Raw genomic sequence first — 144179 nt, forward strand, 5'->3', positions numbered from 1 at the left:
TACACTTATCAGTCCTAAAAGAGTTATTTGATCCACCAAAAATACTTGGGAGGCGCTGCAAATGTCCTTTTAAACCTGGGTTTGGTAATCTTACTCAGAGACATGTTCCTCTGGGTGAAGTGGTTCATCGTCCTGATAGTAGACTATACATTCTGTAATCATGAACAATAAGAAATATAGTTAGACCCCTCAGTTTACTGTAAATCTGTAAAAACTCTGAACAATCCAAACATTTGGACTGAAATGGAGTTGTTCATTTCTCATATTTCGTAAGCTTCTTTTCCCGGCTCCCCTCCTCCCCCTCCCTCAACTTAATTACTTTTAATTACTTTATTCTTTATTTCAGACCCAGAAGGATCCATATCACAAAAAAACAAAAGAAAAATTTTTTTTAAAACCTGTCCATAACTATTTAAGTTATCTTGAACACAAACAGATAAACGCCGGTAAAAACATAACCGTCTTGGTGGAGGGAAGAAAAAAGCCTTGGATCACACCAAGGAGCAAAACCAGAGGGGGAGGAGCCAAGACAGGGCGCCACGTTCACATCCTGCTAGCTCCCCAACATTACCTGCTCCAGCTTTAATGAGCACATCTCCCACTAATCAGCCTGGAATGAAAGGGATGCGGACATGTTTACACTTCCAAATCCGAGAGACAGACCGAATCACCAAATCTGTTGCAACTTTATCAGCTAATGATCTAAACGCTGTTCTAGTTAGACACAGAAAACTCCAGGTTCAGGTGCAGGATCGTCCTCTAGACTCGGTACAGCTGAGTTTCAGTTGGGAGGAGCCACTATCTTCCAGACTGAGTTTTGTGTTCATGGTGTTCATATTAAAATGAATTAGACCTGCATCAGGAATTACTGACGTAGAAGAAAAGACAACAAAGAAGAAAATCTCTGTCATGTGTTGGTTAATGCAGGGCTTCTGTTTCTACCACATGACAGTAAAACACAGAGCTGCATCACATCCAGCGTCGTTGGCCTACCCTACCCTGCTTTAAACAACTTTCAGAGTCTTTAGTGTTGTCAGACACTCGTGTTGTTTAACATGTGATATGATCAGTAGTTGTAGTGGACTCTGAACTACAAGTCCTGCTGCGTCTCGGGGTCACACAGTACCAAACTTTATCAGCAACATTACGAAGCAGCTCCAGGTCTGACGCAGAGAAACGTTTGTCTCATTCACGTCACACTGAGATACAAGAGGCTCCAGTCAGTGCAGACGATCTGGTCGTTAGAAGAAGAGCCGTTTCTCACTCGACTCTGTGGTCTAACAGATGTTTTACTCTTATTGTTTCCAGAATCTGGAGCTGGTGAAGGTTGATGACATGTCAGATATCATCATCAGACAAGGCCAATGAGGAGAAAAGCAACGGATTTTTATTTCCTTCCTTTTCTACGTTTTTCCTGTTTATATTCAGCCTTCCTCTTCTAAACTTTCCTGTTTAGTCTTTATGTTTCTTCTCTTTTGTAGTGTAAATGTCAGACCACGTCAACACCATGAAATCTGCTTTTAATCTTTCTGTAACAGCATGTTTGGATTTTTACTCTCAACCTTTCAGTGTGATTAAACTGTTCCACCATCGCACAAAAATTAAGCGTATATTTCAAAAGAAATAAAGTTATTTTTTTTCATAAATGTGGAGCAGAAGTTAATATTTTTCCCACATGAATAATGGATCCATGAATGTATGAAAGTATTTTCAGCACATTTGTGGAAAAACGTGTCATTTAACAGCTCTGATTGCTTTTGCAGCTCCAGAGCAGAGTGCAGCAGCTGCTGGGCAGGACAGCAGGCCGTGCACGGTGTTTGTTTCATCTCCACCTTCCTGGATAGACTGGAAACCGGTTTCTGCTGGGCCGAGGCTGCTGACGGGGTGGGACATGGTGTGACATCACTTTGACAAAAAGCTACAGAACAAGAAGGAGTTGAGCGAGCAGAGAAAGGTGTTAAAGTCATACAGTCTGAGGAAGCTTAGTTTATTTATATTGAATCAAGCAGAAAATCATGTTTTTGTTTTATTCCACATGTCTATCAGTTTCACCTGGAAGTATTTTATCTGCAACATGACCTCGAGCCACTGTTGGCTCAAGGAAAGGGCTGATAATGCAACAATGAACCTGAGCAGTGACTTGCAAAAAAACTTGTACATAAGGAAGTTTCTGTGTAAAATAGCCGCTGTAAAGACTGAAGCAAACGTCCATTTCTGACGCATTTTAACATCTGTGTTGCTTTAAAGTAGACGTGTTCATCTGATCCTCATTAAACACTACTAACTACGTTTTATATTCTTTATAATGTGGCTATAATCTCAGTGGCGGAGTGTATGCTGGTTTCAACTGTACTAGTGATCACTGTGTTTGATTGTCTGGTTTTCCTCACCGACCTTTGAGCTTTATAAACATTGAAAGTGACACAGCACACACATCAGCTTTTACTTCAACCAGGAAAATTACTAAACACTATAGGTTTGTATGATTACTCAGCGAGTACACTGAAAATCAGCGTGTGATGGGAGTGTCTTTACAATGATGTAGAACAGAGATACACTCGACGCAAGGGGATGAAAGGTGTGTGCAGGTTATTGAAGCGACACATCTTCAGTGATGACTTAGCGAAACTCAGAATCATTATTTAAAGACAGAGCAAAAGGTAAAGCCCGGATTAGCATGGCTTTTAATATAATACCCTGATTTACCCCTCCCAGCTACAGTCCAATTCTAACAAATACTATGTGTAAAGTGATCATTGTCTGGTAAACACATGTAAATGCAGCGTCATGTACTTTGTCATAATGCAGTATTCATAGAGTATCATCTTGCAAGATGCTTTTGTTGATCATAATAGTTTCAAGTGATGAATATTAACATTTTATAGACAGGATATAAATTTATACAGGATACTTATATACTACTGCTCAAAAGTTTTATATTGGTATATACATATATGTAAATATAGATATATGGTTATACACAAATATATGTATGTATATATGATATACATATACACATGTATATATGTATACATATATATATATACACACGCACATCTCTATATATATAGATATATATATACGCACACATATATCTATATACACAAACATTTTTTTTTTTTTTTTTTTTTAAACACACACACACTGTGGGCCCCTTAACCAGCACAGAAATATTAGTAAAACACAGGAACTAATTTCCCAACTAGGCTATCCAATAAATGCAGAGAGAATAAAGTTATATTTAAACCACAGACTAGATTAAAAAAGTCTGAAGTGTTGCTGTGGACGTCTCTGCGCATGCGCAGTGGTGTATTTGACGCTCAGCGAAGGAATTCATTAAGAAGAAGAAAAAAACCAGGAAGTTAAACCGAGGAGGAAACGTAGCAGCTTCGCAGCAAACTTCTAAGTTTTAAAACAGTTTTTAAGGTTTTAGATAGTAGCTTAAACTACAAGTAAAGTTGATTCACCTGAGAGTGACCAGAAGTTATTTCCAACAAGATGGAAACTGATCCGGTAGGTGATGATGATGATGGCTGAAGCTTGTATTGTTGATTTGTCTTCCTGAAAGCCATTGCTGAGAGCCTGACATGCGACAGGTGTATTTACAGAGAAAATAGGTTTAATGTTAAGTTAGAGAAAATGTTCCTGGTCTATAAAAAGTAACATATTTCAGCGCATTAACTTTACATGGTTTAGAAAGTTCCTGAGTAGCCTAACAAACAAAATGGCCTAATTACAGTAAATGCCTGAAAAATAAGACAAAAAAGTTTGTCACGTGGCTTTTTTCTTTGCTACACAGACGCTAAAGAACTAACTTCATATAAAGGCTTTAAGTTCTTTGTTAAAAGTCAGTTTTTAAAACCTAAAATGCTTGTTTTTAACATTTTTAAACCGTGTTATATCAGAGGCTTTATTTAGCATCTGTAGCCCACCTCCTTTATAACTCTCATTTCCCACCTGTACAGGTGGGTCTAATAGAAAGGTGACATAGTATGCGTCATGACGTGTTTGAGTACAGGTGGAGCTCCCAGGTATTTAAGTATTTATATTTCTTTAGCCCACTCATGTTGCTCTTAGCATGTTTAAAACAACATGAGTCAGAATGAAGATGTTAAAAACAGGTGAATTATGTTTAAATGAAGGTTTTTTCCTTCTTTTTCAGAGACTTGCACGTATTTTCTTCAGTAAATGATCAGTTTATGTTTTTTCTTAACTGCTCAGTCTACCAGAAATTAAGTTTAAGAAGGATTTTTATGTATTTATTTTTATCCCTACTTGTTGGGTTACATGGGATCGATTGTATTTTCTGGACTCTTTGACACTTAACAGTAAGAAACTATTGAATATCTGGAAAATGTTGCTTTTTTTCTGCTGAACTACATGAAACCAATCCAAGAAAACTTGAATCATGAAGTGGTTTTTAACTTTTTTCCCTGTTTAGTTTTTTGTTTTTTTTTCTGAATGAAGATGTTAAAAATAGGTAAATAATGTTTAAATGAAGGCCTTTTTTCCTTCTTTTTCAGAGACTTGTACATATTTTCTTTAGTAATAGATTTCACTGTCCAGTAAATGATCAGGCTATGTTTTTTCTTATCTCCTCAGTCAACTAAAAACCAAGTTTAAGAAGCAGTTTTATGCATTTATTTTCATCCCTACTTGCTGGATTACATGGGATCGATTGTATTTTCTGAACTCTTTTGGACATTAGGAAAACTTTGACCTGTGAAACTATTGAATATCTGGTGGTTTTTGTTGTTGTTTCCTGGAAAATGTTGCTTTTTTTTTTCTTCTGAACTACATGAAACCAATCCAGGAAACTTAAATCATGAATTGGTTCTTAACTTTTTTTTCTCTTTTTTTAAATTTATTTTTTCATTGTTTTATTTGTCATAACACTTCTGAAAGCCACGGCGTGCTGCGCTAATCCTGTCACACACGCTGGAATATCAGAGAAGTTTGACATTTGAATAGATAACACGCAGGAGGTTTGGATTTCATGTGGTTAACCTGCATAAATGAAATCAGCCATATTGCATTTGAAGCAGCAAACGTCATCACTGGAAAGATTAAATGATGTTTTTAACTATATTAAAATGTCCTCTAGTGTTCTCGGTCTCTACCAGCTAGATATTTACAGGGCTTCCCGTCTGTCAGGCAAGTTTTCCCTTTTAGCTGGAGGTCATTCTTTATGCACTGTATGAATAAGATACTTGCTGCAGTCGTTGTGTGTGGCTTTCATGTAATGACACATTTCTCTGCGTATACTTGATAGCTGTTGGCCTTTATGTTACTGAACCATGGTACAATGAGATGAGGAACGTGTAAGTTGAGATATAATCGTGTTGGATGCATGATGATGGGGAGGCGAACAGGAAACAGAGTCCATTAAATTCTCCGGGAAAGAACAGACAATGCTGCAAACATATTTAGTGTTTAGAAGAGGTAAGAAGGGAAAGCAGCAGGAAAGGACATGAGTTGCAGCTAAACCAGCCTGGTTTCCAGGAGACAGCGTTGTTTCCAGGCTGTTGCAGGCTCGTGGGACGTCGCTGTATGCACACTCACGCTGCACGGAGCGCACGGCGTTCTGGATAAACAAAACAATAAGCATGTGACCAAAGCATCAGTTCACTGTCAGACGTGGAAGAAGCCGATAAAAGTTCTGATGTTCGAGCCAACGACGCTGGATGTGATGCAGCTCTGTGTTTTACTGTCATGTGGTAGAAACAGAAGCCCTGCATTAACCAACACATGACAGAGATTTTCTTCTTTGTTGTCTTTTCTTCTACGTCAGTAATTCCTGATGCAGGTCTAATTCATTTTAATATTGCACCATGAACACAAACTCAGTCTGGAAGAAAGTGGCTCCTCCCAACTGAAACTCAGCTGTACCGAGTCTAGAGGACGATCCTGCACCTGAACCTGGAGTTTTCTGTGTCTAACTAGAACAGCGTTTAGATCATTAGCTGATAAAGTTGCAACAGATTTGGTGATTCGGTCTGTCTTTCGGATTTGGAAGTGTAAACATGTCCGCATCCCTTTCATTCCAGGCTGATTAGTGGGAGGAGATGTGCTCATTAAAGCTGGGGTAGGTAATAAAGGTGGGAAAATTTAATCGAAATATCGACTATCTGGATTTGTTGCTCCACAATTTTAAATTCTGTTGTTTGATTCAAAAATCGTTTGGGTTTTTTTTCAAAGAAATGAAAATAATACATTATAAAATTTTGTCATTTTTATCGTTTTTATTGATTTTTTTATTTTTATTTTTTTACTTCTTACTTATTGGCTTCTTGGGCATTACAGCCACAGAATGATGGTCTGCTTACTGTGTTGTTTTTCTTATTATTGAAATCAAGAAAAAAGACGAGCAAAAAATGTTTTGTTCATTTTATTTTTTATTAGTCTACAAAAATCAGCAATATCGAAGAATCGTGAGAATCACAATTTAAATCGTATCAGCACCCAAATATTTGGAATCGAATCGGGAAGAAAGCATATCGTAACAGCCCTAGTAGGTAATGTTGGGGAGATAGCTAGATGTGAAAGTGGCGCTCTGTCTTGGCTCCTCCCCCTGTCTTGGCTCCTCCCCCTCTGGTTCTGCACCTTGCGTGATCCGAAGCTTTTTTATTCGCAGCTTTTTTCCACCAACAATTTTCTCTTTCTCGGCTGTTTAGCAGGAGGAGGCAAATAAACCGAGCCGGGTCGGGAAATCCTTCTTGCATTTTCTCAGCCATGTTTGCCTTCCGAGTTTCTTCTTCACTACTTTGTATTTTCATCCTAACATGCTGTTTATATGCAGGGTGTGGCTGTCAGGTATGCGCTGCTGGAGGGGGAGGAGGGGAGCCGGGAGAAGAAGCTTAAGAACTATAAGAAATGAACAACTTCAGTTCGGCCCGAACGTTTGGATTGGTCAGAGTTTTTACAGATTTACAGTAAACTGAGGGGTCTAACTATATTTTTTATTGTTCATGATTACAAAATGTATAAACTACTATCAGGACGAGGAACCACTTCACCCAGAGTAAAATGTCTCTGAGAAACATTACCTTCTATAGCTTTAAGTCAGGATGAAACCAGCTAACATGGATATCATATTACCTTTATTACCAGTGTCTTACATCTTGCATAGAAGCGTTTCTCTGCTCTCCTGTAACTTCATCAATTTGACCCAAATACCACATTTTGAAAGGTTTTTTTTTTTTCTTTGCTTTGAACATGGAGCCCTTAGTCAGATCAGAGGAATGCAACAACTTTACTTAGACTGGAATATTACCAGTAAACGATTTCCAGCTTAGTTTTAGATGTTTTTCAGTGTTTTTAATCTTATAAGATTGTATGTTATATAATGTTAGTGTTGTTTCAGTAGAGCTGCTTATGAGAAATTTCCACCCATCGCTTCATTAGCTCCTTTAGCAGAAGTCTGGGAAACATCCGATCATCAAGTTCAAAACCAAGCAGGAAGACAAACAAGGCGGAGAAAATAATGAAATAATGATGTAATTATACCCTCATGACAATCCTGAATATTTATCTATAGAGCAGTTTGATTATTAAACATGTGTTCATCTCTATATTTCTACCTGTGTACCACTTTTGCATTAGCACAATAAACCTGCTCATATGACATGTGGCATTCAGCTCTTCAGGGCATTTGGAGCCTCACATCGACGCTCTTGTGGTTGGGATCTTACAGATCTTGTAAGAATTAAGTTTCCATGTAATTTAACTTATTTCAAACTGCAAACCACAGACTAAAGTGTCTGCAACAACCTTTCTCGTACTGGGATTTTATTTTTACTCTAGGTGTGATTGACATAACACTGCATGTCATTGATCAGTGCTATTCAATTCAATTCAATTCAACTTTATATAGCGTCAAATCACGGCAATGCCATCTCAAGACGCTTTACAGACAGGGGAAAAAAAACTTCATGAAAGCCAATTCATAACAGCCTATTTAAGGAAACCAACAGTTTGGGTTGGAGGCTCCATTAATCTTACCGTATTTACGTTTAGCCTTAGTCAGCAGTTTCAAATACGTGAAATTAGCTTCAACTGGGGCTTTTTCTGGCTGTGAAATGACCAATGACTCCCTGTCAGATTGGTTTCAGAATAAACGTCATGTAAGATATCTAAAGCTTCAGAAGGTTGATGTTGCTGTAAATGTAAAGCAGCTTATTCCTGGAACTTTACACACGGTCCTGTTTTTGGCTTTAATGTCTGTAGAATGAAGATCATCTAGCATCGCGCAGCTACGCTACATGCTAATAAAAACCTGCAACATGAAATGCATTTGAGCTAACTCAGATTTCTTTGGCTGTTCCTCCAGGAGCTCGGAGGAATAGCAGAAGAGCCGGAGCCCAGGAGCAAGGTGGACGATTTGAAGGCTCAGGTAGATGGAGTGAAACACATCATGACTGAGAATGTGGACCGGATCATTGCTCGCGGAGAGAGGCTGGATGACCTCATGGGAAAGTCCGAGGATCTGCAAGCAGGGGTCAGTGCAAACTTTCAGTGTTTGTGTAGAAGTGGGTTCGTTCTGTAGACGGTGTTCCGTGTTTGTGATTGATTAGTTTAGCTTGAGAGAGTTTTTGTCTGAACCAGTACAAGAAGTCAGTACAGTCTGGTGTCGGGACATGGGAGGACATAAACGAGATGTGGCCTTTGTCTTCCTGTAGACTAAACTTTTAATTGAACGTTTTTATGAAGGCGTTCTTCCATCTTCCGCTTGTTAAGAGAATGAGCTCATTAGCCCAGCAGCTTGATGGCCGGAGCTTGCATTGCACAAACTTCATTAAACAAGCTCACTTCAGTGTGGCACACTTCTTACAGCTGGGCGACATGTCCTGAAAATAAAATCAGTTTCATTCCCAGCAGACTTTGTGCTACATGTTACTTTTATCCTGATAAAATGACTGGAGGGTGGACAAATCTCCCATTCTAGGGGAATAATGAGTAAACCTGACAAAGTTTCCATCTGGGCTTAAAGTTTAGAACCTAATATAAGTCTAGACAATTTTTTTTTTAACTATTTTATTTAATTCTTTTATTTTATTTTTTATTTTTTAAAAATAAAAAATATTTTTTTGTTATTTTTTATTTCTTATTTTATTTGATCAATACATGCTTTTTTCAAAGCCAGACTGCTATTATAATGTTATTTTTCTAAGATGTTTCATATTCCAAGCAGCTGATTTTCCTTTTTAAGAAAAATCTACCTGTTTAAAATTCACACATCTCAGCAGTTTCAAACTCACTGGAAAACAATAAGCGCTTCCTCTCTGAAAGGAAATATATTTTTAATGTTGCTTTTAAAAACAGAATTAATGCAGGTTTGATGTGATTTCTAAACTGATCATCCCTAATTATGTAAATCTCAATAGGTTCAGTCTTGACTTTCTATGAGTCGCCCTGCAGCATGTCTACAAAGCTCTGAGGGTTGATGGGGGGTGTTGTGGGGTAAAGCACCACCCTTGTAAGTTGGGTACTTTACCATCCTGGTCCATCACATAGATTAATGAGAGAATATGGACTTTTGTTTACTTTCTGTCATGTGGTTTCTGTGGTAAGTAAATAAAAGGAGGGAAAAGCCCGAACAGTCCAGATGGAGCTGCAGCAGGAAGCTGAAGAGAAAATTGATTAAAAGTCATCAAACTCATTTAAACTAATTAAGATTTATTGATAAGTTTGGAGCCTCCAAGCAGCAAAGCAGTTGTGATTAAAGTAAAACTTTTATTTATTCATTCATTCATTCCCTACTGTAATACATTGGGACTTCCTGTCAGGATTAATCAGCTGTTTAGTCCACGACCTACTCAAGTATGATTCCACACAGCACGACCCTTCCCCTCCAGGCACTGTCCCACATGGTTCTTCATTCCTACGAATCATATGTTTGATCAGGGTTTATTGATACTACTGATTCTGCCACAATATGACTGACTTGATTCAGGATCCAGATATCACTATGAGAGCATTTCAAATAACACATTTACCTCCATTCATATTTTTAAAAAAAAAACACTTTCCAGTTTGTAGACATTAAAGGTTATTACTCTTATTTAGAGTCTAAAACTTTTTTTTATTTGCAAACAAGTCATAATAATGAAAGCAGAACATTCTGACTGGATCTTAGTTACACGTCACATAGTAGGAAAACACACAGTTGTTCGTACTACGTAAGGGCACCTTAACGGGACTTTGGCTTGATATTATTATTATTATTATTATTATTATTATTATACAATGCTGCATAATTAGTCAGCTTTATACATTTTCAATGAAGAAAAATATGTAATTTTTTATTTCAGACCAACATATGTAAAATAAAACTTGCAGTTTACCAGCAGCGCCTGAGTTGTCCTCACGTCTTCATCTTCATGTCCTCGCTCAGGCTCAGCATTTCAAGCAGACGTCTCAGAAAGTGGCCCGTTCCTACTGGTGGAAGAATGTCAAGCTGATTGTGGTGATCGTGGTGATCGTCCTCGTCATCGTCCTCATCATCGTCCTGCTGGCCACCGGAGTTATTCCTGTCAGTTCGTCCGTGGGGCCCATAGTTGGTCCCACGTCCAAGCCGTAAACAGAGGCACACGCACCATGTACAGAAAGACACAGTGAAATAAACAATCACACCCCTGTTGCACATTATAAACTAATATATAGACTGTAGCAAAGAACTGTTTGGTGAAATATTTAATAGTCTTTTTTCTGGTTCCTTTTGCTTTGGTTTCAGCCACTTTAATGACACACAAAGCCCTTTGAATCAGTTCCAGCACAGCCATTCTGAAATTGGGGATCATTTTAACAAAATCCTGACTTCATAGTATTTTTTTTTTTTTCATCCTGACAAATGGGGAGTTAGATGAAGATTGTGGAAATAATCTGTTACTTTACGTTACAAAAGCCTGCTTGTAAAGCTTAAACTACTAGAAATGAATTGACTTGTTTTAGGAAAGGCCAAACCTTTGTTGTTTTTGTTTCTTCCATTAAAAGTGCCTTTAGTTTCTTCACATTTGGGTTGTTTAGAATAAAAGTGGAAGTGAATGCGTGTACGTGGCTCTGCTTTAGGGCTGAAGCTGGTGTGTGTGTGTGTGTGCACAACCATCTGTTACAGCAGGTCAGTTGCGTGTGTTTGGAGTCCGACTCTCAGCAATGAGTCGGATTAATGAAACCAGATGTGTTCAGATGTTTAGAGAAGAAAATGAGCGGAGGATGAGATCCTCTATTTAGTGATGTGGCTCTTCTTTCTTTCTTTCAAACACGCCTCTCTGGCGCTTCATGTAGTGAACATGCCACAGGCGTCAAGCTGTTAACACACTTCTGCTGTAGAGAGTAAGGGACTTCCATCCTACCATCCGGAGGACATCATTAACATTTGAGCTGCTGTTACGTTACTCTGCTAGCTTCAGAGAGTTCACAATGCTTCCTGTATATAGTGAGCGTTGGCTTCAGCCATTAACAAGTCTGAGTAAAAGTGTTCTTTAGAAGAAATTAGCTTCATGATTTATAGTATTCTCATACATCTCAATCAGTTCATGTTATTTCTTTATAAATAATCAGAAAATGGTACACTTCATTTTATTGTCTAATGGTTAAAAAAAGAAACCGTTTCCTGTCTTTATTTATTATTTTTATTTGCTTCTGGGTATCAGTAGTCTGACACCTGTTATCCTGTTGCATGTGATCCTGGTTGGTATGCTGTGTGGTGTGTAAGAACACAATCAGATTAGAGTTTATACAGGCTGCAGTGGTTCTGTCGGGTTTGTTCCAGGAACACTTTCTCCACTCTTGTCAATTTACCATCTCCCAGACCACCAGGATGCTGTACCACCACTGTATGATGCAGATGTTTCATGTGCAGAATTTGTCAACGGCTTTATGGGATTTAATGGTTTTAATGTTCTGGTGAATGAAATAAATAGTATTTACATCAGCTGGGTTGTTTGTCCTCATTGGTTTCACAGGTTTCTTAAGTTGGAGATCAAATGTAGTGTTGTTGATTTTATTCAGATTTTTGTTAACACAAATAAATAAAATGTGCTCTGATGCAGTCAAAGATCTCCCCCATCCCACCTCAGCCCCCAAGTTTTCAATAAAGATCTGAGCTTTGTACTCATCAATAGCTACAGTCTGAACTTTGTCTAGCAGTCAAAATGAAACAAAATGTCTTAAAAACATTTGAAGTGGTTTAAAGGTAAAACGAGCAACAACAAAAGTTGTATAAAGTATTCAGAACAAATAATGCACTATATCATATTGTTCTTTTATTGTTTAGAGACAACTGAAATTGCAGAGACTGCAACACACAACAGTGGGAGGATGTCACAGGGTGGTTTGAGTTTTTCTTTTGTTGTTTTTATTGAGCATGTTTATTTATTTGACTGTTTCTATGCAATTGCATGTTTGGTTTTATCCCTATTTTTATTCATGATTGTTTGACCCTGCCTCCCAGTGTTGTGATTGATCGCAGGTGTGTTGACGTTGAGAGAAGGTTCAGAAACCCAGTGACTGTTGAGCGGCTCGTAGATTGACGTGTGGCGTAATGGAGTGACACAATCCAGGAATAGCTAGTTCTGACAACGCCACCCAAGGGAATTTCACTCCTGGGAAACTCCTAATCTGGTATCCACTGATTTGGCTCACAGGTTAGTTACACACATTGGCATAGACTGTTCAAGTTTAAACACGATTTTTATTTAACACAAAACTAAATCAGGTATATTAAAATAAACATTTGAGCTAAACCAGCTCAAATGTCAGGAAAGAGGCATGGCCGCAGCAACATCTAAACGAAAACGGGAAAACTCACAAACTAAACCACCAGTGCACTGCACACCAACAAAACACTTGAAGAAAACCTCCACCAGGGGAGGGGATGCTGCTTCAGGCCGACCGTACCTGCACAAGAAAATAAAGACTTAAAACCTACACAACAATCTAAACAAATGCAAAAAGTAGAAAAGGTGTAAGTAACATGACTAAAAAACTATTGAACTTTAAAATATTTAAAAAATTCATATAAAATACCACTAGATGAAAATAGAGAAAATAAAGGCAGTGCAACATGTGGCAGGACTAGCTTCACCATTAGGCAGTGTTTTGAGGTGTGTAGGTCAGATGACTAGATGACATAATTTTTGTTCTTCGTTTTCAGGGAGGAAGAGTTATGAATGACTAAACCAATCACACAGACTAGCGAGAGACAGGCTTATAGATCTACATATTATGTCTATGTTCAGGCTAAAGTTAACGCAGCTAAGGGCTAACAACACCAGTGTAGCATATCTAACCTTAGCTGAGCTGCTGGGCGATGCAGGTGCATGTGTACGTACGTTTTCAATTGTAAAAGCAGCATCACTGGGGTTTTAGGAGTGGGTTTACTCAATGCTGACTGAAAAAGAAGTGGCTATACTCCGTATACCTGCCTATACCCTGGACAACACCACTGGGCTAGAGATATTGTGATCTACGGGGAACATGTAGTTAACCGACTGAAATAACAAGCCTTTTTGATCATGAGGAGAACTATAAAGACTTCGTTGGGTTTGATTAAACTTTTCCAACAGAAAAATTCTGGTCCTGAAATGGTATAGCTATGTCTCCAGATCTGAAGCCAATGGAAAGTCTTTGGAGGGAGCTAGAACTCTGTGTTACCCGGGTATCTGTTCTGCCCATTTGTTATGGTGTGATTATGTTCTATGCAAATTGCCAGTAAAATGTCATCTTGTCACCCAAAGACAGGCTTTATTGAAAATGAAGCTACAGAAATGCATTGAAAAAATAGCTCACTTAAATAGTCTAAATTTTGTGGTTTTCCAACAAGTCATTAGTTTTAACAACCGATTTCTGAATTTAACAAATGGCACAAATGTTTTCTGCAGTTAAATAAAAGCTTTGTGCATCTAAAAATGTATTTTGACCTGTAAACAGCATAATATTTGTTTTCTTACCATGGCAGAATGAGGTCATTTGTGCCAAGGGTCAAGTAGTGCCATCAGTTTTAGAATACCAAGAAGTTGGTCATTTGACCAAATAGTTTTGTTTGTTTGTTTTTTCCTTCCCATGCCAGGTTCAGCATTGCCATATCAGGACTGATGATTACAATAAAAATAATAATATTCAGAATATCAAGGGCAGCCATATATATGACATCTCTCCCTTGGTAGAGCAAATATATCTGACTAAATATTGCCCATTCTGTATGTTATGATGCTGGACAGGACAGGGTTAAAAAAAAAAAAAGCACTAGAAAGATGTTCCATGCATGAGAAACCAGAACTTGTTGTTAATCTATAACTAAAAACGACGATTTAAAAGATGCTTTATTTTAAACCAACATAAAATAAATAAATAAATAAACTGATCAATAAAGGACAATGGACAGTCAGTTACAACCAGACAGTCATGATCTGGTGTTTTGCTAAAATTTCAAAATGTCATTCAAATGAATAAACATGAGCCGGAACGTAGATTAACATTTACCATCTTTAAAATGTTAATGTGAAGCATCATCTACTTATTTATTTACAAGTTTATATCTTCCGAGCAGTATTGCTACGATCTGAGTAGTTTTGCATAAAAAGCTCAAATTAGAGCTCCCACTGCAGCATCTTGTTTTTTTTGTTTTTTTTTTCAACTTACTTTATGTTTCTGACAAATTTATATCTTAAATGCTCCTAAAAAAAACCTCCTGTGCAATACAGCGGTTTTATGCTCCTGCAATTCACAGACTTACCACAAGATGGCAGCGGAGCGTCGGACCTGAGACTAGAGGGGTCAGAGGGGATTCCCAGACACTTTAGTTTCTAGTCTGTTTGTTCACATTAATGCAGCTACAATCATGCAACACAAAAAAAGGAAAACCTACATCTTCTGTGGTGTTTTAATCAGTATCATCATTTAACTGAGAGGAAACTCTGATGTTAAACTTTATTGCAGAAGTGGTGCATAGTACAGAGGAATGCAGAAAGACAGGGAAAAGGTGGGTATTCTGCAAATCAGAGGCAGCTGGTGAGGCTGGCCGCCAGAATGCAACCGTTTCCTCATGAACTTATATGGCACAAAAATGTTAAATCACACATCTGGTCTTTCATCTCTTTGCTCCAATACTTTATAAGTAATACAGAAATTGAGAAAGGCAAGAGATGGAACTTCTCATAAATCTGTACCTTTAATGGTTTTAATCTTTGAGAGCTTGGAGGAGACTTACAATGCAAACAGCACAAAAGCCAGAAAATCCAAGAGTCAAGGTAACCAGAGCAGATTGGGACATGCATCCCTGTCCTGTTGGTTGAACCACACTGAAGCTCTGCATTGTGCTGCTCCATCCAATTGGTTGATGAGATTTATAAGGATTTCAGAGCATGACAAAAGGCCCAATGAGGACAACGACCTATGAGTTGAACACAAAGCCCATTTGTTGTTGATGGGAAATCAGCACAGTCAGACTGTGGCAGTCATGCGGATGTGAGTCTAAACAAGTATTAGGCAGCAGTGTGAAGGGAGTGTTGTCAGCATGCTGAATACAATCTTTGTATTAGAGCAGTTTTTCCCAGAAGAAGCCTTTTGTGGGTCTGGTCTGTGTCCCCGGTTTTACTGATCTAACAGAGCCTTGTAGAGCAGTTCTGATTCATTCTGATGATGAGGCCATAAGATGCTTGGGAAGTACAATCACTCTTCATTATCTGGCCTACGTTGCTATACTAGGTTGGACCCCTTTTGTCTTCAGAACTGCCTCCATTTTTGTTGTAACTGATTTGACAAAGCGTTGGAAACATTCCTCTGAGATTTTGCTTCATATTGACATGAAGCATCACACAGTTGCTGCAAATCATTGTGAGAATAGCCCGTCCCACCTCATCCCAAAGCTGCTCTGTTAGACTGAGATCTGATGACTGTGGAGGCCGTTGGAGGACATGAAGTCATCGCCATGTTGAAGATGATGTGAGGGATCCATTAGAAGATGCTACGCTGTGCTCATAAGGGGATGGACACGGTCAGTAGCAATACTCAGGTAGGCTGTGGTGGTTAAACCATGTCATGTTGGTACTAAAGACCCCAAAGTGGGCCAAGAAAATCTACAGTTGCCTCTCTCTCCTCTCCAAATAGTCTGCACATTGTCCTCTGACATCAACAAAGTATTTTCATCCAGTCACCTGCTGCTTGCTAGATAGTTTCATTTTTTCAGATCATTTCCTGTAAACTTGTCACTTCTGAAATACTCTGACCAACAACCATGTCACGTTCAAAGCCACTTAGACCCCCTTTCTTCTTCATCCAGAAAGTCGTCTTCAAGGAAAAGACATTCTTTAAAGAAAGTCATGTTCACAGTTAGAACAGAGGAGACGTAGTGTGTGAGAGGTATAGAAGAAGCCATCTATGTGAAAAGATGATGTCTGAGTCAGTAGAAGGGCTCGTTTCCAGGCTTCTTCAGAGCTGAATGACATGCAGATGAAGCAATCCAGCCATTTGATTCAGGTGTGTTGGAGAAGAGATGCATCTAATCTTAAGGTTGCAGTGGAGTAGATGTGGACCGGATTCAGGTATGCCTGATCCACATCTACACATTACATACTTGATACCAAATGTTAAACAGTAAATAATATTGCCGTAGTGAGAACAGAACCAGGGATGATCAGGTTAACCTGCTTCTAGAAGTGTGTGTATGTGTCCGTGGGTGTGTGTGCTGAGACAATGGCGTGTGTGTGTGTGTGAGAGTGTTGATGCGTGGACAAGGGGGGGCTTTGACATGTACCTGGGTGGGGGCGTCCTCTGTGAGTGAGGGGGCGGTGGACTATTGGTCTGGGATTCCCCTTCTGCCGCCCCTCCTCTTCTCTGTCCTCATGCCCCCCTTTTGCATGTGGTGAGTTGGTCCCCGGTGATGACTCTCTGGTTAGAGTCGCCGAAGGCTCTGGTTGCGGGGATGGCTGTCCCCGGCTTGTCCTGGTCCTTGGGAGGCCCTGGGAGTGGGGGGCATGCCTAGTGCCGCGGACGGCTCACCTTCTGGAGGAAAGCTCACTTTCCTCCAGACTTAAATCCCTCGACCCCTCTTCCTCCCCGCTCCCCATCACACACAGGTAGGGTGTTGGGAGGTGTGCACGTGGCGCTGGGTGGTGAGAAAGGCCATCAAGGTGGTCTTGATCGCTCCACCCAGCCTCGGCTCACCTCCCAGTTTTAATTACACGTAGACATCAAAACACTGACAACTCACAAGATTAGCATGGGGGGGGGGGGGCATGCAGTGTATGGTGGGTGGGGCTGCTTAGGTGGTCCCTCTCCCAACACTGCGTGGCTACTCCCCTTAGTTTTAATTGCAACTAATACACACTTCACAATCATTCATAAGCGGGGGTGGGAGGGAGGGGCAATAGGGTTTTCTCATGCCCCTATTTCCGGGGCTTTGCTGGGGGGAGGGTTCAGGCGGAGGAAGAGTGCCATCCATTAGACCTAAGTCTTGGTTGGGGCCTGGAGGGTGGCGCTGGCCCTGGGAGGTGCTGAGTCAGCTGCATCTGTGGGGTGGTGGGGGGGACGCTGGGAGTGGTAGGTGGTAGTTGTGAGGGCCCTGATCGGGGCCATCCTGTCCTCTACCCCCCCTGGGGCATCTCACATGGGACATGATGGAGGGGCGAGGCCAAGTGGCAACCTCCGGTGGTTAAAAATGAATCCCATGCATAAAACTGCAGTTCCCCCTTCATCCACTAGAGGCTGCAAAACAGAGCAAATCTCCATAGACTCCCATGTTAAAAAGACCAACTTTTTGGTCTTTTTGTGAGAGGGCGGGGGGGATCAGGGTTGGGGATGTAGGTGGGTAGGGGGTGATGGAATGGGGATGTGTACGGATTGGTAGGTGTGTGTGTATGGAGGGGTGTGTTGGTGGGTGGGTTGTGTAAGTGAGGGTGGAGTTTGGAGGGGGTTTGTGGGTGGCGGCGGGAGGGGTGAGTGCGTGATGGGGCATGTGTGTGGATTGGGGAGGAGTATGTGGATGGGGGTTGGGAGGGAGTGTGTGCGTGTATATGTGTGTGGTTGTCATGTGTCTTGAGTGCAGCTGGTGCACTGGGATGGGGCCTGGCTGCCGCCAGATGGCAGTCTGGGGTTCCTGGCCCTGCGTCAGTGTGGGTTGTGCCCTCTGCCTGTGGGGGTGGGGGGGCTACTTTCGGGCTCTTGGGGCCTGTGCTCTGTCTGCCCAGGGCAGCCGGTACTCATCGGGGGTCGGCTCTTGCCGGCCTGGGCCTGCTGGGGCCTGTTCCCCCTGACTGTGTGGGTCTCTGGCTGGGGGCCTCCTTCACCACCTCCTGGATGGATGCATGGCAGGCTCCGGAGTGGGGTGGTTGGGCTCTGCTCTTGGGGATGACTGCCGGTTGCCAAGGTCTCTGGGTTCTCGTCTTGTCTATGGGTGGGGTCACATTGCCATGATCCCTCTTGTCTGAACACGCTCCACTCTGTATGTTCAGCATGTGTCACAGTCACTAAGACATCCAGCAAGTTTATTCATTAGCAGCAGGTAGCTCTCTTTCTGTCTTTCTGATCTAACAGCTAAGTTCTGGTGCGCCGGACAGTCAATGGTTTTGTTCTCCGCAGGACCATGAATCTTGAGATGGCCTGTGTGAGTGTATGTGTGTGTGTGTGTGTGTGTGTGTGTGTGTGTGTATGTACATACATATGTATGTAGGGGGGTATGTATGTGGATATACGTGTATGCATTTATCTCTTTGTGGTGGAATTATGCGTATAGTGTAGTTTTAATATGTTACTCATTTATTAAGTTATATTAAGATATATATTCTGCATAGTTAGAGTAGTTCAGTAAGCTTGCTTTAGTAGATTCATGCATAAAACTAAGTGTTCTGCTCAAGGCCTGTTTCAGCTTTGACTGTTGTTATCTCCAAGCTAGCAGTTGTTTTGACTAGTGCTGCCTGCAAGGGTTGTTTGTGTATGCTTAAAGAACACTGTAGCACTCTGAGCAGGGGCAGAGCTCTCGAGACCTCTCGCCCGCAATATCTGTACATGCCTAATAAATTGAACAGAAAACAGTTGATTTATAGATTTATTTCTCATCGGATAAATTCCACGACAATTTGGTGTCAGAAGTGGGATCCCATGTGATTCTGCCGGGACCGGACTGAGGGGCAGGCTGCCGGAATCCAAACAGATTCATCTTCAAACCTCGAATAGGCCTTAAGAGTGACGAGGGCCACAGTCACCGGTTTCGGTCGATCACGAAGGGATCTCAACCCACGTGTGGATTTATCTGGTGAGAAGTATATTTTTCCAAATTATAATTTGATTGAAAGTCGTTTTTGATATAATATTATAGACTGAGTAATTCTTAATACTAATCGAACTGAAACAGTTTTGTTTATAAAATTGTCGACTGTTTTCATAATAATGGTGGTTGTGCTCCTTTTCCCCAGGACTGACTTTGACAATAAATAAAAATAAAGCAAAATTAAAACAAAAACAGAGATATAGACTCTACGAGATCAGGTTCCAAAATGAAGCCCTGTGAGTAGTACTACGAGATCAGGTTCCAAAAACGAAGCCCTGTGAGTACGAGATTAGGTTACTAAACGAAGCCCTGTGAGTAGAAATACGAGATCAGGTTCCAAAAAGAAGCCCTGTGAGTAGAAATACGAGATCAGGTTCCAAAACGAAGCCCTGTGAGTACGAGATCAGGTTACTAAACGAAGCCCTGTGAGTAGAAATACGAGATCAGGTTCCAAAAAGAAGCCCTGTGAGTAGTACTACGAGATCAGGTTCCAAAAAGAAGCCCTGTGAGTAGTACTACGAGATCAGGTTCCAAAACGAAGCCCTGTGAGTGCGAGACCAGGTTACTAAACGAAGCCCTGTGAGTAGAAATACGAGATCAGGTTCCAAAAAGAAGCCCTGTGAGTAGAACTACGAGATCAGGTTCCAAAACGAAGCCCTGTGAGTAGAAATACGAGATCAGGTTCCAAAAAGAAGCCCTGTGAGTAGAAATACGAGATCAGGTTCCAAAACAAAGCCCTGTGAGTGCGAGACCAGGTTACTAAACGAAGCCCTGTGAGTAGAAATACGAGATCAGGTTCCAAAAAGAAGCCCTGTGAGTAGAAATACGAGATCAGGTTCCAAAACGAAGCCCTGTGAGTACGAGATCAGGTTACTAAACGAAGCCCTGTGAGTAGACTTTTAGGACTGACATAACAGAAATATAAGACCAGGTGACGATGGGGACTATAGGGGGAAAGGAGGAGCAACCTAAACCAAATTTTATGAAGGTGTTTTTAAAGCAGCAATATGTAAGTAAACTATTTAACGTTCTGCTGTGAAGAATGTGGGTTTCCAGAAGGAAGCTTTATGAGCATGTATCAGGTGAAAAAGTTGGAACAGAAAAAAAAAAAAAAAAAAAACAGAAAAAGCAAAAATACATTAAAGTGTGGGCTGGTTCACTCTCCATAAGAGGAATTAAAAATAGAGGTCTGACCTGCTATTCTCTGGAGAGTTGTGTGGAAATATTGTAGGAGATTTTTGTTGTTTTTGGTGACTCTTTTCATGGGTGGATTAAAACTGTGATTGGCTGGCTTGGTTGACATCACAGGGCCATAGCGGCCATTCACACAGAAATCAGTGTGTGTGTAAGTTTGCTCATATGGTGGCAAGTCCCGTGAAGGATCTGCAAATAGTAAAGAACAAGAATATATATATATATATATATATATATATATATATATATATATATATATATATATATATATATATTAAAGATTGAAAATCAGATCACAGGCATTTCTCCAAAAGATGACAGTAAAGCCTGGTTCAGGCAGACTCTGTTAGATGTGACAGAACGTGCCTGGATGGACCAGGAAAGAAAAGAGAGAATATTATCTTCCCTTAACAGTTTAGTGAAGAGGAGGTTAGAGATTAAATGACAGACAAATATGTATTATTGCAAAGTTTAGCAAATTGTAAGAACTTCAGAAAGAACTGTTAGATGTAGAAGATGAGTTCAGAGCACATCTAACATGTTTACATGTATTTTACAAACAACTGAGTGAGGAAGGCAGAGCAAAGGAATGGAAAACATGAGAGAGGGGAGTGAGGAAGAAGAGTGTGTTCATTCAAGGCCTTATGCTCACTGAAGGGGATGATGTCATAGCATTTTTAGTTGTAACAACACATTGGATGAAGTAAAGAATAAACCGAAAGATGAGGGACGTGATGTGTGGCGTTGGGAGCTGATTCTGTTGGGTTGGTGTGCATTGCGTGGACTGGATGGGCTTGGGCTTCTGTTTAATCCCTTTCAGACATTAAATGGTAACTTTTGTTTCTTTAAGATTACAGTTATTTTTATGTTTATTATGACTAAATAAACTGACGTTGACTGAAAATAAACGGAGAACGACTTTGGGCTGTGCTTGTTAAATACCCAGCTGAGAGAGATCTCAAGCTTTAAAACAGGAACGACACACCAACATCATCTTCATGTGTTAAAGCTGCGTTATCTTCTTGGCGAGGTCATGTTCAGCTTTCCCAGGGAAACACTGACTTATGGATCCACTGCCACTATAGTCTCACACAGATACAGTTATGATCCAAAGTCCAGGATTTTCACAGCACAGAACATGGTCCACATGATATGTTTAACAGTATTCAACAGAAGAACATTATAATTATGAGACTATAATCACATGACTAAATGATTCAGATGCAGCCTCAGAAGCTCGTCTGCTGCACGGTGTCGACCACGGCAGCTCACCGCCCCTTTAACCCTTGTCAGCATGCACCATGGTCTCCACAGGGACCCCAACATGTTAACATGCCCGAGGGGGATTCAGGGGGTGGACTGGGGAAGGGAAAGTTTTGGTCTGGACCACTGCAGAGTTCTGGGTGTCACACATGCTGTCGGTCAGGACACTGGAGCAGAAACGGTCCCTACAACATGCTGAAACACTCCACCTCCCTCCTGTGTCAGCTCTGAGTCCTGGAGCAGGACCTGATATGCAGATGTGACTGCAGGGACCCGGCCGCTGCTGATGGGGCCCGGGGATCCCAGAACCAGAGGGTCTGGCAGAGCCCTGCTGGTTGTGACTGTGAACAATGTGGATATGGATTTTGTGGGGAACATGTGGGCTTGGTTTTCACCTTAGACCTCTGGAGGTGATGGGTCCTCCTTGTCCTCAGACTGACTGTGGGATTTTCTGGAAGTAAGAGACTAATGGATGTGGCCGGCAGGCAGCACAAGTCCCACCCCGACTACAGAGTCAGATGATGTTTTCTGGAATAAGCTGCACCCTGATTCTGTCAGAAAGACTGTTGTGTTCACTCAGTTCTCTGTGGAAAACCTGGATCTGCTTCCTTGAACCTTTGGCCCCTCCCTGATCCTTTACATGTCAGTCTTTATTAATTACACATATGAACCTGATTTATCAACCAGGAAGCTTTAATAGACATGTGTTGGGCACTTCCTGGCATAAATTTCTGCTTGTATGCTGATTGGTGGGCAGGGTGTGGTGACTGTAGTGGATCTGATTCCTGAGCAGACCGAGTGGTCCGAGCTGAATGATTATACACACCTCCATATATTCCTGGCATTGTATCCGCATGACCAGGCCACACAATTAGGCCAGAGATCAAACATTTTCATTATTTCTGCTTAGCTTCATACTACACTTTGAACATGCATACAAAGTTCTGCAGTCCTGCAGACTTTTGCAACTGAACAAGGTCCCAGTATTTTCTCTGCTCTGCTGCTGTGAAGCAAAACATCAGTTCTTACAGACAAAACAACTTCTGGCACGCTCTACATCTCTAGCTGTGCCTTATCACAAAACATTTATCTTCAGTGTCTCTGCCTGGTGCATGACAAAACATGCACCAGGCAGGCTGTTACGGTGGCAAACCTGTTTAAAGACAGCACACAGATGATTGCTGAGTATTCCCGGCTCGTGTACATTTCTAAATTTTCAGCCCAGACAACATAAGGCTGCATTAACTGTATGACAATAAATAAGGTGGTAATTTCCTGGCTTCGGTGTACGCCACTCAGGTGCAATATGACCATTCATTCATTTTCCGAACCGCTTATTCCAATTCAGGGTCGCGGGGAAGCTGGAGCCTATCCCAGCCGGCTTTGGGCGACAGGCAGGGTACACCCTGGACAGCTCGCCAGTCCATTGCAGGGCCACACACAGAGAGACGAACAACCACACTCACACTCACTCCTAGGGACAATTTAGAGTGACCAATTAACCTATCATGCATGTCTTTGGATGGTGGGAGGAAGCTGGAGTACCCGGAGAGAACCCACGCATACACGGGGAGAACATGCAAACTCCACACAGAAAGGCCACTGACCAAACCAGCCAAGGATTGAACCAGCAACCTTCTTGCTGTGAGGCCACAGTGCTAACCACTGCGCCACCGTGCAGCCCCACAATATGACCAATTGAAGAAAAATATTAGGAAAGGTTGGAATCCTCCATGTTTTTATTTGCTGACAGCCCGGTGTGTTAGTCCTGATCTGACTAAGTTAGTCCTATTAATTTCACATCAAGTGCTTTTATTTGACGAAGGGAAGCAACTCTTGTGAAGGCTGCCAGTAGACAGCCCGTTCTCTGGCTCAACATGCTCAACAAACAAATATTTGTACCCTGTAGGTCTTCAAAATACCATAAACGTGAGGCCGATCATCTGGGATGATATTGGTCTTTCCAAGGTTAAGCTAGTTATGCTAGACCGTTAGCCTTGGCCTTTTCTGATACACACATTTGTGTTAAGTCCAGTGGAGAAGTGTGTGTAACAGTGAAAAAAAAAAAAACGTTCTCAAGAAGGAGGTGTTGCTGTGTGTGTGGGTGAGTGTGTGCACGTGCACGTGTGTGTGTGTGTGTGTGTGTGAGTCTTGTTGTAGTGGATGAAATCATCTTTAACATCAGTGTTGGATGTTTTATTCCCGATTTGACTGTCAATCGACACACAGTCCTACATCCAGCCTCTCTACTCCCCGCTCCTGCCGATGACACGCACCATGACTGTGTGGCTGGACTGGCCATCCTCTGCACCCCCAGACCTGACCTCTCTGACCGACCTCGAGTTGACCCTGACTTGATGGCTCCGCTCTCAGAACCCAGACCCAGGTGTGGGTTTTGGAGCACTGTGGAAACACCGTGGTTTCCTGACATCTGCTGGTGACCCAGTTCGTCACCGTCGCCTTATTGACTCCCTTCTTTCTGCCATTTTGCTCCCCTGACAGGTTGCTGTATGCACATGTGCACTAACTCTTCTGACCCTGTCTCTACAGGTGACTCTCCTGCAGATGAAGGCTGCGTCTCTGACCCACCCTCCTTTTACAGCCTCTCACTTCCTCTTTTCTCTCACGGCCCACAGATGGAGAGATTTCCTCCTTGGTCTCTCTCAGGCCTTTTCAGGCCTCTTGGACCAAAGCACTTCCTCTCGTGCTGTTGTCCATGCGCATGCGTAAAAGGGGAGGACCAAATTGGTCCCCCCGTAAATTCTTTTTGCAGGTCCACCCGAATGGGCATGGGCCCCTCCGAGGCTCCCCCTCCTGGCACGACCCTGTGTGATAGTAATGTTTTAACATACTGTGCTGATCTCATGTGAACCTTTTCAGGCATTTGCTCTCAGGTTGCTGCAGACCTTCCTGAACCTGCGTCTAAGCAGCTCCGTTTACTTCAGCCTGGAGACTTTGTACTGATGAGAAGCTTCAAACGGAGGTTCCTGCACTGACCGTGGCTCTCCGGCTTGCTGCTGATCCTGATGCAGCAGAATAATGCACCACCCGACAGAGGGCAGAATAATCCCTGTGGTAGCGTGGGTAGTGAGACAGTCTACTCTCACACCTGAAGACCAGCCACCGTTCTCAAGCAATCTCAGTGTGGAGTGAAATTAGCGTCCACCTGCAACAGTAGCGTGCCAAGCTCCAACGCAAGCTCAGCCCACACGGCATCATAGAGAGAGATCGACCCTGGCATCCATTTAGGGTTCATGTCTGATCATTAAAGAGCTCAATGTGTTGTTTGGTTATTTTAGCTATCATCATTGTGTTTCCTATTGTCTTCTTTAATCAATCTGCTTCACCCCCTGTTAACCGCTCTGCCACTCACTACAGTTCCTTCTTTGCCCTGCGGTCGCTGAGTGCCCAGAAGGGTTCTGAGGGCAACCTCCGGCGGTTAAAAGTGAAGCCTATGCTGAAGTGCATTCAGCTGCAGTTGCCCCTTCATCCGCTAGGGGCTGGCTCCAAAACAGAGCAAATCCCCATAGACTCCCATGTCCCATGTTCCCATGCGGGTCCTTTTTATTGACAGGTACCAATCTCTGGCTTCAAGGACGAAGGACATAGAACAACCACGGTTTTTAGCCGGTGATCAATGTGACTTAGCTTTAGCCCGCTTACCTCCGTTAGCTGGGTAGCTCCCGTTATCTCGGGGTTAGCTCGGTTAGCTTTTAGCTACAGAAACCTCAGAGTTCACTCGATGTCCATCATCCGCCGTGATGCTCACAGCCCCCCTCTCAGCTCCACCTCTTTGTCCATATTTGTGTTTTCCGGGCGAGACGACGCGCATGACGCTACCAACATGGCGACGGTAGGAACCGCCCACCGAGCTTCAATTCGGCTTTTCAGGAACCTATGGGTGACGTCACGGAGACCCCGTCCATCTCTTTATACAGTCTGTGGTTCTAACAGGTAGACGCGCCGTCATGTATTTCCCTGCTAGCACTCTGAGGAGCCCCTGTGCGTTCTACTCTGTCATTATGATACATGCGCCATGTGTGTGCTCTGGTTCTTTGGATGGCATGGTGATCGGTGGACCAGTTACCAGTGGTGTTTTTCTGATTCCACTTCTGCGTCTACTTGGGGGACTGTTTTTTCCTAAACTGGAACTGACTGGTCTCCTTCCTCCTACGTGGATAATAAGAATTCTCGCAGGTGGTCTTGTGTGTTGAAATTAGACCTGACTAAGGCTACTTTGGTGTTCACGTTTAACACTACCTCTGAACCCCTTTTGTCACATCCTCCTCCTAGTCGATATCGGGGTGGTACTTTTAGTAACTCCTGTTGTCATGTGAGGTTATTTGTGTATGTTCCGGGCCCTCGCCGGGACCCGTTAGAAGATTTTCTCTTTGCAGTGATGTTGCATCGTCGCCTCGTAGCTTGGCTGAGTCCTATGCTGATTTCCCTGTTGTAGGTCTTTTCCCGGGTCCCACGTCTGAACTTGAGAAGTAAGTGGATGATTGCTTTGAGATGATGACTGGCATGTCTGCTCAGAGTAATAATTGGATATTGCTGGCTGAGAAGGTAGACGCGTTTGTTGGAGTTGCCTGTGTGGTCTGCCTGGGGCCCAGACCTGTGCTGCATGTAGTTACCCCTCCACCTGAGTTTGACTCCACCTGTATGATTGTTTACTCTCTTCTGAAAACCCTATCCCTTTCAGATATGTATTTCCTTGGATGTTCCTTTCCTTCTTACCCGCACACAGTCCCCTCCTCTCTGGTTCAGGTGTGACGACGTGAGATTTTACTTGCTTCATGAGCTCCTCTCCGGGTTCTGGTTTTGTTGGGGTTTTGGTCCGTGCTTGGTGTGACAGTGTTTATGCTGTTAATTTTCTGTGGCCTGCGCCGGCCTTTGGTGGTGGTACGGTGGTCTGGTTCTTAGGGGGGTGCTGCCATCAAAAGTGGGCTGGTATATATGCCCCTGTCACCCTTCTCTTGCCTACAGTTGTCTTCCTGGGTTTCCCATCTGCCCCCTTATCCGGTCACTCGGTCCAGGCACTCTGTTCATCCTGACGACTCAGCTGCTTCTGCCTACGTCAACGCTATTGGGGTTCCATTGCAGTACTTGCTGCCCTTTTTGTTCTGTGTTTGCTGTGTCGTCCCGTGTATCAGAGCCTTGTTGGTTGGGCTGATTGACTCTGCCTTAGGATGTCGCATTCCTCGGCTTGTTTATTACTCTCCCTGCTTCGGATCTCCCTCACTTTGATCCTTTTTCCTTCTTTTTTGATAGTGATGGCTTTTCTGATTCTGACTCTGACACATGAGTGTTTTTCCTTTCAGGATGATTTTCTTCAACCCTGCCAGGAGTGACCATTCTGATGTTTTAGTTTCCTGCATCTCTTTGGGTAGTTAGTGTTATTTTATGGGTTTGTTTTGTTGCTTTGTTATGTTCATGAATTGTGTTTCTTTTGTGTTGATCCTGAAAGGATCAAAAGGGGGGAATGTGGTGGAATTATGCGTATAGTGTAGTTTTAATATGTTACTCATTTATTAAGTTATATTAAGATATATATTCTGCATAGTTAGAGTAGTTCAGTAAGCTTGCTTTAGTAGATTCATGCATAAAACTAAGTGTTCTGCTCAAGGCCTGTTTCAGCTTTGACTGTTGTTATCTCCAAGCTAGCAGTTGTTTTGACTAGTGCTGCCTGCAAGGGTTGTTTGTGTATGCTTAAAGAACACTGTAGCACTCTGAGCAGGGGCAGAGCTCTCGAGACCTCTCGCCCGCAATATCTGTACATGCCCAATAAATTGAACAGAAAACAGTTGATTTATAGATGTATTTCTCATCGGATAAATTCCACGACACTCTTTCTCTTGTTTTCGCTGTTTTCTGTTCTCTTTCTGTCTCTCTTCTGTCCTCTTCAGTCAGGTCCAGCAGCATAAACTCTGTAATATGAACAATTATCCAAAGCAAATAGAAAAATGAAATATGAATTTAGAGATACAAGGGAATCATTATATCGATAAAAGTTCCCCTTGGCAAAATAAATTTGCTCAGCAGAACACAGCATCCAGAACATCAGTCTGCTTGCTTTAAAAAAAAAAAAAAAAAAAAAAAAAAAAAAGGAATATTAAAAGTTAAATTTACTGAATTTATTTAATTATTGAATTGATGAGGAATAATTTTTATTGTCAATATTAATATGAATATTACTCTTTTCTTCCTTAGTATGTATATGTATGTATAAGTGTGTGTATCTACATAGGTATGTACATATATTTTTTCTTTTTTCATCTTCTTTCATACGTTTCATACATTTTTTTTTTAAACTAATAAAACTAAGGATTTGTTTTGAACATCTTGGTAAAATAATTATTTCTAAAGTATTTTACATTGTTGAATTGAATGCTGTGTTGTTTAAGAAATTTCTGAGGTGCTTAGACATCTGATGATACATCACCGTGCCAACAGGAAAGTTGCTTGCATGTGGAAGCAGCTGGTTGAGCTTCCAAAAGCATAAAAAGAGCCTGGAATAAAACTTTAAGTCCAGAAGAGTCTTGGAGGAGATGCCTATGGTGGAAAGTTGGAGCAAAATGGAGAGGAATGAGGAGAAACTTAAACTATTTGTTCATCATGGGAATAAACTGAGATCACTGGCAGTAAAAGATTGTTGACAAGGAGAGAATAAGAAGAATGAAGAGGCAGCTGCGGATGTGCACGGACATGAACATCCACCTTTCACATCTCACTTTAGACACAACAAAGCAATGTTTCAGTATCTTATCTTCTTCTTATGTCGCTCTACTGGTATGGCTCTTTTTAAAAAGAGCTTTATCTCATGTATGTCTGATGAGTCTCCTGATGATCGACATGCTCTTGTTCATTCTCAGGCTTGAACCCATTAGGATGCACCTCCTCTTAAATCGTTAGACCCACAACAAATCATTTCTGCTCCGTTTTGTTTGTAGAGCGTCCCCGCATTCCCCCCTGAACTCATCTGGATTTAGAGTCCTATCCCAGGCATTACGTGAGCTTTTCAGCTGCTCCCACAACTTTCCTGTAAACATGCTTACTTATTATAATAAACGTGCGGGGCATTTTCATTTCAGACGCTTGCATCATACATGACACGGAGCTGCTGAGCTGATGATGAGGATGATGATGAATAAGCAGCTCTGAAATCTATTTACACAGTCATCAACATTGAGCATTCAGTGGAAAAGTTGTGTTTAAACTATTGAAACCGTGGCCATTTTCCAGGGATGCGTTCATCTTTGTGAAACAAGAATTTAGACACGAGAAGGCAGTGTGTAGTTTTTATGTGGAGCAGAAGAAAAGCTGCAGCTTTTCTGGTTGTCTCCCTATAAAAAGCGCCCACTCTGCCTTTATGGTAAAGATAAAACTCACTCCCAAATTATTTACAGATACATTATATATTATTTACTTAGAAATGACACTAATATTCAATTTTAGCTGTTGGTTTACTTCCAACTTTATAATCCTCCTTAAATATTCAGGAATATAATAGTTGACATGGTGGTTAGCACTGTTTGATCCTCAGCCGGGGTGGGGTTTAGACAGTTTCTGTGTGGGGGTTGTGGTCGCCAAAGACATTCATGTTAGGTTGATTAGTTACTCTAAGTTGCCCATAGGAGTGAGTGGTTGTTTGTCTCTGTGTGGCCCTGCGATGGACTGGCGAGCTGTCCAGGGTGTACCCCGCCTGTCGCCCAAAGGCTGCTGGGATAGGCTCCAGCTTCCCTGCGAACCTTCATCGTGTTAAGGGGTTAGGATCATAACTTGTAAATGCTGCTGATGTGGCTCCATGTGTCCTGATGCTCCTGTCGGCTCCTTCCAGACTTCAGCGACAGGAGAGGATTTGGAGCATCGCTGCACCTCTGCCATCATACTGTTGTCTGCTGAGCAAGTTCACCAGTGTTCCCAGCTTTTCCTGTATGTGACGTCATCAGCTCAGATGCTGCCAAGCTGCAACACCCAGATGTGTTAAAAGGAATTGAACCACACCTCTCTTTCTGCTGCACTTTGTCAACAGATTTTTACCTTTCTCTTTTTTATTGATTTGTTTTTATTATATGTACTTCACCTATAGAAATTTCTTGTGGGGATTAACAAAGAATGCTGAATTTCAGGTTAACTGAATGGTGCATGTGGCTCTGAAGTGTCCCGGTTTCTAAAGCTCTACTTCTTACATGACACACTTTCTTTTCTCACATCTGAACTAGAAATTGTCACATGTGACAGAAAATACAGGCAGCTGTGGGTCCAGGCTGCAGTATTTTCATTCTGTGTCGTTTGGATGAGATGTAGTTGATTTTCAGATTTACTTTGCTTCCCATGATTATTAAACACAAGACAGATTAAATTTTTTTTCAAGCTGTTTCAAACAGTAAGTCACTGATGTGTCTAAACAAGGCCTTGACAGCAGAAGAACTGGTTTTCAGTCTTAACTCTTAATCAAGCTTAGCTGCTGAAAGCAAACAGATAAATGAACATGCCATCGCTGCAGGGAAAACCCAGGACGCGCAACAGCTGCTGCTGCTTCCTCTAAATCATCTTTCCCCAAAACTCCTCAAACCTTCTGTTTACTTTCATTTCCATCCTGCCACTCATCTTTTTCTCACAGTTTTCGCTCTTCGTTGTCACAGGGTTTAAATAGTTATAGCCTTTATCCTTTAATTGCAGACAGAAATATCCATCCAGCTTATTTACATGTCATTACAGTGTGACTTGATGTTTTCGTTGAGTCAACAAAGTGAAGCTCGGGGAATTTTTGTCGCTTTGAAAAATTCCCAGGAGAAAAGAAAGTTGTTCTGTTGATGCTTTAGGAGGAAATGCAGAAATGTGTAATTCACCGTTCTTATTTTCAAACTTTGGGAACCTTTTCAAGCTTTTGAGCCAACAGTTGCCCACATCCCCTTTTTGTCCACTATGAAGCAGTGTGGCACATAAAGGTTTTCAACACTGGAAGAACTGAAACTGGAATTTTAATTGCCCAGGAGTGACGCAACTCAGATACAATCGAGTAGTTTTGTCTGCTTCTTATCGAAAGCATTACTCAAACAATCACATGTACACACACACACATACAAAAAAGCATTCATCATTAAAACCCATCATAGTTCAGAAAAACGTAACCATGTGAGCAATGTTTGTCACAGCGTAGACTTGCAATACCGTATGTACAGCTATGTCTCATCTATGTCCTGGAACAGACTTCACTGCAGGACAACAGCACCATTGTTTCCTTCTCTCAGAAAGAAAAGTTACCCTGCAACTACAACTTCAAAATTCATACGATCGCGTTCCACTGCAGGATGCATGAAGGTAAAGAGCAGCAAGGTCAACACAGACTCGTTGGTGGTCCCACTGGGGATATTATATGAATATTTCACATATTTCTCAAAGGGTGGACTAGCAGTCACCTTTTAACAACTTTGAATGTCCCAGAAGTAGGCAACACCCTTAAGTGACCAAAGAGCACATTATGCTCTGCAGTGAGTCTGTAAAGGACCTTTTATGACATATTGATCGAAAAGTGAGACATTGCTAGATTTTGGCTTTTCTGCATATCATATTGTACATCTCCTGTGCAGAGTTTACCAGCTGCATGAAGGAGATAAAGCAATGACTGGAAGGAGCACTGTTGCATTCAGCTGCTCCGGGTGACTCTAGTTTCAACTCAGGGGAAAACAGAAGCTTTACAGAGAGACAGAGTTTAGATCACATCATACAATAATAAACTACAGATGTTCATACATGAAATAACAGAGAGTTAAGGTCATATTGTCACATGTAAGGTTATTCTCATTTTATCAATAAATCAGCATGTAAACCAACTGCATATATATATATATATATATATATATATATATATATATATATATATATATATATATATATATATATATATATATATATATATATGTGTGTGTGTGTGTGTGTGTGTGTGTGTGTATTCATAGATAGATAGATAGATAGATCGTTTTCATTGCTTTTGAAGTGACACTATTTGTTACATCTATGTTAAGTATTAATCTTTCTGCCTCATGTGGAACCTACATCTAAATCTTAGTGTTTTATAATAATAATAATAATAATAATAATAATAACAACAACAACAACAACAACAACAACAATAATAATAATAATAATAATAATAATAATAATATCTTTTAAATTTTATTATTATTATTTCTACTTTTAAACCTTTACATTTGTTGCAAATATCAAAGTTTTTTCAGTTGGATTATAATCTAGTGTTCATCAAACCTAAATTTATTCAGAAAATAACATGTGAGGATGGTTGCTTTGTGCTTATACCAAACATTTCATTTTATTTTTATGTAATTAAGGAACTACTACAGAAGCAGTAACTTATGTTAAAATCTCTGTTTTGTTTTAGTAAAGCTGACATGCTGCTGCATTTCATGTTGTGCGTAATTTTCACGTTGCGACTAAAATCCCAGCATGGATTCGCTTTTAAAGTCACAAAAGAGTCGGATTTGCCAGTTTCTGCAGCTCTTAGTCCACACAGGGACTAAACCAAGAGCGTTTTGCTCACGTGACCATTTTCCGTACATGCCAACGTTTTCCGGGAAGACCATGAACGCCTCATAGCGCGATAGTTGACCCGCAGTTGTAAAAGAGCCGCAAACTGCGAGAAGCGAAAGTGACTTGAGGACAAAGTATCTCTGGGGAAAAAAACCGACCGAAGAGCAAGAAACTGCGGGGCGTTGCTGAGTTTATTACGTGACTCACGCGCGTTTTTCTGCCGCAGGACGCTTCGTCTCCTGTTGCTGTAAAGTTGCCTTCAGTCGACCTTTAAATGCAGGAGTGACAGCTGAGGACGCAAACAGCGAGCAGACACACACACACACACACACACAGAGAGAGAGACATGGTAAGTCAATACCCTGAAATACTTTGCTACATGTAGATAAAACTAAAATAAGACAGAGAGGTGTGTGGAAAGTTTGTAGAAGTGTTTACCTGCAGATGAGGAAATGTAGCTGCTGTCAACTCTACGTGTTTCCACACACACTCAGCCAGTGTGAGACAGAAGAAGTCCTATTTTATTCAAGCTAAAGTGAATTTAATTATTGATAATATAACTTGTTTGATTTGAAACATACGTGTGAGTGAGGAGTAGATGGGAAGTGATTACAAAAATGCTGTCTTTTCTTTTCCTCACTAAACATACTGTAACTACTGTGTATCAACACCCATATGCTTTAAACTGTGGCTTTTTATTTCATTTTTATTTCATAAAAGCACAGCTATTATGGTTTTAGACTGATGTGAGTTAAACAATCAACTTGGAATTAAATGGGATTGGATTATTGTAAACCGCTTGAGATGCCTGTCATTGATGGCGCCATAGAAATAAAGCAGACTGAACAGATGAATATTTAGGCTGTAACGTGGGTGTTGAGTGTGTGGCGATAAACAGGTACATGAGGGAGGGAATGAGGGAGGTAAGGAAGGAAGCGAGAAGGGAGGCTGGAATGGGCAGCAGTTCCTGTGTAAAACAGCACCGCTTGAATTTTAAACGCTGACTATTGTTTGGTTACTTTTTGACATGGCCAGACTGAGACAAGCTGGCTCGCAGGGCGTTTAGAAATCCCTTCTCACCAGCAGACACATCCACAACAAGCCAGCTGAGGAGCTGTCAGACGATTGGACGGTTATGAGGAGCCACAGTGATCTGAAAGGAGATGCTGAGCACTGGAAATGTTTTGTTCGCTTGGTTTCCTGTTCCTGTCACCTTCTGAGGTGCTGGTTTCCTCCCCGCAGCGCAGAGAGAGGGGTGGGGGGGGGGCGAATGTGAAGGAGAAAGCTGTCAGCATACAAATGATCCTGAGGTCAAACTGCTGCGGAAACTTCCTGCTGCAGTGTTCTTGTGTTCTTGTTTTGCTCGATTACTGCGCTGCTTGATCCATTCTTCATCACCTGGGAAGACCTGTCCTGCTTCATTTTATTCATTTCATAACTCAGAGCTGGTTTCTTTCCCAGTGTGGTTTCATTTCTGTTGTGGGAAGTTCCTCATACGTGATGAATGTTTTAGAAATACACCTTTAAGTTTGAAACAATCATTGTGTTATCCTGCTTGAAGTGAAGGTCACCGCAAGACCATGTTGCTGTGTTTATACACCAACAGCCGGATCTACGTCTAGCATATTTTGACCCATTTAGAGCTGAACTGTCCTAAAAAATCTCAACCTTCTTCCTTTTATAGTTTGATAAGAAAGTAAACATGACAGGAAGCAGAAATGTTCTTTGCTAAACCTCAAGCGCCAAAGAGAGCATACACCCAGTTCTCATCGGGACACACCGTTTCCTGTTAACCTACTGATGATCTGAAGCTCAGTGGTGCGCCATAACAGCTCCACATCTTCACACTTGGATTAAATAACAAACTTAATTGTTTGTTGTTGTTTTTTTTTTTTAAAAGAATTTCCCTCCTTTATGAAGAACTTCTTGATAAAAGTAATGTTAAATCGAAGTCCGAAGTGACTTGTGACATCTGTATGAAGCGTAAAGAGGAATATTAGAGATGTGATAAAATGACAAATAAAAGGTCAATCTGAGACTTAACATCCAGCATGGGTTGTCTCATGTTATCTTACGTTTTGAAGCAAAGCGTCACATGGAAAGGTTTTGTTGCAGGCTAGCAGTGATGTGTAATATCCTCTGTTTACCCCACAACAAAACAAGGTTAGCATGTCTTATCAGCTCTCTCCGACTGTTTTCATGTCAAAGTTCAAGCTGTGTGCATGTGTCAATTCATGGAAATTCTTCTCAAAATGACAAAAACAAAAGAAACCTAACAACCAAGCCTCTTTCTGACACCGTGTTTGTGCTGATTGGTTGAAGGAGAACGGGAAGAGCCGCCTGGAGCAGGTGCAGGACGAGGTGGAGGAGGTGAAGGTCATCATGCTGGACAACCTGAACAAATCTGATGAGAGAACGGGCAAACTGAGTGAACTGGACGACCGGGCTGATGAGCTGCTGCAAAGGGTAAGCTAACAATCTGACAAGATGTCCAAGTGGAAGACGTCGTCGCCACTCCACTGGAGTTTGACCGAATTTGTTTGTGAAGCGGTCTGAAAGGTGTGTGTTGCCGGGGCAAATGGTTCATTTGGGTTAAAGAATAGCAAGGTGTCATATTGATGTCTATAAATACTCATTAGGCGGAGCTGGAGAGGAAAACAAATGTACAATTTACGTCCTGATTGTGTTTTATGGTGCTATATTTGGAAAGGTATTTCCTATTGTTTCCTAAGATGAATGAAGCGAGCTGGTCTCTCTGGGTACGAGAGAGTAAGTCCAGGACATGCCACGAGGCCAATGTCCGTCCGGGGGTCGACAAGCAGGTCACCTCTTTCCCACATTGCCCCGCTGGTTACAGGACACTGTCAGATTTAGTTCCCAGAGAGCGAAAACAGCATGGAGTTTAAGCTTCAATACTTGGATCCAGTTTCAGAAGAAGACACAAACTGGGAGAGCAGATCTCCAGCTGAGTGTCAACTCTCCTTCAGAATAAGACTTCAGACACCGGATGCTAATATTTATTAAATCTTAAATAATCTGTCCGAGCACTTTGGTGAAGCTGGGCTTGGTGTTGTCACTGGAAGTGTTTGGAAAACACTGATAAGATCAGATCAGCAGAGTTTCTGTGTAGATCGAACTTTTAGCAAAGCTTTTCATGGGAAAAGCTGAAACAGTTGGACCTCCCGGGTCATGAAATACTCTCCTGTTCTCGTATAACTGCAGCTAGAAATAATACAAATCTCACTGCTTATACCAGTGGTTCCCAAACTGGGGGGGCCCAGAGTAATCACGGGGGGGGGGGGGCGGCAAGGCAAAATAAAACTTGGGAGTTTTTACACCGGATAAATTCGTAACAATATGATTGTAAATGATGATAAATCAACAAAAGAGACTTCAGGTAATAAAAAAAAAAGCAAACTATGATGGAACATATCTGTCCCAGCTTGACCAGTAATAATAATCACCAATGGTGGGTAATAATGAGACCATAGTCTTTTGCATGGACCAAAATATTATCATTGAATATCATGAAGTACGAAGCCAAACAAGTTACAACACCACTTGTGGACTTTTCATCCTGAGCACAAAGAAAAACCTGCAGGTTACTTAAGAAATCAAGTATCCAACTATCATATATAACAAAGTTGTTTTACTAAAGCAGCATAGAAAACTCCCCTCTTCTAAAGTAGTAGTAGTGTTTGACACTAAAGCAGAAGAATGGACAATAATACTGACACGGCTTTAAATATAGTAACTTACAATAAAGCCACTAAAAGTAAAGACACATTTCTTAGTATGTTTCTTTGGTTTATGTGACGGGGGGGGGGGGGGGGGGGGGGGGGGGGGGGGCTCGACATTATCGTCGTCGATGACTAGGGGGCCCTGCAGAAAAAGTTTGGAAACCACTGGCTTATACACACCTGCAGCTTGTTCATTTACTTTCCACGGCTACTTTCTTCTCCTCGGGGTCTGGAGCCTGGGAGAGGTGAACAATAACCAGTAGCACTCAGAGAGCGCACTGCCGAGCCTCAGGCTCACTCACCTGAGGAGAAGCCCAAAAGGGCCGGCAGCCCACGCCGATACAAGCCCCGCCCACCATCTTATGTATACTTCAAGCTCATATCACTGTTTCCATCTTATTTAGAATAACTGACCCTGGAAACAAAACTTAGATTGGAATATGAAGCATATTGCGACAACATTTTGTGGCTCGGCAGCAGTCTGGGTTAGTTAGTAACTTTAACATCTACCATCATGTCACCTTGTATTGTTTGGTTGCTTTTGCCAGTGATTCTGGGGAATATCTGTTGAGATAAAAGCTGCAAACCTCTATGGAAATATTAAAGAATCCAAAAACAATTCCTGGATCCACGGTCGGCTCGCGCAGGCCAGGATGGGGGGGGGGGGGGGGTTGGATCTGTTGGTTCTCCTTAACTGTTTATTATGATCTGACCCCAACCGATGCATCTGTAAAGTGCTCTGAGATGAGACCAAATCCAGGCGCTGATCCGGATCCATTATTCCATTTCTGAAAATTGATGAAAATCCGTCCATAACTTTCTGCATGATGTTGCTGACAGACAGAAAGCAACGCAGCAGAAAACAGAACTTCCTTTCTTCATCTCAACTGGGAAATTCTCGTCTGCATTTGATCCATCCTGTTTGACTGGAAGAGCGGCTGGCGGTGAAGGGCCGAGCTCCAGGAGAGTCTTTTCACATTGTTTACAGTTAAATCTATAATAATATGAGCTGCTACCAATAAGCAGTAATTAGATGTTATAGACATATATAAATGAAGACAAAAAGATGTGAGAATATAAGAGAACAAAGACGTTTAAAAGAATGTGTGTTCCCAACCTCTGCTGGTCAAGTTGGAGTAGTTTAGTTTTCACCTTCTCTTTCACTACCTGTATATGCACTAGTACACTCCCCCATGTTTCAGATTACATAAGCAGCCATGCATCAACCCCCATACATATAGATTCATCTTGCAGCAGCTTCACCCCCCCTGCAGATGGCGTGCTACCACCTGCCGCCGTCCACGTTGCTAACAGGAAGGCTAAGACGCCAGCTCCTTTTTGGGAGTTACCTTTGCTGAATGTCCTGACACAGCCACACTTCCCAGTCCTCCCTGTGTTGTTGTGCTTTCCATGTTGGCAGCGTCCTTGTTTGGTTTAGTTTTCCAACAGCTGCAGGTAGATGTTCAGAAAGGAAATCTCAGATAGATCATGTCTGTGACACCTGCTGGCATCGCCGACCAGGAGGCCAGGACGCTGATTTTAAACAAGTTAAGGATTTATGTTTGGCTAATAATAGGCACAAGTTATGTAAATGTCCGTGTTTTAGCTGTGTTTATTCCCAGAGGACCTCTATGAGGGCCGAAGTGCAGCGTGATGGCTGCTGTCCTTGTTTTCTCCCTGTGATGTGAGTGTGTTTGCCTCTTGAATATAAATCTCCATCATTAGCCTGTTTCTTCTCGCTGACTGCAGCTCAGCTGTGTACACAGAGCAGCAGAGCCGTGTGGGAACATTGTGTCTTACTTGTTGACCTCCTCAAGTGGCCATGAAATCTTTCAGTAAACCAAAGCAGGAAAACAGCTGAGAAGCATGATCCTGGTGAAGATCCTCCTCACATGAAACTGATTTACCATGCTGTGGACGGGCATTTTAATTCATGTGTGGGAAGTTTCTTCTGCACTGGACATGTTTTCTTTCTTTGTTTTCCCAGTGTTGCCTCTGGATTTCTGTGTCAGCCTGACATTTCATAAGTGATGGTAAAACTGAATGAGTGTGTGTTTCTCCTCAGAGTAAAGCCTTTGAAAAGACCGCCAACACGCTGAAGCAGAAGAAACGAGGGGATAACAAGAAGATGAAAGTGGTGTTTATCGGCATTGGAGTGGTGGCAGGACTCGTCATCCTGGGACTTATAATCTTTGCCATCGCTGGATAACACGAACATGGTTGCTTTGTTTGTCCTGGATAAAGCTCCAGGAAAGAGGAGCTGTAACTGTTGGACTCCTGCATCTTTTCTGAGCTGCTTAGTTGGTTATTTTTCTGTTTTTACATATTTATGGGAGTCATTCCAACTATTCACTAGTTTGAGTCTTAGGTTGATGATGGTACCACTGATTGATCGGCTGCTTCCTCTCCTTTTTTTTCCTCTGTAAAGACCTCTGCAAAGCCAGCCTTGAAGACACAGCAGCTCGACTGAAAGCCTTAAAAGCAAACGGACATCCAGAGAAATTCCTCTCTGATGAAACCCATTATGATTTGTTAAAGTACTGATGCACTCTGGTACCGCCCAGCCCTTAAAGCAAGGCCATGAATTACAAATATTTTGCGGCAAACATCACTGCGCTCCTCCTGTTGCTGAATATATTTCAGCGATGATTCAGTGGATGACAGAAGAAAAAACAGAACAAATACATAGTCTTTTAAATTTGTTCAAGCTTCAGAAAGCTTCAAAAACATACACCCCCCCAGAAAGGAAAGTTTGTGATATAAAATGTCATCTGTAAAAAAAGAAAAAATGGCTGCATAATAAAATGTTTCATTTCTATTTTGAGTGACTTATTTAACATTACATGTTAAGATTAACACATATATATATATATATATATATATATATATATATATATATATATATATATATATATATATATATATATATATATATGTGTATATATATATATATATATATATATATATATATATATATATATATATATATCGATGTTGTTTGTGTTTAAAGTCTTGAAATGTGCAATTGGTTTACATGCTGATTTATTGATGAGGCGAGCATCTAAACTGCTTATAAATATGATGTTATCTGAAGCCATAAGTGACGAAGAACGACTAAAGAGAAGTTAAATGCTGTAAATTGGAAATGAAAGGTTTAATCTGGGGTTTCGACATGGAGTTATTCCCCTTTTAATGCAGCTGTTTTTAAGGAAAAATGCCTGAATAAACAGTGACCCCTGGCGGCCAATGTTTGTACTTCAAATGCATAACAGATGCTTATAGCAGGAGGCAAAATGTCTCATGCCAAGTTGGGTCTTCTATATAGGATCATTTCTTACCTATCAATGTAAGAAAAATACTCACCATTTACTACAGTTAGAGGTGTAAATATCTGCTGTCAAAAACCATGACCATAATGATCTTTTTACAACATATAAACCACTAAAACATAATAAATTGAGCATGCAAACATGCATATTTTTGTTCATGGACATTTAACAAAGAGGAAGAAGAAGACAACACTGAGTCACACAGATTTCAGAGCCCTTGTGCTGCTTTGTGCTCTTGTTTAGAGTCGCCGTGCTTCAGAGACGGTCAACAGAGATGTGCAGATTTAGTTTGTTTACACAGCTGACATCATGTTCTCTGTGGGGACATTCTTTGTTTATGTACTTAGAAATTGTCTTCATTATCTTGCTGTGATTCAACAAAACAGAATGTCATTTTCTTGACTTATGTCGCTGAGATGTCCTCAACTACAAGCAAGTAAAATGCAAAAAAACTTCTAGGGTATTACTCTGCATTCACTTTTTTGACTGACATTTAGATACGGCTGTTTTTTGTTTTGTTTTTTAGATTTCTGATGCTATAATATCCTGTGGAACTTGCAGTTTATTATATACGGTGTTCTGTTTGTGACAGCTCAAAAGGCAGTGGTGCTGCCTTCACTTATTGTCATCACACAGTACTGCTCTTATATTCCAAGTGTTCATCTTTGGTTTGTGTAGAGTTCCTTGACAACAGCTTTCAGTAGAATAAAGAAGAAATATTGTAGTTAACACTGTCTGGTTTAAGTTACAGCCTCTGCCAAGGTCTGGCTCTTGTATTGGGAGGCGTTGGTTAATGTCTGTCTGTCTGTCAGCTACATAACTCAAAAAGTTAAGGACGTATTTAGCTTAAAAAAAAAAAAATTCAAGAAATCTCAGAAATGGAAAAGGAAACAGGCAAATAGATTAGGACGTGATCTGGATCAGCGTCTGGATCTGGGAATTATTTTAAAAGATGGGGCGATATGAATAATTCTGTATTAAAGCTTTTAACTCACAATTAATGTCTGCTATCATTGGCAAATAAATAAATAAATAATAAAGGATATAATGGCCTGGTAGAGGTCTGATACATATTGCTTAATCAAATCTAAAGTTTTGCTTGCCTTTAAAAAATAAAATAAAAAATAAAGAATAAGAGCAAAGTTGAGATTATGCTGTCGATGCGGATAATATAAAAAACTTTTAACAGACTGTCTGGTTTGATCATTGATTTTTTTTTTTTAAATTATATTTAATAATTAATACAGACACAATTGTCCATATCTATATAAAAGGAACGTCATCATCAAACATAGATACACAGGTAACACAGAAATTAGTCCATGTGACTGTAAAAACAGCTTCTCCATCCAATGTTTCCTCAGATCAGAGGTATGGCAACAACAGCTCAGCTGAGGGTCTATTAAAGCCTGTATGATGGAGTTTTCTGACTCCTCCAGCCACCGTATAAGTTTAAACATTAAATGTCTTTTCAGTGCTTCACAAGTTGGAATGTGGTTCTCTACAAGCAACTGCCTGCCACTGTGCCACCTGGGTACCCACATCACCAGCCTAAATGTGTCATTATAAGCCACAGTCTATGAATACTGCATCGCCTGTAGTGGCGGTGTACAAAGGGGGCCAAAAGGCTCTAAACAGGACACTTTCACATTGCAGGAGCACTTGCTAAACTTCAGCAGCAGCACATTTGCCAGCACACACAGTTTACTACTGTATGTGCTTCATATTGTCTCTGTCATCACACCAGTCCTCAGTAACGAAATGGCCGAGATATTTAACCTCATTGCAGCATTTGAGAGGTTTATCACACCAATAAAAGTTGGGGGATGTCACATTCTTATCTTCTTTGCTTCTTACAGTCATCCTATTACTCTTTGCAGGATTATACATTACATTATGATTGATCCCAAAGTCTGAACAAAGTTTTAACAATTGTTGCATCCCTGCACTGTATGGGCTGATTATCACCAAATGGTCTGCATACATGAGATGATTCACACGACACAACCTGTTTTATATCTGTTTAATTGTGAGGATAACTCATCGATGTAAACATGAAATAAAACTGGAAATAAAATTCCTCCTTGTCTAACACCACTGCTAACATGTAAAGGCTCAGAGCCTTGTCCCACTTTACAAGCATAACTTGATTTGCATACCAAAATACTATAATGCCAACCAGATACTTTGGTACACCTCTGGTGATTAATTTAATAAATAGCTTATAATGATTTACTCTATCAAATTGCCTTTGTTGCATCAATAAAGCACAGAAAAACTGAAGAATTAACTATTTAATTAGGCACAAGATTTATTAACTCATATTTGACATTTTTACTGAAACATATCAAATTTTCTTATAAATTATATGCTTCCAAATATTTGTAATTTTCCTGTTGTATATACAACCCCTAGCATCAGTTAAATGTTTCCATTATGTCTCATAATGCTGTTTGTTATTTGTTATACCACTGAAATCACAAGAATCATGATTTGTTACTATATATATGTATGTATATATATATACATACATATATATATATATATATATATATATATATATATATATATATATATATATATATATATATATATATATATATATATATATATATATTCTCTCTCTATATATAAAATTTTCTCTCCTCAAAAATAATGATATTTTTGTGATTTAAAAAAAATACACATTAAATGGAGGTAACTTTAAATTATGTTGAAAATATTGATGAACTTGAAGCACAGAAAAACTGAAGAATTCAAACTGAGATATTTTCCAACTTTAATTAGGTACTTGATTTATTAACGTATATTTGACATTTTTAGTGAAAAATACTAAATTTTCTTTTCTCGACAATAATGTTATCCATTTGATTAAAAAAAAAAAACACATTAAATGGATGCAAAATTTAAATTATGTTGAAAATAATGATGAACACTATGGCAAGCCAATTTCATTTTGTGAAAAGGTTAATGGACTTGTTTGTTTCCACATCAATTATTGTCATGGGTCCCGAAGAAAATATCTCAAAACACTCTAAGAAAAGAGGTGTGATTCAGAACGATTTAATATCATATTTTATCGAGTGTGAATTAGTTATTTACTTTGTATTCTTTATATGTACATATGTATTGTCACAACAAAATATAAATAAATAAATAAATTTAAAAAAACTATGGTAAGCCGTTAACAGCGAACGGCTAACCCCACTAACGGCTCGCGTCAGGTTAGAACATGGTGACGTTAGCGCGTACACGTACGTGAACAGGATTACGTAGCTGTTTTGACCCGGAAGTGACATCCCCAAGTCCTTCCTGCAACAAGACAGGCAACATGGCAGCAGACACGCAGGTTTGTGTGAATACTCGACTAGACGCTTACCGCTTTGAGAACGATTTCTGAATTACACGGATACCAAATTTGAAGCATCTGGAATGCCGCTTTTGTAAACTTGTTGGTGGGATTTTGCCATCTGTGGAGAAACTGTGGCAGAATTAGCCGCGGCTAACTAGCAGGATGTTAGCGCAGAGCTACGTCGCCTCAGCAGAGAGACTTTCTGATGCTGAACCGACAAGCTGATGCTGACCAGGGTACTGGACACACCACAGGACTGTATAACCCGTTTGGTGTCTTATTAACTAGCTTGTTGGGCTTTTTACACCCTGTTGGTGTCATATTTCCAAGGTTGTGCAGCCAAACATGTTATGTGATGAGTTGGAAAAGTCTCAGCTGTCTGAGCCATAAGTGGTTTGAAACAAGAAAGACACAGATCATTCATCAGATTGGTAGTATTTCCTGTGTAAACTTAATGTGTCCCCCACGTTTCACTCCCCATTTACCTTTAAAAGTAGGTTTTCAGATGAATGGATCCATTGGAAGGATATGAAATGAAAAATACTTTATTCATCCCCGAAGGGAAATTCAGTATGTAGTAGATGAATAACAAGTGAAGGTCTTGTTCCGGAGGCTGATGGCTGCTGGCAGGAATGATCTTCTGTATCTTTCAGTCTTGCATCAGACCTGAAGAAGCCTCTCACTGAAGGACACAGCTAACAGGAAATCTGTTCTAACATCTCCTGTCTTAATGAAAGTAGTATAATCAGGTGTTGTCACTGAAGATGAAGCAACATCTTGGCTGATGTGGAGATCCTCTACCCAAAACTCATCTTTGTCCACAATAAACAGCCAAATAAATGGATGCAAAATGTCATCCATCCATCCATCCATCTTCTGCCGCTTATCCGGGGTCGGGTCGCGGGGGCAGCAGCCTAAGCAGGGAAGCCCAGACTTCCCTCTCCCCAGCCACACTTGCCAAATCTGCGGGGGGGATCCCGAGGCGTTCCCAGGCCAGCCGAGAGATGTAATCCCTCCAGCGTGTCCTGGGTCTTCTCCGGGGTCTCCTCCCAGAGGGACGTGCCTGGAACACCTCACCAGGGAGGCGTCCAGGAGGCATCCTGACCAGATGCCCGAGCCACCTCAACTGGTTCCTCTCGATGCGAAGGAGCAGCGGCTCTACTCTGAGCCCCTCCCGGATGACCGAGCTCCTCACCCTATCTCTAAGGGTGAGCCCGGCCATCCTGCGGAGGAAACTCATTTCAGCCGCCTGTATACGAGATCTCGTTCTTTCGGTCACGACCCACAGCTCATGACCATAGGTGAGGGTAGGAACGTAGATCGACTGGTAAATCGAGAGCTTCACCTTCTGGCTCAGCTCCTTCTTCACCACGACAGACCGGCGCAGAGTCCGCATTACTGCAGATGCCGCACCGATCTGTCTGTCGATCTCCGCTCCATCCTTCCCTCACTTGTGAACAAGACCCCGAGATATTTAAACTCCTCCACTTGAGGCAGGACCTCACTCCCGACCCGGAGAGGGCAATCCACCCTATTCCGGCTGAGGACCATGGTCTCAGGTTTTGAGGTGCTGATTCTCATCCCAGCCGCTTCACACTCGGCCGCGAATCGCTCAAGCGAGAGCTGGAGATCACGACCAGATGAAGCCAACAGGACCACGTGATCTGCAAAAAGCAGGGACCCAATCCTGAGGCCACCAAGTCGGATCCCCTCAACACCTCGGCTGCGCCTAGAAATTCTGTCCATATAAGTTATGAACAGAATCGGTGATAAAGGGCAGCCTTGGCGGAGTCCAACCCTCACCGGAAACGGATCCGACTTACTACCGGCAATGCGGACCAAGCTCTGACACCTGTCGTACAGGGACCGGACAGCTCGTACAAGGGGGTCCGGTACCCCATACTCCCGGAGTACCCCCCACAGGAGCCCCCTGGGGACACGGTCGAATGCCTTCTCCAGGTCCACAAAGCACATCTAGACTGGTTGGGCAAACTCCCCTGCCCCCCCCAGGACCCCCGAGAGGGTATAGAGCTGGTCCACTGTTCCGCGACCAGGACGAAAACCACACTGCTCCTCCTCAATCCGGGATTCGACTATCCGGCGGACCCTCCTCTCCAGGACCCCTGAATAGACCTTACCAGGGAGGCTGAGGAGTGTGATTCCCCTGTAATTGGAACACACCCTTTTTAAGAAGGTCCCCCTTCTTAAAAAGGGGGACCACCACCCCAGTCTGCCAATCCAGCGGTACTGCCCCCGATGTCCACGCGATGCTGCAGAGGCGTGTCAGCCAGGACAGCCCCACAGCATCCAGAGCCTTAAGGAACTCCGGGCGGATCTCATCCACCCCCGGGGCCTTGCCGCCAAGGAGCTTTTTGACCACCTCAGCGACTTCAGCCCCAGAGATAGGAGAGTCCATCCCTGAGTCCACCAGCTCTGCTCCCTCATCGGAAGACGTGTTGGTAGGATTGAGGAGGTCTTCGAAGTATTCCCTCCACCGACCCACAACGTCCCGAGTTGAGGTCAGCAGCTCCCCACCTCCACTGTACACAGTATTGATGGAGCACTGCTTCCCCCTCCTGAGCCGCCGGATGGTGGACCAGAATCTCCTCGAAGCCGTCCGGAAGTCTTTCTCCATGGCCTCGCCGAACTCCTCCCATGCCCGAGTTTTTGCCTCGGCAACAGCCAAAGCCGCATGCCGCTTAGCCCGCCGGTACCCATCAGCTGCCTCCAGAGTCCCACAGGCCAAGAAGGCTCGATAGGACTCCTTCTTAAGCTTGACGGCATCCCTCACTGCTGGTGTCCACCAACGAGTCCTGGGATTACCGCCACGACAGGCACCAACGACCTTGCAGCCACAGCTCCGGCTGGCCGCCTCAGCAATAGAGGCACGGAACACAGCCCATTCGGACGCAATGTCCCCCGCCTCACCCGGGACATGTTTGAAGCTCTGCTGAAGGTGGGAGTTGAAGCTCGCTCTGACAGGGGACCCAGCCAGACGTTCCCAGCAGACCCTCACAACACGTTTGGGCCTGCCAGATCTGACTGGCTTCCTCCCCCACCATCTGAGCCAACTCACCACCAGGTGGTGATCAGTTGACAGCTCCGCCCCCCTCTTCACCCGAGTGTCCAAGGCATGTGGCCGCAGGTCCGACGATACGACTACAAAGTCGATCATTGAACTGCGGCCCAGGGAATCCTGATGCCAGGTGTACATATGGACACTCTTATGCTGGAACATGGTGTTCGTTATAGACAATCCATGACGAGCACAGAAGTCCAACAACAAAACACCATTTGGGTTCAGAGGGGGGGGACCATGCCTCCCAATCACTCCCCTCCAGGTCTCACTGTCATTGCCCACGTGAGCATTGAAGTCCCCCAGCAGAACAATGGAGTCCCCAGAAGGAGCACCCTCCAGCACTCCCTCCAAGGACTCCAGAAAGGGTGGGTACTCTGAACTGCTGTTCGGTGCATAAGCACAGACAACAGTCAGGACCCGTCCCCCCACCCGGAGGCGGAGGGAAACTACCCTTTCATCCACCGGGGTAAACCCCAACGTGCAGGCACCAAGCTGGGGGCTGATGAGAATGCCCACACCTGCTCGGCGCCTCTCACCATGAGCAACTCCAGAGTGGAAGAAGGTCCAGCCCCTCTCGAAGGTACTGGTTCCAGAGCCCAAGCCATGCGTCGAGGTGAGTCCAACTATATCTAGTCGGAACCGCTCAACCTCGCGCACAAGCTCAGGCTCCTTCCCCACCAGAGAGGTGACGTTCCACGTCCCTAGAGCCAGCTTCTGCAGCCGGGGATCGGACCGCCAGGGTCCCCGCCCCTTGCTGCCGCCCAGCTCACATTGCACCCGACCCCTACGGCTCCTCCCGCAGATGGTGAGCCCACGGGAGGTGCAAAATGTCATAATAAAGGAAAATCTGACACCTTTTTACACAATGACAGACACTCATAGTTCCACAGCTTCAGCTTATGAATGAAATAAAAAATACTTTATTAATCCCCAAAGGGAAATTCAGTATTGTAGTATATAATTATTAATTTGAGGAGGTCTTGTTCCGGAGGCTGCTGGCTGCTGGCAGGAATGATCTTCTGTATCTTTCAGTCTTGCATCAGACCTGAAGAAGCCTCTCACTGAACACACTTTGTTGTTTCATCACTGTGTTGTGGAGAGGGTGTGAAGAATCCTCCATCATCTTCATCAGCTTGTGCAGCTTTCTTCCGGCTCCAGAGTTACTCCAAGCACAGAAGCAGCTTTCTGGATCAGTTTGTTGATTCTCTTCAAGTCTCTGGTTCTGATGCTACTACCCCAGCAGATGCTGCAAAGCTGACTGCACTCTCCACAACAGACTTATAGAAGATATGCAACATCTTGGTGCAGACGTTAAACCATCTCAGCTTCCTTAAGAAGTACAGTCTGCTCTGACCTTTCATGTAGATGTAGTCAGTGTTGCATTGCCAGTCCAGTTTGTTGTCCAGGTGAACACCAAGGTATAATATATCTAGCAAACACTTGCATAGTTATATACAGTTGTGCTCATATATATTTATCCCCTTTCATTAAAGAAAAGGCTGAATTTACAACAGTCACTCAAATAACTGGAGACTTAAAAAAGGAACAAGAACTAAAAACTTGCAAAGATATAATTTACTAATATAAGACACTTTTTCATATTTGATTGAGCTGAAGAAAGAAAAAACAAACAAATGTCTCCTGGACAAATTAGACCACTTTTCTGTTGAACAGTGGGACAAAATACCTGTCAACAGGTGCAGAAGTCTGACTGAGAGGAACAGAAAACACCTGACTGGAGCGGAAACATTAAAGGATTGTTCAACTAAATATTAGTTTGAGTTTTGTAATATGTAAGAAATTATCTTATTTGTTTGCTTTTAAAAAAAAAATATTTCTATTGAACCAGAAACAGAAAATAATGTAATGATTTTCATAAAATTTTTATTTATTTATTATTACTTTAGTCAGTTTTAGCTTATTTTACAGGCAGCTGTTTTTTTTCTTCTTTAATGAAAGGGTATGAATAAATATGAGCACAACTATATATATAAATAAATATATATAGCTAAAATTCAGTTGCAAGGTTTGTTTGACATTGACCAACTTGAAAGACAATATTCCTTATGAATATATTTATTTTCCAACAAAGCTTGCACCTAAATATTTTCTCGGTTCTGTTTTAAGGATATTTTCTAAGCTCCTTTGTTTTGTTTTCTGTAAAGATGATCCCACACTGCTTCCATAATGTTATGGTCTGCTGCCATTGATGTGATTTTCAGTCCAGTTTTATTGAAGCTTCAGGGGAAAGAAGATCTAAAGGTCCAGATACATCTCTCAGGTTTCTGTCAGGTCTTTGATGAACCTTGTTTTAAATCTTCACTTTCTATCGTCAACTTGTCCAGTTTCCTCAGATCGTAAGGACACGCCGCGCACCGAGCCAACAAATGCTACCAAGCTCTTGTTGGTGAACAGAAACTATTTCACGCCTGTCAGACTTGATCATTTTTTTAAGTTTAACAAAAAAAAAGTAGAAACAAGGGATGTATCTTCGCGACAGATGGCTAATGATCACAAAGATGCCCATAGATCTGATTTCCTGTTGTTTCTTTGCAGAGTGGTTACACTACCAGCCAAAAGTCTGGATGCACTTTCCCATTGGATTTAATTGAAAAGTGTGTCCAAACTTTTGACTGGTAGTTAGTGAGTAAATAAGGACATTTCTTTCACATAAAATGTCCCAGTCTTAAGACTGAAATTGAGCTGTTGTCCAAAAAACTTTGATGAAAATTGTTTAAAAAAAAACCTGCAAAACATTTGCTCAAGACCACAGTATGTCTGGTTGCGTAGCAAGTTATAAACATGTGAAGGGTGTTTTAGGATCTGTACATGGTGCTGCATAACAGCCCCAAACCTTGCTAAATAAACGCGGTCAGAATGGCGGCGTTTGGTGCATGTTGGCTAAAACTAGTCCCCTGTCCGACTCCGCAGGTTTCAGACACGCTGAAGAAATTTGCTGTAAAGGTGACAACAGCCAGCCTTAAAGAACGCAAGGAGATATTTGGAGAGTTGAAACAGTGCCTGAAGAGTAAAGGTGAGGGTTTTTATTCTTTCCTCAGTGTGATAAACAGCTTTGAAATGTTCTTTGACCAGTGATGGTTTCTCCCCCGATGCGTGGCTGTAGAGTTACCAGAACCGGCTGTGAAAGGGCTATGCAAGCTGTTCTGCCTGACTCCTCACAGATACCGGTGGGTTCTCGCCGTCACTTCTAAACCAGAATCCAATGAAAAGAAATTTCCTTTTAAGCTGTTGCTGTTTGGTTTGTATCTTGTGTTTTTACATTAATGTATCATCTCTTTTCAGAGATGCTGCATCACGCAGAGAGCTGCTCTCCGTCATCGGCCAGCTGGCTGAGAGTCAGCCAGACGTCCTGGTAACCAGCCTCCTCCACGCCCTTATGAACAGTGGAGTCATCAGTAAAACTGGCGAGCCCAGGTACTCCTGAACTTCATGCTGCCGTGACTCACAGAGTCAGTTAGGCCAGAAAAGATAAGTGATGTAAAGCTGCTGGTGTGCGAGTGCTATGGAGAGAAATTTGTGTCTTTATTATCCAATCAAAAAAGTTAGATTTGAAAACAAAAATGATTTTTGAGAGCAAAAAACTACAACCATTGTGCATAAAAATAAGTCCTCTTCTCTTTCCAGTTAAAAACATTTGGTTACAAGTTATAAAGTTTTGTTTGCAAATCAGTCCTCTTTGCGTGCAAATTCTAAAGTTTTGGTTGCGAATTTAACTGCATTTGATGGGCGGGGCTTTTGCCGGCGCCAGCTGCGCCTTCTGCGTTCCACCCATTTCTCTCTTGCTGTCCTGCTTGCAGGTAAAGTTGATGGCCTGTTGGCAGGGACGGTCTTTGCTATGGGCAATGTGGGTGATCGCCCAGGGCGCCACCTTTTTGAGGGGCGCACAAGCGTCCTAAAAAAAACTTTAGAATTTGCACGCAAAGAGGACTGATTCAAATCTAACTTTTTTGATTGGATAATAAAGACACAAATTTCTCTCCATAGAGTGCAGCAGCGGAGCCAGCAGTTTCGACTGACTTCTACTGTTCTCATGTTGTTTTCAGTAAAAGCACAGGCTCTGCCGCCTTTATCGGCTTGTCTTGGACCTGCCTGTTAGTCGCCAGAGTGTTTTCTGCCCCAGAGAAAAGATCAGGACCCACCTGGAAGAAAATGGTCTGAGTATTTTTTCATTCATTTTAAACTCAGATAGCAGATTTAGAAGTCTAAAGTCATTGTTCGATAATAGAGAAGCTTTTCATTTTTCTGAGTTCAAACGAGGCAGGTGGATTTGTCTCGAAGCTGGTTGTAACTCTCCGTTCGCTGCCCGCTTTCCAGGTGGAGGTTCAGAGTCTTCTCGTGGCTGAGGTGGTGGGCGGAGCCAAGACCAAGGCCACAAAATCAAGCCTGAAAAATCTCAGTCACCTCTGGGAGGAGGTAAGTATGGAAGACAGCAGCAGTATGCATCAGAGGCTGAGACCCGTCCATGAGGCTGGGTTTACCTCATGGACAGGTGATTGCTGAGCTGGTCATTTTTTACCACCAAAAGTCGTGTTTTTTAGCACATTTTCCTTTTGTTCACATCCACATAAAACAAGGCAGTTAAATATTTCCTTGTGGTCGGTCGTGGCGTGGTTTCCCTGAGTACTCAAAGTTCTGCAGCATGTACCGTAACCTCTACGAACTCATTCAGTTTTATTAACAGTGTAGTCCAGTAAAGGGTCTCGGGGAGCTGGAGTCTATCCCAGCAATCCCTCCACCAACTCCTGCTCCTACAACACGACTCTTCGTCGTCTCCAAACTGTTTTATGCTCCATAACTTTCAGCCTTGTTAGTTGGTTGTTTCAGCAGGTTGGGGGGGGGGCATCAGCCCCATGCAGCAGTTCCTGAAAGAGAGCTACTATCCAAGCGAAACTGATCTCGTATTCATATCACGTTGAGAGCCTCTGTTTGAGACGTTCCAGCTGGTTAAACGTGTTTCTGTCAGCTGTGCTCAGCCTTGCTGAAAACTGGTGTCTGGGGTGCAAATTGTGCCAATTTCAGCTGTTTTCTGTTGACTTGTTGGTGTTTTCTTTCGGTTTTAGTTTGGTGATATTTCAGAAAAAGTGGGTTGTGTTGCGTTCCTACGCTGCCAGTGGGATGGATGGATGCTTTGTCAGGCAAACAGATCACATTTTCACAGCTTTTCTTTTCACTTTCATTTTTTACATAATTTCTGGGGGAAAGAAGAATATTTAGATCTTAAATAGTATAATTCTCCTTAGCTAAATGAAGATGACGTGGTGTTACAGAACTGGTCTGTAGGTGTTTATCAGCTGGTGGCGAAGTCTGCATTTTATTGCTAGCAACCTATGAACACATAACGCTGGATATGTCTGATGTTTGCTTTGTCTCCAACAGAAGCCCGGGCTGGTCGGCGAGTACATCAGCACTCTGCTGACTCTGGACCAGAGCCCCACAATCCTGGCCATGCTGGGGGTGTGTTTAGACTTCTGCACTGCTCACAAGGACAAAGCCACGATAGAAAAGCATAAGGTGAGTGTTTTAATTCTTTATTTTACAACCTGTTTTAATGGACTCATAATAAAGATAAAGGCTGAAATTCAGCATCATCTGACCAGGTTTGTAGCAGTATGTGAAAATGTAAATGAGCGCAACAGAAGTAAACATATTTAAATGACAGCTAAAGCACAATAAATATGTACTTTCTTTTTTTTTTTTTTATTCCTTTTTTTAATCTGCATTTTCTTAGAAGTTATCATCGTGCATTAAAAATAACTGATGCTTTAATTTGTAAACAGACAAGAAGTTGGAAAGAACCTGAAAATCAGACCTAGAGCGCGTTCACATCGGTCCGTTTGCTGAGAAAGTCCGGTTCCTTTGGGGTGTGAATGCATCAAATGAATCCTGGTTCAGACCAAAGAAACGGACTCGGTTGGTGACTAGTAGACCAAATACAGGAAGCGGACTACAAAATAAAAGTCACTTCCTGCATTTGGTGTAGCATTGCATTGTGGGTAAATCCATAGCGATGGCGTTAAGGGTCCTCGGCCTTGTCTGGTGTTCATACTGCGTCCATTGTTGCAGAGTATTTCTGCAGGATACTTGCATAAGACACAATAAAAACCCAAAACAGCCATAGTTTCATTTCCATGTTTAACTCACAACAGAGTTTTTATCTTCACGCCGTTCTTGTCGTCTCTTTTGCTAAATACGAGTGCAGCGCCACCTTCAATGGGAATTTTTATATTATTTTATTAGGTTTTGCTCGTTTGACCAAATGCAATCTCGGTCCACATAGATACACCCCTCTACAACTGAGCCGAGTCCCCAGTTGGACCGGGTCTAGCGGACTATCCTGATGTGAATGCAGCCCTAGTCCAGTTCTGTGCATCACCAGAACAAAACTTTGCTGTTTTTCAGAGCGCCCTGCTGGACCTTTACATAAAATCAGTCCTCATGAGCAAAGCCAAACCACAGCAGCACATCCTGGACAGAAGCAGCTCGTTGTTGCGTCATGTGACCCACTCGGAGTTTAAGGACCTGCTGCTGCCCGCTCTGCAGAAGACGATGCTCCGCAGTCCAGAGAACGCCATGCAAAGTCAGGCTCTGTTACTGTCAGATGAACATGAGGGATCTAAGCTGGTGTGCGCTGGACTCAGATCCTGTTTCATGTCTTCACAGCCATCTCCTGCCTGCTGTCGGCCGTGACACTGGATCTCAGTCAGTACGCCATGGACATTGGAAAGGCCATAGCAAGTACGGCTGGAGCCGATGCCGTCGCCTCAGTTTGTGCCGTCCAACATGCACGTTTGGACGTTTGATCATTGCTCTGCTTGTGTTTCAGGTCAGCTGAAAGCTAACAATGCTCAGCTGATGGAGGAAGCCGTCCAGGCCATGCAGAACCTGGCCCAGCAGTGCAGCGACCCCAGCGCTGTGCAGGACATTGTCACTCACCTCTTCAAGATCCTTGGAGGTAACTATTCTCCCGTCTCTGTGTGATCCGTTTTGTTTGGCTTTGCTGATCTGAAGCGTCGTTTTTCTGCTTGCAGGTTCTGAAGGAAAACTCACGGTTGTTGCCCAAAAAATGAGCGTGTTGTCAGGTGAGAGGCGGACGATCATGCTTACTTACACGGCGGTGAAATCCCGAACCCTAACCCCGAGGATTTATGGACTTTTCTCTCCGAAGGGATCGCCAGCTGCAGCCACCACGCCGTGTCTGGAAGCTCCAGCCAGACTCTGAGCTGTGAAGTTACCGTGATGTTTGTCCCGTATTTGCAGCAGGAAGGTATCCCTGCTCTGGCTTCTCCTCTTCTGTCTCCTGCCTGGATGTCTGGAAGCCAGAAACCTCATCTCTATTGTTTTGTTTCTTGCAGTTCATGAGGGCACCCTGGTGCACGCTGTGTCTGTGCTGTCCCAGTGGAGCGGTCGCCTCACAGTGGAGGTTCCCACCGCTCTGCTGGACTGGTTGAAGAAGGCTTTCACTCTGAAGACCTCCACCTCTCTGGTCCGACACGCCTACCTGCAGGCCATGCTGGGCGCTTTCAAAGGTAAGTCCCTCAGAGGGAACGGCTCTTTCAGACATGTGCAGTAGATCTCTCATCAGAGCTTTTCTTCCTGCTTCTGCTCAGGTGACACTCTGGCCCAAGCCTCAGACCTCATACCCCTCCTCCTCCAAACGGTCGAGAAAGCTGCAGCGCAAAACTCCCAGCATGCTCTGCTGGCGGAGGGCGTGGCGGCTTCTGTTCTTTTGAGTCGTCTGTCCCTTCTGGAGACACAGACCGGTGAGGCGTCTGATCCAGCCGTCCAAGACCAAGAAGACAAGAAGGGTTTATTTATCGTGTGTTCAACCGTTTGTGTCTGCAGAGGCTAAATTCACCAGCTTCTGGAACCTGATCTTGGATGAGAAGAAGCTGCTTTTCACAGCAGAGAAGTTCCTCTCGCAGGGCAGCGAAGAGAGTAAGAGCGTTGTACATGTGCGGTGTTTGAGGGGGAGGACATGTGCCTGAGATTGGGGATGATGGTTTGTTTCTGCCGTGCCGTTTCCAGCTCTGCTCACGGTGCTGCTGCTGTGTGAAAGGCTGTTTTTGGACCACGCCCACAGACTGAACAGCAGCAAATCACAGTGAGTCTGAATTCATGTCTGTCAAAGCTGTCTGAAAAACAACGTTTAGTTAGGCTTAAAGAGAAACGTTGCATGAAATGACAAGATCAGTTGTTTGGTTTAGATTTTAAATGATTAAAATCTAATGACTCCATCATAACCCAGGACTGGGACCGCTCCGTCACACCAGTCCTGAACGCCACTGGTTCATTATACAAAGTATTACACACAGTTAAACCCGTCGTCTGACGCTGCAGCCCCGCATCACTGATGAAGGGACAAAATATGTGTTGATGAAGAGCTCTGCTGGTTTCTGACATGTAACACACACACACACACACAGTCTTAAACAGATTCCAGTTTACAAGGAGACTGATTTCGTTTATTTATGTAATGAAGAATTTATTAATTATTATTTATTATTTTTTCAATTTGAATTAAAAAAAAGGTTATTGTAATTATTATTCCAGCGCAGCATCAGTTTTTATGTGGGAGAAGTTACAATTTAATTTAATTTAATTTTGTTTTATTTTATTTTATTTTATTATTTATTTATTATTTTATTTAAATTTTTTTTTTGGTTGGTTTTTTTCTTTTTTTTTCTTTTTTTTTTTTTTTAGTGGTGATAAATCAATGAATTCAAACTTTTGTCTATCCCTGAGGAAATAGTCTTTTTTTAAAAAAAATACAAAAATAAATATTATTAATAAAAATAATTAACTAAAAGAAAAGGCATTATTTCAGGCTCGTAACGTTCCTGGGAGCTGCTTCATGAATCTCCTAGAAGGTGAAATTCTCCATTTTCCTGTCTGGCTCATTTTTCTGCCTCCGTTTCTGCTCGGTAGGATGTATCACTACGCCGTCGTCGCTGTTCTGCTGTCTCGAAGCTGGCGTGTGAGGAAGCGGGCACAGCAGACCGTGAAGAAGCTGCTCTCCTCTCTGGGCGGATCCAGTCTGGCCCACGGCCTTCTGGGAGAACTCAGAGTGGTCATCAACAAACATAAAGTACAGCGCCTCGTAGCTCACCATGTTTGGCACATATCAAGCCACTGTTGTTGTTGTTTGTTTTACACTAAACAAAGAGTCTGTCTGCTGTCAAACCTTCAGGTTTTGCCGCAGGAGGTCCTGGTGTCGGAGTCAGGAGAGCTGACTGAGCTCGGTCGCAGCTACGTCCCGCCTTGCGTGCTGCTGGACGCGCTGTGTGCTGTGTGTTCATCGGCCAGCCAGTGGGGCGACCCTGTAGAGGCAGAGAACCTGGCCATGGAAATCCTCATCGTCACTCATCACCCATCCATCGGTACGAGAACACCCCCCCCCCCCCCCAGCTTTTAGCTGACTGGAATACTGTTGGGTTTACTGGGATCTGAATGTTTTCAGTGAAAGCTCGCAGCGGGTTGTGGCCCGTTCTGCTGGCGTCCATGAAGATGAAAGCAGAAGACTTCATCGAAAAGAATCTTGACGCCGTCCTGCCACATCTGCTGGAGGTCAACGTTGACAGCCAGGTAGGACGATCTTTCACCTTTTCTTCCTTCTGGTTTTACAGGATTAAAACCAGTCCAGTCAGCCTTCAACCAGATCAGATAAATGGTCAAACGGCGCCATTGTGGCGTCTGGGGTTTCCCTGCAGGCATAGATGTATAACGAAGTAGAACTACTTCACTACGATACTTAAGTAGTAAAATGTGGTATTTATACTTTATTGGAGTATTACTTTTTCTCTCCTACTTCCACTTTTACTCCACTACATATTTTGGATCATTATACTTTTACTCCGATACATTTTTATTGTTCTGCATCGTTATTCGTTACAACAGCAAAAAAAACCACAATGGTAATTTGTTTAAATCCATTATACTTGTCAGAGTGTGATGTGTGTCGCCATAGACAATCTCTGTATACAAGTGCGTAAGTTTCAGTTTCATGCCAGTTAAAAAAAAATAAAAGGAGTGGGACCTCTTTCCTCTTTCAAAAGGATCTCTGGCAGCTTTGCTGAGCTGGAGTGAAGGAGAGTCACGCAGCAAGTTAGCAGCAACATAATGTGTCTCTTGTGCTTTATAAGTAAGCAACATAACCGTATAAAAGTGTGTGTGTATGTGTGTGTGTGAGTCTTCGGAAGAGGGACCCCGGATCCAAAGAGACACATCTGCTGCAGAGGAATCAACAATACTATTTACTTTAGTTTTCACAGAAGAACCAGCTTAGAAGTGGCCGACTTGCCTTTAGTTGTCATAAGTTATGGATGAAGAGAGACGTCTTTTCATAAAAATAAAACATTTAAAGGATACTTACTGGTTTAAGAAGGAAAAAAGCTATGGAGGGGAATGATCACACTGTTCATGTACTACTGCTCCAACAGATTTCTGAATGTCAGGCTGAAAGTTTGAAATCATAAACAACATGATATACAAAGTTTAATGTTGTCTTAAATAACTACACAACACTATGAACTACTGTTACTTTCAGTACTTGAGAAAAAATTTAAGCACGATGGTAATTTGTTTAAATCCATTATACTTGTCAGAGTGTGATGTGTGTCGCCATAGACAATCTCTGTATACAAGTGCGTAAGTTTCAGTTTCATGCCAGTTAAAAAAAATAAAAGGAGTGGGACCTCTTTCCTCTTTCAAAAGGATCTCTGGCAGCTTTGCTGAGCTGGAGTGAAGGAGAGTCACGCAGCAAGTTAGCAGCAACATAATGTGTCTCTTGTGCTTTATAAGTAAGCAACATAACCGTATAAAAGTGTGTGTGTATGTGTGTGTGTGAGTCTTCGGAAGAGGGACCCCGGATCCAAAGAGACACATCTGCTGCAGAGGAATCAACAATACTATTTACTTTAGTTTTCACAGAAGAACCAGCTTAGAAGTGGCCGACTTGCCTTTAGTTGTCATAAGTTATGGATGAAGAGAGACGTCTTTTCATAAAAATAAAACATTTAAAGGATACTTACTGGTTTAAGAAGGAAAAAAGCTATGGAGGGGAATGATCACACTGTTCATGTACTACTGCTCCAACAGATTTCTGAATGTCAGGCTGAAAGTTTGAAATCATAAACAACATGATATACAAAGTTTAATGTTGTCTTAAATAACTACACAACACTATGAACTACTGTTACTTTCAGTACTTGAGAAAAAATTTAAGCACGATGGTAATTTGTTTAAATCCATTATACCTGTTAGAGTGCGATGTGTGTCGCCATAGACAATCTCTGTATGCAAGTGCAGTTTCAGTTTGCTGGACATTAGAAATAACACTGAAAAGTAAATACATAAACTAAAAGTTCATTAACCCTTTCATGCATGAATTAATAATAAAACAATGCAACACTTTTCACATTTTTGTAAAAAAAAAAACCCCACTGGAGTGGTTTATTTACAAATATGAATTTGCAAGAAAAGAGCTTGTAAATAGGTCCCCACTACAGCGTCACGATGCATTAAAGTGTTAAAAACAAAAAGTTCTACATTTAGACTTAATTAGCTTATTACCAGTCTAATTTAACAGAGTATCACTATTACACTTTTCCTCTGTGAAATATGTTTTTCCCAGCATCAGGCCTGGTCCATAACACTTAGTAATATTATCTTTTCTTTAATCTAGAAATAATCCTCAAAAACTGAAAATACTGACCAGTCGTACACTTAGTCTGCAGCATCTGACCTTCACTGTCTGGTGTAGTAAATGACTGATAGTAGTACTACTGTAGTAAATGACTGTTAAGTAGTACTACTGTAGTAAATGACTGATAGTAGTACTACTGTAGTAAATGACTGTTAAGTAGTACTACTGTAGTAAATGACTGATAGTAGTACTACTGTAGTAAATGACTGTTAAGTAGTACCACTGTAGTAAATGACTGTTAAGTAGTACTACTGTAGTAAATGACTGATAGTAGTACTACTGTAGTAAATGACTGTTAAGTAGTACTATTGTGGTAAATGACTGTTAAGTAGTACTACTGTAGTAAATGACTGTTAAGTAGTACTACTGTAGTAAATGACTGTTAAGTAGTAATACTGTAGTAAATGACTGTTAAGTAGTACTACTGTAGTAAATGACTGTTAAGTAGTAATACTGTAGTAAATGACTGTTAGTAGTACTACTGTAGTAAATGACTGTTAAGTAGTACTACTGTAGTAAATGACTGTTAAGTAGTACTACTGTAGTAAATGACTGTTAAGTAGTACTACTGTAGTAAATGACTGTTAAGTAGTACTACTGTAGTGTTGACTGTTAAGTAGTACTACTGTAGTAAATGACTGTTAAGTAGTACTACTGTGGTAAATGACTGTTAAGTAGTACTACTGTGGTAAATGACTGTTAAGTAGTACTACTGTAGTAAATGACTGTTAGTAGTACTACTGTAGTAAATGACTGTTAAGTAGTACTACTGTAGTAAATGACTGTTAGTAGTACTACTGTAGTAAATGACTGTTAAGTAGTACTACTGTAGTAAATGACTGTTAAGTAGTACTACTGTAGTAAATGACTGTTAAGTAGTAATACTGTAGTAAATGACTGTTAAGTAGTACTACTGTAGTAAATGACTGTTAGTAGTACTACTGTAGTAAATGACTGTTAAGTAGTACTACTGTAGTAAATGACTGTTAAGTAGTACTACTGTAGTAAATGACTGTTAGTAGTACTACTGTAGTAAATGACTGTTAAGTAGTACTACTGTAGTAAATGACTGTTAAGTAGTACTACTGTAGTAAATGACTGTTAAGTAGTACTACTGTAGTAAATGACTGTTAAGTAGTACTACTGTAGTAAATGACTGTTAAGTAGTACTACTGTGGTAAATGACTGTTAAGTAGTACTACTGTAGTAAATGACTGTTAAGTATTACTACTGTAGTAAATGACTGTTAAGTAGTAATACTGTAGTAAATGACTGTTAAGTAGTACTACTGTAGTAAATGACTGTTAAGTAGTAATACTGTAGTAAATGACTGTTAGTAGTACTACTGTAGTAAATGACTGTTAAGTAGTACTACTGTAGTAAATTTCTGTTAGTAGTACTACTGTAGTAAATGACTGTTAAGTAGTACTACTGTAGTAAATGACTGTTAAGTAGTACTACTGTAGTAAATGACTGTTAAGTAGTACTACTGTGGTAAATGACTGTTAAGTAGTACTACTGTGGTAAATGACTGTTAAGTAGTACTACTGTAGTAAATGACTGTTAGTAGTACTACTGTAGTAAATGACTGTTAAGTAGTACTACTGTAGTAAATGACTGTTAAGTAGTACTACTGTAGTAAATGACTGTTAAGTAGTACTACTGTAGTAAATGACTGTTAAGTAGTAATACTGTAGTAAATGACTGTTAAGTAGTACTACTGTAGTAAATGACTGTTAGTAGTACTACTGTAGTAAATGACTGTTAAGTAGTACTACTGTGGTAAATGACTGTTAAGTAGTACTACTGTGGTAAATGACTGTTAGTAGTACTACTGTAGTAAATGACTGTTAAGTAGTAATACTGTAGTAAATGACTGTTAAGTAGTACTACTGTAGTAAATGACTGTTAAGTAGTACTACTGTAGTAAATGACTGTTAAGTAGTACTACTGTGGTAAATGACTGTTAAGTAGTACTACTGTGGTAAATGACTGTTAAGTAGTACTACTGTAGTAAATGACTGTTAAGTATTACTACTGTAGTAAATGACTGTTAAGTAGTAATACTGTAGTAAATGACTGTTAAGTAGTACTACTGTAGTAAATGACTGTTAAGTAGTAATACTGTAGTAAATGACTGTTAGTAGTACTACTGTAGTAAATGACTGTTAAGTAGTACTACTGTAGTAAATTTCTGTTAGTAGTACTACTGTAGTAAATGACTGTTAAGTAGTACTACTGTAGTAAATGACTGTTAAGTAGTACTACTGTAGTAAATGACTGTTAAGTAGTACTACTGTAGTAAATGACTGTTAAGTAGTACTACTGTGGTAAATGACTGTTAAGTAGTACTACTGTAGTAAATGACTGTTAGTAGTACTACTGTAGTAAATGACTGTTAAGTAGTACTACTGTAGTAAATGACTGTTAAGTAGTACTACTGTAGTAAATGACTGTTAAGTAGTACTACTGTAGTAAATGACTGTTAAGTAGTACTACTGTAGTAAATGACTGTTAAGTAGTAATACTGTAGTAAATGACTGTTAAGTAGTACTACTGTAGTAAATGACTGTTAAGTAGTACTACTGTAGTAAATGACTGTTAAGTAGTACTACTGTAGTAAATGACTGTTAAGTAGTAATACTGTAGTAAATGACTGTTAAGTAGTAATACTGTAGTAAATGACTGTTAAGTAGTACTACTGTAGTAAATGACTGTTAAGTAGTACTACTGTAGTAAATGACTGTTAAGTAGTACTACTGTAGTAAATGACTGTTAAGTAGTACTACTGTAGTAAATGACTGTTAAGTAGTACTACTGTAGTAAATGACTGTTAAGTAGTACTACTGTAGTAAATGACTGTTAAGTAGTACTACTGTAGTAAATGACTGTTAAGTAGTACTACTGTAGTAAATGACTGTTAAGTAGTACTACTGTAGTAAATGACTGTTAAGTAGTACTACTGTAGTAAATGACTGTTAAGTAGTACTACTGTAGTAAATGACTGTTAAGTAGTACTACTGTAGTAAATGACTGTTAAGTAGTACTACTGTAGTAAATGACTGTTAGTAGTACTACTGTAGTAAATGACTGTTAAGTAGTACTACTGTAGTAAATGACTGTTAAGTATTACTACTGTAGTAAATGACTGTTAAGTAGTAATACTGTAGTAAATGACTGTTAAGTAGTACTACTGTAGTAAATGACTGTTAAGTAGTACTACTGTAGTAAATGACTGTTAAGTAGTACTACTGTAGTAAATGACTGTTAAGTAGTACTACTGTAGTAAATGACTGTTAAGTAGTACTACTGTAGTAAATGACTGTTAAGTAGTACTACTGTAGTAAATGACTGTTAAGTAGTACTACTGTAGTAAATGACTGTTAAGTAGTACTACTGTAGTAAATGACTGTTAAGTAGTACTACTGTAGTAAATGACTGTTAGTAGTACTACTGTAGTAAATGACTGTTAAGTAGTACTACTGTAGTAAATGACTGTTAAGTATTACTACTGTAGTAAATGACTGTTAAGTAGTAATACTGTAGTAAATGACTGTTAAGTAGTACTACTGTAGTAAATGACTGTTAAGTAGTACTACTGTCATCACTCAGCTCTGCTCCAGTTTGTAACATTACAGCTGCTAAAGTTTTCTTTTCTCCGCCTTTCTTCTCATACATACCACGTCCACTTCAACATAAACATAGAAGCGAGTGAACAACGTGACGTGCGGCGTGACGTTGTGGGCTACAGCAAGCGTTAACAATTAACAATACATTTCTTTTGAGGTGACTTTCTTTTATTTTTTTTATTAAAGGGGTGCTATTCTGGTATTTGGAGTTTTCTGAGCTTTCTACAGTATTACAGTGTTGAATCCTCATCAGGCATGTGAACGGCACCGTTTTTTATCACCTAAATGCATGTTTGAGTTTGAGTTCCAGCACTCTCTCCTTTCGGTTTCCATGGCGACGAAAAATGCGTCGTTTTAGAGAGTTTTTTTTCTACTTGGAAATCCTTGTGACGTCCCGGGGGATAAGGTTCGGTGATTGGTTACCTTCTACTGGTTAACAAGGACATGTACAAATACATCAGGCGGGTGGAAAACGTGGGATAAAGTTATTTCCAACGATGGCTGGTGAGTTTACCAAAGAGAGACATCCTGCTGCATTCGTTGCTGTGGGTTGCTGTTTTCCACTTGGTTTTCAGGCTCTGATTCAGGTTCCAACATGTAGGGCTGTATGCTATGTGTTGACATTGTGTTTTTTTTTATTTTTTTTATTTTTTATAGAGTTCATATTAGCCTAATCCTTCTGTTTATGAGATGTTACAATGACGGTGAAAGCAGGTGCGGTGCGCGCTCCCGATGTAGTGCAGTGGCGGGAGGCGGGGCTTAATGCGGAAGAGTCTCAATCCACTCGTTTTTCCCACAGGCTGATCTGACAGCCTGCGGAGAGGGTCTGTCTGAAGTAAATGAAGCAATTTGTGACAATAACTCCATCAATCCCAGCCCTTCTGGTCTCAGAAATAAAAATAAATTAGCCTGAAATGCACATAATAGTTCCACTTTGAGAACAACAAATATAAGTTGTAATATGTGGTGAAGTCGTAGGAGGATATACTGATTGCTGAGGAAAGCCGGTCAAAGTCCCGGTACGTAAAGGGATAGAATTTAAAAGTGCCGGTACTGCGTACCGCTGCATACCGGCCCACTTAAAGCACTGCTTTATCATGTCTGTCTGCAGGCCGTGAAAAACGCAGTCGGGGCTCTCTCTGGACTCTCGCCCGACAAGCTGTTGCCACGGGTGATGAGTCATGTCATCAAAGGGCTCTCCCAGCCCGCCCTGCTTCAGGTCACCAGGGAAGAGTTCGCCATCATGCAGACACCTGACGGCGAGCTGTACGACGACAGCATCATCCAGAGGTAAACACGCAGCAGCTGCAGCCTGGTTGCTCTTCATCGCCTCTGTCTGACGTTGGTTTGTTTCCTCGCCGCAGCGCCCAGAAGGAGAACACCAAGAAAGTGAACATGAAGAGAGAGAACAAGGCGTACTCGTACAAGGAGCAGATCATTGAGCTGGAACTGCAGGAGGTAGACCCGACCCGTCGCCGTCTCTGCTTTTTAATCCAGATAAAAGTCGGTAAAAATATTTAGAAGGTTTCGTCTCTTGTTTCGTCTCGCAGGAGCTGAAGAAGAAAAAGGGCATCAAAGATGAGGTGCAGCTGACCAGCAAGCAGAAGGAAATGATCCAGATCCAGCTGGAAAAGGAGTCCGCCGTTCGCAGAAAGCTCCAGGGGGTATGCGGCCAGATCACAAAGATGGAAGCCGAGTTTTCTCCTGCCCTGTTTTCAAGCCCGTTTCTCTGCTCAGATGGACGTGGAGCTGCAGAGCGTGGTGGGTCTGCTCCAGGCAACTCTGAAGGAAAAACCAGCGCAGATCAGCAGAGAGCTCCCCGGTGTGCTCCAGGTCCTGATCCCCCTGCTTCACTCCCCTCTGGCGGCTCCTCGCATCCAGCAGGTCTTCCTGGACATGGGGGTGTGCCTCATGCCCAAACCCCTGCATCAGCTGGGTACCGGACCAGCTTCAGCACGCCTTTAACCCCGACGTCACAACTCCGCTCTCTGTCCGCTGATGTGTTGCTTTCTTCTTCCAGCGCTGCTTGTGGGTCATGTGACCTTACGGTTGCTGAAGCCTGAGTGTGACCTAGACCGGGCCTGGGGAGAGGAGGACCTGAACACAGCAGCCCACCGTACTGTGCTGCTGCTGCACAACCACACTGTCCCACAGAGAGACGGCAAAGCTGGAGGTAAACGTCTGGTGGTGTGACTGGAACACAGCTTGGTTCTCAGCCAATCAGAACTTCAGGAAGACTTGGAAAATGATTGGTTGAGAGATCCAGCCGCAGAGTAAACCGATGCTGCACGTATGAGTAGCTGGAAGCGGGATCCACCGTACGCGGGACATTTGTGAAGCCTGGAAGAGTCTGAAATGCATCTAGACCAGTTCTGATCCATAAGGGCCGCTGTCCTGCAGGTTTTAGACGTTTCCATGTTGCCAAACATCAGATTTGTTTTTCAGCACTAAGTAAAGAATCTGACTGCATGTATTTCTCTGTGATCAGTCAGTTTAAGACTTTGAAAGCGGTCCAGTAACCACTGAGCACCTGCTGTCGTCTCTTATGTGTCCAGGGGGCTTCTGGATGGGGGTCCAGCCCACCAGTAGGAGGTCTTCTGTAGAGGGATCCTCTGGAAGCCGTTTAGGTCCCTGCTTTGTAGCTGGTTTTCTTCTGGGATGCTTATTTCTTTTTATATGCATTTAGTCTAATTTAATTTCAGTTTATTTGTGTTTAGTCCCATTTTATTTTAATTTATTTGTGTTTAGTCCCATTTTATTTTAATTTATTTGTGTTTAGTCCCATTTTATTTTAATTTATTTGTGTTTAGTCCCATTTAATTTTAATTTATTTGTGTGTAGTCCCATTTTATTTTAATTTATTTGTGTTTAGTTCCATTTTATTTTAATTTATTTGTGTTTAGTCTCATTTTATTTTAATTTATTTGTGTTTAGTCCCATTTTATTTTAATTTATTTGTGTTTAGTTCCATTTTATTTTAATTTATTTGTGTTTAGTCTCATTTAATTTTAATTTATTTGTGTTTAGTCTCATTTAATTTCCGTTTATCTGTGTTTAGCTGCATTTTATATCCGTATATTTGTGTTTAGTTCCATTTTATTTAAGTTTATTTGTATTTAATCTAATTTTATTTCATTTATTTCCGTTTAGTCTCATTTTATTTCCGTTTATTTGCGTTTAGTCTCATTTTATTTACCAGAACAGAGAGAGCAGGAGGGTCCACGTCCGTTTATTCACGCAGTGACGATAAGAAATGTGACTTCCTGTTGAGAAAACTGACTTTTCTTGTTTCTGTTTTCTGTTAGACGTGGCTCCGCTGTCTGCTCCTGCTTTCTCCTTCTGCTTCCCTCTCCTCAACGCCACGCTCAGGGAGTCATCCGGCAGCTCAGAGGAGACGGAGAACATGATGATCAGAGCGCTGCAGGTGGTCAACGAACACGCCCAGCTGCGGGCCAACACAGACAACGATGACCTGACGATAGACGAGGTAGGTTCACACGTTTCTGAAGCATTTTCAGCGTGTTTTTATTATTAAACTTTAAGCTTAAGTTTGGTTCTGTTGTCTTAGAACGGGCCAGAATTACTTCCACGTGTCAACATGCTGCTGCTGCTCACCAGAGTTATCTCTACAGCCACGCCGAGACTCCAGGTAAGCTACAGGCGATGGTTGTTTCAGTTCAGAAGCGTTTCGTTTCATATCAGAAGAAATCAGCAAGTACAGATGTGTTTTCAGGGCTGCATGTGATTTATTCAGCAGCATATCTGGCTGTAAAGTGGACTTCACTATGGCACATGTCCACATGCTTCTGTATGAGAATATCTACGTTTAAGCAGCTCCACTTCGACCGTTACGGCAACTTTACTGCTGACTGAACTGCTGTGTGACACGGATGCAACAGAGTGCCACTACGGGACCGTTTGAGCAGATTCAACGACTTTCACAACAACACCGTGTGCTGTGGGCAGGTTTCCCAACAATACTGCACCACTAACATCCCAGTTAAATGTAAAGAAGTGTGAACTGGTTTGAAGATAACTAGTGAAGATGTAAGGATTATAGGTGTTTTTGGTTTAACAAATGATTGTGTGTGTTTAAGATTATCAGGATTATTTTGTGTTGATTATTTCTGAAACAGTATAAAGGTATGAAGATCACTTCAACACTTCTTCTCCGTCTTTAGATTTAATTTATTTCCATCTTTTGATGCCAACATAAGAAAATAATAAAGAAACAGAATAAAGTAAGAAGTCTCATCCCAACTAAGTCCTCTTTGCTCTGTAAACAGTAAATAAATCCCACTTATTTACTGTGACTTCTCTGAGAGAAAGCAGATAGAAAAGGTTTCTTCCTGGAAACGATATGTTTGAACCCAAAGCCAGAAAAACACGTGGCGAGCTCTGACTTCCAGCTGCAGAGTAGCTGCTTTTTGACTCAGATGAAACTGAAACAGTGGAAATAAAGAAACAGAAACATACTTATGGAATGAAATGTGCTTTCTTCTCTCTTGGATTTTCAAAGTATTTTCATTTTCCTCTCATTTGGTGATGATGAAATCCCCGTGATGTAACATGACCTTGATAAAAAATAGCGAATGACATCACGTCGACGGGCTGCTCTGCCGTGGGATCCTTGTGTTTCAGGTGTTGGCATCTCAGTGCCTGACAACGCTGTGCGCTAGCGCTGGAGGCGGAGACGGCTGCACCGTTGCCGAGCAGCCAGAGATAGACGTCCTCCTCAGCGCCCTGCTTTCTCCCTGCTTCTCTGTCCGAGACGCTGCCCTCAGGGTAAGATTTGTAAACATCATAGGTGTGTCGAAACCTTTACTTCTACTGGGTGAACTTGACCTGATCTCTGAATACGGATACATATTGTTTTTGCTCAGGGATTGTTGGAAATGGAGTTTGCCCTGCCTACAGACAGCACAGAGACCAGTGGGATGAGTTTGCTGCGCAGGCTCTGGGTTGCCAGGTTTGATGTTGAGGCAGAAGGACGCGCTTTGGCTGAAAAGTATGAAATATGCTCATTCTTCTTCTTTTCTGTTTCCTCGTTCTCTATTTGCCTAATACCTTTCCATTGTTTGGATAACTGAAGTTTTGACATTGCTTCTGCTAATATCCGTCATAATGAAGTCCGGGCACCAAGGATGGTGCCTGGCTGATTTACCGGTCGTGTTTCTTATTTTTCTGACAAGTAAAACACATTTTATTCCTGAAATTCTCAAACATTCACACAGTAATGTGGGAAATGTCAAAGTTTTATAGATTTCTGCATGTTTGGAAGAAACTGGTGCAACAGCACCCTTTATTGTGTCAGCTGTGTGACTACACCTCAGGAATATGAAATCTGATGCCTGTTCTACATACAAGCATAGCTGCAGAGCAGGGGTGCTCAAGTCCAGTCCTCTGGATCTACTATCCTGCAGCGTTTAGATGCAACACACCTGAATCAAATGAACTGCTTGTCACCAGGCCTCAGAGGATCTGAATGACATGCAGAAGAGGGAATCCAGCGATTTGCTTCAGGTGTGTTGGAGAAAAGCTGCATCTAAAAGTTGCAGGATTGTTGATCTTGAGGACTGGACTTGGGCAAACCTGCTGTAGAGTATCCTGTTTTGGCCGGGAAACTCCCATAATTTTTCCCTGTTTCCCGACGTCGTCCCGTATTTTTATTTTCCCGTATTTTCATATAGGGAGAAAATACACTGAAACAAGGAGAGAAACCTCCTGCCTTTGTGAAGAATAAACAGGCAGCAGCAACCATAACCTCCTTTCCCATACGGAAAGACCTGGTTTAGTTTTATGCAAGTATACAGCAGAAATACACTGCAACAGTATGAGGCAGAGGACCCATCTCTATGTATTTACCCACAATGCAATGCTACGTCAAATGCAGGAGGTGACTTTTTTTTTTTTTTTTTGTAGTCCGCTTCCTGTATTTGATCTGCTTGAAACAGGCTGAGACCTGCGTTTGTAGGCGGACCGAGTCCGCTTCTTTGGTCCAAATCAGAATTCATTTGGCGCTTTAACATTTCCCCAAACGAAGCGACTTTTCCAGCAAACGGAGTCTGATTCGGATCAAAAAGGCTGATGTGAACCCTGTCCTTAGAGACCCATCTGGGTTCAGAGAGGACTTTTCTTTTATGTTACATTTTAAGACTTAGATTTCACCATGTGACACTCAAACATTTCTGGCCCTTTTGTGATTCCAACTCATCAAAAGCTTTGGTTTTCATTGGTTTGAGCGGTCGCCATGGCGACACAGAATTTTTGGCTTTACCATGAAAAACTGATGTGACTCCCACATACAGGTCAAACTTCCTGATCCTGAACACGTGTATATGGAGATATTTTGTCAGAGCCTTGGCCCCGCCTCCTCGGTAAAAGGACGTCTAAATTAACGTTCCGAACTAATCCTGCGCGTCCATGTCAGCCTGGGTCAGAACCGTAGACTGGATGTAAAGCAAGATGGACGGAGCCTCCATGACGTCACCCATAGGTTTCTGAAGAGCTGAATTGAAGTTCGGTGGGCGGTTCCTACTGTCGCCATGTTGGCAGGGGCATGCGTGTTGTCTCACCCGGAAAATACAAATATGGGCAAAGAGGTGGAGCTGAGAGGGGGGCTGTGAGTGTCATGGTGGATGATTGACATCGAGCGAACTCCGAGCCGCCTGTAGCTAAGAGCTAACCGAGCTAACCCTGAGATAACAGAAGCTAACCAGCTAACGGAGGTAAGCGAGCTAAAGCTAAGTCACGTTGTTAACCAGCTAAAAACTGCGGTTGTTTTACGTTCTTCTTTTACGTTCTTACTGTCAATCAAAAGGACACGCCCCTAAAAATGCAGAACTTTAAGATTAAATTACTTTTAAACGGGCGAGTTAGAAAAAAATTCACTCCCCCCACAGCTGTCATGAAGGTAAACCTGACCTATTAAATCTAAAATTGATTTTTGTACCAGGCTGTAAACATGTTTATTTCTGCTGTGAAGTTGGTCTTTTTAACATGGGAGTCTATGGGGATTTGCTCTGTTTTGCAGCCCCTAGTGGATGAAGGGGGAACTGCAGTTTTATGCACCGCATAGGCTTCAGTTTTAACCGCTGGAAGCTCCGTCCATCTTTCATATACAGTCTATGGTCAGAATGCAGGTTATATAACACCTCATTTTACTCCCAGTCATGATTCCAGTGGCGTCCTGTAACACCATGATACAGGAAGTTGCTCTCTCTAAGAGCTGCATTGACCTGAACTGATGATGTATTTTAGATATTAACAGCAGTGTCAAGCTCAGCGTTGGCACCCAGTCCCGGTGAAAGCATGGAGTCGCCCTGATGACTCTCACCGCTAAGACCTAAGGCTGCTTTCAGCTTCTTTAATGGTCTTTTGTCTTTGCTGAACGTTACTTTCCACATGTTGGCGAGTGGAAAAGCGCCTGAGCTGATGGAGCTGACGTCTTGCCTTGTCCTTCTCAGACTCTGGGAGTCTCTGGATCTGGAGTTGGTCCCTGAGATCTGCTCCCTGCTGATCGGAGACATCACTCACCACGAAGAGGCCATCCGATCTGCTGCAGCAGAAGCTCTGTCCAGTGCCGTGTCCCAGTACACAGACCAGTCTGCTTCAGTGCTCGGCCAGCTCACAGAGCTCTACCATCAGAAGCTTTATGTGAGACTTTGTGCTTCTCCCAGCTTTAAAAACCACTTGATGCACGCGGCCACCTCAATAAAAAGTGTTTTTGTTTTGTTTCCCTCCTGAAGAGGCCCCCCCCTGTGCTGGATGCACTCGGTAGAGTCATCTCTGAAGCTCCACCTGACCAGTGGGAGGCCAGGTAGAAGACGTGCAAACACACGGGTCAAGCTGTGGTCTGAGTGTGTGTGAGCCCAACACCAGCTGAGTTTTCCTTCTGGGTCTTGTCTTGCCGTTTGTCTGCATCAGGTGTGGCATCGCTCTGGCTCTGAACCAGCTGTCTCAGTACCTGGACGAGTCCCAGGTCACTCCTCTCTTCCTGTTCTTTGTCCCTGATGCTCTGAATGATCGCCACACCGAGGTGCGCCGCTGCATGCTGGATGCTGCCCTCTCAGCGCTCAACACACACGGGAAGGTACCGCTCGCTTTCTTTTTGCTTAAATTCCTTTTTCCCCATCAGCTGTTGTTCGCTCATGCTCCTGCTTCTGTATCAGGACAACGTCAGCTCCCTGCTGCCGGTGTTTGAGGAGTTTCTGAAGAACGCCCCACAGGACGCCAGCTATGACTCCGTCCGTCAGAGTGTGGTTATTCTCATGGGATCCTTAGCCAAACATCTGGACAAAAGCGACCCCAAAGTCAAACCCATTGTGGCCAAGCTCATCACTGCTCTGTCCACACCTTCACAGCAGGTAAACGAGTCTTCCTGCACCTCATGTAGCATTTAAAGCTCATATTTATATTATTATGTGTACAGATCCTGTTGAATTAGAAGTTCAGTGCATCACCTGATACAGTTTACAATCCCCCACCAGGTCCAGGAGTCGGTGGCCAGCTGCTTGCCTCCTTTAGTTCCTGCCATCAGGGAGGATGCTGCAGGAATTGTGCGGAACCTGCTACAGCTCCTGCTGGAGAGTGATAAATATGCAGAGAGGAAGGGAGCCGCATATGGACTGGCTGGACTGGTCAAAGGTCTTGGCATCCTGGCGCTCAAACAGCAGGACATAATGACCACGCTAACTGATGCCATCCAGGACAAGAAGAACTTCAGACGGAGGGAGGGTCAGTGGGGATTAAAAACTGCTGAACTGTTCAGCCTCATGCATGTACTGCATGCTCATGAAACGATGCCGTTAAAGCCGTTAAAATGTCACCAGCACACAATCCTTTTGGTTTTTTCTCTTGTTTTTGAGCAGTTGTGTTTGTTTACAGGAGCCCTGTTTGCCTTTGAGATGCTGTGTAACATGCTGGGGAAGCTCTTTGAGCCGTACGTGGTCCACGTGCTGCCACACCTCTTGCTCTGCTTTGGAGATGGAAACCAGTATGTCAGAGAGGTGAGTGAGCCGTGGAGGGCTGCAGGCATGATGGAGACCTCTGTGGAGGACTGGGAAGGTGGTCAAATACAGACTTTGGCTTCCAGCTTGTACTTTACTGGTTTTAATGAAATGATGCAACATGTTGGACCTGGAACAGAAGAGTCCAGTCCAGTCCACTTTAGTCTACTCCAGTCCACTCCAGTCCACAGGTTATGGATGTTATACTGATCCAACACATCTGATTTAAATCATATGCTTGTCAGGTTCTGCAGTGACCCGATGGTTTGAGTCGGGTGTGTCGAACATGCTGACAGATTAAAGCTTGTTCCATCCTCCACGAGAAGCCAGAACTTTTTTCTTGTTTTCGAGGCTCCGAGAAATAAATGGCGTCATTTTGTTCTCGCGGACGTGTTTGAAGACAGTTCTCGACACATCGGGTTGGCAGAACTTTTTTCTTGCGGGGCTGCGAGAAGTATCGTGTGATTGGTTGGACATGTGAGGTGGGCGTGGTCAACACGGAGAAAGCAGGAAGCGGAGTTGCTGCTTCCGCGTTTTTACTGATGCAGGTAAAACGAATTGTTTTGATAAAACAGCTGATTGAGGTGGTGAGAAAGTGCCAACATTTCTACATGTAGCATTAAAACACTCGGACCCAGCCGCGTGCACGACCCGCCCTGCCGCGTGCACGACCCGCCCTGCCGCGGACGAAGTTGCTCGTTAAATATGAAACTGGAAAAGCAGAAACCTCCGCCAAGCACAATGTTAAAGAATCCTTTTAGAACATTCCACGATCCAAACGGTGATCCGGATCACCACCAGAATTTAATCAGTTCTTCATTTTTACATTTCCAACAACTCTTGAATTTTTTATAAAAATCCGTCGGTAACCTTTTAAGTTATCTTGAGCAAAAAGACGGCGGGAAAAACATGACCACCTTGGTGGAGGTAACAACCGGGTTCATGGCACATAAAGCAGACATGGCCCCCCGCAGTGACCCCTCCCCGCTGCGGACCTGACGAACAAGAGGTTTTTTCTTGTTCTTGCAGCCTTGAGAACAAGAACTCAGTTCTTGCTTCTCGTGGAGTATTTAACAAGCTTAAGCAGAAGAAACACAGCAATGATCACAATGTTCTGTTTGTCCTTTTCATTGAACCCGTTACAAGATAATCATTTCAGTCTTCTAGAGTTGATTTCAGGTTAATCAGTTTATTTATTAAAGCCAGGATGATAGAGAGAATATTACAGGAAGTTTCAAGTGAAGTCGAGACGAGAAGGGCCGTTGTAGTTGTAGTTAGTTACATAAAGAGGGAAACGGCTGGATGGGTGGAAGATGAGGATGTTTTTACTCTTTACCTTAAACTTAGAAAATGAATCCAACTAAGAACATTTTCTTTACGTGTCAGTCATATCCTGCATCCATCAGTCGTCTGCGCCGGCATCTGTCTCACAGTAAACCCTCAGAGGTCTTTCTGTCTCGTTTAAATGCACCTGAGTTGGATCTGTAAAAATTCACACTTCTGTTTACCGGAGTTTAATTTCCTGCCTGATTTTTTTTCTCTCCAGGCTGCAGACGACTGTGCCAAGGCTGTGATGAGGAACCTGAGTGCCCACGGTGTGAAACTGGTCCTGCCCTCCCTGCTGGTGGCGCTGGAGGAGGAGTCATGGAGAACTAAAGCTGGTGAGGAACTCATAACGTCTCAATTATTTCAAGTTTGGCAAAAAAAAAACAAAAAACTGTTGCTTTTCATTAATGCACCGAAACGTTTCACACCGAGTCGATTTCTGCTGACGTTTTTTTATGATTGTAATTACCGTGGACATCCTGAAGGGGGCGACGGTTACCCTGTGTTTCTCTTTTCGCTCTTCCTCTCAGGATCGGTGGAGCTGCTGGGCGCCATGGCTTACTGCGCTCCCAAACAGTTGTCCTCCTGCCTCCCGAGCATCGTGCCCAAGCTGACTGAGGTGTTGACGGATTCCCACGTGAAGGTGCAGAAGGCCGGCCAGCAGGCCCTCCGACAGATCGGCTCCGTCATTCGGAACCCGGAAATCTTGGGTAGGTGCCGCCACACACAGCCTGCTCCCCCCGTGAACTTTTAGATATTTAGTTTTGTCACATGGAAGGACATGGTAGGCGTGTCAAGCTGCAGGTGAACAACTCTGCCTTTTCTTCCCGCAGCCATCACTCCCATCCTGCTGGACGCCCTCACAGATCCGTCCAGAAAGACCCAGACTTGCCTGCAGACGTTGCTAGACACCAAGTTTGTCCACTTTATTGACGCCCCGTCCCTGGCTCTCATCATGCCCATCGTCCAGAGAGCCTTCCAGGATCGCTCCACCGACACCCGCAAGATGGCCGCTCAGATCATCGGCAACATGTACTCCCTCACCGACCAGAAGGTGCTCACACTCACCTAAACGCCACCCTTCAGGGCGGTGTTTTGAACAGGTTTTCATGGTGTTTCCTCGCACAGGATTTGTCGCCGTACCTGCCGAGCGTCATTCCTGGGCTGAAGGCGTCGCTGCTGGACCCGGTGCCGGAGGTGAGTTCAGTGTTCAGAACACAAACGTCTGCTGGGATGAGCTGCATGTGTGAAGCTGGAGCGTCGCCTCTTTCTCTCCCGTCCAGGTACGAACAGTCTCCGCCAAAGCCCTGGGCGCCATGGTGAAGGGGATGGGCGAGTCCTGCTTCGACGACCTGCTGCCGTGGCTCATGGAAACCCTGGCGTCTGAGCAGAGCTCTGTGGATCGGTCTGGAGCTGCACAAGGTCAGATCTGCTCCTCCACGCCATCCTTTGTGCTTCATACCATCCAGCAGCCGAGTGAGTCAGTGACTGACTGGTGCGGGGGTCTTCGCAGGTCTGGCGGAGGTGATGGCTGGACTGGGAGTAGAGAAGCTGGACAAGCTGATGCCAGATGTGGTGCAGACCGCCAGCAAGGTGGACATCGCGTCCCACGTCCGAGACGGCTACATCATGATGTTCATCTACCTGCCTCTCACCTTCGGGGATAAATTCACTCCCTATGTGGGACCCATCATCCCCTGCATTCTCAAGGTGCCGACCACCAAACTCTGACTCTAAACTGGTGCTGCTCCCAGTTGTGTGAAGTAGGACTGGGCGATTAATCAGATTTTAATCTCAGTACGATCTGGGTTTTCATCGATCATAAAAATAAAAGGGTGTGATTATTTTTCTCTTTGCAGTTTCCTCTCCTGCTGTCTTCAGCTGCTAATCGAGCGTCTCTGGCATTGCAGCGCTGTGCTGTAAACTCCTCCCACAGCCGCTTTGCTTTCATTCAGACACTGTTGCCAACTTGGCTTTTGTTAAAAGCGACAAATCTAGCAACTTTTACTGGAGTTATTAGAGACTTTTCTGGTGTTTTGGCGACTGACTTGAAGGCACATATTGTTCTGCAGTTACTGTAAGGAAGGAGCAGCGGGAGCCTCTCCCATCCTAAAGCACTCCCAGGCGGCCAGTCTCAGTCGGCTCCGGCTGCAGGTCAATGTAGAATAACTGCAGTAGGTTGTGGAAGTTCACCTAAACATAGTTTATGCCATTGTCAGTGACAACTGGCTGCATTATTTTCCTATACATAGTTCGGCGAGTTAAATCGCTGTAATATCCCTCCGTTACGGGGCGTTACCATAGCAACGTGTTAACCAGCTGGTTCAGATCAGCCGTCTTTTAACAGGTGAACGAGAGAAACGCGCTGCAGCCTGACAGCGGTTGTTTGGTATAAAACGTACATCGAGGCCAACGTAAAATAGTTCCTATATAAGCGGTAAAAGCGGATTAATAAACTCGGAACCGTACATTAGACGGTTATAATGCACGACACGGAGTCTAGAACTCCACGACGCGCAACGTTGTTTCATCCTTAATTATATCTATTCAGTTTGTCAAGACAAAGCTTCATGTTATTTGTTTGATTTCTAAAATATGTGGAATCCCAAAGACATTGTTTAATGTTAAATAAATTCATGTTGTTTAAAATACTGGATAATTGTGTTTAATAATTGAGATCTCAATTTCAGTCAAAGTAATGGTGATTATAATTTTTGCTATACTCGAGCAGCCCTAACATCCAGCGAGGCCAACATAAAATAGTTCCTATATAAGCGGTAAAAGCAGATTAAACACTCGGAACCGTGCATTAGACGATTATAATACGCGACACGGAGTCTAGAACACCACGACGCGCAGCGTTGTTTAAAAATACTGGATAATCGTGTTAAATAATCGTGATTATAATTTTTGTCATAATCGAGCAGCCCTGGTGTGAAGAGAGTTTTAATGCTGGACATCTGCCAGTGGAGCAGATGTGAAGATGCCGTCTCGCTGCAGCTCAGCGACCCGTAACCGCTCTGCCTCTGCTCCTGCAGGCTCTGGCGGATGAGAACGAGTATGTGCGAGACACGGCTCTGCGAGCCGGCCAGCGGATCATCAGCATGTATGCCGAGACCGCCATCGCGCTTCTGCTTCCGGAGCTGGAGCAGGGCCTGTTTGACGACCTGTGGAGAATCCGGTCAGAGGCTGGAACGTGTTGCAGATTAATAAGCGACCACTTGCATGTCAGCTAACTGTGGATCTTTGTTTCTGGTGGTTTTTAGGTTCAGTTCTGTCCAGCTGCTGGGAGACCTGCTGTTCCACATCTCTGGAGTAACGGGGAAGATGACCACAGAAACGGCATCGGAGGATGACAACTTTGGAACGGCTGCATCCAATAAGGTGAAAACATCCGTGTTGCTGTTTCCATGGTAACCTCCCGTCACAAAGACGAGGCGTCCACATGTTGACTCAGCGTTGGCGTTTTTCCTCCGCAGGCGATTATTTCAGCCCTGGGAGCTGAGCGGCGTAACCGTGTGCTGTCAGGACTCTACATGGGGCGCTCCGACACCCAGCTGGTGGTCCGACAGGCTTCCCTCCACGTCTGGAAGATTGTGGTGTCCAACACGCCCAGAACTCTGAGAGAAATCCTCCCAACGCTCTTCACTCTCCTGCTGGGCTTCCTGGCTTCTACCTGCCCTGATAAGAGAACTGTACGGCGACACTTCCCGCTCAGTGCCGGATTGTTGTAAAAAAAAAAAAAAACCCAAAGTCTGACTTTGTGTGTGTTGTTTTAGATTGCTGCTCGAACGCTGGGCGATCTGGTGAGGAAGCTCGGAGAGAAGATTCTTCCTGAGATCATTCCCATCCTGGAAGACGGGCTGCGCTCAGATAAGAGCGATGAGAGGCAGGGCGTCTGCATTGGTCTCAGTGAGATCATGAAGTCCACCAGCAGAGATGCAGTGAGTCACACAGACGATGGAAAACACACATTTCTCCCAGATTGTTGGTGGATCAACTGGGTTTTTCCCACTTTGTGGTAAAATCAGGCAGGAGGACTTGACAACAAAAATGAGCAATCTTAACCTTTTAAAGGTCGACCAAATGCCAAGTTTTTATTTAACCCTTATACACACACACACACACACACACACACACACACACACACACACACACACACACATATAACTTGTGTATTTTACTGTATGATGTAGTACAAAATGTATCCACCAGGGGCAGTAGAGAGCTGTCACATGGTGTACAACAGGGCTTTGAGCAAAGTGTTTTCTATAAAATGACGCAAAATGTCTCAGACTGTATGTAGGAAATATGATAATAGTTTATTAAAGGGTTAATATAAAGAAAACACACTGAACTTGAGAAGATTCTGACTCCGTGAGTTTACATGGGAGTTTTTAATTCCTGTTTAATTCAGAATAAAAGTTAATTCTGCTTTAAATTGATGAAAAACAACCATGTAAACACTTCCTAATGCGAGTTTCTATTCAGATTAAAACTTAACTCCTATGTAAGTGTCTGGTTTATTCGCATTTTAATTCATAACTATTTAATTCCTCTGTCATGTAAACCTTCATTCCTCTCTAAGTTAATTCTGGTCGTTCTGAGCATGCTCGTTACCTTGTCCTGTCCCGATGACACGCGTTGTTTTACCTCCTGTGTTCGGTGGTCTATCTTTCTTCTTCTTCTCAGTTGCTGCAGAAAGTGAAGTAGTATGCTGGTGTTGAGCTGCTACTTCACATTTATAATAAAAATAGCGGCAAAACTGGTACTTATTATGTAGTTTTTACAAGTTAGGACTGAAAAGACGAGAAGCAGGGAGTCAACTTTGTTTATTTCCGGTATACGTCATACGTCACGTGCACCCTCTGTCCAATCAGAACCATTCTCAACCCGCCGCTCTAAAGAGGAATTACGTAAAGACGTGTGTCATGTAAGCCTTCATATAGGAAAATATGTTAATTCCGAATGATCAATTCCAAATTAAAAAACATCCTGTAACCGTCGCCGCTGTAAAGTGAAATAAATGCTGTAATCCACTTTGTAAAATGTCCTAACAGAAATGTAGACCTGCCAGTTTGGCTTCTGGAGAAGTGATAAATATCCTAAAATATGCTCAATGCTTCTTTCTACTTTATTTCTTTCTTAAAAATCAATAATAATGATTTATATATTGCATTTCTTGGCATGTAGAGTACTTGACAATCCATTATTCATTCACACCTGGTGTGAAGCTACATGTGTAGCCTCAGCTCCTGGGGCAGAATGCCATGCCACCCCACACCGCCCACATCTTCATCCAAACATCTGTAACGGACAGATCGACCAGGATGAAGTGGGAACACCACCAGGTGTTATGGGACAACCTGCTCCACCACCTGAGCCGCTGCCGCCCCCCGCTGTACTGTGTGAACCCCTGCAGTCGTAATTCTTCATTCAGAAGAATCGTTTTCATTGTTTTGTCTCTCATAGCAGGGATATAAGATTGTAGGACTTGTTGGCAGGAACTAAAACTTTAGACCACCACAGTCAGACATTATTAACCTAGTGACGTCCCGTAGGTCCTTGTTTTCTCCGAGTCGCTGGTCCCCACAGTCAGGAAGGCCCTCTGTGACCCTCTGGAGGAGGTTCGAGAGGCTGCAGCCAAAACATTCGAGCAGCTTCATGCAACCATCGGACACCAGGCGCTGGATGACATCCTGCCGATGCTGCTCAAGCAGCTGGTGAGTCACAGGAAGCGTAGATGTTGCAACGAATCAGAGCAGGATCTAAAAACACGCGCTGTGATTTTCCAGGATGATGAGGAAACGGCGGAGTTCGCTCTGGATGGCCTGAAGCAGGTCATGGCGGTGAAGAGTCGCTCCGTGCTGCCATACTTGGTTCCGAAGGTAAGCCGTCACTCAGCTGATCTTAACGCAGGTCTGCACAGCGTCTCGTTTTGTTACTAAAGTGAATGTTGTCTGCGGTTGTACCAGCTGACGGCGCCGCCGGTGAACACCAGAGTGTTGGCGTTCCTGTCGGCCGTGGCTGGAGATGCTCTGACCCGCCACCTCGGGGTCATCCTGCCCGCCCTGCTCTCCTCTCTAAAAGGAAAGCTCGGAACAGAGGAAGAAGTACAGGTGTGTTTTCTCCCTCCCTCGTGCTCATATATTTATTTACTTCGGGGGCCGTTCGTCAGCACCTGTTTTGTTCTGCGACAGTAACTGAATGAATCTGTCCGGCTTGATCCAGGAGTTGTGCAGCTGCCAGACCGTCATCCTCTCTGTGGAGGACGAGGTGGGCCAACGCATCATCATAGAAGACCTGCTGGAGGCCACACGAGGCGCCGACCCCGGCCTCAGACAGGCCGCCGTCACCATCCTCAATGCTTACTTTGCTCGTACCCGCCTGGACTACAGCGCCCACACCCGCACCCTCTTATCAGGACTCATCCGCCTTCTGAACGACTCCAATCCCGAGGTTCTGTCTCAGAGCTGGGACACCATCAACTCTATCACCAAGGTGTGCTGCTATGAGCATGAGCGACTCTACACGTGCTGATGTCTCTACATTAGCTGGTTTTGTATCTAAGACTGATCATTAAATGTGTGTTTGTGTGTTCTGTAGAAGCTGGATGCAAGCAGCCAGCTGGCTCTAATCGATGACCTCCACCGGGACATTAGATCCGTATCTGGAGACGTGAAGGGTCAACACCTGCCTGGCTTCTGTCTGCCCAAGAAGGTAGGAAGTAGGGGTGGGAAAGTCAAATCGAAAAATCAAAAAATCGGGATTTTTCTTTGCTTCACAATTTACTTCACAAAAAGATATTTTGTTAAAAAAAATCTTTTTTTTTTTCAACAAAAATTGGATTTTTTTTTTAAACAAAATATCTTTTTTTTTTCTCTCAAACAAATAAAAATAATCCAATATAGAATTTTTGTCATTTTTATTGATCTGTTAACTTGTCTTCTTGGGCGTTAAGCAGCAGAATGATGGTCTGGCTACTGTGTTGTTTTCTCATTGAAATGAAGAAAAATGACGAGCAAAAAACAAGTTTTATACATTTATTTTGTATTTAATCTACAAAAATCAGCAATATTAAAGAATTGTGAGAATCGCAATACAAATCGAATCGGCGCCCAAAAATTTGGAATCGAATCGGAAAAAAAAAGCGTATCGTCACAGCCCTAGACGTAGGCCGTTAACATGAGGACGTTGTTGCAGCAGAATGAAAACACGTCTGTGGGTGTCACGCCGCAGCAGCTAGTCTGGCTAAATCTGGCCAGGTTTTAGTTTTAGACCAGAACAGATGAAAAGCATCACAAGGCGCCTAACAGATGTCCTCCAAGTCATCCTCCTCCATTGAGTTGATTTAGAAGTCCATTTAAAAGTGAGATGTTTCTTCACACTTCAGAAAAGAAACTATTTGATTGTTACAGACTGAAGAAACTTCCAAAGTCTTGACTGGGTGGAAGGAAGTTTGCCTTTACCAGGTCTGTCTGTCTTTGCTTCCGTAGGGTGTGACCTGTATCCTGCCGGTCCTGAGAGAAGGTGTCCTGACTGGCAGCCCTGAGCAGAAAGAAGAGGCTGCTAAAGCTCTAGGAGGGGTCATCAGACTGACCTCTCCAGAGGCTCTACGACCCTCAGTTGTCAACATCACTGGACCTCTTATCCGTATCCTGGGAGACCGCTTTGCCTGGACGGTGAAGACCGCCCTGCTGGAGACTCTGACCCTGCTGCTGGCAAAGGTCTGTAGCGCCGTCCTCCAACAGAACCTCCTCTGAACATCATCAGAAGCGTAACCTCTGGAGTGTGTCCCTCCACCAGGTGGGCATTGCCCTGAAGCCCTTTCTGCCTCAGCTGCAAACCACCTTCCTGAAGGCCTTGCAGGATTCCAGCCGTGCGGTGAGACTGAGGGCTGCCGAGGCACTGGGTCAACTGGTTTCCATCCACACAAAGGTCGATCCGCTCTTCACTGAGCAGCTCTCTGCGATCCGCAACGCCGAGGACTCTGGAGTCAGGTCGGTCCCCCGATGGCGTCTGGTTCAGTTCATTCACTGCTACTGTTTTCATTCGAGCCTTTTGTTCTGGTTCCAGCTTGGCTTTCGGTGTCAGCAGGTCATACTTCTATAAGAATTTACAATATTTGACCGACAAGCTGCTTCTTAGATGTGTGAAATATATTCATTGCATCATTCACCCACCAGAGAGCAACGTTTTAACAGTTTCATGTCTGACTCTCTGTACGTCTGATAACACAATTTATGGGATCATATTTCTTTTTTAACTGACTTGTGGTCAAAAAAACGACTTTGGTGAATAAATGTGAAGCTATTAAAGAACTGAGATCCGTCTAGAAACCGCATGAATCCCACGAGACGCGCTTCATTCTTAACGCATGAACAGTTCAGCGGTCTGGTTCAGGATTGTTGTGAAAACAGAGTTTCATAAAGACCGATGTTTTCACGGCTTCGTCATCTTTGTCCGCAGAGAGACCATGCTCCAAGCCTTAAGGTTCGTCATCCAAGGAGCCGGATCGAAGGTGGACCCAGCCATTCGCAAGAACATCTCCGTCACATTACTGGGCATGCTGGGACACGATGAGGTATGATGGGGGGAGGAGATGCAAGCAGCATCAAGCAGAGCTAGGAGGACTGAGTCTGTAGCAACACATCCACCTTTCCACCGCAGGGTCTGCAATAGTTACACAAAGCATTAAGTAAGAGACAATTAAACAAATGTTGTGTGTTTAAGCACTAAGAGATTCACTGAGGAACGCTCGGGGCGTCATTTCATCTCTGATCAGCGTTGAAAAAACGGATGTCAGACGAGAGGATGTGGTTTTATGAAAAGGTGGTTTTCAGCCTTCGTGTCACTTTGAGAGTAAATGACAAAACCTCTGACTGTCTGGTGTGTGTGTTTCTGTGTGTGTTTGTGTGCAGGATGCAACCCGTGTGGCTTCAGCCGGGTGCATCGGTGAGCTGTGTGCCTTCCTGTCAGACGACGAGCTGAAGAGTGTGTTACATCAACATGTCTTGGGTTTGTACTGATCTTTACAGCAAAGATCTCCCGTCTTCTTTCTGCAGAGTGAAAATCACACTTAATACAAGCAAAAAAACAGTTTTTATGTCCGTTTTGTAAACATGTTTACTGCAACACATCACTAAGTCCAAAATGATCGCTGTGTTCAAAGCCGGACTTTGCCTGTGTGTGTTGTTAACTGTACATAAGCTTGATGGGAAAAGTATGAACGACTGTTTCTCTGCCTCCCACAGCGGACATGTCTGGTGTCGACTGGATGGTGCGTCATGGCCGCAGCTTGGCTCTGGCCATCGCTGTAAAATCTGCCCCTGAAAAGCTGTGTGGGAAGGAGTACTGCGACACTGTGACAGAGATGATTTTGGCCAACGCCACTGCTGACAGGGTGGGCGGCGTGTTCAGTAGCAGGAATACGTCTCACTTTTTAAAACCGGCTAGCAAGGGAAACGAGCTGTGGTTTTATTCAGTGCTGCACGCTAACACGGTTCCTCAGCTGGAAGCATCGACTTCCTGGAGTTTCGGCTTCTTTGCTCAACTGCTTGAATCTTACAGCAGCTCTTCCAGGAAGTCACAACTGGCTTAGAAATCTCCAGCCAAGTGTCCATTTTTTTATTTTAAATGGATAAAACAGAATATGTCAGACATAAAGACATCTTTTACTTTTAGATTTACTCTAGAGATCTGAATAAATTAGCATGAATGAGCATGAACGAACTGGTCCAGTTAGTTACAGTGCCATGTCTTCCAGATTCCCATTGCTACCAGTGGGATCAGAGCGATGGGATACCTGATGAGGCATCATCTGAGGACAGAGGGAAGTAGCAGCGTTTCACAGCGCACCATCACACAGTTTGTGAAGGTGAGATCTTCATTCACCTGATAAGGACTCTTTACTTTCGGTTACATTAATGCTAACCAGCCGCTAAGAGTCATACTGTTAATGCAAACATCCATAAAGCTCATGAATAAAATCTAATCATTTTAATTCCTCTTGAGAGAATTTTGCTGTAAAAGTGAGTTTTTCTGGTGGCAAACGTTGTCGGTGTGACCCCCCCAGTGTCTTCAGAATCAGTCCAGTGACATCAGACTGGTGGCAGAGCGGGTGCTGTGGTGGGTTTTCAGAGACCCATCAACGCCCACCATGGAAACCAGTCTCATCAAGCCCTTGCTGAAAAGTCTGTTGGACAATACAAAGGATAAGAACACGACTGTGAGAGCCCAGAGCGAACACACCATCGTCAACCTGTTGCGACTGCGCCAAGGCGAGGAAACCATGCAGGTGAGCGTTCGGCTTCCTTGCCGTTTCTTTACATTGTCCTCTGTAGTCGGAGCACTTTCTGATTTGAAACGATTTCTTCTGTGCATGTCAGGCTGTCACGGCCATTTTGGACTCTGCAAGTAACGACCTACTGTCTGAGTGTCACCGCCGATCGTTGAAGAAGATCGCCAGCCTGCCAGACTCTAACGAGGAGATCGATGACACCATCTTGACATGATGAAGCAGGACTTTACACCAGAAGGAGATCTGCACATGTCAACAGAAGACATGATAAATAAATCTTCAGTGTGTGAGACGCTCGGCACACCTGCTCATGCTTTGCCCTGCCTGAGCAGAGGCTGTGATGGGTTGTTTTGACTAATTTTTTCCCCCCAAATTTGTTTTTTTCCTTTCTTTTCTTTTTTTTTTTTTTTTTTTTAAATCCGCAGAACACTTTACAATAATTGTTTTAGCGACCTTCAAGCCCAAAATCTTGTTTCTTTTATTGTGTGTACATGCAGGTTATTCTCCTGCAACAAACCTAATTTGGAAGTTGAAATGCCAAATCTGTTTTGATATCTCAGTGTTTTGCTACTTATTTTACTGAACTGACTTCAAGCATTTAGGATGTCACTGAAATGAAACAGCAACCCTGTCTTTCACATTGATTTGGACTTTGTGTATGAGAGTTGTTTGGGGAAGGCAACCTCTTATGAGACAAATCATTCTTATCAGCGATACTGTTGTACAAAGACAATGAAATAAAAAATAAAAAAAAAGATCTTGATTTGATTATGTGTTTGTAATATTTTGAAACTTTTTACTTTAAGCTTTAGGGAAGAGTCACAGACTAATCCCTGTTTTTGGAAGACGTGCTGGATTCATGGATCAATTAGTATCTAAAGAAGTAACCGATCCATCTTATGCCACTTATCCGGGGTCGGGTTGCGGGAGCAGAAGCCTAAACAGAGAAGCCCAGACTTCCCTCTCCAGCCACATTTGCCAACTCTGCGGGGATCCCAAGGTGTTCCCAGGCCAGCTGAGAGATATAATCCCTCCAGTGTGTCCTGGGTCTTCTCCCAGAGGGACGTGCCTGGAACACCTCATCAGGGAGGCATCCAGGAGGCATCCTGACAAGATGCCCGAGCCACCTCAACTGGTTCCTCTCGTGCGGAGGAGCAGCGGCTCTACTCTGAGCCCCTCCCGGATGACCGAGCTCCTCACCCCATCTCTAAGGGAGAGCTCCGCCCAGAAGTAACCCCAGCTTTCATTATATGTTAGTATATGGCCATATTATTTAGATACAGTTAGTTAAACAAATGGGTAATATTTATGTAATCTATTAGATGGTTTGACTGTTTTGGTAAGTGTAAGAGTCCACGCGCAGCGTGTCGTCAGTGCGCCGGGACGCCGCGCTGCTGTCGCCCGAGTCTGCGCAGTGACGCCGGGTCACGCTTGGGCGCAGCTCCACAAGAGGAGGAAGCGGAGTTTCCGGCTGTTTGTAGCGGAGGGAGAGGACTGCTGACGCCGAGAAAAGAAACACCACTGCTCCGGGGTTTGGATTCTCACGCGTCGCTAGTGGCAGTTTTCTTTCATATAGGGGGATCTGGGGGCTGGAGATTTTTAAAAAAAAATTATTTTATTTTATTTTTCGGACCAAGAGAGTCGGAACAGCAAAGCAAGCGAAGAAGCGCCACAAAGCGGGGGTGAGCTACCAGCTGCCGGCATGGCCAGGGACTACGATTACCTCTTCAAGCTGCTCATCATCGGTGACAGCGGTAAGCCGATGCCGGGGATACGGGACGGGAAGTGGGCCTTTTCATGTACTTTTATTTTCTTCCTTTTTTCATAGACCTCAGAGGAAGCTGAAGCACTGCCACATGACCTGCATGTACCGCCCTGACATATCTACGCTGTGTTGTTTTTAATATTTTATGCATGGGAGTGCTTTGTGAAATGTACACATCCGCCATGTTTCTGTGGCAGTGACAGGGCGGAGGTTGTGTGTCCGGTCCGGGCATGTCAGGCCGGATACCGCCTTCAGGTTTATGGGGCCCGTCTTTTCAAGTCTGTTGGTTTTGTTCATGTTTTGGGTGATGCTTCTGACCTGCCTCCATAACAAAACCCACCTTGTGACCTAAAAACCGCCCCGGGAGCTCTAGTAGCTCACATTAGCTGTGTGATGTTGGCTAGCTGACAGCTAGGCTAACAGCATTAGCTTTGTAATGTTGGCTAGCTGACAGTTAGGCTATCAGCATTAGCCTTGTAGTGTTGGTTAGCTGACGGCAAGGCTAACATCAGTATTAGCTTTATAATGTTAAATAGCGGACAGCCAGGCTAACATCAGTATTAGCTGTGTAATGTTGGCTAGCTGACAGCTAGGCTAACAACAATAGCTTTGTAATGTTGGCTAGCTGAAAGCTAGACTAACATCTGTATTAGCTGTGTAATGTTTGCTAGCTGACAGCTAGGCTAACGGCATTAGCCTTATAATGTTGGATAGCTAACATCATCATTAGCTCTGTAATGTTGGCTAGCTGGCAGCTAGGCTAACATAAGCATTAGCTGTGTAATGTTGGCTAGCTGACAGCTAGGCTAACAGCATTAGCTCTGTAATGTAAGCTTAGCTGACATCTAGGCTAATGTCAGTAAGTCAAGCTTGCTAATGAAGGTAATTATTTCTTACACTCTGGTCAGGTTCAGAAGCTTGTGTGTCAAAAAGTAGACTTTTTTTTTTTCTTTTTTTTCCATTTTTTTATTTGTTCTTTTTTTAGACTTTAAAAAAAAATTATTCTTGTTCTTTTCTGCATAATTTTATTTGATGTCTTTATTCATTTTTAATTTTTATATCTTTTATGTATATGTAGATATATTTGTTAGACTGGAAGTTTTGTTAATCAAAACTGTGATGGTTCAACGTTTGACTCTCAGGCTAGGAAACGTTCAACTTAAATTCTTGTTTCAGCCTCCTGTAGTGATGGCAGTGAGGTCTTGAAAGGTATCATCATCCCACAGAGTACGCACAGCCTCTTTTGGACAATCCCTTCCTTCTTCTGGAAGGAAGAATTGACGCTTTGGACTCTTGGTGACTATCATAAACAATACCGGAACCTGATTTAGACTACATGTTGTTAATTGCAAGAAGATATGGCTAACTTTGTTAAGCCTCCTAACAACTACTCTTTAGCACATGACAGTTCTGTGTAAAGGCCCTAACAATGCCTTTTCTTTTGTTTTCTGTCTCTTTCGCATCCACTTGTTCTGAAAATTCTACTTTCTTTAATATAAAAAAAAAAAAGTAGACTTTTGTCTGTATGAGTGTATCAAGCGGACAAAGCTGGGTTTAGTTGTAGCAGATTGTGTTGTTAGCTGGTTAGCACGCAGGTCGCAGCTACTTTGTGGTAGAAGCAACTTCTGCACTGCAGAAGTTGCTTCTCATCCAGCCAGTTAAACTAAACTGAAGTGATACTATAAGTTGTCAGTATCAGTCACTGAGGAAATTGCATATATCCAAAGCTTGTGGGATTAAATACAAATGAGTATGTGTTCATTTAGAACATTTAACTCCTTTTGTTGTGTTAAATTTCATGACAATCTCACAGCCACAGGTGGATAGGTATTAGAGATAGTGTACATGTGAATGGAGCTACTTGACTTAGTAATTCTATTTCACCCTCTTTAGAAGTGGAGCCTTGTCCCGCTGGAGGTCTTTGTGAGCCATGATCTTTGCCTTCATTTACAGCCCCAGTCCTGGCAGTGCAACCCCATCAGCTGGCTGCTCCTGCTGCAGGACAAGGCAGCACAGCAAGCCCTTCACTGCATCTCACACACAGGGTCTAGTGTCCCCTCAGCTGCAGCATGCCTTTTCAACTGTTTGCAGTTTTGTACAGAGGTTGTTTGGAAAAGATTTAGCGACATTATGTGCCAATAGATATGATTTTCCAGGCATGACAAGACTAACCACTGCTTCGCTCAACTTGTTTTGTTGAGCCAGTACACATGATAAGTGACTCGAGATTACATATCAGTCCCCGGATTGTGTTCATTTCTCTTATGACGATGAAATTCTGTGAAGCATTTCATTGTATTTACTGTCATCCAGCAGGCAGCGTCCAGGTTGCAGGATGGTGGAAGTGTCTCGGGTTATTCTGTTACTGATACGTTTAAGTGTGCTGGTTTATTGGAGACGCTGATTGTCTTTTTAACCAGATGGGTGGAAGGTTTGGCATATTCAGGTTACTGATGCCTCCTCTTTGTGAAGCTTTTGTTTTTTGCCTGTTTGAACTAAACTCTGCTGTCTAGAGATCACAGGAACCAAAGAGCTTTCTATTATTGGGAGAAGTCAAACATTAGAGGACAAAGGGTAGGAGTAGCAACGGGCCTGTTAGCAGAGTCTTAAGCTCCAGCTGTAAACCAGGCAGGTGATTCTACTGATATATGGCAGTTTGTTGTCTTTCTTTTGTGGATTTCACCGCCTCTTCTGTGGTCTGCTGCTACAGTCGCTGTTCTTGTTTGGCTGTAAACTTAATTCAAATTAAAATACAGGGTGTAGCCGAGGTTATCTCACCCCCACCACACTGTGCAAGCTCAATATGTATGACTTTGACTGTATTTCTTGAAGAACTCGTTCTTTCGATGCACAAGATGTGGATGTTTTCTCCCACATATGATGTTGCTAAGTTTTGACAAGTGAAACCAAAACCTGTCTCACAGTTGCACCTGTGTGCTTCATAAACCCCCCAGAAGTCCTGAGGCTGCTTTACAGGAGATATATAGAGTATAGATATGTTCCTGCGTATTTCTTTGCTCTGTGTGGAAACCTGTTGCCCTCTAATCCTCATCCTGTGCTTGTGTGTCATCTCAGGAGTAGGGAAAAGCAGTCTCCTCCTTCGATTTGCAGACAACACGTTTTCAGGTGCGTGACCTCGCCTCCACTCTGGCAAATGTTCTGATTTTATTTGCTTGTTTGTTTTAAAGAAATTGTTTGTTTGCTGATACTTGTTTGCCTGTTTATAGGTAGCTACATTACCACAATCGGCGTGGACTTTAAGATCCGGACAGTGGAGATCAACGGGGAGAAGGTGAAGCTACAGATCTGGGATACAGCGGGGCAGGAACGCTTTCGCACCATCACCTCCACGTACGTAGATCCACACTCCGGCTGAGACTTCAGCGCGGGCTTTTCATCTCGGTGATTGAAGCTGAAACCCAGAAAGGCTCTTTGTGGTCTTCAGATTAGATATTATATGAGGAAGCAGTTTGCAGACAACTAAAGTAAGTTGGTGCTCACTGTGAAACTGGGTGGAATTCCCCACAGATCCTAATTACAGATGTGAGAGGGAGGCTCCTAGTCGTATACTGCTGCGCTGAAGATGGTGGCAGCTGGATGTCTCTGCCTGCTGACAGTAGTGGTGTGTGTCACACAGATTTAAAATGGCTCGCACACCTTTAAAAAGAAAATGTTAAAATTAAAGACAGCAGAAATGCTTTTCTTAAAATTCCAAAAATGCCATGACTATCCGTACAACAAAACCGTGACTTCAGCTTGGAGGATGTAGAAGTGTTTGGCCTCCAGGTGACAGAAAAACAGAATTTCATGTTGTTGTGCTGGAAATTACATTTCTTTACCATTGAGCCACATCAGACCCTAAATGTGTTCCCATTGCCAGGAGTAGTGTGTTTACTTTCCGGGCTCTTCCACTACTCTGAAGGTCACAAACCTGTAACTTAAACAGCATGACGCGATGAAATTCAGTTCAGCTTTATTTGTATAGCACCACTTCACAACAATGTTGTCACATGACACTTTACATACACATCATTTCAAGCCAATTCATACATATCCTATAATAGAAACCAACTGATTGCATCAAGTCATGACTTCGATCCAATCCCCCATCCTGAGCTGCACGTGGCGACAGTGGGAAGGAAAAAACTCCCCTTTAACAGGAAGAAAACCTCCGGCAGAACCCGGCTCAGGGAGGGCAGCCATCCGCCTCGACTGGTTGGGGTGGAGAGGACAGGAAAGACAGAACAACATGTACAACTGCACTTATTCAGGAAGACCTGCGGAAAAAAGGAGAAATAATTTACAGACGGCAATATTGGCATATATTTATACATGAATATATTAGAGAAATAGAGCGAGGTACTTCTCAGTGCATCAGGTAACATCCCCATTGCTACATAAGTAATGGTTGGCTAGACTACCCATAACTATAAGAGCAGAGAGCATAACCTGGACAGTTGGGTCTCGTACATGCAGACTCCAACTCAGGAGATGCTCATATCCTAACTATAGGAATCATGGAAAAGGAAGGTTTTCAGCTCCATCTTAAAGGTGTGGAGGGAGTCTGCCTCCTTAACCCATGGTGGGAGCTGGTTCCATAACAGAGGAGCCTGATAGCTAAAGGCCCTTCCTCCCATAGTACTCTTTGAGACTCTGGGAACCTGCAGTCTGAGAGTGAAGGGCTCTATTTGGAATATATGGAACTATAAGATTTTTTATTTAACACTGCATCCTACAGATCAGTTTATTATATTATCATAACTTCTGATACTATCAGACTAGTTACTTATTTTTAACCCGGCAGCAGAGATCTGCTCGACCCAGTCGGGTTTAGTTACCAGCTGTCCGTCCATCATTTTCTCTGTTTGCCTACGAGTTGTTGCTGTCAGTCTCTGGTAGAGACGTTTACTGTTGATTAAAGTGTGATTCTGCAATAAAACTGTGAACCATGCTTGCCGTTTTAGCTCCAACCATCACATGCCATGCAGCCTGCCATGATCTCTGCAGACAAATTTATCCTGAGGCTGAACACAGAATAAACACCTACCTTCTGCTTACAACAACCAGATATTAGGAGGTGTTGGTTGGGTTCTGATCTGTAAAAACAAACAAACTGGCTTCTGCAGCTGCGTGCTCCAGCGGTTACCTCGCTGTCCAGACCAGCAGATCCGTGGGTCTGTGTGAGAAGATTTGAAGTATCAGCAACTTTCAGGCTAGCTCTCAATAAACCCCATGACTTCATAGCAACAGGGTTGCATTGACTGTGGAAACAGAATGAGCCGAGGAAGGCGAAGCATCCAAAACATCTCAAATAAACAACATGCAGTTTGTAGCGATGGCGACTACCAACCTGTTTGCTTCATTGGAAAGTTTCTGGCGTTTCTGTGTGTGTGTGTCGAGCTGTGTGCTGCTGTTACCTTCCTAAGTTAATGTGCATCGCTGGGTGTCGTTGATAAAACATCTACATATCTGTCTCTGCAAGGGAAAGGATTTTATTCACACTGGAAGCAACATAAATATGACCCACACTTCAAACTGCAACCGTTGTTGCTGTTTGCATCATTTTATCATTTAACAGAAACAGCCGGGATGCTCTTAACGGACATTAAACTGCTTCATGACCACTCCTTACGGTGTTATCCTGAACTAGAGCAGGCGCTTCATGCTGTGCTGCTGCTAAGCTGCTGCAGCAAACACAAAGAGGAATTAAAATCTTCCAGAAAGCATGGAACCGTTCGCAGTGCTGATGCTTCAGCCCCTGAGGAGTGTGACCGTCCTAGTTTGGAAGTGCTGTCGCCAGTTGTTCTGCAGGAATCCCTCCACCAAACAGGCGACCTATTTAGGCTGATTGTTCACTGCGCTGGAGTGAAGTGGAGTGGTGTGGTGCCTCATTAGGGCCTAAATAAATGTCACTGTGGAGACGGTAGGGGCTGACCTGCTCGGACCTGAGGTGGGAAACACGTGTCAGACCCTGCTGTTGAAGCACTTTGGCGGGGGGGTTTAGCCCTGGTCCTGACTTCTGAAGTAGACATGAAACGTAAAATACAGCTTTCAGCTGCAAAAAGCAAGTCTGTTTTGAGTTTCAGACAGTAAATAAAAGGAGAGGTGTGTATTGGATTCAACAACACAGCCAAGTTTTTAAGCAGCAGAAAATTCAGTCAGCCTCACGATGAATGGAAACTCTCAGAACCAGGGAGGTTTTTTTTTTTTTGTTTTTTTTCACTGGTTAAAGACAAAAAGCTCCAAGTCAAAAACACTCTGAAACCTGCTTCAGTGTTTCCTGCTGGAAGAGTTGCCGTCGGGTTGGGCCTCATGCTTTCTGCGTTTCTCAATTTAAAGTAGTCTATTTAACCTCAATGAACACACACACACACACACACACACACACACACACACACACACACACACACACAGAGTCTTCCTCTTCTGCTCCCTGGTGGCTCATTACTGATGGACAGCTCTGTGTCCCCACACCGTCACACCAGGCAGAACGCCGACACACACAGTACTCCTGACAAAAGCTTCCTTGTGTTTGTTCGGCGCGGTGCAGTCACTCTGACCGCTGCTTTGTGGTGTGTGTGTGTGTGTGTGTGTGTGTGTGTGTGTGTGTGTGTGTGTGTGTGTGTGTGTGTGTGTGGAGCAGATGCTGGTGGCACTTCCACCTGCTCCTCCTCCTCATCATCACACTCTGACATTAAAGGTGTGCTGTCATCTTTCTCTTTAGTTTGAAATTCACTCTTTTGTGGACGATGAAGCATGAAATAAACATGAAACTTGTTTAGTTTTTAAATCTTGTGGGATGTGACGGGATTGATTACATCCAGGTTGAGATCTGTCTCCCCCTGCTGGCCAGTCCTCTCTAAAGGCACGTCGTCTAATTAGTCATAAATCTAAAAAAATGTGCAAGCGACCAACAGATGAACCTATTTTTAGCATTTTTAGCTCGTTGTTTTATTTGGGATATTTAGAAAATGTATTTATCACAGCCAGTTTCCCTGTACTTATTAGTTTTACCACAAGTATTTAAACTTGTTCTTTTAGCTAAATATTTCAGTCTTGTAAGTAACTTTCCCCACCAACATATTCACCAGTATGTTTAACTGGTTTATGAAGCAAAGCTTTGATGTGTGGAAAGTTTGGAGGATTTTTAGTCTGATCACAGGATGAATGAGAGATCTGGCAAGTTATACAAAGCTCTGTACCACTTATTTTTGTTTTTCCCAAAGATTTATTTTCTTCTTTAACATTTATTATCAGCAAAGAATTTTAATACTTTAAATTTCATTCAACAATTTCACTTTTTTTCTGCAGTGAATGAAGTGGAACAAGTCTGGCTTTACCATACGAGTTAGATTCATAGATTTATTTCAGACGGGTCAAAGTATTTAAATACATGCCTCCATCCATATACCTACATACTTACATTCATATCATCTAGGGATGTTAACATAACAAGAACTCACCATTAAATTCGATTCTGATTTTTTTTTTTGGTGGCGATTTCATTCAGAATCGATTCTCTATTCACTCAGATTATGTTCCATTCATAATCATTACATTTTAAGTAACAAGGTGCTAATTTCCCAAGTAACTTCCTTTTCCTATAAGCTTTTGTAGAGATTTAAAAACAAAACTAAATGTACAAAAAAATTTTTGCTTTTTTTTCCTTCATTTTAATGAGGAATAAAACAACCCAATAGTCAGACCATCATTCTGCTGCTTTTACGCCAGAGAAGACGAGTAGAAAGATCAATAAAAATGACGGATTTTATCAGGGATCATTTTTATTTATTTGGAAAAAATAAAAAGCTTTTTTTTTTAACAAAAATATCGATTTTAAAATTGTGAAGCAAAAAATCCGGATTTTCTATTTTTTTCAATTCCATTCCTCACTCCAAACACCTTCATACGTACAGGTTAGGGCTGGGCGATGTGTATCATTCGGACGATAGAAAATCTTTTGTTTCATATGAGGCTCTTTCGTTTACGCCACGATAAGCTGCTTTACTGCAGTATTTTAAGATATAAACAAACATGAAGGAAGACGGTAGCAGATGTGTTTCAGAGGATAATTCACTAAAAGATGACCAGCCAACCCAAACTGATGAGCTTGTTCATAAAAGAGGAGAAATTTCTGTCTGGATGCGGTTTGGATATAAAAAGACCGACGTGGAACCGACAACAGACTAGTTCACAGTCCCAACAACAGACTCCCACACAACTAACTCATTTTATCACCTGCGCAGGAATCAGGATAAAGAATACAGAATAAAGAATAGAGTCAGCGAGCAAAAGCAGTAAAAGCAGCGTGATGTGGTGGAGAAAGCTCATAATAAACTCCAGAAGCAAACACTGCAGCAGGTATTTACCTGTGAAACGTCATACGGCCATAGTTCCCCCAGATGGAAGGAGATCACTGCTGCCGTTGCCAAGCAACATCTGACACATAACTGATGACTGACACAACAGTACACAGTTTTATATGGTTATGTAAATAGTTATGGAGATATAAGACGAGCGATATCGGGATGTGAGATTTTGGTCATATCGCCCAGCCCTTATACAGACCAACAATACCCGTGTGCTCTATTAATAAGTCCAAAAAGGAGTAGGAAGAAGTTTAAATTTAGCTTGTCATCAGATTTTTATTCATCTTTAGCCTTTATCACCAGGATTTAACTGAACACGTACATGAGATAACTCCTGCTGGAAAATTACTGCATTAAAGTCTTTAAACAGAAACGAGTTACTTAAACCAAACTCGTGCAGTCAGGAGCTTCATGTCCGTTAAGCAACCATTTGTTTCTGTCGTGTTTCAGGTCAGACGATCTGTCTGCAGACAGACAAACAGAAATCTATAAAAATGCTCAAATTCAGCCAAATAAATGTTGTAAACCTGGAGGAAGAATCACATCTTGGTTTGTTTTTCCATCCATTTTCCTCGCTGTTTAATCCAGCAGAGGGTTGCAGGAAACTGGTGGGATCAACTCATGTCTCCACATTACGTTTTTGTCGGCTAACTGTCGGGGGGTAAATTATTCTTACGTATATGTAGCTGTGAAATGGTCATTTTTCTCCTTCAGTCCATGTTTCTACAGTTCTGCTGCAGCCGGCCCCGTTTAAAGGCTGAACCTGATTTATGTTTTAAAATGAATAACCGGCTGCTTCTGTGTATCTGCAGATACTACAGGGGAACGCATGGGGTCATCGTGGTATACGATGTGACGAGTGCCGAGTCTTTCGTCAACGTCAAGCGATGGTTACATGAAATCAACCAGAACTGTGACGACGTGTGCCGAATATTAGGTGAGAGCGTTTCTATCCTGTTTTTCTGGTTTACTTTAAACATCGGACTCTGCTGGAGCATGAAAACTTGCTCTCCGCCGCTTTAACGCCGCCTTTTCTTTTTTTCTTTTTTCAGTGGGAAACAAGAACGATGACCCCAACTCTAAAGTGGTGGAGACGAACGACGCGCAGAAGTTTGCAGAGCAGATGGGCATCAGCTTGTTTGAGACCAGTGCAAAAGAGAATATCAACGTAGAAGAGGTGATCCTGTGTGTGTGTGTGGGGGGGGGGCAGTAACTAATAAGGCTGTGACGATATGCTTTTGTCCCGATTCCATTCTTATTTTTTGGGCGCCGATTTGATTTAAATTGCGATTCTCACAATTCTTCAATATTGCTGATTTTTGTAGATTAAAAACAAACAAAAGAAAAATGTATAAAACTTTTTTTTTTTTTTTTGCTCTTTATTTTTCTTGATTTTAATGAAGAAAAAACATAATTTTAGCCAGACCATCATTCTGCTGCTTTAATGCCCAAGAAGACAAGTAAAAACAAAAAAAAGACAAAAATTTTTATAATGGATTATTTTCATTTATTTGAAAAAATAAATTTATTTTATTTTATTTATTTATTTTAATAAACAAAAAAAAATCGATTTTAAAATTGTGAAGCAAAAATAATCCAGGTATTTGATTTTTTTAAATTAGATTTTCCCACCCCTAGTAACTAAAGCATCCACAGTACGCCCATGGCCTTGCTCACGTCGAGGAGTTTGACGTCCGTATGAAAGCATCCGTCTGAAGTTTGGTTTCTGCTTCTTTTGCAGATGTTTAACTGCATCACGGAGCTGGTGCTACGAGCCAAGAAGGAGGTGCAAGCCAAGCAGCAACAGCAGCAACAGAACGACGTGGTCAAACTTACCCGGAACAGTAAACGGAAGAAAAAGTGCTGCTAGCAAACAGGAAGCCATCTGTATAAAAAGAAAAAAACAAACGAAGGCCGTAGGCGTCCTTTTCTTCACACACACATACACACATCATGGGACTCAGAGCATCTAAATTAAAGAGCAGATAAAGATTTAATGAATATAAGGTGAAAGATTAAGAAAAAATGAATAAATAAATGGAAAAATGTCCCCTTTGGACAAACTAATCATGAAGACTTTAACAAAAGAAATGTACAGATTTTTTATTAGATGTCAGATCAAGTTTTATTTGGAATTCAGCAGATGGGTGCTGTTGAGCTTAGGTCCATAATGCTCACATCTCTTCCCACGTTATCTCCGTTTTCTTCCATCAGTACGTCATCTCTCCTCATTCCACTGCACACGGGACATTCAGAGGAGGCGCAGGAGGAGGAGGGCTCCCCTTTTCCTGCATTTAGTTGGTCCTAGGTTTGTTTGTTTTCAGGGGGGAGGGGCTGCTGCTGCAGACGGAGATGGTGTGGAGGTTCAGATGAGGAAGAGTGAAGGTGTCAGGACGGCTGTAGAGCTCGGAGGTTTTCTGGCTCCGGCGTTCCCAACAGATCCCAAACTGCTGGGTTTTATTTGAGCCTGACGGGGATTAAAACCTCACTGGGGACGATTTGGTCGACGACCTTTAGCAACGGATCCAACGGACAGAACTGGTGACTCGGTATGTTCTCTGCATTTTGCCAAGCCTTCCCAGCATCTGCCCTCTGACTCCCAGTATCATCATTCAGTCTGATCTTTAAAGCGCATCGGAGCCCACAAACCGCTCCCACAGCTCTGAGTGCACCGTTCTCTGCAGGCTTATTTTAGTTGTTTTTCTTTTCTTTTTCCTTTTTTACACACTGATACTGCCAATACTATAGATTAAAAATGACATATATATATATATATATATATATATATATATATATATATATATATATATATATATATATATAAAAAATAGGAGCTCAGGAGAGCCTCTTATTGGATTGTTGCCATAGCGGGCCGCATTCGGCCGAGAAGCAGGGTGAATCAGTATCTGATGGGACCCTGTTGAGTCCTCAGGAAGTGCTCCCCCCCCCCCCCCCCCCCCTCTCAGCATCCACATATCAGCACCTCTCACCGCGATGGACTTACTGCCTGCAATCCAGCAGCAAACTGTGGAAACCGGCTTCTCATAGTTGTCATGACGACCTCCAATCCACAGCGAACTGTTTTTTTGTTTTTTTGTGTTTTTTTTTTATTTTTGCTCTTGTTTTTGAGCCTTTAACACTTTGGACAGGGTGTGTGAAAGGTTAATGAAAGCTGCGCGTCCTCATCGTGCAACAGCTGACTGATGTTCAGAGTCTTACGTGTTAAGACCGCCACTACCTGTGCAAACTGAAGGGTTAACAGTGTTTTTGGGCGTCCATGATGAGAGCGTGGCCGACTGTTGGTCTAAGAAGGATCGGGGATGGACGGCAGCACCAGATCCTGAGCTCCTGTCCCTCGCCATGTGCGGCGCCAGGGTCCGCCGCAGACGCTGGAGCAGCACACAGCTTTCTTTACTGACATTTATTTTTGTTTTTCTTTATTACGAAATGGGAGAGTTGTAAACGGAGAGAGCTGCAGGTGCTGCGGAAACATTCGTGTTCATCCTCTGAGTGGACTTTAGCAGACTGTTTGGGTCCCCTGTGACCTGAAGGGCCTCAAAAGTATCAAAAGTCACACTTTTTATGATTTCTCTTCATTACCTGTATGTATATATAAATATATTTGTGTGTTTATATTCAGTATAGAACATGCACACATAATTGAGCACACCAAACTGTGCATGTGGCGAACATGCCAGTGTGCTGCGGTTGAAACACTCGTCAGCTGTGGTTTGATGTACACTGGAGTAAAAAAGATGTACTATTCAGTTTTCCCGACGTGAATTTAATCAGTAATAAACATTTTAAAGGAATAAATATTTGACACATTATGACTGATCTCATTTGTCGGTAATTTGAGGCCCGCTCTGCAAATGAACTTCAAACCTGTCTTTTTTTTTTTTATTTCTATTTTTTGGCTTTTCTGTGAATAAAATCATATGGGAGGAAGTGTGAACTGGTTTTTTGGAAATCGTCCTTAAACGGGATCTACAAACATGACGGACTCATACTGGGTTGATTTTCCATCATCAAACTGGTTTCACTGGAAACATCCCAGTCTGTAGCTGCTGGAGTTCTTCCCAGCTGGATTCGCTCACAGTTCTGGTCTTCATTTAGACACCATGGTGTCAAGTAGCAAAGTACAAATACTTTGTTACCTTAACTAGTAAATTGGGGTATCAATACTTCACTGAAGTAATTATTTATCAGACTACTTTCTACTTCTACATTTTTGCACTATTATCTGTATTTTCTACTGTTTACAATTTAAAAAAATACAAATAAAAGTAGTTTACTGATCCATCCTTCTGACATATATATATTATTTTTTCTTTTTTACTACCAATTATCAATTCATTCTTTTGTCTCCTAATACAGATCAGTTGACCTCACTAATTCCTATATATAACCTTATATTATATTCTAATAAAGGTTATGATAAAGTGCCATTTGAAGTTGCAACATTGCAATGCTTACAGTCATATGATCCAGGCCATGAAACACATCTTAATGCTCATTTATGGTTCTTTAAAATATTTAGATTGCACTCAAATGTGTTAATTTTTCATCAGAATCTACGTGGCTGAAAAGGTGTAGCACTTTGTAGCTTCTCCAGTATTAACATCCTGATATAACATTATAGTCATAACTTTTAGTAAAATTTTATTTTGGGGAGTGTGCTGTAAGTTCTGGTGCCACAGTTTAAAAGCTCCTTTTTAATAGTATTTTTCACACTCACATTACTTTTATACTTCATGTATTTTCTTAAATCAGCACTTAAATTTGAGTTTGTACTTTTACTTCTACAGAAGTCTTTTTAAACCTGAGTATCCATACTTCTACCGGAGTAATGAATGTGAATACTTTTGCCACCACTGTTTAGACAGAGTAAAGTGTTAATCATCCTTTTCTGACGACTGAACATCGGTTTCCCTTGACAACATGTATGTTTTCATGTTTAGACCAATGTTTCCTGTGATGAATCTGAATGTGGCGGATCAAAAACACTGAACCACAGCTGTCTGCTGGCAGCTCCATGAGGCCAGAAGACCAAGTCAGAGGCACTGTACTTCTTATCCTGAAGTCTCTTCAGCCTGGATTCCTGGACCTGGTGGGCTCTCATTTTATTAAATGTCAGCAGGGAGGATAGCTGATTTCACCTGGATAAAAGCTGAATAAAAGTGTCGGAACAGCAGCTAAAGCTTCAGATCCGGTCATTCAGCCTGCAGGATGGAGAGAGGAGTTCCCCCAGTTTTCCTCCTGTACCGAGAACTGATGTGTTTACATACTATGTGTGAAGGAAAGAATCGGACTCAGTAGAAATCAGACTGTCTGCTTTAGGAGAGAATCATAGAAAATAAAAGACATGAACATGAAAACACCATCATGCATGTCAGTGAAGCTTTCAGCCAATCAGGGCAGAGATGTTCAGCAGACGGCACCTGCTCTGTCCTGACTGCAACCTGCATCTGATGTGAAAAATACTCATTTCTTATTTATCATTAAGCCTCCCTAACTTCTGTTTAACCAGACTAATCTCACTGCAAACTGTTCCTGCAGGACTGTATCAGGCTCATGTTTTATGAAACAAAACAAGCTAAATTTCCAGAATCTAGTGGATTATAAGTAAAGAGGATTCATCAACTGGCAGAAATAAATATCCAAATATTTAGGACAGTTTCTTCTCTGAACAAGTTCCACGTTATGAATATATAGGATTCATTTTGCATTAATATATTTGTAATAATCATTTAGAAGCAAAAATCTGTTCAGATCAATATCCTTTTCATATCCTAAAAGCAGTCTGTATAGACCGCAGACTGTATATCTCCATATACAGTCTACGGTCATCCCTCAAGCTGCTGTTTTTCATCAGAGACTTTGTTGAGCAGGCTGCGAGAGGAAGCATCTCCCCCCCCAGCCCGAGTCAGAGGAGACAAGAGGATCATAAAGTGTTTATTTGTACAAAAAAAGATGCTAAGAAAGTTGCATGATAAATTTTTTGAACAGTTTGAAGCATTTTGCAACTGAAATAGTGCCGTTAGTGGTGAAAGGAAGCACTCGCACGGAGTGAGGAGGGATGAGCAGCAGGAACCACAACCTGTGACGCGTGTGTGTGTGTGTGTGTGTGTGTGTGTGTGTGTGTGTGTGCAGCATGGGGATGTTTAGTCTACCACACACATACCTGGCACATGTGTTCAGTTGGAAAATGATTCAGTTCAGTCTACAGTGTCAAAGCAAAAGTCAAACAAACAAGAAAAAAAACATATGATAATAACACAATAATAACACAAACGAATATGACAGAGTTGTGTTTCTAACAGAGGTCAAACAAAAAGAGAAGTGGGTCTGGTTCTGGCAGGAGTGGCTGCTCCCGAATCTAAAGCTGCTGCTGGAGGAATAAAAGCATGTTTCTGACTGTACTCCGCTGGAGTTTCCCATCTCGTCCTGCCAGAGAAACAACTTTCTAATATTGCACCTTCAAAAAGAGGCTGTATTTTAATTTAAATTTAAATTTATCACCAAATTAATTTTTTCACATAAATCACTGCTGAGCGTGCACGCTTTCAGATCTGGCTTCTTGAGTTTGTTTATGTATTCCTTTCATTTTCAATGGTTCAAGGTCATGAAAAAGAAGCCTCCCTGCATCTCCATGTAGTCATACACACATTTATCCAGTTCAGGGAGAAGTTTAACTTTTAAACTCGACAGTTTCATCTCTGACCTGAAAAAGAGAAATGACTGAAACAGAAACAATCTTAACTTGGTACAGAAGTGCAACTTGTGAGGCAGTGGCTCAAACGTTTCGAGCCAAAGCCCCAAAGATAGCTTACGCTGGTGTGTGTGACCCTCACACCAAGGTAGCGACGGATTAATTGTGTGATATATCAAATGGATCATTTTGCAGCCATCCTTTAAATCAGCGTTTCCCAGTGCCACTGTCCTGCACGTTTTAGAAGCAACCTGACTTTAACACACCTGAATTAAATAAAAGACTCGTTAACAGACGTGCAAATAACTTGATTAAACTTCATTAATCTGAATCAGGTGCGTTGGAGCAGGAACACATCTATGACAGGCTGGGCGGTGGTACTTGAGGACTGGGACTGAGAAACGCCGCTCGATATGTGAGGTCGGAAGACTGCCAGTTTCTTCATAAATAAGGCGTATAAAGTGTTTGGTTTTTTTTATTTTATTTGTGTGAACTAATTTTGTTGTTAAAGTGTTGAAAAATTAAAACGATGATGTCACAGATGTATCGCTGCATCAGCAGTTTAGTTTGACAGCCCTGCTAGAAATAACTTTTTTTTAATTAAATAAATGTATGCTACATATTTTTTACAATTATCTGGCAACTCTGTGAAATGATCTCCTGACCCCCATGAGGGTCCAGACCACCAGTTTGAAACCATTGTTATAAGGATTTTGTTCATGTTTCTCCAGTTTAGATTGTCTTGATGTTTCATTCAGTTCTGTTTGAGGCTAAAAATGCTTGGAGAAGATGGAAGAGATAAAAGAAGAGACAAGATAAATGTCACTGCAGCATCCGAGTCACGCTCCTAAATCCCTCACAAAATCCAACTCCCATATTTTAATAAAATATTCAAAGTAAATAAATAAAAAACTTCCAGATGCATTCAGGAGTTTGTGGAGTTACTTTGATACTTTCAGATTTTTTAATACACCGATTGAAAAAAGGGCGACTTATCAGAAAAAATGGTGTCTTTTATCAGGACTGAAGGGATTTACCATGCAGAGGAACTGATAAGCGACAATCACAAATAAAACTGGGCCTCATTTGTGAATAATTTGGTTGGCTTTTATACAGCATTTCTGGATATCTTGTGCCAGCTCCACTGAACGCCACACCAGACCAGGAAAAATAAAAAAACAAACATACAGTGATAATGTCCATCCCACCAGTGGAATTCCTCCTCACGCACAAGAAAACAAATAATACTGAACAGGGATATTTCTCTCTACAAAAAGATTATCATTCAAAAGTTATGTATATTTTTCTTAGAAATATATCAATTTCATCCAAACATATTTGTCTCTTTTTATGTTTTTTATAAAAATCATTCTTTGGGTTGATCCTTCCAACAACCAGCTGAGATGGCATGAAGACATCTGCATAGGTTTACACAGCTGCATTTGACGGACAAACATTTACATCACTGAGTCACTCGCACTCCAAGACAAACTGAGTCACAGATATGTCACCTAAAATGGAAGCCCGTCAGCTAAGAAATCAAAGTGCCCATGAATTAGTGAAGCAACGAGAATGGAGGTAGACCTTCTCTTGGGGCGAATGCGAAGCATCGCAGCAGACGTCGTCCGCTGCAGAGGAAGCTGAGTGGAACGGCTGGACACTGACTTATAGCTATGAAATTCCACTGGTTACTCTGAAGTTGATGAGCGCTCTACCTCCTGCTCACTTTGATGTAAACATTTTGAAAATTTGGTCAACTAGGAAGATGGCTGACATCATGGGGACAACGTTGGACAGTGCTTTTTCCTTCAAATAATTATGAATATAACATGAATGGTAGAAAAATAAAACCACCTGCACAGTCAGTGTCAATATGTTCATCCGCCCAAAGGTTCATTCATGTGTCAGAGGTGAACATGAAGGCAAAAATTGCTGCTTCATTCAAATTCTTATTTAAGTTCATTTTATTTAACGTGAGTAGATTAACCCCGATAGTGTCGTCAGGGCTAGCTAGCTAAACTTCAACAATGGAGAAAAGGTGTTGCAAACCTGGATTTGGGACTATTATATGTATGGCCATTTAAATACAAGAAAGAAATTAGATTAGATTTCAACAGTCTTTGTTGCTTTTAATCCAGAAATTCACATTTTGAAAGCTGTGCTTGTTAATTTTGCTAGCTTGATGCTAAATTAGCCAGTTAGCATGGAGCCAAAACAGTCAGTCTTAATTCTTCCAAAAAACTTATTTAAAAGTCAATGTTTAGAGTAAAACTGCAACCAGAACAACTAGCTAAAAGGCTAAGATGCTAACAAGGCCTCAGGAGAATTTTATCATCATTTTCTGAGGATTTTTATGAGATTAACAATGACGATAATTTCATCTTTAAAATGTTGGATGTTCCCAAATGTTATCACTGAGCACATGCTAAATCCGGGAGTTTATTTATTCCCTTTTCCCGCTTCCATTATAAGTTAAATGAACTTTCATTAGTCAGACATGTTGCATCGCTGTTGCCTCATGTTCGCCTGAGCAAATGAATAAACCTGAGAGACGATGAGCTGACTGCAGCTCGATGTTCTGTACTCAGAGGACAGTTACCATCCTTCTATTGTCATGTATCATCACACTCTGATGCAAAGCTCTCTTCTTCTACCCTCCTGCAATGTCCCGTACATGTCTGTCTTTCCCCAGACTCGTTGGCCTGATAACTGGGATGTACACGTTAACCGTGCACTGTATTCCATCTCTACGGAGTTGGCAGTGGGTTTGCAGAGATGGTTGTAGGCACTACAAGGAAACCTTCCTCTACGGAGGTAAACTTAGTGACTCTGTTGCGTTCTCTAAGACCAAAAGTGCTCTATGTGAGGGGCTGAAGCCAAAGACTGTGGGGAAGTCCTGCTCCTTCACTTCATTCTTTATCAGCAGCCATCAGTAAGAAGAGCAACGGGGACATATAAAGTGCAAATTGACCCTCATCTCCCAAACCTTTGCATGTGCTGCTGTTTGACTTGGCTGTGTTTTTACTAATATGTCACTCCCTCCGTCTTCCTCACCTTGTCTCTCTACACTTGCCTACTGAGCTTGAGGTCAGTCCAACTGGGCTCAGTTCTTTTTGAAAAAAGAGAAAAGTCTCTTGTCCCGATCGGAGATGCGATGAGCTCGTCTGGAGGACTGACTCCGTGATGACGCTGACAGGGAGGTGTTAGCCGAGCGCCACTCGTCCTGGTGCTTGTCCATCAGCTGCTGGTCAATCACTCGGTGCATATCATCCTGAAGCAGAGACGGCAGAGTGACCGACAGCAACCAGAGCGGACGCTCATACAGACACCAGGCAGTCACATTGAAGAATATCAGGAGAGTTTGGACCCACTGATCAACTTAACTGTTGCATACTGATTACAGAGCTGATGTGTATAAAGTAGAAGTAAAAATAAAGTAGAAGTCCTTCCATGTTTTTGGATCTGCTGATGGATTTAGAACAGGTGTTTCCACTAACAGGCTCATCTACCTGCAGTGGAGCTGAGCTGATTACATTCAACTGATTTAGTGACTAGTTGGAAAGAGCTGCTGAGACAGGGCTTCTATTTTCTACTTCTACATCTACATCTACTTCTACTTCACACACCTCTGTTAAAGAGTCATTTTATCCAGCTTAGGAAGTACTCAGTAATAATGACAGTCTTCCGCTGAGATACTAATGATCGTTCATCATCCTTCTCAAGGTGAAACTCATTTAAATCAAGCTAAATTAGAAATTAAAAACACTATAGTCCCTCAGATTATCTGACCTATCTTTGCACTTGCAGGGTCATACGGTTTATAAATCCTTAAATTTTATTCTGTGATTATTTATGTTTGACACTTTTTCAGTTAAACTTTACAAAAAGTTTTGACATTTGTGTTTAGCTGTGATTAGCTGAGAAGAACGCTCCTCACACGTTATCCATCATTACTGTTAGTAGCTGTTGAAGCATGAAGCCACCAGAGGGCTCCGACAAGCTGCAGTATCAAGTTGGAAATAACCTGCTAAGCATGATAACTTCATCCGTACGTGATTAATAATAACAGGTAAGCTGACCAGGGGACCAGACGTCTAATAAAAATAATACATGTGAATGTGGAGAGGAGAAAAAGACAGGTGGAAGGAGAGGGAAGGGGGACTGGATGCTCTTTTGTTCTGGTTCATGGTTTGGAAACAGAGAGAGAAAGCTGGGATGGTGTGGAATGACTCGGCATGGCATGGCATGGTTCGTGCAGAGGGCACCTCAGGGCTCACCTCTAAGGCAGGAAGGGGGGGGGAGGTACCACAGGGGAGAAAGGTTGGTACTGAAGCTGAGAAAGGCCACTAGATCAGAAACCACAAGAGCCAAACAGTAAAGAGCCCTGAGGAGGCAAACTGTGGGCACGGAGAAGAGAGAGGAGAGAGCTGCTTGTTACAGGTGAGGGAGGGAGGAAGCAGCACACACAGGTTCTTCATCACAGACACCCGGTACTGAGTCTGCAGTAGTTACATGACTTGTTTAGTGAGAATGCACTGATTCTGTTTGCTGCTTCGGGTTAAAAAGGACCGACCAGACGCAGGTTACAGGGGAGGGAAAAACAACAGAGAACTTTTATTCCAGTTACTGTTGTTTCCTTATTAGCTGCTTTGAAAACTTCCTGAACAACATTCATCAAAGCATCACACACAGAAACTGTCCTAAAATCCTACAGACGGTTTTCTACATGTTGACCCACCTGCCAAGCCTCCAGCTGCTGCGACAAGTTGAGCTTCTGCTGGATGGCGTCTAGCAGCTGGCTGTTCAGAGACATTATGTCTATTTTACATTTGGCCAGCTCCATTTCCACAGCTTTCTTCCTGTAGGGCACACACACACACACACACACACACACACACACACACACACACACACACACACACACACACACACACACACACACACACACACATGAATGAGGGCCTAAGAGGGCTGCAAACTGTTAAATAATAACATTGCAATGATGACTTGAATATAGAAAAACACAAAATCTTATCATTTAAATCGCTGAAACTGTATTTACCTGCACATTTAACAGAAACAGACAATCCTAGAATCTAAAACTCAGAATTTAGTTCTGTTTCAGGATAAATAAATGTTCGTTTTACATTTGATACATGCAAATAAAATCTTCAAAGTTAACAGAAAATAGTTTTTTGGTTGAGAACCAAATGAGACGGGAAGGTTCAGGGTTACTAGCTAAAACAACATAAGAATGATTCTCCTCAATAACGAATAATCATCTTTGCCTCATATTTATATTTCTTGCTGTTTAAGTCTGTTAGTGTGGTGGGAACGTGCGGTGGGAACGTGCGGTGGGAACGTGCGGTAGGAACGTGCGGTGGGAACGTGCGGTAGGAACGTGCGGTGGGAACGTGCGGTGGGAACACGCGGTGTAGTCTAGGGTATTCGTGGGTATTTGGAGCATAGCCACTTCTTTTTCAGTCAGCATAGAGTAAACCCACTTCTGAACCACCTGTGATGCTGCTTTTATGATTACAAATGTCCTTACTCATGCAGCTACTCCACCCTGCAGCTAAGCTAAGGTTAGCTATGCTACACTGGTGCAGTTAACCATCAGCTGCATTAGCTTTAGCCTGAACATAGACATAAGGAAGATATATGTATATATGTCTATGAGCCTGTCTCTCACTAGCCCTGTGGTTTCCAAACTTTTTCTGCATCTGCATGACAATAATGTGGAGCCCCCCCTCCCGTCTCATGAACCAAAGAAACACATTAAGTAATGCGTCTTTAGCTTCAGTGGCTGAATTGTATAACCGTGTCAGTACTATTATCCATTCTTCTGCTTTAGTGTGAAACATTTTAAACCAGGAATCTCTGCAAACTACTTCAGGTGAGTGGAGTTTTCTATGAGACGAAGCTGCTTTAGGAAAACAACTTTGCTATATATGATAGTTGGATAGTTTATTTTTTAAAGTAACCTGTAGACCAGGGGAGTCAAACTCCAGTCCCTCCAGGGCCGGTATCCAGCAGGTTTTTGTTGTTTCCCTCCACCTGTATCTATTTGATTCAAATCAAATAGATCAAGCAGCTTCTTGTCAACCTTTTTATGAATTCCGATCAGGTGTGTTGGAGCATGGAGATAATGGAAACCTGCAGGATACCGGCCCTCGAGGGTTGGAGTTTGACACCGGTGCTGCAGGCTTTTCTTTGTGTTCAGGATCAAAAGTCCCCATGTGGTTTTGTAACTTGTGTGGCTTCATACTTCATTAGATGATAATATTTTGGAACATGCAAAATACTGCATTCCCATTATTAACCACCATTGATTATTACTATCAGTGGTCAAGCAGGTCCTTCATAGTTTTTTATTACTTGAAGTCTCTCTTGTTGATTTATCATCATTTCCTATGATTTCCTATGATTTACTTTCTTTTACTTTCTTTTACAAATTTGTCCAGTGCCAAACTACCAAGCTTTGTTTAGTCTTGCCGTGCCCCCCCTGTGATAACTCTGGGGCCCCCCTGGGGGGCCTGCCCCCCTGTTTGGGAACTAGTCTGTGCCAGTACTAAAGAGCAGAAATTATGTGACAATGAGCAAATATACTGATGGATTGTTGGGGTAAACCAAACAGAGTGCCTTACTTGTCACTTTTTATGAAACTGCGTTTTTCTGGGCTTCTTTTTTTTTTTTATTCTAAAGCAAGGGCAAAAAAAATGGGAGTATACCCGCTTTTTGAGAAACCACTACACCACTGGGTGGGAGTGTGTGGTGGGAGCATGCGGTGTGTTACGCTGGTGGTAACATATAGTGACAAACGTCATAAAACTGTAACGTTTAACATTATCACAGTAAATTGCAATCATGGTGCTTTTATGCTCACTGATCCTTTCTTCAGGTTTTCTGTTGGTTTTTGTCAAACATTCCCGACCAATAAGCCTCAGGGACGGCGTGTCATGTCAGTCACATGTGTAGATGTACATAGGATGAGACAATGTGTCATTTTTGTGACGCTTGCTGGTATTTCTGCACTTTTTATGATCAAACCTATAAATGATATTTTCCCTCTTTTACATATGAAAATGTGGAATTTTAAAGATGGAGGCAAGTTTGAGGTTTTAAGATTAATTAGGGTTTTAAAAAGTAGATCTTACAGCTGGTGTGAGTTCCTGCATACAGCTTTAATGTTGGAAAAGTTCTCCATAAAAATGTTTCTGTATTGATGAAAGCGACTGATGTCGACTAGGCTTGTACTTGGAAATATATATTTACAATATTACAGTATTGAACTAATGTGACCTTTCTTTGTTATTCCTTTTAAATCTGATTGGCTGTAAACATGTTTTTCCTGCCAGGAGAAATCCCAGTGTCAGCTGTGATCTCTTAACCACAATCCGCCTTATCAATAAAAGTTTTCGTCAAGATTTGGAGACAAATGTTCACAATGAGTCATTCACACAGCTGGCAAAAATACACACTTTTAGTCAAATTTCCATCATTTTCAGGAAGAACTATGTCTACACTAAATATACACTTACCAGCCACTTTATTAGGTAGATCTATTCAGTAATTTGTAAACATAAATATGCAATTAGCCAATCACGTGGCAGCATCTGCATTTATTCATGCAGACATGATGAAGACGATGACGAAGATCAAAGAAAGTATCAGCAGGAGAAGAAAGAGACATTTGCTTGACTTTGAACGTGACATCCATCCATCCATCCATCCGTCTGTCCATCATCCATGCAGACGTTCGTCTGTCTGTTTGTCTGTTCGTCCATCCATCCATCCATCCGTCCATCCATCCATCCATCCATCCATCCGTCCATCCATCCTTCCATCCATCGATTCATCCATCCATCCATCCGTCCATCTGTCTGTCCATCATCCGTGCATCTGTTCGTCCGTCTGTCTCTGTCCATCCATCCATCCATCCATCCATCCATCTGTCCATCGATCCATCCATCCTTCCATCCATCATCCATCCATCCATCCATCCATCTGTCCATCCATCCGTCCATCCATCCGTCCATCTGTGCATCTGTTCGTCCATCTGTCTGTCCATCATCCATCCATCCATTTTCCGTCACTTATCTGGGGTCGCGGGGACAGCAGCTTAAGCAGGAAACCCCAGACATCCTTCTCCCCAGCCTTATTTGACAGTTCTGCCTCCTGGATGCCTCTGTCACCAGGGAGGTCCAGGAGGCATCCTGACCAGATGTCCGAGCCACCTCAACTGGTTCCTCTTGATGTGGAGGAGCAGCGGCTCTACTCTGATCTCCTCCCGGATGACCGAGCTCCTCACCCTATCTCTAAGGGAGAGCCCGGCCATCCTGCGGAGGAAACCCATTTCAGCCGCCTGTATGCGAGATCTTGTTCTTTCGGTCGCGACCCACAGCTCATGACCATAGGTGAGGGTAGGAACGTAGATCGACTGGTAAATCGAGAGCTTAACTTACTGGCTCAGCTCCTTCTTCACCACGACAGACCGGCGCAGAGTCCGCATTACTGCAGACGCTGCACCGATCCGTCTGTCCATCTCGCGCTCCATCCTTCCCTCACTCAAGAACAAGACCCCGAGATATTTAAACTCCTCCACTTGGACCAAACAGACCGGCTGTCACAGTATTTCTGCTGATCTACTGGGATTTTCACACACAACCATCTCTAGGGTTTACAGAGGAAATATTCAGTGAGCAGCAGTTGTCTGGATGGAACTCCAACTTCCTCCACAGTCACCAGATCTCAGTCCAGCAGAGCAGCTTTGGGATGTGGTGGAACGGGAGATTCCCATCATGGATGTGCAGCAACTGTGTGATGCTTCATGTCAACATGGATCAAAATCTCTGAGGAATGTTTCCAACACCTTGCAGTTCTGTTCAGTTCCAGCAGTTCTGGAGGCAAAAGGGGGTCCAGATACTGGCTAGATAGACCTGCTGAAGTAGCCAGTGAGTGTAGGGTTAATGATGATCCAAGATGAAGCTCTTCAAGCTGCATTTAAGGTTTAATTGTTTGATAATACAACTTTTCTGTTTGCATCTTTTTTTAGTGGGGTCATGAAGTTTCTTGATGGGACCAGACAAAACCCACAGTATTGATATTGTTTAAAAAATAAGATTTAGGTCTCAATGACGTGAAACTATTACTTCAAACCAATCCTGTTCTGGATTGCCTGTGACCCCTTACTTTAACCAGACGTACAGCGACCGCACCGGTGAGGGGCTTGTCATTGCAACTTACTTGGCTATGGCGTCGTCTCTGTCTCTGATGGCACTCTGGAGCTGCTCGCTGGGTTCTCGAACTTCAGCCATCGTCCTCATCCGCTCGTTCTCCTCCCGGAGAGAGCATATCTCCACCGAGAGCAGCGCCATCTGCAAGTCAGACGTAAGGATGAAACAGATCTGAGATGTGCACGCTTCCAGAGCGCTCGCAGGCTCGGATGGCATAGTTCTACAGAGCGCCGCTCATGTGGGAGATAATTAGTTGACCCAGTTAAACTGGAGATGCAGTGAGGCGTGTGTTTGCAGGCCTTGTTCATATATACATCATGTAAGATGGCATTTAAAGAATGTGGGTGAGTAATGAAGGTGGAGGTTGAAGCAATGTCCCACATTAGCAAAAAAATATGCTTAAAAAAAACAGCAACTCTGATGTAGCGGGTCATCTTAGTGTTTCCTCACACAGACATGAAGAAAAGGATGTGATCTGGAATCAGTGAGGCTGATTTGTTAAAATGGCAGGCAGCTGGGCCACTTCTGCTTTTCCACACATGTTACCGCTCCCTTACGTCTTAACATGCACAGATAGAGAAGACAGCGAGCGTGCCTGGTTGTGCAGCTGCAGCAGCTCCTCTTCGTTGCTACGTGTTTTCTCCTGCTCAGCTTCATACAGTTCTCTGACCTCCCGCAGTTCTTCTCCCAGCTTCCTCACCTGCTCCTCCAGGGCCTCCTCATCGCTGCGCCGCGAGCCCTTTCATCACAAAACACACATTAATTTCACCGCACATGCTGAAGGGAAGCAAAGAGTTAAAAGTCAGACCTTATAGACAACAAATAGAAATTAGCCATGTTGGTGTTTGTTAATGTGTACTGTCCATATTTTAATAAATGTTGCAGTTTTTTCCCTGAAATATGCAGACATGCTAAAAATAAAACGTTCATAAAGCAACACTTGAATGTACTTTAAGTGTTAAATGTATGTTTATTTATCTATTATCAATAAATTACATGAATCAACATGCAAACATTGAAGGATTAAGGTTGGTTTGATCGCTTTATAATGTCATCATGACCAGTAATTAATGCTTACAGAGACAAATGTCTGATTTCTATGAATCCCACGGAGTATAAAGATGCAGTCAGCAGCAGTCAGTAAAAGAAGCACATAAATAAACTTTTTGTATATTGAAAACTTTTTCAACATATACTTTAATGATCTCTGCACTGAAAACCAAACAGCCGCACTGCAAAAACTCAGCCTTAAAAAACATGAAAAAAAATTAGGTAAATGTTGCTTAAAATAAGATAAATGATCTGCCAACAGAACAAGAAAATTTGGCTTGTCAAGACTCCCCAAAACAAATACTCTTGAAACGAGAGGAATTCTCTGGCATAAAAACTAAGAATTATCCTACCTATAAAAAAAATAAGCAATATGTTCTCAGTTTTAAGATTTTTAATCTTACTTAGATTTCAGTTTTTGCAGTGGGTAACGCTGCAAACCAACAGATGTCTCTTTTACTCCCCATAGTGATATAATTCATTCATAAAACTGAATTTATGTGATTAACAGCCTGTTTTCGTCCAGCTGCCGGAGCGACGACCTTTACCGTGGACTCGTTGCCGTCCAGCAGGTTCTGTGTGAGCCTCCGCAGCTCCAGCAGGCTGGTGTGGAGGCTCCCGGTAGGCACATCCCTGACTGAGGACGTCTCCGACGACTCGTCCATGGAGGAGTCGGTGGACAGTGCTGAGTCTGTGACGTCGTTTCCACGGAGATGAGAGCAAAGCGAGCGAACTTCACAGTAGGCCTCCCAAAGCTGGAGACGGAGCTGGAAAGGAGCTTGTGTTATTAATGATCAGTCCGTCAGCAAGGCTGGACCTCTTAGAAGTACCTGTTCCCTCTCGTGCTCCTGCTCCTCCTGCTCCATGCTCTGCTCTATCTCACACAGCAGGCTGGATGGGTGGGGGGTGAGAGTCTGCAGACTGTGCTCCTCCGTCAGCTCAGCCAGTCTAGCGGTCAGCTGTCTGTGGGACACCTGGACCTCCTGGAGCTCCAGCTGGCTCTGTCGCAACTGGATACAAGAGAGGAGTCGCTCATTGGTTAAAAACTAAGGGATGAATTGTTAAAAAAAAAAAACACAGCACTGCCCAGAGGTGTGTCCGTACCTGAAGGTCCTTCTCGTGACACTGCTTCTCCAACACCAACGTCCTCTCCCGGAGGTCGTCCACTGTGTTCTGCAGCAGATCGTTCTCCTCGAGCACAGCGTGCACCCGGTGCTCCAGCTCCATCTTTCTCTCTGACAGCATCTTAATCTAACAAGCCACACATCACTGGTTAGATGCCGCGCTGCGGGAATCAGGCGTGAAGTCTCCAGCGAGGGCAGCGCAGACCCGATGAAAGCTAAATTTGGTTGTTTTCCTGACTCTGAAGCAAGCTGGGCTCTTGCACAAGATTAAAAAAGCACTCCCACTGGTCGAAAGAATGTTTGTTGCCTAGCACGGGTGTAGGCATCTGTTGCCACCCTCGTCTTCAGGAATGTAATTCTTCAGCACGTACACACAGCTTGGTATCAGCCAGCACCAGCGGCCTTCCACTGAAGGCGACGACGCAACTGGTTTCCTTGGGTCTGCATGTGCAGCTTTCCCATTAAACAAACATCCCTGCCCTACATCTGGTCAGCTTGTTTCCAGCACCACAGGAGCATGAAGATCGAGTGGCTTCTGTGCTTTCCCACAAATAAAACCAAAAAGCCATTAGTCATCAGCGCATGGCGTACGAAAGCAAAGCAGGGGAAAAGTGGGAGCACCCAGACATTGCAGCATCTCAGCTAAATATAGAGCAGTAGCCTTTTATCCAAATTACAGCGCAGGCTCTGCAGTCTGCTTTGAACGGGAACATCTGAGCTGCTGTCTCATCGTGCTCCTCTTTAACATGCATACGTGAGCGAACTGACATCACAACACACGTCATGCTCTGCTATCAGAATATGTTTGTCATGCGTTTAACAACAGGAAACAGGGACTGGAATAAGAAAGCGAGGTGTCAAACTGGAGCCTTTATCGACATTTATGTACATTTTGGTGATTTTAGCTGGAAGTTTTTTAAATTTAAAGACTAAATTTTTGTTGTGATGGTTCATGAATTGATTTAATAAGTCAGAGAGAAACAGCTGGAAATGGAAGAGGAACCCCAGGAACACAGCGATCCTTGTTACTGTTGTTTTCTAGACGTCACACATGCAGCATGCAGTTCGGCCGACACACAGCGTGGCAGAAAACACTCACTTCTAGCCCTTGCTGCTCCGGCCGAGACGAAAGGAAGGTGAGGGGAGGAGAATTTGGTGAGGAGAGACAAAGATTAAGATAAAGAAGACAAGGCTTAGAAGAGATCCCTCAGCTTTCCCCACAGAGTAAAGGCTTGCTGAAAGCACCGGGGGTGGAAAGGGAACACAGGAAAGAAGGATTTTCCTCCTCTCCTCCCTGAAACTTTAAACTGAAGCTCAGTGACTGAACAAAAACTGTGGTGGTGATCTGCAGAAGTGGAAAAATGATTTCTAAACGCATCATCAGTGTGTGACCCGTGAAAATGAGTGTGTGACGTAAATACACACATGTTCTGTAGCAAAGCCCAGCCAGAGAGGAGCAAGAATTCAATATGGAAGCTCTGTCCCATCATCTTTGCTCCTCTTCCCTGGATTTTCCTCTGCTTCCTCATCACTTCTGTCCCCGACAGAAAACTTTCCTCGCTCTGAACTCAGACGTCACGTCTTTGTTGACCACACCGTCTTACCCTCAGGTGTCAGACTCCAGCCCTCGAGGTTTCTGTTGTCTCCCTGCTCCAACACACCTGACCAACATTCATTACCAAGTCGACAAGAAGCTGCTGGATCCATTTGGTTTGAATCAGCGGTGTTGGAGGAGGGAAACAACCAAAACCTGCTGGATACTGGTCCTGGAGGGACCAGAATTTGACACCTCTGGTCTTACCCTTCCTTTAAAAACTTACTTTTATTCTGTCGTTCTTCCCCAACACTGCAAACCCCCCCCCCCCCCCTTCCCATCTTCACCTCCTCCTGGTGCCTCCTGATTTCCTCAGCCCCCACCCAGCCGTATACTCCAGGATCTGTCCTATCTATTCACCGAACATTTCTCTTCTCTCTTTTCCTCTTTACATCAGTTTGACCTGTCCTGACTGAGGTCAGCTGAAAGTTTTCTCTCACAAGTTAAACAAGCCGAAGTAAAAAAAAAAAACACAACAAAGTCCAGAATGCTAAATTCAGCTCTGAATGAATCTGCCTTCACATTAACAAGAAGGACTGGAGAGTCTCACTCAGTTTCGCTGCTTCCTCCGTCTCTTTTATAAACAACCAGCTTCAAGCAGGCATCGTTTGTTTTGAAATGAAAACATACCTGCAAGGTTTTATATTTGTGCAGTGATTAGAACAATTCATTCAGCTGTGTTTAACGTGAAGCGATGGGGTGGTGTCTGACCTCCGCCTGTAGGGTCTCTAGTCGTGTCATGTGCTGGCTTGTAGACATGCTCTTCTCCCTGAAGTCGTCCCGTAAAGAATGGACCTGAGTGGACAGCTGCCTCTCCACCTCTGCAGCCTGAACATGAACAGAAAGACGGGAAAGAAAACTGGGTTTCAATATCAGTGTATTCAGGAAAACTGCACAGGGGCCCTTCCAGCAGTGCCAACCGGAGTCAGAAGCAAATAATAAGTACATGTGGATATGCATTTATTACAGATATAAGCCCAAACCAGTCTGTTCCTCTTAATGGTGCATTAATAGCCTGTTCTGATAAAGCATCAGTTCCCCAAATATCTCAGATCAGGTTGAAAATCTTCAGCAGAAACGTTGTGTTCAGTTTCTGTTCAGTCCAGCAGCAGACTGAAGCTCATTGGCCGGGTGGGATCAGGCCACACAGAGCCTGGCGCAGCGTCATCACCATAACGCCGCGCAGGAAGCTGCTCTTCACCTTTTCATCACTGCCATGGCAACAGCATCCTGAAAAGCTCTCATTTTACACAGCTGTCCTAAAAAGTGAAACGCGGTAAATAAGCCAAACACATGTACAAGAATAAACCAAATGCTTTAAATTATTATAATCTTCCCAAGAGTTATATTTACTGTCTGGAAGCTGAGTTAGAGCCTTCATGCCTGCCTGTACCAGAAGGAATTACACCCTCTAGATGGCAGCACATCCTGCTGCAGTCCTTCAGCCCAGAGATCTGACAGCATTCAACAGCTGGCTATGTGAATACATTAGCCTAGTTTAGTTCACTCCAGACCTGCTTCCAGGCTGTGAGCGTGTTCTGCAGGGAGTCGCGAGGAAGCAAAAGAGATGTCTGTTTTCAGCTCCAGCATCCTGAAACTGCAGCCGCTGCAACATGGAAGCACTTCTCCATGAGGTGGAGAAAAAAACCTGGAGATTTTGGGATGTTTTGTTAAATCTTTTCATCTCCAAAGGACTCGCATTCATACGTCATACGTTTTATATAAGCCGATATTATTAAACAATTATCAAAGCAAGCTTCGTGCTATTAGTTTTGGCTGCTTTAAGCCATCCAGCTGTCACTGGTGGAGCACACCCAGGACTGGTCACCAGTCCACTACAAGGACTGGTGCTAACAGAAACACCTGTCTGTCTTTATGGCGAGAAGTGAGGTCGAGTGAAGTGCATGCAGGGACAGCAACTACGTCTTCTTATTGTCCTCTTTTAATCACTCGATCACCACATGACAGTTTTAGTTGAAGAGTAATCCTGATAATGTGGTTATGTCACATCTACCACAGTGGAAAATGTAATCTCTCACACCACCAATAGCCTTTGACGTGTTTTACTGCTCGGAGCAACAGGTTGGAGTAGTTCCTCAGTAACACGGTAAATCCTCATGGTATGCTACAGCCACAGTTCAAGCAACAAAACTAAACTATTCTGATGTTATTAGTACTAATTCTCCTCATGCACACAAGAATCTTTGGTGATATTATCTGTAAATGCTAACGTAGCATGAAGTTTTGCATTCAGGTTTATTCTCATGTTGCTCCACAAACATGCAGTTAAGTTTGACTGATTGCTGAACTTTTGGTCTTCTTCAGGGCCGCTGGAGACTCTGCCTCTCTGAAGTGCTCCTTTTCTTATAAAGTCATGCTACTTGGCCTTTTGGCTCATTAATAGCAGCTGAGGCTCCACCTGCATCATTTTATTGCCACATTTACTTCTTTTTTTTTTTTTTTTTTTTTTTAACCCTGATCCAACTTTTTTTGAGATGTTCAGTTTGTGTTCTGTGGAAAAATAAGTCCCTTTCAGGATTTTATATGTTTTCTGTATTCTGTGGTGAATAAAATATTATTGAGATTGCATGTAACTGCATGACTTTTTTTTTTTTTAAATGACACACATTACATGCATTTAATGAACCTAGTAAGCCAACTTCCTGTAAGCCCTACACCAACATTTCATGCATTTTAAATACCGACATGTGTTCCTTAAAATGATAAAATTTGAATTTTTTGCAACCGTCTATTTGCCTAGAAATGACCCTGGTTACAGTGAACTGGTATTCTATGAATCTGCTTATCTGGACCTGCCCTTCAGGAGAGGACTGTACCAGTCCTGTTTACTGCAGCTATGCTTACTAACGCTCTGTTTCCACTTATATATTTAATATAATGTCATTTAGCTGTAAATGTTTTCACTTTCAAGCCAGAGAAACTAAACTGGTCAAGCTTCCAGGAAGAATCAGAATGGATTTATCTTATTTCTCTGTCGCTTTTCACAGTTTTAGATTTAAGTTTTGTCAAGTTTTAGTTTCTGCACAGTTAACACCTTGATGCATTGTCTCAACTACAATGGAAATCAATTTTAAAAGGCTGTTTTCTAGCATACTATTAAGTGAGAATGGTATATTTGCAGTTTTGCCTCTTGAGAGTACATTAGTAAAGCCACCCAACATGCTGCCACTCACTGAAGAATAAACTACAGTACCAGTCAAATGTTTGGACACACTTTTACACTGGATTGCAAATGCAAATGTGTGTCCAAACTTTTGACTGGTAGTGTATATAGACGTAATAATGTAATTTTTGTTTAATTTCATATAGTATAAAATTTAATATATTCACGTAGATGTAATTACCAACTTAACTTTAGTGATAAACAGGACAAAAACATGAAACCAGTAAATTTTTATAATGTTTTCTATTCTATAAATATGACAAAATATTGTTTTATAACTATTCTATTGAACAGATAAAATAAATAAACTAAAAAAAAAAAAAGTAAAAGAAAGTGTATCTGTACATGTCAGAAGTAAAATACTGCATGTGAAAATAATGTGGCATTGATTTTTAATAGTTCATGCCTGAGATGGCTAACTGGTCAGCAACTGGTCGGTGTGTTCAGGCTGGCTGTTGGTTCTCCAGCTCTCCTGCAGGCTTGCTTGCGCCGCACTTAATGTTTCTTTCGTGTCTTCTTCTTGTGCTAAACTCTCATTTCCTCAGTTCCTCACAATGCACACATAACCCAGTCTGTTAGGACACCGACAGGACACTACCAGTCAAAAGTTGGGACACACTTTGCCATTAAATCCAATGGGAACATGATGACTGTAAGGACTGTCTGACTTTGCCCATGTGAAACTGGTGGTGGTCGGTAAACACACAGCCGAATCCCCAGCTTCTGCACTGATGACTGATTTTACACATAATATGTCTCTTAATGCATGAGAAGGGTTAAAAGCTAACCCTAAAGTGGGACTAACTTCCAACCAAATCCAGCATATTTTTCAAGCTAACGTACATTGAAGTAAAATGTTACGAAGAAAAAAAAAACCTATTAAGCAGAAACTGGTTCTGCAGGAGAGGAGCAGATCTGAAAATCACAATTTCACACTAAATGTCTCTTTCTTTTCCAGCCTTTTTGTCTCTGAGCTCATGTTATGGAGCTTTTCTGCAGCCATATGTGCATTTCAGTGCTACAAACCCTCTGTTTTCTCTGAGCTGGAAACAGATGTGCGGTCAGCAGAGTGCAGAAGCAGATCAGGTCAGAGCAGTGACACGGCACCTGACACACTGACCCAGTAAGCGGACAGATTGGAAAGCCACAGAGTTGACCGGCAGTCACTTAATCCCAACATAAATTCCTCACATCCCAGATTATAAGCAGCAGAGGACAAATGATGGTGGCGAAGTCTGACCACTGCGACAGAATCCAGAGTTCGGAGTAGAAATGTGTCGTTTTTTTAAAAAAAAAACTTTTCACTCCCAGATTCGCTCCGAGCCAAACCTGACTCAGACACGTTAAGGGTCTGAGGGGGCTCAACCTTGAATCAAGCTGCTGCATCCTCGTTCTATTTTCTTGAGCATATTCCCATGGTAACAACACATGGAGTTTCGATTTGCATGTCACTCTAGTTGTCATAGCAACCAGACAGAAGTGGGACTGATAGAGCTGAAACTTGTGGTCTCAATGCTTCTGGTATTTTCCTGCCTGGTCTAGACTCAGGGAGGATGGGCCGCCTGACGTTCAAGCAGTTGCATAACAAATGCAGCAAAGTGGCGGTACGTACCGGGAGCAGCGCCTTGCCCTGACGGGAGGCAGACTGCATGATGAAGGCTGGACACATGCCCAGGGAATGAGTTCAGAGGTGTTAGTAGGCTGGAAAAGGAAGGACACTGAGTCTTATGTCAGTCTGAAGTCGACACACTTTCTAATGAGGCCAAATTTATCCTTTAGTCATTTATATTGTTTTAATTTTACACCTTTCTTGACTAATTGTTGCATAAAATACAGTAAAAAGAGGAATTACTCTTGTATTACATCTCCAATAAGCATTACTAATGACTCAGTGGAAGCTGCAGTCAGCATTTAAGTGATTATGTTCAGTCAAACTGAGTGTGAAACGCGGAGACGTTTGCTGCTGGAGTCAGTGCATGTCCAGCGCTCCCAGAGTGTGTGTGGTAATGTCATTACAGAAAGGTCCCCTTCCTGCAGGTTCACGCTGATCAGATTAGGCCTGAGGAGACCGGCTGTCCTGACACACAGACCAGCACCAACGCAGCTGCTGGATCAATTACAATGTGCACTTTATAATGCACAGACTCATCAGTCAGAATCAGAAAATTCAATCTGGCATGTAAACACACACACACACACACACACACACACACACACACACACACACACACACACACACACTGAAATAAGAGCAGACATATGGGAAGATCTATGTCAGGCATTTTCTATGTTGGTCCAATCAGGGAAGCTGGAGTGTGTCCCGGCAGCCAGCAGGCGACAGGCGCGACACACACAGGAGAGTTGATCTTCAGGAGTTTGTTAGGATGCAGTAGCAGTCAAAAGTTTGGACACTTTTCCAGTAAATCTAATAGGAAAACGTCCCAACTCTTACCTGGTAGTGTAACACACCAAACACTGCTGCTGCTGCTGGCATTGTGTGTGAAACCATCAGCTCACTGGTTGCCAAGCAGCAAACACAACATCCCAGAGCTTTTCATCCCTGTAGATCCCAACCAGCCTCTCGGTTTCTAAACACCTCCAGTTTTCATGGTATTTCTTTTATAAATAACTTCCTGTTTTGTGTTTTAATAAAAACTCAGTGACTTCAGACTTTTACCGTATTTTCTTCTTTTCTGTGGTTTGTATAAAAATGTAAACAAAACACTGATGATGAGGCGACGCCGTCAGTCTGTAGTACGTCTGCGTCCTTTCAGGACTTCAGGTAGGCAAGCCTTAACAACAATAAACTTGTGTTCACTTTGGCACCACATAAGACCGAGTGAATTACCTCTATAGTTATGGAGACAGTTAGCATGAGACCACATACTAGGGCTGTGACGATATGCTTTTGTTGATTCGATTCAGATTTTTTTGGGCGCAGATTTGATTTAAATTGCGATTCTCACAATTCTTTGATATTGCTTATTTTTGTAGATTAAAAACAAAATAAATGCATAAAACTTAGAAAAAAACAACACAGTAGCCAGATCATCTTTCTGCTGCTTTAACGCCCAAGATGACAAGTAAAAGATCAATAAAAACAATAAAAATGACAACAAATTTATAATGGATTATTTTTATTTGTTTGAAAAAAAAAATTAGATTTTTTTTTTAAACAAAAACTGATTTGATTTGATTCGATTTTCCGATTTTCCCACCCCTACCACATACTGTATGTTCCTTTTGATAATAATAAGATTGTTCCACTTAATGAGTGATGAGAGGCAGGAAGGGCAGGCAGCAGGAAGCCTCTGGTGGCTTCTCTGCTGCGGGGTTTCCTTAGGTTAGCCTCACATTGAGTGTTGTAAACAGCAAATATTACCTAGTCACAGCCAGTTGCTGAGTAATGAGCTCAGACAGGGAGGATGAGGAGGAGGAGGAAGACAGAAGAAAAGAAAATGATGGAAAGCATGAGCACTGAGGCCAGCAGGTTTCCCCTCATCTGCCCAACGCAGATCATCAGATGCAGATCGATGCCTTCAATTAGGTCTCAGGAGCTTCACTGAGTTACAAAGACCAGAAAGAGCGCTGCCCCCCCCCCTCTCTAAAACTGAATGCTCTCAGGGGACGTCAGTATAGATTCCTTCAGGCAGCTTTCTGTTGAATTAGATGTAGTTTAATTATGCAAAGTGTCTGCTTTTCCAGCCGTCCACAGCTAAAGGAAACCAGTGCAGGCTTGGATCGCCGTTCGATGACAATCACAGCCCTTATCCAGTCTGATGACGACAGAAAGAAGAGCTGCAGAAGGTAAAGTAAGGGTTAAAAATCCACCTCAAAGCGCCTTCTCCTCCTCTGTGAGCAGCAGGTGCCAGGCGACGGATCATATCACGTCCCAGGAGCAGGACACAACATGAGCGTCAGCACAGCCAGCACTGCTGACGGGGTTAAAGCGCCTGTACAGTCCGGTCAGGTGTTTCTGTTTACATGGCAGCAGTCTGTGTTTTGGTCGGTCTATGCACTGATTTATACAGGTGTGTGTGCCTCAGACAAGCTGGACAGCTCCTGAAGACGCTGCTCATCCTGATAACATCACTGCAGGAGCTTAGAAACGACTCTACAGCGATGAGGTTTTGATTAAAAAAAACTGCAGAAAAGAAAGCTCCGTCCATTTTCTGAACCCCATTGTCACGGGGAAGCTGGAGTCTTTCCCAGCAGTCACTGGGAGAGAGGCAGGTACACCTGGGCAGGTCTCCAGTCCATCACAGGACCACACAGAGAGGCAAACAGGGAGCCGGTGTCCTGCAGGTTTTCCAAGTGTCCCTGCTACAACACACCTGATTCATACCAGTGTGTATTTATCAGACGGGTGCGGAGCTTGTCTGAGTCTGAGACAGGATTGGTGATCAACCAGTTAACCCAACATGCATGTGTTTGGATGGTGGGAGGAAGCCGGAGTACCTGGAGAGACCCACACATACACGCAGAGAACATGCACAGAACAACCACCATTCAAACATCCCCCAGCCGAGGCTCAAACCAGAGACCTTCCTGCTATCAAATCAAATCAAATCAAAGATACTTTATTTATTTTAGGGGAAATTCAAGTCAGCTCATCCAAGGTTAGACATACAGACATTTACATTTGACAAGTGTACAGAACGAAACTGTTATTTAGGCCCTGCAGCCAGTTTTTTAACCGGCGCTGCTTTAAAATGTGAAAAAGACGACATGAGGAAGGATGGGTGGGTGTTGAAAAAAAAAGAAGTATCTCTACACTTCACCTAAAGAGGGAAGGATAAAGATGCAACAAAAAAAACAAAAAAAACCCCAAAAAAACTCCCCCCAGCTGAGGTTCAGACCAGTGACCTTCCTGCTGAGGCCACCGTGCTGACCGCTACGCCACCGTGCAGCTAAAAAGACAGCAAGCAATAATAAAAGCAAGCAAGTAAAAGTCGTGGTTTTGCAGAGAAAGAAGAAGAAGCTGCAGAATGTTGAGAAGTCCAATGACAAAAGGAAGAAGCAGGAACTGGAGTTTAACAACCGACTGGTGACCACTGGGAGGAGTGAGCTGGCTCTCAGGAGATGGTGATGATTGTGGGCAGGTGTGTGTTCATGTGGGGATGATGTGAGGTTGGAGAGGAAGGACAAGCTGAGCTTGCCAAGAAGGCGCGGCGGTGAAAGTTAGTTTTAAAATGTGAGTAATTCTGTTTTAATATTTGGTCTGAAATAAATGTCCCTGATGTGGAGGAACACGCATACTGTCAGGGTGGCAGTTGGGATGTGGACCCAAATGCAGAGATGAGGGAAACAGGGATGCAGATTTACGACTGATTCAATCAAACGGAGGAACTCAGGGGACTTAAACAAACTAACAAAATGATCCAGCAACCAAGAACTGAAACTGAGGGGTATAAATACACTGGGGAACCAAACAAGAAACAGGTGTACTGAATGAACTGAAACAAGACCAGGTGAACTCAATCAATAAAGCTAAACAACAAACAAGAGAACCAAAGAGGAAAAACGACTAAATAAAAACAGGAAACCTGAAACTAAGGCACAAAAAGTCATAACCATGAGTTATACAAGCTGCAGTGAGATCCTGAGGAAGGATTAGTCAGTTGTAGCTCCGAACGTTGCCACCGTCGGTGCCTTCACTCTCCCCCTGCAGCCAGTTTCTGCTCGTCCTGTCAGCCATTTCCAGTCAGGATATCCTACAGCTTCAACTTTCACCCTGAACCCCGAGCACTGCCGCATGTCTTCTAAACCCCCCCTCCAGGGCAGATTCTCCTCAGTTGGTTTTAATAACTGCACCATAATGACCTGTCAATATGCAGAGTGCTGTTGCATAAGTGTGCAGTTCACTCATTGTAAATGATTTAAGAGAAGAAACTTCACTTTTATATTGATGAGCTGGTATAATTCAGGTGAAATGAGACAGACATGCTGAGAGAGAGGGATGGGGGGGCACCCTGAGGGGTGATGGATCCTCACTTGACTGAGCACCTTATGTTAAGCCAGCCAGGAGAAGTTGAATTAGAGTGAGTGGCCCTGAAGGCAGGACAAAGTGCATGCATGCATACGGACCGTCGGTGAGGTATGGCGGGGTGGAGGGGCGTTTAGAGCAGGATTAGGACCATGTGACACATGACTCAAAGCCCAGACTAATTAAATCCTCTGTGCAGGTTGGCTTAAAGCACTACATCTTAAGCACATTTATACCCACAAACACACACACGGACGCTGCTGCTCACCCTGTTGAGTTGCTCCAGCAGTCTGTGGTTCTGTTCAGAGAGCTCCCTGATGGCCGTGGTCTTGTCCCTGTCCGCCTCTCTCAGCTGGACTTGATGGCGCTCCAGCTCCTCCTGCAACTGCTGGACGTCCGTCTCCAGCTCAGCCACGCGGCCTTCCCACTCCCCTTCCCGACTTTCAAGACGCCGTCGCAGTTCGTGTTTCTCTTGCTCCAAGTGCTGGATGTGGACGAAGGGAGACAAAAGTTAAAATCTGCATCAAGCGAGGCAAAGAGAAGACAGCAGAGTTGCACAACGTTCTCATTGTGATTGAAGTTTGGTCTTTTTCTTAAGAGAAAAGAACATATATTTACTGATATAAAGGATATATAGGTGTAGAGGATCATTAAAACACATCAATGTGTGTGTGAGTGAGTGTGTGTGTGTGTGTGTGTGAGGGGCGTTCATAACCTGATATTTTATTATAATGGAAATGTGAGCTGCCAGAAAAAATAACCAAATCTGCTTTTATGACAGCTATACTTGGATGTATCGGTTCCTTTATTTATGTTGTGACTGTAAAAACTAACAAGCTCCTATTTAATTCTCTGCACTGCATGAAACTGAGGACAGATGCACCACCGGTGGGATGGGGGTTGTGGTTGTTGTTGTTGTTGTGGCTAAGTCAAAGGCTAAACCAGCTGACATCCGAGTGGCCTCTGTTTTCCTCTTTGGATAAAGGCCAGCTCAAAAAGAAGGATCAAAGAGCATCAAAACAAGAACACAAAATAATGCCGAGACCTATCAGGATGGCACATCAAGGAACATCAGTGATGACAAGAGGAGCTTGCATCAGCTTACGGCTTTTAGCTCCAACGTAAGGATGAATATGGATCAAAGGATTGAACAGATGCCCAACAGATACATCAGGGTCTGGACACCCAGCGGATTAGTCTCTTCTGTCATTGTAAAGCCATGTTCTGGCTTATGTACAAGCGTTTAAAAACAACCTGAACAAAAGCCTGACAGTAAGCATAATGTGAGGAATAATTCACAGACTGTTTTTGACTTGGATGTTTGTCCTGTCAGAACAGAAACAGGGTTACTGGGGTGGACAACATGTTTAGATTACTCTGCGCAACTTTTTTCAGCTACAACTTGTTTGGCTTGTAAGCCTGTATGATTTGGATCCCCAGAGATAAAAAAAAAAAAACAAAAAAAAAAAAACAAAAAACAAAAACCAAACAAAAAAAAAACCAAAAACCCAGAAATAAATATTGAAAATGATCAAAACTTTTACCTCTAATTTCTCGTTGAGATCTTTGTGCATTTTCTCATATTGCTTGGTCAAGTCTTGGTTTCTTTCCAGCAAAGCTTTGCCGAGTTTAGCAGCTAGAACCAAGTCTTTCTCCTTTTGTCGGAAAAGCAACAGTAAGTCTGCGTTGTGCCCCGCTGCAGGCGCCTCGAGGTCCGACAGATCCTCCTCTTCTCCCTGCTCCCCGGTGATCATGGTCAGTTCCTCCTCCAAGGCCATGCCGAGGCCTCCGGAGCCGGCTTGTCGCGGCGGGGGACCCTGGAAGCCGCCGGGCTCCTGGGCGGCGGGGCTGGCCCGCGGCTCCATGCAGTCGCTGTCCAGCTCCAGCGGTGCTGAAACGGTCTGCAGGTCCAGGCAGAAAGCGGACATCGCCGCCCGGAGGAGGACAAGCCAACGAAACCGACTCGACTCACTTCACTCCGGATGAGCCCACCCTGCCCAGACTGGGTTGGGCTGACCGGACCATCCATCCATTTTTCCTCCCAGCGTAAAAGCAGGTCCAGTTAAACCAGAAAACTGTTGATTTCCCAGTTTCTTCACGTCCTTCTCGTCCTGTTAACCAGTGACTGACTGAATCTTAGCAGACACCGCCTCCTCTGCAGCTCCTCTCGCCGCTTCTTTGTCGCATTAACGGCTTCCTATCCCGGAATAATCCGCCTGGAGGGGCTCCTGGCAGCCGTCGCTCGGTCAGGGTCCACCCCGGCGCGGGGTCCTGCATGCCCCATAACCATGAGCAGGTGTGGTGGTCGTCAGGGCCGGCTCTGGGCATAGGCGACCTAGGCGGTTGCCAAGGGCGCCAACTGCTGGAAGGGGTGCTGAATTGCCGTAAAAAATCCTATCTGAGTTCCATTCCCTCGTAAATGATAACTCAGCGAAATATATGGAGCTCCAATAATCTGTAATGATGACAACCGTCTTGCCTTGTCTGAGAAAACAAAGGGAGGAAGAGGAAGAAAAACGAGGAAGAGGAAGAAAACGGGCCCAGATATGTCTGACCTAATTAACATTGAGGCAGCGCGTGCAACTTTTTACTTTGATGTAACTGCAGGGGCGTTTCTAGCTTCGTGGGGGCCCTGGGCAAGATGCGGTTTGGGGGCCTCTAGTCTGTCATCTATTACACTTCTAAAGCATAACATGCTGCAGGTTAAAGTAAAGATCTTTAAGTTGAGCCACTCAGCAAGTTAAACTGTTAAAAACACTATAATACAAGGAAAAGAATAATCTATATATCAATAAATATGAATAAATATTAAGTATTTATAAAACATAAATGTTTAAATAAGAAAATCCAACAGACTGACACTTAAAGTAACGCTAAATTACCTTGTCTTACACTTAAAACACCTAATAATAACACACATTATTCAGAGTTACAGTGTATCATCCTCAAATTGTCTGCTTTCTAGCTTTTTTATTTGCAGTCATCAGTGATGTCCTCATATGATGGCTGTTTGCCCGTCTCATGGTTGCGCCTCTGTTGTGTCCAGTGACTTGTACTGTTACCTCACCAATGGTGGTGATGTATTATTGTGTGGGTGTGCAACAAGAGTCTGAGGAAGTACGAGTTGCTACGTATGTTGGTGATGTGTTACGTGTTACTGCTGAAAGACTGATGGTTATTAAAGCTGTTGTTCAACTTCAAGTCTGGTGTGTTATTCCGAGCAACATTACAGCCACCAATGCATTTATTTGCAAGGTGTAGGCCCAAAACAATAAATTCACATATTTTTACCAGATTTTTCTGTTTGGTTTGTTACAAAGGGCAGAGATGTTGTTATGGGGACCCTAGGCTTTTGCCTATAGTTCCCTGTTGGAAAAAACGGCTCTGCATGACTTTACCGTACCATTATCTGTACAACATAACGATTAAAATATTCCCTTTTACTATGCAATGAAAAGCACGCATGACCTAATGTCAAAAATGTAAAAGTTTAATATGACACAATAATTTTCTTTTGCAAAGTGTTATTTATGCAACAGTTAGTCTGTTTATTATAAGGATGGACAGCTGCTATTTAATGATACTGCTTAAAGTAATATTTTACCAATATATAATAATACATGTCCACAGATTTTTTTTTTTTTTTTAGTGCACCAGCCTCAATATAAAACTGTACAAGATACATAGCTTGTTTCATTTGACAAAATATGTAGATGCATCGTGTTTGAATTTTGAAAGATTATCATGACTCATAGCTTTTGTCACAAAGTCTTCTCCTTCAGCTTCTCTTACTCCCCCTTCTCCAGCTCTTCCTACTCTCCCTCCTCTACCTCTCTTACTCTGCCTCCTACTGTGTTTCTGCCTGTGTATTCTGCATTTCTGCTCGGTCACCTGACAAAAATATATCGGTGCATGACATGAACAGGAGGACTTTTTGGGGTGCAACAGTCATTGTTTTTCATGATGTGGTTATCGAGGAAAAACTTTGTTTCACAATTATCATGATAAAAATCACATTTTATATGTTGTATTTTTTCTTTTTAAAATAATGCTGATAATAATTAATACTAATACTAAAAAAAAAAAAAAAAAAAAAAAAAAATAATAATAATAATAAAAAATAATAATAATACATTTTATTAATCAGCACTTCCAATAAAAGAATACACTTTAAAAGATTATTGTGAGCTCACTAAGTGATGAGAATGAGCTGAAAACATGCATACAAGCACATGTTTATTTTTCTTTGAATGAGGAAACTGTGAACGGAGTGACAAAGATAGGTTGGAGTGTTCCTCCTGTTCATAGACCAGCTTTGGAAAAGCGTCACGGCTTTGCAGAGTTGCGCACATCGCAGTCTGTAGCTACTACAGCACACGTGCACACGTTTAAGGAAAGAATTAATCAAAGGTTGCAGAGATCAAGGGGGTCTACAGGTCTTAGACTTTGACACACTTAATAAATAATTTAATGTCAAATGGATAATAGAATTTTTAAAGAACACAAACAGCATCTGGGACGCTTTTCCAACATTTCTATTAAAAAATCTTCATAAATTTTCTTTTAAAATGTAATTTCTCTGTGGAAAAAATACCGATAAAATGAGCTGATTTTCACAAACAGGCCCTGTTATCCTACTTATTTACAATCATAACTTTACTCCACACAGCTGTTATATTTGGAATAATAAAGACATTTTCCACAGAAACAAATAAGCCTGTCGTTCATAGTAGTTTGTCTTATAGTGAATAAAAGTGGTGTTCTCCTTACTTATTCCAAATTCCAAAAATAATACAATTTTACAATTACCCCTAAAGGATATGCAGTAGTTTCGATGCCATCCCTACAGTTTCTCTTCAGGTTTTGAAAAATACTTACATTTTAAGAAATACCAATATGAAAAAGATATTTATCAAGGGTTATGACATTACAAGCAAACAGTGTCATAACAAACGGATCAGACAAGAAATGACCTCTTCATTTCCACCTGCAAATTTTCCTGGTACTCAACTGTGATCTTAATAGGAGAAAAGCCAACAAAATAATTAATAATTACTGTATTAATAACAAAATGAAAGAGGTATCTTATAAGATTTAGCTTCAAATTTATCCTGTAAAAGAAATACTAAAAAAAAAAACAAAAAACAACAACAAAAAAAACCGATTAAAAACAGATATTGATGAGATCTGTGTTTTCTGCCAATCTGACAAATAAACCATTATTCATCTTTGTGTTCACTGATTTCATACCAAGAGATTCTGGATAGAGATGGAACTATATCTATGTTTTAGGATGGGTATTAATATTCAGTTAAATGTTTTTGATGTTGTATTTTATGTAACATTGAAGGAGTTATCAAACAATATGCTTTACATTGTTCAACTGCTGATAATAATTGGAAAATTCCACATTCACTGATGCAAATGGAACGGCTCCAAACCTTACTTTAATATCTTTCTTGCAGAATTGAAATTAGATATCAATTCCATTTAAAATGTGAAAAACCAAAAAGCAACAAGGACCCTTCAAGTTCTGAATGAACTGCACATATTTTAACTCTCACAAAAACACTGACTGTTGGAAATGAATAAATAGACTGAAATGCATCTACCCTCTGGCTGGTTCACTGGTTCGTTGTGTTTTTATTTATGTTATTCTCTGCGATCTGTCAATACAATTAATTAAAGTTGGAGGAGGAAAAAAAAAAAACGTGGAAGCAAAGTGGAGTGACAGGAGGGATAGCCAATCACACAAGAACCAGTAGAGCCAATGGAGGAGCTTGTGGGCGGGGCTAAACGAAGGGAAACTGACTTCAGCTTGAGTGGTCGTTTTCTGCTTGGTCCTAGTGCCTGACAAGTCCCTGTTCACTGTAGACTCTACAGTAAACAGGGACTTGTCTACAGTGTAGAGAAACCATAGACCGTGTATGAAAGATGGACGGAGCCTCTGGCGGTTAAAAGTGAAGCCTATGTGCATAAAACTGCAGTTCCCCCTTCATCCACTAGGGGCTGCAAAACAGAGCAAATCCTCATGTTAAAAAGACCAACTTCACAGCAGAAATAAACATGTTTACAGCCTGGTTCAGAAATCCATTATTGGTTTAATGGTTTACCTTCATGACAACTGTGGGGGAAGTGATTTTTTTCTAACTTGCATGTTTAAATGTAATTTAATCTCGAAGTTTGGTATATATTTAGGGGCGTGTTCTTTTGATTGACAGGTACCCGATCTCCCGCTTCAAGTCAGAAAAACGCAGAACAACCGCGGTTTTTAGCCGGTTAACAACGTGACTTAGCTTTAGCCCGTTTATTTCCGTTACCTGGTTAGCTCCTGTTAGCTCCAGTTAGCTCCGGGTTAGCTCGGTTAGTTCTTAGCTACAGAAAGCTCGGAGTTTGCTAGATGTCAATCATCCACCATGACACTCACAGCCCCCCTCTCAGCTCCACCTCTTTGCCCATATTTGTATTTTCCAGGTGAGAAGACACGCATGCACCTGCCAAGATGGTGATGGTAGGAACCGCCCACCGACCTTAGATTCAGCTCTTCAGAAACCTACGGGTGACGTCACGGAGGCTCCGCCCATCTTTTTATATACAGTCTATGAGCAAAACATTATTTTTGGACAATGCAGGCGACATTATTTATTACTTTTATAATGGCCAAGATGATGCCATGACATCATTGCTTGCTGCTGGTTTAACTTGGCCTTACTGTGTTGATGTAAGAAATCTGACTAAGCACAACATGACATGAAATAAACCTTAATTTTTTCTGGTTTGTGGAAAAATTGAGGACTTTTTAAACATTCAGAAGCTTTTGGGCCTGAATGATTTACCTGCTATCCAGAACAAACTTTTATGTGGACAGGCGACCTGTTCAGGGCGAACCCTGTCACTCTCAACTTCTATGTTAATCATGATTAAAAAATACTCCATGTCTTGCAGTACCACTCTTCATCTTCCTCTTCATCGCCTTCTCTAGTGATAATACCAACCCTTTGACATCCTTTACCGGAGTAGGAATATTTGTAATGAATAAAAAGACAAATAATGTCACATCACAGATATTTTATTCAGAATGAAGCCAAACTTGACATTTTCAGGAGTTTGATGTGAACAAACAAGCTGATACTTAAATGATGGAGAAACACTTCCTGTTTAATTCCTTCATGTTCCTTTGATATTCTTCTGTGTCCTCCTCTCCCTTATCTTCAATGGAGTCAGCTCCAACCTCTTCATAATCCTTCTCCAGAGCTGCCATGTCCTCTCTGAACTCTCCATCTTCCAGACCCTCACCTACATATTAGCAAACAAAGGCCTTCTTGGTGTACATGACATCGAACTTGTGGTCCAGCCGAGGCCAGGCCTCTGCAATGGCCATGGTGTTGTCAGCACGCACAGCACCCTCTGGATCTTGGCCAGGTCTCCGTCAGGAGCCATGGTGGGGATTGGTAGTTGATGCCACCCTTGAAGCCAGTAAGACACCAGTCAACATACTGGATGGTGTGCTTGGTTTGGATGGTGGCAATAGCATAATTGACGTCTTTGGGCAAAGGATCGGCTCCAAGTCCACAAAAACTGTTCTGGGTGCGTAGTTTCCAGCTCCATCCTGACCGAAGATGAAAGAATCATCTCCTCCTCCGATGGTCTTATCGGTGAGCATCTGTCCATCAGACTGGATCCCATATTCCAGGCAGTACAGCTCCCAACAGGCATTTCCACTCTGGACACCAGCCTGACCAACATGGACAGAGCTGCTCTCACGTTGTGGGAAAAGTAAATTCAGATGTATGCTTATTATTGACAGCAAAAACAGGATAGAATGAAGAAACCATATTTTACCACTTTTTATTCATTAAAATTCAATCCTAATTAAAATTATATCTATCTGTCTATCTGTCTATCTATCTATCTATCTATCTATCTATCTGTCTATCTATCTGTCTATCTATCTATCTATCTGTCTATCTGTCTATCTATCTGTCTATCTGTCTATGTCTATCTATCTATCTGTCTATATCTATCTGTCTATCTATCTGTCTATCTATCTATCTATCTATCTATCTATCTATCTATCTATCTGTCTATCTATCTATCTATCTATCTATCTATCTATCTGTCTATCTGTCTATCTATCTATCTATCTATATATCTATCTGTCTATCTATCTATCTATCTATCTATCTATCTATCTATCTATCTATCTGTCTATCTATCTATCTATCTGTCTATCTATCTATCTATCTATCTGTCTATCTATCTATCTATCTGTCTATCTATCTATCTGTCTATCTATCTATCTATCTATCTGTCTATCTATCTATCTATCTATCTATCTGTCTATCTATCTATCTATCTATCTATCTATCTATCTATCTATCTGTCTATCTATCTATCTATCTATCTATCTATCTATCTATCTATCTATAAATGTATATATATATATATACACACAAACACAATAACACAGTTAGCTTAAAACAGTAACATTAATGATTTAGCACTTAACTTCTAGACCAAAACTGTCCAGATTTAGAAATTGCAGGTTTAATCATAGAGAATTAGACAAAAAAGGATTTACTTTCTACAGGTTTAATATTCTTTTGTACCCCAAATTACTACGTACAGCTATACTTTACAGCAGACTGTGTAGTGAACTATTTCCTGTGGCAATTTGGAAACTAAGCGGACAACTTTCTGGCTTCTGCTCAAACCCAATCCAAACTTATGTGAAAACATTTTATTTTCTTACATTGTATTTCATTCTGTCTCTCTTCTCGCCAGCCGTGCTGGTAACACTGGTCATGCTGCCTCAGCAGACGGGACAGAAACTGGTGGACACCAGAGCAGTCCATGCGGTGGCCGAGTCCCGTGCTAGAAATCTACCACACTGAGACTTCTAGATGCAACCTTTCTCCAACACACCTGAATTTAAATGTTTTGTTATGAGGTCTCTGCAGAGCTGAATGACATGCAGAAGAGGAAATTCAGCTTTTTGATTCAGGTTGGGACTGAACTCGGGAACCCCTGGTCTACGCCAACCTGCAGACAAGACCTCGGTGAAAACCTGTGCGTCACTCCCAAAGTGGAATGAGGGCGGGGTCGGTCCTCGCTGGTCCGGGCCTGCTGGGGCCTGTTCCCACTGACTGCGGGGGACTCTGGCTGGGACCCCCCTCTGCCTCCTCCTGGGTCGGTGCATGGCTGGCTCCGGGGTGGGGCGGTTGGGGTCTGCGCCTGGGGGTGGCTGCCGATGGCCCTGGTCTCGGGGGTACTCCTGGCGTGTCTCTTGCCTTTGTGTGGGAAGGGTCACACTGGCATGATCACCTTTTCCGGAACACGTTCCACTCTGCATGTTCTGCATGTGACACAGTCACCGAGTCGTCACGCAGTTTTATTCACTAACAGCAGCTAGTTTTCTCATTTCTGTTTGTTTCTCATTTATATTTAACTTTTTAGATTCATAGTTTAGTTACTATGATCTAAAGTTGGCTTGTATGTGTATGTATATGTGTTAATACTGGCAAGTGCGTATATGTTTGTACGTATGTATGTGTGTGTGTGTGTGTGTGTGTGTGTGTGTGTGTGTGTGTGCATAGAGGTGCGTGTGTATATATATATATATATATATATATATATATATATATATATATATATATATATATATATATATATATATATATATATATATATATATATATATATTATTAAGCTTCTTTTATGTAGTACAAAATATATATTCTGCATAGTTTAGAGTAGTTAAGAAAGCTTGTAGGTTCATGCATAAAACTAAGTGTTCTGTTCAAGGCCTGTTTCAGCTTCGACTGTTGTTATCTTCAAGCTGGAAGTTGTTTTGACTGGTGCTGCCAGGCAGAGGTTGTTTGTGTATGCTTAAAGATCGCTGTAACACCCTGAGCAGGGGCAGAGCTCTCAAGACCTCTCGCTCGCAACATCTGTACATGGTCAATAAATTGAACAGAAAACAGTTGATTTATAGATTTAATTCTCATTGTATAAATTCCACGACACTTGGAAAATAACTTTATTGTTCAAGCAATCAGTTTTAGATGGTGGCTACTTATCTGGGTTGTTTAGTATTTACCAGCCAGGGCTGTGAATAATGTAAAAATGAGAAGCTACGATCACGTTTGAATGGAAAATGCTCCATATAATGACGACTAAGGCAGGAGTTTGCTTAAAGCTTTGTCTTTTTTAACCGCATAATGTGTTTCATCCTTTTTATTTTTATTTTTATTTTTTTTTTATGAAAATAAAGTTAAAAGTAAAGGAAACTATTTAAACCCCCAGATGTGCCAAAGTGCTGAATTTTATTTGATGAAATAGTGACTGTAAAAACAGTAGTAATGCAGCGTTGCCCTCTTCTACATTAAATAAGCATTTAGTCTGGATTCGGTGTGTTTACATGACTGGTTGTTGTTTAAGCCTGTGGCTGCGTGAAAGTTTGACACTAAGAGAGATAATAATAAGAAATCATCATTCTGATTAAGAAGAAGAGGAGAAATCTCTGTTCCTGACTGATGGATCTGCTGCTTGCTCCAGAGAAACATCAGCGTGGAGCGACAGAAATGACTGCAGACTCAGAGACATGATGCCAGCAGCCTGGACCAGGAGAGGACGCTGCAGTTCTCTGTTTGCTGACTGATCTGACTGTTCATGTGAGTAATGTGGAAAACAAATGCTTAATGTGTTTCTGCACCTCCTGCATGAGCTTAACTTCCTACATAAACTGAACGGATGTGAAGAAGAACAAATAGCTGAATCATCAGGCTGCAAGGTTGCATTTAAACTTGACTCTTCATAAGCTGTGAATAAAAATGTCTTTATTTGTTTTGTTTTAAAAGCCTATTTCACTTTAGATTCATTTCCCCCAAAGGAAATTAAGCTTAAGAGTAAAGAAAGAAATAAAGTCTGTTTGAAACCATAAAGAGACTCTGTATATGATATCAACACCAGCAGTATAGTTCTGTAATATCAGCCGTTATTTGTCAACAACAACCCTGAGCTGATGCGGATGAAAATGTGCCGACTGCTGTAGAAATGCTGCATGCATTGCTTCATGTTGCAGTAGCTTGTATTCCAGCTCTGTCTGCTACTTCTACAGCCTTCTGCCCACCTGTTGTCATCACACACAAACACTAAGGTGAGGTGAAGGATGAAGAGCAGGGAGGCCCGACTCACGAGGAGTCGGCATGTTTTGTCTCATAAATCTGGTTCCTGACATGGTTTTATGTCTGTAAGATGATGTGAAATGGACTTTTCATCTCATCTCATGATTCCATCAGACTGATTCATCCAACTGTTAGAAATATTAGTTATCTCTTGACCCTTCCCATCCAGGCCTCATGTGAATCTTCCTGTGTTCAGGTAAACGTTTATACAATCAACATCATGTCCCGCTAAAAGCAGCTGCAACAGCTCGGATTATTTAGGAATAATTTGCTGATTGCACTTGCAGTAAAAGAAAATTTTGACAACAGATTTTATTAATAAATCAGTATTTTTGTACAACACGCTTAGAAGATTTTTTTTAACCCTTGTTGTGCATAAATTAATAAAAAACAATGCAGCATATTTTTCAAATACAGTATTTTGCTTCTACAGACATATGCAATGATACTTGTTTGTTTAGTTATATATTTAGAATATAGATATATAGATATTTAGAATTTATTACGATTTATGATTTTTAATGTATTCTATAAAATGTTAATAAATTAATCTATAATTCAATTATGTAAATATTTTATCAAATATAGCTGTATCAGTATTTTTCTTATTTATTTATTTATTTCAAAAGGCACACTTGCATAAATGCTTGATGTTCAGTTATATTCATTCATTATCCAAACTGCTTAGTCTAATGAAGGGTCGCGGGGAAGCTGGAACCTATCCCAGCAGTCTTTGGGTGAAAGAAAGGGTACCCTGGACAGGTCGCCAGTCCATCGCAGGCCAGTTATATCATATATACATATATATTCTCCAGTGAGTGGAAACATATTGGACGACTCACTAACATCCACTGAAGTAGTTTATTTACAAAAATACCATCCTCATTCATTAATATGCATGATATAGCTTGTCAATAGATGTCCACTAAAGGTCTACTATGCATGAAAGGGTTAAAGCAAATGAATATGACTAATGTAAAACATGGAAAACAAGAAAGCAGCCTATCAACATTGTCCACAAGGTAGCAGCAAAGTCCGCTCCTTTCAACTGGACCTGCTGCACATGTTCAGCCTTCAGACCGGCTGCAGAGGAGGGTGGTCGGCCGTGGAAATGACAAAGCCATATGGAGGTTAAATGTCTGATTAATGTAACCTGTTAGGGTTTACAGAGTTGGAAGCAACTGCTGTCGTAGAATTAAAGGAAGTGAGGAGGTTTTGGAGACAGGGAAAGTCTGGCCTTAGAGGGCCAAAGTCCTGTTTCCCTGCTACAACACACCTGACTCAGATCACTGGGCGATTATCAGACTTGTGCAGAGTTTTCAGGTCTGCTAATTAAGTGTGTGTGTGTGTGTGTGTGTGTGTGTGTGTGTGTGTGTGTGTGTGTCAGGTGTGTTGCAGCAGGGAAACCTCGGCCCTTGAGGACCAGAGTTGCCCACTCCTGCCTTGGAGACATCTGACTCACCTCAACCTCTGCTAGGTATGGGCTGTTGCCATAGCAACAACGTTAAAGGTTAAATCATCTGGTATGTGAAGATAAAATTATCAATACTGCAAAGAATTGCTGTAAAATAATTCTTACATAAAAAAAATACATTGCAACTGCAATTTACGATTAAACCTACCTTAACTGTGGTTCACTGTAATTTGTCGGCATAAAAGCACTCTCACTTCGAGTAAATGAATTTTAATGAGTTTTAATGGACTGATTACTATACTTAGATAGACACATAAAGACAGTAAAAAGTTGGGATTAACAGGTAGAACTAGGGATGATCTGCAGAGTATATTTCATTCATTTATACCACCGCTCTGCTTCTGAACCAACATAACATCAGTTACTAGAGCCATAAATTATAATACATAACTAAATTACTGGTAAAAAAGTAGGAGTGTGTCCATGGCTTGGTGGTTTTTAATAAGTTACTTTAACTGAGTCGTGGCTTTTACAGGTTATGGAGGGGTAAAACGGCGTCTTAGGAAACTGTGAAACCAGGAACTTTGACTGAAACTAATAACTGAAGGTGAAACCTTTCAAGCAGCTCATAAATCTCAGCTCCCAGTTTGGACTTAGATAATATCCCTGCCTTTTTATGGGACTTTTTATTTAACTTCAGGTTTTCTATTCAGTGGAGGAAAAAGATAAAACATCTCTTACAAACACAGAGGTGTGAAACAGCGCGTGTGCATGCACGTGCAGAACAGAGTGTTTAAACTGAGCAGGGACTTAGATTTATGAGGCACAGAGAGGAAGAGACGTTGTGTGCATCAACATGTCGCTGCACACGTCATCTTCACATAGCGAGGAGTTATTTCCTGCTTCATGAAGGTTAAAATGTGTTTTATAAGGAATATCAACTTTATGGGAATTATCATCCTTTTTAAGTTAATATATAAACACAAGAGTCAGGCGTGTTATGTTTCAGCTAAGCTCAAACTAAAGAATTTTCTCCTGAAGAAAGTATCGATCCTGTTGGTGTCAGTGCGCCATGTCCGTCTGTTTGCAAATGGCATTTCTCCCCTCCATCACAGCCCCCCTTCCTCCTCTTTAGATTTCTTGGCCTTTCTGTGTCATTCATTTTTTACGTAAAACAAAGCAGGTCATGCAGGTAAGTAGGTCACTGCACAGCTGAAGTTGCGAATCCCTCCGGCTTCAGCACATGGTTGTGTGCCGTACGTGTCACCACCCTGCCAACTGCTTCCCTGAGACATCAGGCATGTGGAGACAAGGCACGTTTCTCTGCAGGGAATGCAGTCGCTGTGCCAAGCAAACGGTTTCTTCTCAAACACCATCAGGTCCATCTTGTGTTGAAAGTCTTGTCTGAAAAATCCTCAAAGATCATTTTTACCTGCAGTTTTTTTTTTAACCTCATTTTAATTCACAAGTCCAAGCTGTGTTGTAGAAATGAGACTGTGATGGTTCATTTTAAACTAAACCAGCAGCCATGTCTAATAAATGATCATACATGCATCCTCTGTGCTAAGTAGAGCCTGCTGTCTGTCGTCTTCTGCGTTCTTTATGTGCATGTTTTCACTCCTTTTCGCAGCTTGTAGGTGTGTTGCCCGAAGCAGCGAATGAAGTATTACCAATGCCAACGACACGGGAAGTGTTGTGCAGATAACTTCCATGTGACTTGCAAAAGAAAAGATCTGCGATGTGTCCGGTGGTGGAAAAGACCACAGCCTGATGTTCTGAAACATTTGTGTCCACCACACAAAAACCTCCAGAATCTAGAGATATCTTTGCCTGGATACACTTAGATATGCCTCCTGCATGGGGATATCTGTCCTGGATAATCTCCTGTCAGGAACATGTTGGAGAAAAAATCTCCCAATTAACAACAGAAGGTACGAAAGTTGTACCTGCAGTAAGGAGGTCACATCAGCCAGCAGACCATGTGACCCCCAGCCTGTTGACAAGGTGAACCAACAATCAACTTAGAATTACACCCTTTAATACTCTTCCTTCCCCCAACCCTGTCTGGGAACGTCATCACAGATCTTGGTGTAGGACCCCCAGAGTGAGGTTCATGACGCCAGTCTCCAGCAGGGGATTAATGTCCCATGTAGATGTGTACATCATTTCAGAAACACTTTGTGGTAGATAACAACTTCTCTACAAACATTATTCTGACCCTCTGACCTCGACAGAGGCTCACAATGGCAACGGTTACATGATGTTTTTTTAAAATTCGGAATTAACGTGTTCTCCTACGAGTTTACCTCGATATAATAATTCCAAATGGAGGTTTACATGAAACACGTCCTCACTTAATTCCTCTTTAGAGCGGCGGGTTGAGAATGGTTCTGATTGGACAGCGGGTGCACGTGACGCATGACGTATACCAGAAATAAACAAAGTTGGCTCCCTGCTTCTCGTCTCTTTAGTCGTAACTTGTAAAAACTACATAATAAGTTCCAGTTTCGCCGCTATTTTTATTATAAATGTGAAGTAGCAGCTCAACACGAGCATACTACTTCACTTTCTGCAGCAACTGAGAAGGAGAAGAAAGATAGACCACCGAACACGGGAGGCAAAACAAGGCGCGTCATCGGGACAGGACAAGGTAACGAGCATGCTCAGAACGACCGGAATTAACTTAGAGTGGAATGAAGGTTTACATGACAGAGGAATTAAATAGTTCGGGATTAAACTGTGAATAAACCAGACACTTATATCAGAATTAAGTTTAATTCTGAATAGACTTTTGCATTAGAAAGCGTTTACATGGTCGTTTTTCATCAGTTAAAAGCGGAATTAACTTTTAGTCAGAATTAAACAGGAATTAAAACTCCCATGTAAACGTAGCAATTATAATTACAAGATTTTTCCAACACATGTCAACTCCTGGTATGGGACCACTTTGATACTGATAGAATCTGTAGTAGATATGAGACACTCGCCATGGCCCATATTCTGATAGATGTCCGGACAGAATATTTCCAGATTCTGAAGTCAAACCTGTTGATTTCTGATGCTGCTATATCAGTCATATCTGGGGTCACGATTCTGGACATGTGGCCTGATATTCCCATGATTAAAACATGCTGTTGCCATGTTCATATGCCTCTTTCATTCCACTGAAGACAGCTGCAGGACATGGGTGCACTGGACATCTAAAATAGTCTTTTGTACAGGAAAGCAGGAGACTACCAACACGTTTATGGTGCAAAATGTATTTAGCTGTTTCTTCTGAGAATAGTTTCGTGATCTCCTAAACTGTCACCATGTGTCTTACTGTCTGCGAGGGACCAAGCTGGCAAAGGAAGAGGAACACAAGTGGCTTCAAAAGAAAAGGGTTTTATTTGACCAAACAATATGAATGAATTAGGCCTTTAAAAGAGGTCAACTAAGCAAAACCTAAATCAAAGTCTGAAAATAACTAAACTAACAGATTATGGAACATGATCGACATAACACAAAAAAAAACATACTGACCTGACAAACAAGAAACAAGGAGAACTTAAACACTGGCTGATCAGACCAATTACAAAACATATGGGGTAACACATTAAACATGCTAACAAACTAGACAAAGAAACAGCACCTAACTGTTAGCTTAATTATTCTTAACAAAACTACTAACAAAAGGTGAACCCAAACTACTCAAAAATGGGAAAGAAAATGAACAAACATTTAAAGAAACTAAACTTAACTTTTAATCTCCCCCTCTGAAGATGAGGTCTTCCCAAAGGCCCGTGGTGCTTCCTGCTCACCGGCTTCCCTCCTGTGCACACTCCTGCCCCCAATGCCCAGGCTAGATCCTTCAGCAGCAGTAAAAGAGAAACAAGGTTAAAAAAAAACACAAACAGTTGAAAATACAATGGCTCCTTAAATGTGCGCGCTAACAAAAAAGAAACCAAAGCATTTAAACTAAGTTTAAATATAAAAAAAAAACTAAGTAACTGACAATGTGGTGCTTTTACCGCCTTTTTACATGTGTGGCCATTGGCCTGGCCATCACACTGTCCAAGGCTGATTTGTGCTTCATGATGAGGAATCATGAGAGTGGATCAGATTTATGTGGCGCTTTTCATTGAATCCATTCAGTCCTCAATCATACATAGCGATGGTAGCTGGGAAGTTCCAGCTGGCCTGGGATGGAAACACGGCCTCTCCGACCACCACCGAAACCTTCCTTCACATTCAGACAGCAGTGATGTCGACACTGGAGGCAAGGCGGTGAAGTGTCTCGCTCAGGGTCACAGCGGCAGACGGGGAGAGCAGGATTCCCCCAGCGGTGGAACGACCTGGTGTTCCTCCTGAGCTGCTGCTTCATGCCGGTGTGATGCTGGGAGGGACAGATGCAGACCAGAAACACCAGAAGAAACTGAGCGAGGCTGTTCGCACTGCCGTGGCGGTGGAATTAGAAACTCCTGAAGACACGGATCATGATGGAGGCCTGAGATGGTCACCATGCATTGGCCCCTTTAAGACCCTTTTTACTGTGTGAAATTAAAGACTTTCTCTTTCACACTTTGATTTTGTTCACTTTTAATTGGAAAAAAAGTTTTTTTTATGAAGCAAGAAGTTAAGAGGCTACAAAGAATGCAAGAAAGCCCCCAAAACAACTTTTTATTGTTATTATAGTTAATATTTCGGCAGAAAAGTTAAGTCTGTCAGCAGAAGCTGCTTGTCTTTCAGAAAGCCTTAATGGTGACCAGTATCCTCCCATTCAGGGATAAATTTACATAAATCTATTTTATTTCAAATGACAGGCACGCAGCTGATTGCGAGCTGCTTCTCATTAGTAACTAGCATGAAATGGAAAAAGACAAATTTACCTCTGGACAACACATTTTTTTCGGATGACACGATATTTGGGAATCTTATTAATCTCCCAGAATGACCGATTTCTCCCACAAAGGAAGACGATCTTTATCATAAAACTGAGATAATAAAGGTGTGAGTGGAGTATTGCAATCTGGTACTGGTGCCGTTTTCCAGCTGGACAGTACTGATGAGAGTTTATGCTAATTTTAATGGATTTACATAGTAATGAACCACCTCACCCTCTAGTATCAGGAGTACTTTAGCCAAGTTAGCGCTTGATTGACAGCTGGATAGAAAACGAGCCAATGGTGCAGAAGTTCTTGTGAGGACAGAGATAAGAGCCGCTATCCAGCTGAGTCATATTAAGTGATAAGAGGCTTTGAAATCCTAGAATATTTTGAATAATGTTCTGTATCAGGAGGAAATCATGATGACAGAAATACAATGATCGAGCCCTCTGCTAATTACAGCTCAGCTCCGGTGATGGAGTCCATGTGGTTTGCTTATGTCACGTTTAAGGTAGTTTTACATCCCTTACATCCCTTCTGGTGTTTCCAGATACAAAGATGACAATATCCCCAAAAACTTAGAGGAGATGATGGGAAACAAAGGTCATATACAGGATTTAGTTGGTATATGCAGAAGCTTCAGAAGCATAAAATGCAAAAGCTATTTTGTTATCCATTGGGTTTGTCACCCTAACATGTCCCTCATCCATTTTTAGTTAGTCGCTGTCGGTGAATTCATAAAAAACAAGTTGTCCTAAACAAACAAGAACCTCTTAATAAAATCTGCATTAAAGAAAATGTTGGTCATAAAAGTGGGATTATGTCTAATTCATCTTATTTTTCACAAGGTAGAAGATTTGTACTTTTATTATGCCACTGCTATTACCTATCTATCTATCTATCTATCTATCTATCTATCTATCTATCTATCTATCTATCTATCTATCTATCTATCTATCTATCTATCTATCTGTCTATCTATCTATCTATCTATCTGTCTATCTATCTATCTATCTATCTATCTGTCTATCTATCTATCTATCTATCTATCTATCTATCTATCTATCTATCTATCTGTCTATCTGTCTATCTATCTATCTGTCTATCTATCTATCTATCTATCTATCTATCTATCTATCTATCTATCTATCTATCTGTCTATCTATCTGTCTATCTATCTGTCTATCTATCTATCTGTCTATCTATCTGTCTATCTATCTATCTGTCTATATACATATATATATATATATATATATATATATATATATATATATATATATATATATATATACATATATATATACATATATATATATAAATAGATAGATCGATCTATGTACATATATATATATATTTAATTTTTTTTTCTTTTTTTTTTTTTACTAAGCTTCTAGACCACAGCTGTCCAGATTTAGAAATTGCAGGTTTAATCTTAGAAAACTAGACAAAAAAGGATTTACTTTCTATAGGTTTATTATTCTGTTGTACCCCCAAATTACTACGTACAGCTACACTTTACAGCAGACTGTGTAGTGAACTATTGAATACTGAATATAGCTGAATATCTGAACATGAAAACAAGAGTTGTGCAAACATTTATTTATAATGTGATGTTTTTATTACAGTGTTTCTACTCCATGTCATTGTTTGACCTTTGTGTTGCTGTGCCCCCCCCTCCCCACTGGGGGCCCATCCAATTTGGTGAGGAACAGGTGTGAGTGTCCCTGCAGTATTTAAGTGGAGCTACAGGTGTCACAAAGAGAACGCCGCTGAGGAAGGCAGCACAGCGGGACGTACCCCTTACTGATGGAAGTGAATGCAGGACTCGGATCCTGAAACGCAGCAGCCGCTCTGGGATCCATTGGTCCAACCAGTAAGCCCCGGGCTACAGGCATCTCCACACCGGCCCTGGAAACGCTGCCACAGCGAGAAGGAAGAGAAACAGAAGGAGAAGTGAAATCTAAAGGACCCACACCAACCAGCAGTGGACGCTTTTAAAGGATGAACTATTAAAACAGACTGATTTTACAGTTTAAACTTTGTTTTTTTCCTTCTCTGAGATCAGAGCTGAGATGTTTCATCCTAGTTTGCTGGATTCCTGCAGGATTCACATCATATAATGAACAAAGTGTGAAAACGGGGTGTTGCTGGTCATGAGGGACACTCACGTGTTGAGGATGCTGTTTTTAGAGGTCTGACGAAGAGGTGACGCATGCCAAGAGTCTGTCCCCTCCGCCCACTCTTTTAAATCACCCTGTAAGCCTCAATGAGCGACAGCAGAGACAGACCTGTGCTGCTACTAATAACTTCTGGTAATGACACCTTTCTTTACCTTTCTCTGAACGGCACATTAAAAAGGTTAAAGAGAAAAACGGAAGGATTTTCAGTGAAAATGCAGGAATAATTTAATCTTTTCTCCATGGATACTAATATGAATTATTAGCATTTTGCTGGGTTGTGTTGGTTTGATACACATCTGCATTTAGTTCAAAGTTCAATAAATGAATAAATAAAGCATTCTTTTTCTAGTATAAATAGAATAATTATATATTACAGCAACATGTGAGTGACCACAACCACCACTGATACCCTGTGCTCACACCTAGCTCGCCATATGGAACAAAAAGCATCCTGCGGTCCATCTAATTACTCAGCATTATTGGAAAATCTCAGAGACCTCAGGATGGAAACCTGCGAGTCGGAGGTGTGAAGAATGACCATCAGGAGCTGTTGGGAGGTATTCTTCATATGATCAGTCAAAGCAGCTGCTGAGAGAATGCTGAACACCTCACAAGAAGAGGGAGAAAAGGAAGATTATTGATTATAAAGTGTGCTCTATGCTGTCCATACTGAGCCAACTCCCTCTGGCCATCTTTCCTGAAGTCATGTGTGTCATTTTAATCAATGCAGCAGAACTAACTCAGGCTTTTAAAGTTTGCTAATTAACCTTTTTACTTTCTCTGGCAGTCACACTGTACTTTACTTGCAGTGGAGAGAAAAAACACAGCATTTCCTAAATCTTTTCTGTCTTATTTGTTTATTTTCAGCGTTTGTTTAATTCTTTACTGCAGCTTCATCAGTCATAGTTAAAACCTGAACAGTGGCTTTTTTTTGGCTTTTTTTGGTGCACCTTGGCTTTTTATACTGTTTTGTATTGTTTTATATTTTTGTATTTTTACTTGCATTTTATTTCATTGCTATCTTATTGGGAGGTTTTTTCGTTTAATCACCCTAGGTTTTATTTTTCTATTTTTCCTGTGCTTTTAATAATTTTATCTGTATTTTCTGTACTGTGAAGCACGTCGGTCAGCAGGGGCTGTTTTAAATGTGCTATATATATAAAATTGAATTGAACTGAATTGAATTGGTCTGATGCTTTTCAGAAGAAATCACCAGGTTGAGTTGTTTGTGGACAGGGTTGGACTAGGACATAAACTTGGCCCGGGCATTTCGGGCTGAGACCTGCCCACCAGGTATCGATGGTTAGAGAATAAAAGCTGTGAATGAAAACTAACTTTCCTATGAGACTTCATCCACACTGCCTAGTTGTGTATATGTACTTGTCTAATAGACTAAAACTAACACCATCCTCCCAGTCCCATTATTTTATTATGTCGGTGTCATATACTATAATTTATGGTACATTCACATCAGCCTTTTCGATTAAAATCCGTCTGTTTGTAAATATCCAGCTGTTGTCCGGCCGGTTTTTCTGTTTTCCTTTTACTGGCTGATTTCGGTGTTTAGTTGTTTTAAGCAGCACTGAAAATCTCAACTCATTTATTACTATTTTTATTTATCTATCTTTCTATACCTCATCTCCTGACCTGACATAAACCTGTATTGGTCCATCTTTCAGCATCTTGCCACAGTTCTTCCTTTTGTTCGGCTCGTTTGCCATTGCAGAGTTGGGTCACAACACTCACCCTTTCATTTCCGTTTCAAACTTCTCCGATGAAGCAGTTTTTATTCTAAGCAGGGGACACAGAAGGACACCATCGCAATCATTTCCTGCCCTTTGTAGGCAGCTTTCACTGGACTGTCTGGATTTACATGGAAATGGAGGCTACTTTTCAATCTGCTTGTTTTTGAAATAAAGATATGATTTTCTTGGGCTCCAGCTGTTTTTGGTACTAAGCTTTCTCTGTCGTGACCAGTTTTACTGGATTAAAATGTGGCAGCGTTGATGGACACAGGAGTCTGAAGAGGGTCATGATCAGATTAGATCTGTGGGCGAGGCATCTGTCAGAAGCTGCCTCAGGAAAGCAGATGCGAAGAAAATCATCTAAATGTGAGAAAATATAAAAACAAAAACATATAAAATGAACTAAGCCATGTACTAAAAGTAGTAAGATATAAGCAAGTTGTGTATCGTGTTTTTATTGATCTTTTCATCTATTCAATTCAATTCAATTCAGTTCAAGTCAACTTTATTTTATATAGCGTCAAATCACGGCAATGCCATCTCAAGACGCTTTACAGACAGAGAAGAAAACATAATGAAAGCCAGTTCATAATAGTACAGATTGTGGTTCTGTTATTCACTTGGTACATCTGAACCTGGGACCAGAGGTTCAGACCAGAGGTACTCATCAAATATGAACACATGAAGAATTGTATGATTATTTTTGCTTTAGAAAGTTTATTTGAACATAATGAAATCCAAAAAGAAAAACAAGAAAAAAACCGAAATGAAAGAAGATAAAAATGTTCAAAAGGAGTGGGTAGAAGCATAAGCCCACCCCAATGAATCAGTTGTCTCTGATGTTTCATAGTACTTTTAAAGCTCAAGAAAAAATAGTCATGACTAACTAATATCATTATCAGTAATATCTACTCAATCAGATATGACGGGAATACAAAGCTTAGGTAATCATTAATGAATCATTCGTCCCTGATCAGGTTTTCGTCTTTTTTTATGATTAACTGATCATTATGTAATCATTCACTAATCAATAGCTAATCAATTCAATGTGACGGGAATACGAAACTTCGTTAATCATTATTGAATCATTAGTCCCTTATTCGTTCCTCAGTAGTTCCTGAGTAACGAAGCAAATTTTGTGACCCGTATTGTAAAGTGTTACCGATAAGTGTAACACCCGTCATAACTTCCAGACATTAGGCCACTGCAACCTGGAGGACATCCTAACATTGCAGAGTGTGGTTGATGGTATGCAGATTAAGGGCAAACCAGATAGACCAGAGCAAGAGTGTGAAGTGTGTATTCAGGGAAAGTTTGCACAAACCCGACATAGAAATCCTGATAGAAGAGCAAAAGGCTCCCTTGCAGATGCTGTACATGGACACATTTTGTTTGCAGCATCGGCATGCTGTCCTTGTAGCTTGATGTAGAATCCTTCTTACAAGTTTGGTTTAAAATTTTCATCATGTATTCATAATTTTGCCTCACACTTGGTGTGGATAGACAGAAACATAGATAATTCACCTCAGAATTCGCCCTTTCATGTCATGTATTTACATCGGTCTTCAGAAAGGCCTTAAATGTGTAAATTTTGTTTTTTAATCAGGCTGCATTTGGGAAGAAGGAACTCAAATATTTATCAAATAAAGTATGAATTGTATTTTTCTATTTCTTTTGTTTATTGAGCATATAAAATCTGAGATTTTTTATTTAATAAATAAACTAACCTCCTGGGAACTTGGCGTTTGGGGTTGGATTTCAACTTTTTTTAATTTTATTTTTCCCATTTGGTATAACATCATTAGTAGGAAATAAAAACTGGGATCCACAATGAAAAATAAAGAGAACGTGTGTTGGTCTAATGTCCAGCTCCGGTCCCCGAGGGCTGCATACTTACAGGTTTTCCATGCATCCCTGCTTCAAAACACCTGACTCAAATGAATCATAGTGCAGAACTTCCTTGGCTGTTGGAACTATTTAATGAAAGCCAGGTGTGTTGGAACAGGGATACA

At 42.2% G+C, this 144179-nt stretch overlaps 6 protein-coding genes across 6 annotated transcripts in view; 5 read left to right on the top strand and 1 right to left on the bottom strand.

Annotated features, from left to right (window-relative positions):
• The window catches only part of ncaph (non-SMC condensin I complex, subunit H), a gene marked incomplete at its 3' end in the record, with an annotated part of 11615 nt that extends 10247 nt beyond the window's left edge, over positions 1-1368 (top strand). Inside the window, exon 15 of the mRNA XM_079250950.1 lies at positions 1309-1368. Within this exon, the coding sequence (XP_079107076.1) occupies positions 1309-1368 (60 nt within the window). The remainder of the gene's footprint in view (positions 1-1308) is intronic.
• A 1970-nt stretch (positions 1369-3338) lies between these two features.
• Positions 3339-11923, top strand: vamp8 (vesicle-associated membrane protein 8 (endobrevin)). Its single transcript, XM_079250763.1, has 3 exons — positions 3339-3513; positions 8330-8497; positions 10394-11923. The coding sequence occupies exons 1-3, from the start codon at positions 3499-3501 to the stop codon at positions 10577-10579; spliced, it is 369 nt and encodes a 122-aa protein (XP_079106889.1). The 5' UTR covers positions 3339-3498; the 3' UTR covers positions 10580-11923.
• Positions 11924-32314: 20391 nt separating this feature from the next.
• On the top strand, positions 32315-38802 carry vamp5 (vesicle-associated membrane protein 5). Its single transcript, XM_079251872.1, has 3 exons — positions 32315-32621; positions 34595-34738; positions 38078-38802. Exons 1-3 carry the CDS (start codon positions 32619-32621, stop codon positions 38219-38221), a joined length of 291 nt encoding a protein of 96 aa, XP_079107998.1. The 5' UTR covers positions 32315-32618; the 3' UTR covers positions 38222-38802.
• Positions 38803-42666: 3864 nt separating this feature from the next.
• gcn1 (GCN1 activator of EIF2AK4) lies at positions 42667-82482 on the top strand. Its single transcript, XM_079251331.1, has 57 exons — positions 42667-42690; positions 48704-48806; positions 48897-48960; positions 49076-49207; positions 49837-49945; positions 50108-50206; positions 51170-51304; positions 52193-52370; positions 52454-52528; positions 52617-52745; positions 52822-52872; positions 52959-53057; positions 53146-53319; positions 53401-53553; positions 53636-53728; positions 53819-53894; positions 54719-54878; positions 54981-55170; positions 55251-55375; positions 62235-62413; positions 62488-62581; positions 62674-62787; positions 62861-63059; positions 63144-63296; positions 64429-64610; positions 64692-64772; positions 65765-65908; positions 66007-66131; positions 68590-68779; positions 68872-68942; positions 69050-69215; positions 69295-69489; positions 69613-69859; positions 70010-70131; positions 71678-71792; positions 71988-72167; positions 72291-72511; positions 72586-72654; positions 72741-72879; positions 72971-73167; positions 74496-74638; positions 74724-74841; positions 74937-75152; positions 75237-75401; positions 77019-77180; positions 77253-77345; positions 77433-77576; positions 77689-77958; positions 78064-78177; positions 78954-79184; positions 79264-79457; positions 79927-80041; positions 80379-80475; positions 80712-80860; positions 81224-81334; positions 81533-81754; positions 81846-82482. Exons 1-57 carry the CDS (start codon positions 42673-42675, stop codon positions 81969-81971), a joined length of 8016 nt encoding a protein of 2671 aa, XP_079107457.1. The 5' UTR covers positions 42667-42672; the 3' UTR covers positions 81972-82482.
• Positions 82483-83260: 778 nt separating this feature from the next.
• Positions 83261-94624, top strand: rab35b (RAB35, member RAS oncogene family b). The gene is made up of 6 exons (XM_079251102.1): positions 83261-83511; positions 86598-86648; positions 86750-86873; positions 92704-92828; positions 92944-93068; positions 93633-94624. Exons 1-6 carry the CDS (start codon positions 83460-83462, stop codon positions 93759-93761), a joined length of 606 nt encoding a protein of 201 aa, XP_079107228.1. The 5' UTR covers positions 83261-83459; the 3' UTR covers positions 93762-94624.
• A 7076-nt stretch (positions 94625-101700) lies between these two features.
• bicdl1 (BICD family like cargo adaptor 1) lies at positions 101701-122705 on the bottom strand (the record flags this gene model as incomplete). The annotated part of the gene is made up of 11 exons (XM_079251163.1): positions 101701-101874; positions 103342-103462; positions 107850-107980; positions 108435-108578; positions 109438-109656; positions 109720-109899; positions 109994-110140; positions 111113-111124; positions 112319-112435; positions 121046-121261; positions 122322-122705. 11 exons carry the CDS (start codon positions 122703-122705, stop codon positions 101707-101709), a joined length of 1839 nt encoding a protein of 612 aa, XP_079107289.1. The 3' UTR covers positions 101701-101706.
• Between the last annotated feature and the right edge of the window lie 21474 nt (positions 122706-144179).

Source organism: Telmatherina bonti (genome assembly GCF_933228915.1).
Source record: "Telmatherina bonti genome assembly, chromosome: 13".
In the NCBI taxonomy this organism is placed as follows: domain Eukaryota; kingdom Metazoa; phylum Chordata; class Actinopteri; order Atheriniformes; family Telmatherinidae; genus Telmatherina; species Telmatherina bonti.

Coding starts and splice junctions, on each gene's coding strand:
- gcn1 (XM_079251331.1), top strand. Junction 54,879..54,980: donor TGGTCATCAACAAACATAAA/GTACAGCGCCTC, acceptor TCAAACCTTCAG/GTTTTGCCGCAGGAGGTCCT. Junction 69,860..70,009: donor GAACTTCAGACGGAGGGAGG/GTCAGTGGGGAT, acceptor GTTTGTTTACAG/GAGCCCTGTTTGCCTTTGAG.
- vamp8 (XM_079250763.1), top strand. Junction 8,498..10,393: donor CCGAGGATCTGCAAGCAGGG/GTCAGTGCAAAC, acceptor GTCCTCGCTCAG/GCTCAGCATTTCAAGCAGAC.
- vamp5 (XM_079251872.1), top strand. Junction 34,739..38,077: donor CTGATGAGCTGCTGCAAAGG/GTAAGCTAACAA, acceptor GTTTCTCCTCAG/AGTAAAGCCTTTGAAAAGAC.
- rab35b (XM_079251102.1), top strand. CDS start 83,460: ATGGCCAGGGACTACGATTACCTCTTCAAGCTGCTCATCATCGGTGAC. Junction 92,829..92,943: donor CGACGTGTGCCGAATATTAG/GTGAGAGCGTTT, acceptor TTCTTTTTTCAG/TGGGAAACAAGAACGATGAC. Junction 93,069..93,632: donor AGAATATCAACGTAGAAGAG/GTGATCCTGTGT, acceptor CTTCTTTTGCAG/ATGTTTAACTGCATCACGGA.